The sequence below is a fragment of the Anomalospiza imberbis genome, chromosome 3, assembly GCF_031753505.1.
Source record: "Anomalospiza imberbis isolate Cuckoo-Finch-1a 21T00152 chromosome 3, ASM3175350v1, whole genome shotgun sequence".
Lineage (NCBI taxonomy): Eukaryota > Metazoa > Chordata > Aves > Passeriformes > Viduidae > Anomalospiza > Anomalospiza imberbis.
Window position 1 is genome coordinate 24,920,058 of NC_089683.1, and position 135,637 is coordinate 25,055,694.

At 37.3% G+C, this 135,637-nt stretch overlaps 1 protein-coding gene across 1 annotated transcript; it reads right to left on the minus strand.

Annotated features, from left to right (window-relative positions):
* Positions 1–24,419: 24,419 nt before the first annotated feature.
* BMP5 (bone morphogenetic protein 5) lies at positions 24,420–81,447 on the minus strand. The gene is made up of 7 exons (XM_068183680.1): positions 80,231–81,447; positions 56,633–56,825; positions 50,709–50,857; positions 40,206–40,403; positions 32,400–32,476; positions 30,377–30,487; positions 24,420–26,748 (listed from the first exon to the last, which is right to left on the minus strand). Exons 1-7 carry the CDS (start codon positions 80,712–80,714, stop codon positions 26,599–26,601), a joined length of 1,362 nt encoding a protein of 453 aa, XP_068039781.1. The 5' UTR covers positions 80,715–81,447; the 3' UTR covers positions 24,420–26,598.
* Between the last annotated feature and the right edge of the window lie 54,190 nt (positions 81,448–135,637).

Sequence of the window (135,637 nt, forward strand, 5' to 3'; positions counted from 1 at the left end):
ATCTGCTCCCTAGATTGTCAGGAGAACAGGATAGGAAAAATAATATTGGGAAAAATTCAAATTACCAAAAGATACTATAAACATAGTGGAACTAGTGCTCCTTTTCAGCTGAGCATAGATGGTAGGAAGATTATGGCTGTGTCTGTGGACAGTGAAGCAAGTTTTCTGTGAACAAGTTCAGAGCATCCTACACATCTCTTTGAAGGTAGTATGAAGACTTGTATCTTTTAAATATCACTAATAGAGCACTGATTTCAGAAAGGCGGTGCCTCATTTTCAGCAAACTGATACTGAGTAAGGAAGAAGCAGTTTCTCCAAGGATTGTGATGTTGTGCATCTTGGGTCTCCCTGAGAAATGAAGGTAAAGATACAGAAATGTGAAACTGCCCATTCTATTTGATTAAGCATATCTGCTTCAATCTCTACATCCCTGTGGATTGGATTCAACACAAAGCATGTGCTGCCTTGAGGGTTCCTTGTGTGCTTACTGGTATTAATATAGATATGTAATGGAAATGAAGGAGGTGGCCTGGAAATCAGCACAGTCTGAAGCTTCTTGCAGAGGAAGGGGGAAGGGTGTAGCTTCAGGCACACAGTCTTTTGACAAGCCTGCCATTAGTCCCATCTCCTGTGGCTCCTTTGGAGAACAGCTGTGGCACAGGTGTAAAAGAAAAAGCAAAGTCTACCACGAGAAACAGCCCAGCATTAGCATTCCAAATTTTATGTCCCAGTAGCCCCACTACATTGATCTTGCAGACAAACACCTTCCTTCTGCACAGGCAAGTGGACAAGATTCCTACCACTGTTGTCAACCTTATCTTGATGGTGATGATGATGATGATGACTATTATTATTAGTAGTGGTGGTGGTTTTTTGCTAACTATATTTCTACACCCTTTCTTATTGTTTTTTGTCATCCTCTTCTGTTACAAATGCCCAGAACACCTCATTAGGTGCACTGGAAAAGTCAATCTTCCTGACATGACCTGACAGATGAAAAAGAGGCTGTTAGAGGAATAAAAATGAAAATATAATTACAAATACATTGTTTGTTTATCATCATTCTTTTGGGGTCATAATGGAAATTGCGCATTTGTTAAGAGTGGGGTCCTTGAATTCTCGGACCGTGGTCGCACTGCAGTGTCAACTGCCCATGTCAAAGCCAGTTAAATCACCCAAACTCCTGGGTTTCCATTCGCTGCAGCAGACCATCTGCACCAGAAATGTCCACCAGAACACTTCCATTCCAGAAGGGGTAAAACATCTCAGGCAGGACTAAAAGGAACAATTCAAAGAGCAGCGGCCACTAGAGTGGAAACCTAACCCCGGTAAAGCCCATGAAGTATAGCGGGGCCAGGATTTCACCCCAGCCTCTTTTTCCCTGCTTAAAGTGGGTGATTTGGCAGGGGAAAAGTTCAATTGAAGGCCCACAGTTAGGCTATACATACAACAAAGAGGCAGGGAGGGGGGAAAAATGCAACACAAAGGATTACTTTAAAGTTAGACATCAGCTCCTTTAGCTTCACACAATGAAAGAAAGTACATAGGTTTCAACAGGATAAAAGCAGACTTTATTTTGTAAAGAGATCTCAGGATGAAACAAAGGACTGTAATTGTACCTCCTATCTGCAAATCTGAGGTGGTGAAGGAAATGAAAGTGGGTGGATGGTTAACAAGAATAGCTTGAAACCATGCTTTGTTAACAGAGTAAAATTAGCTTGCTGAGAACCTTTATTTTCCACATAACTTTTAACAGGAGCATTATTTTACATACCTCTATAGTAGAGACCCCATTTACAAATTTGCAACAAGTAACCACTGAACTTCAGTTAATTTTTCTCTGTTTTCTACTTCATCTGCTTAATTAATGGCAATACATCTGAGGTGGGTTGGTAACACTTCTACAGCTGAAAGTTTGTCTGCATTTCCATTCTAGGCACCTCAGGTTTTCACGCTGGCTTAATTTCACCCTGTGAAATCAAATCCAGAAAAGGTTTAGAGGTAAAAGTATTGATTGGTTTTCAAAAAAAAACATCATTCATATAGCTCTGTTTGAAATGTTGGATGAACCAACTAAAATTAAAACAGTAGAGGATTCTATTCACATTTCCTTTTTGTTTGCTGGTTTTGGAAAATATGAAAAGTCACAGATGGGTCAGACCAGATATTTGTCCAAGCTCAGCATCTCCCTGCTTCGAGAAAAGTGATCCCCCTCTGCCCCTCCTGCTGTGCCTCTCAGCTACTGTCATAGCATTGTCTTACATGTTCATCAAAGAAATGAGTTATGTGATTTCTCTTTTTTATCTTTTATTGTTGCATCTTAGCAGATGAATACTGTACTTGACATCATAAAACCTACTTCTAAGTACAGTTATATTATTGTCGATTCATTCTGCCATGTCTGCAAAACATCTGTGGTGGGGCATGTGGGAACATACTTTTACTGTTGAAGATTTCTGTTTGCCTGGTGCTTAACACCAAGGAAGTGGTGAGACCTGTCAGTGCTACCATCTAAAAACAGAATTCACAATTCTGTTTTAAAAATCTGACATCTTCTCTCTTTTTCTTTTCTAACTTTTTCCGCAGCCTTCCAAATGCAAGATGCAGGCTATCCCTGTCATCCATTTCAAAACCTGATCAGTTCTTGGCTGTAAGTCCTCTCTACAACTCCACTTTCAAATTCAGAAATAGAGATTTTCCAGTCATTTTTTTGGTCTTTTCTACTTTGTGAAATGAATTTCATTATGACTTATGTCATGGCAGGTGTTCATCTCCCCTCACCTTCTTAATGCAGGAAGCATATGGGGCATTACCCACAATAATAACCCCACTGAATGTGTCTACCAGCAACGATGACTGGAAAGCCAACTGGCCAGCCTGGAGTTCCCTTTCATAAGGGAAATTCCATGGGAGTTATGGGGCTTGTATAATAATAGCCTTATTCTAGAATATTTTCCTATATGAACTTCATGTTCAGGTTATGGACTTGGGAAAACATTTTTTAAAGAAAGAAGTAAATGTTTCAGAATAGCAATTCAAGAACACATCAATTCAGATTTAATTTCAAATTGTCATGTTTTGGGGATTACAGAGTCAGACTCTTGATCTTATCAGACTGTATTTTTCACACGTTTCATTCTTTTTTTAAGTGTTTTATTTCATTTAAACTTATTTAGCAGATCCCTCTTTGGAGCAGGAAATCCCAACATTATTAAATTCAAGGACTCAAAGAAAGGAAGGTAGAAAAAAATACATTATTTGGAAAAATCTGTTGATTAATATTGAAGGGCTCTTGAACCAATTTTAAATTAAGATTAATCTGAAACCATATAATATATGGAAAATAATTCTAAAATTGAAACTTGAGAAACTGTATTTTAATCTTGAAAAGTTTTATTTCTTCTGCTACACCAAAGTGAATATGTATTTGCACTCTGAATTATACACATGACTCATCCTCCAAATAATTTTTAGAGTATTCATTAACTGTACAGGAATACTTTTGAAACATTTTGTATGAGCATTTTTTTGCAGTACAAGAGTCACACTATAAAAATTCAATACAAACCATATAATATAGACAAATGTTAGGGGGTTTACAGTGCTTCATTATTTCTTGGAATATTTCCAAATATTTTTTTTCCTTTCTAATTTCCCTTTCTAATTTAGCACATCAGTCAGTCTTTCTTCTTCTGTGGTTTTAGCCAAACTGTGCTCCCCAGTCCAGAGTGTGTGGTGTTGTTTATACTCTGCTCTTAGACTGGGACATGGAAATCCATTTCCCTAATAGTGGGAAATACAGGATTTCCACTGCTCAGTAGAAGTTCTATTCTAAAGAAAGTTTCTTGCTGGGCCAGACAATGGCCCTACACTACACAGCACAGGGTGAAGATTGACCCAAATGCATAGATTTCACAATGCTTTCCATAAAATTTTATGGTACACCCTGTCTGCATATTCTCCGACTGTCCTTCTTGCCAAGAAATATCTCAAGCAATCACTGAGATAATATGTGAAAAACAGATCGTGAAAACTATTATTTGTTTTCTCTTTTCTCAAGTCTAAGAAAAGATAAAAGTACAAAATGGACAGAAAATAAAGATGCGTAAAAAGTAAATTATTAAATTTAAAATAAATATTGAGAGCTACTTAAAGATATTTATTAGCACAGCTGATTTATAGTCAGAGACTGTGAGTTGGGGTAAATATGACTTCCAACTGCTACCATGTTCCTGTAACAGGGAATGCTGCACCACCAGACAACCTTCTGCAATGGGACTGAATTTACAGAAATAAACTTGTGCAGAGGTTTACTGATATAATGCTGCCAAAAAACCTTTCTAGTGCTAAATCCTGTGTTTTCAATCATGTATGAGTTTTGTCCCATTATATGGGCTCAGGCATTGTAACAAAGATGTAAGTGCTATACTGGAGGAGGGTTGAAAATACTTCTATTTTCTTAAATCCTTGAAAAATTGCAACACTTGCTGACCATTTGGAGACAACACCCTTTAAAAATGAGAAGTTTAAGGGCCCTTGTATGCGGGGAGGAAAAAGTTAAAAAATGCAACACAGGATCTCTAACTATGCTTCTGTATAAACCATGCTCTGCCTAAGGGTGCAAGTAGTGCTCTGACCTGGAGCAGAGCTTGCTTCTTTTGCCTTTTCCCAACATTATAAAGAGTTTCCAACAACAATACTACAAGACCAGAACCATGCTATATTTGAGTGTAGTGAAGAGTTGTAGCCACAAAGACTGAATGGTATCTTGACACTAAAACTTAAGCTTTTTTCAGATGTCGAATTTCACTTCTACGAATGGTTTAGCTGTTGCTTCATTATAAGAGTTCAGTAACACATATCATGTGTTTACAGGGAAAATGCAACAGAAATTTGTTTAATCTACTTTAAACACCAAACAAGTACAGATTCAATAAAGTAGTAACAATAAAAGGAACAGTAGATTTCAGAAAGCAGCAAGAATGCAGTGTGACTATAAAGATTCCTCTTGACAGACTGCTCTCACACAAATCAATCCCTCTGTATGAATTGTCATTGCACTGCATTTTAAACTAAGAGATTTTTATCCCCTGAACTTTTCTAGATCTACTTACTGCAATATTAAGCAGAATATAAGTTCACCTCACGATTTCCAGCATTTTTAACAATTGATGGTCTTATTTCAGGCATACAGAACAGACAAATCAGGTTATCATCAGGATCAAAGGTTTTGTGACAATAAGGAGAAGAACATATATTGTTCACAGAAGCTAGAAACTAAGATTGTTTGCTAGTTAAACAACACAGCATTAAAACTTGTATTAGGACTCAAAAATTGTAGCATATGTACTTGATGGGAAGTGGTCACAGCACCAAGCATTTTCAAGGAGTATCTGGATGACATTCATGCTCATATAGTTTAGTTTTAGGTAGTCCTGCAAGGAGTCAGGAGATGGACTTGATGATCCTTACAGGCCCTTCCGAGTTGAGAGATTCTGTGACAATACCAACTCACTTTTGATACAAACTGCTGCAGAAGTGTTCAGTAAGGTGCAAATTGTATTTTAAGCAGCTGTCAAATTATCACGCTGTCAGTCACCTGACGTGCTTGGTCCAACCACTGTTTCTAATCTACTTCCAAAAACTGGTGAAATAAAGATGCAGTGTCAAATGATGTTCTTGCAAGTCACAGAATCACAGAATGGGTAAGGTTAGAAGGGACCACAATGAGTCCAGCTTTCCTGCTAAAGAAGAGCCATCCTAGAGCACTTTACAGGGAATTACATCCAGATGGTTCTTGAGTATCTCCAGTGAGGGAGATTCTGCAACATCTCTGGTCAATCCATTCCGAGATATGATCATTTGTGATCACTTCCTCAGGTGGAAGATTCAGGTGGAATTTACTGTGCATCAGTTTCTGCCTGTTACCTCCCTAAGACGAGCCTGGAGACATCCTCTTGATACCCTCCCTTCAGATACTCATAGCCATTGATGAGGTCCTATCTCAGATGTCTCTGAACAGGCCCAGTTCCTTCAGGCTTTCTTCATAAGAAACGGTCCAGTCCCTTAATCATCTTTGTAGCCCCTACTGAATGCACTCCAGGAGCTCCATGTCTCTCTGGTACAGAGGAACCCAGAACTGGACACAGCACTCCAGATGTTGCCTCACCAGGGCTGAGCAGATGGGCAGGATCAGCTCCCTTGACCTGCTGTCAATGCTCTTCCTAATAGAGCTCATTGGCCTTTGTAGCAACAAGGGCACACTCTGGCTCATAGACAGCTTGCTGTCTAACAACTGGAAAACAGCTGGATCCCCACCTTATTTCCTGAAATTTGTTATGTTTTATGTTGCCTAGCATTCTTATCTAGGTATTTGGGCTTTACTAGTCTAATTCTTGAGGATTAGAAATATACTGGTGGATATCCAGCCTCCCTCAAATCCAGTCCCCATGAACTCTTTCAGCAATGAGTTCCACCAGCTAACCATGAATTATATGAAGAAACATTTCCATATGTCACTTTTCTTTCCAGTTGCTGGCAGGAAATCACTCTGTTTTTCCTTCTTTATTTCAGCCAGTTGATCTTTCTGCTGAACAAGGTGATCCACCCAGACCTAGCAGCTGTGACTTGCTGTGATTCACACGGAGAGGAATGTGGTGATAAATGGGATTTTTCAAGTCAGAAGCAGATCCATGAGTTTGAAGGGCTGATCTACAACATGCACCATGGCTTTCTTTGCAGTCAGATTCTGTAGTAACCTGTAAAACTAGTTTGCAGTTTGGAAGTGGATAAGTGTCATTGAGGTATTTTTTTAAGTGTCACAGGTATTTTTAAAATAATTGTCTGTATTCTTGTGATGAACTTTGTCTGAAGACTGTAAACATTCCTGCATAATAAGAGGCCTCATTAGCAGATTGTCAGCAATTGTCTTGGAAAGAAAAAAAAACTTAAAATCTTCATGGCTTGAAGGAAGTGGTGGTTTTTCTTTTGTTTTTGTTTTTTAAAAATTTTTCTGGTGCACTGAATGTGCTGATGCTTTGCTTGCTTTTTCAGTTTATAACAGTATGTGATTACCATGCTTTCCCCAGTGACATTATGAAACAGCTATGTTTTTGTGATACTAGGAAGTTATGAGGTTTGCAAGGCAAAATTTGGATGCTTATAATGACACTGTCTGTTTTATTCTTATTTTTTTAAGACGAAATTGTCCTCTAAGGAGTTTATTCACATGCTATATATTTGTTGAAAGTTGTGAAATCTGGCTTAGTCAGTAGCATGACCTGATTCAATTGCTCTCCCCATCTCAGGCCAACTAATGTTATTGGTCTTTATTAAGTGACTAACAGTGCTATATTAACTTCTACGAGTTTCTACCACAAGATACAAAACATAGGTAAAATCATAGAGAATAGGTTCATCCTGGAAAACACAACATACACGGCAAATGTTCACCCCATATTGTAGAGGTTAATTATGCATACTTTTATTCCACATGCTTTTGTGTATGAAGTGTCCATTATGTGAGCAAATTTTTTCCAAAATATTTTTGAAGGTTGTGCCCTTTTGTTGTTATGGAACATTTGAAGGAGACAAGCCTGGAGTCTCTTTTTGTTTTTCTTCCAAGGATTAGACAGTGATACAAAACAATTTTTCTTGTCTTACTCAGGGAAATTTTAAAAACAGTGTTAACTGAGTAATAAGTGCAAAATCGAACAAAAACACTAAAAGACATGCATTGGAACATTCTGAAAATGAAAAAGAAATTTATTTAAAAACAAACAGGAAGTTACAGATAATACAAGACATTAATGAGTTTTTAAAAATTAATTGCTGGTAGTTATGTAGACAAAACTTTTTCTGTATCTACTAACCAGTGAGAGTATGGATAACCTTTTCCCAAATTTCATTACATTTATTGCAGTTTTGGCATTGTACCACAACTTCTGTCAGCAAAGGCAGAAAGCACACATGGCTGTTTCACTCCCAGAGATACCATAGCAGCTACTGCACCTGATATGACCTAGCTTTGCTCAACAGGAATGATCTTTGTATGCCCAGAAACTCTGCTATTGATTTCACCATGCTCATTTCCCAGCAACTTGACACTATGGAGCGCTGGCACTGTTGAACTCTTTCAACATGGAAGCTCTTCATCACCAAGGAAAATAAGGAAGCTACAGTTTCAGGAGCTGAAGCTTGTAGCATGTCAGCTTTAAATTATCTCACTCCTATAGTGACTGCTAATCTCCTCACCTTGAACCTTACTGTACCTGCTAGTTTCTGCTTGGTGTATTTGAAAAGAACCCAGAGATAGAGTCTTCTCTTCCAAGACATGCTGTTGATGACTTTCTGTTGCAGACCCATCAATCCACCCCATCTTAAGGGTTTAAATGCACAGAAATTCTACATTTATCCACATTCCTGAGATGCTAACATATATGTTATATTTAGCCTTTTTATGTTAAATGAAGAGTAACCCCTAGGAAGACTTGGTAGCCTGTCTTTCATTGGTTAGAGCCAATTTTCCCTCAATGAATTCTAAGTTCATTTTCTATTTTAAGGGAACCCAGTTATATTTTATTCTGTGGGAGGGCAGTACAGTGGGGAAACAGTGAGGCTTGACTTGCAGCCAGAATTAGCTGGAGAATTTCTGGATTTTGGCTGCACTTGCTGTAATAGCAGATTAGTCTACACTGAGAGATTTATCAGGGGTCTGCACAAAATTAGAAAACCAAATCTGTTTATGGTGAAAACTTCTCTATCATGTCAAAGCCTGCTTAGGTGCTTCCTGTGCAATCCACCACTACCTGTTTTCCTCAGAGATCTGATGAGTGGATCACAGCAAAGCATCGGAGAAGTCATTTGTTTTGGTCCCTTGGATGAGCTTTCATGAACATATTGAAATGAAAGCAAAGACAGAGAAAGAACAGAAAAAGTCTAGAACTTCATTCTCTTCATTGTTTCTCCATAGCCTAGCAATTATTCAAGAGATAAATGACTGCATTTTAATATAAATGGCAAAACATGTTTCCATTAATATTTGTGAATGAGCTACAATTAGGAAACTGGTTTGCTGTCTCTGATTTTTTGCCAAACTTCTTCCAGGCGGACTATTTTTGTCATGGGAATTGGCCATAAACATTTTATGCTTAAGCATAAATTTAAAATAATTTATTCTGGATTTATATCAGTATGTCTCATTTTAGCTCATGGCATTTTCCTTATTTAAAACAGTACAAATCTCAGCAGCATTTGACTTAGCAAAGAGAACCATGGAGGTTCTATGGATAGTGAGAGTCTTACTTTTTTAAACAAAAAAGCTGTCTGCCTATGTCAGTACTATTGAAAAATGTTTTGTGTCATAGTAGTGCATAAATAATAATTAAATCTTAGTCTGCTGTAAGGGATTTCAATCATCATTTCTGTAGCTTTTTTTCCACTTTTCTCACACAATTTGTATATTTTTGTTTTATACCAAGTAACTTTTAAAAGAGTAAATGTATTTGCATATATAAGTTTGCAAATTTAGAAATGAGAAACATGAGAAAGCTACTTCATGGAAACAGCATCAGGAAATTGTGGAGAAATAAATATTATATCTCATCTCTGACCATGAGGTCATACTACACCCAGTTATAAAAAGTCATATTTATAAGCTCCTACCTCTGTGGTTTTGAAGGAGGGGGAGGGTATTCTCAGTTTGCACACTGCAAATCAAAAAACCAAGGGATTCACTCTTATGGGAAGAAATTTGTGAGTTATATCAGTCTAAAACTGGATACTACTCCTAAACCCAAGTTTATATTATTAAAATACATAAATAAATAAATACATAAATAAACAGAAAGCTACACAGAGACAGGAGGAAGAAGTTATTTGCACTGTAGCAAGAAAACCTCAGATCAAGCAGCTTCTTTTCAAAGTGTGATTGTGGAATGTAGCAGCTGCTCAAGATTCTGCTAACTGTGGAAGATTCATGACCAGTAGATCAATTTACTTTTCACCAATTATAACTTATCTTACATCAGACTGTTTACAATTTCTCTGGCATCTACACGCATTAGCACCAGGTTAACGTGCAAACCATGCACTAAATTATGTCCTGGATAAATCTCTCCTGCTAAACAGTCCTTGTCCCTGCTTCCTGAGAATAACCTTTGATCTTCACATCAACAAAAAAAAATAATTACTATCTTTGCCCAACCCATGACAAGCAATTTCACTCCTAAATAAGTGCACAGCTGGAGACAGATGTGTTCTTCTCTCTGGGCAGACCCTGCAGGGTCTTCCACAAGGCTTTATATCATACTTGTCATAAGTTTATCAGGATCCAAATGTTGTACATTGAAAATGTGTGTAAAACATTCTCAGAATTTCAAACAATAACAAATCAGAATGGGGGAGGGGGAGAAAAGGCTGCAGGAAAAAATAGAAGTCTCCCAGCTGTGCAAACTTAAGTAGCTGGATTAGCAGAAAATGCACTCCAAAAGTTACATTTTTGACATCTTCAGCAAAAGTTGATTCAAGGAATGTATTATTAAATTTTAAATTCAGTGCCAAACTAATGAAAGAATGTTTCAGATCTTCCTTTAGCATGCACAAAGACTCTGGACTATTCTGTTCAGAGAACTCTTGGAACTCTTTTTTCCCCCTCCCCAATAAACTGGTATTTTCTGATGAAGACAAAGAGCTCCTTATATCTTTTGTTTCTTCATTTAAAGAAGATTTTTCTTGGAAGCATATATGTTAATGTTTGATTCTGGTTTTCCCTTCTATCTTCATGTCTCTTTTAGGTACTCTGGGCTTTTTGTTCCTTAATCATATAAAAGCAATATAATTTAGGGAAATTATTTATTTCAAATCATTTTGATGGTACAATAAAAAGGAAAAATTTAAAGGAGAACAAAAATAGAACATATAGATGAAAGAAATATTTTAAACAGCAACTCATGAAATAAATAAATAAATCAATAAATATGAATATTGCAATCAATTATATGGCTAGTGATATATAATTTATTAAAGATTAACAAACATAGCTGTATATCCTAAAAGGCATATAAAAACCTTTATCCAATTTAATGAGCCAACATTAAACAAATGATATTAAACAAAACTTTAAACCATGTTCTGAGATTAAATGTCATATGAATTTGATCCAATATAACATGTGCAATTCAAAATAAAAAAAGAAAGATGAAGCTAAGCAGTCTGGATAATAAAATTTTTCTTTCAATTCAGAAATCAGTAGTATTCAACCAGAAACTATCAATCATGTGCAAAAGAGGGAAGAATTGCCCAATTTTACAATTTTTTTTCTGTTGTTTTTAACTATTTACTTTGTCTTCAGTCTTCCCTGGTCTCTGCAGGACAGTCCTGGATTGCTGCTCCTTTGTTCATCGTAACCTTTTCCATCTGACAGTAGCACCTCTCCCAGCTCTCTTAAAGTGTCAGGGTGAAATCAAGTGGGAATGCAATCTGGAGGGAAAAAAAGTGAAACAGCCTCTTAGCACACTACCATGTTCAATTGGCCACTTTTTCTATACTCTGCTATTTGAGAAGTATAGATAGATCAGTCTTCTCTGGCTGAAACAAAGGTCTTATCCTTGCTGAATGTTCTTTTTCATCGTGGGTCTGTTGCCCTCTGTAGATCCATATTAATGAATAAAATCTCTGAGGGCTCACCCTGTGCCTCCAAGGACAAATGGATTGGCAGGGTGATGTCCACAGAGCTAAGTCTTGTGTACATGTCTCCCATGCAGGATGGCCTCACCCTTCCTGCCTGTTGGCAGCAGTCCCCTAGCACATACCATCCCTGAACTGAGCCTGTGAGACACGAGCCAAAATTGTGTCCAGAGAAAAACCTGCAGTAACTAACCAGCAATTTGGAGATGGACAGTAGAAGAACACAGAAATAAGATGATCCCATGCCTCGTCCCTGTTAAGCTAGAACAGACATAGTTACAGTGACTAAAATTGCCATTCAGCTTCATGAGATATATTTCAAGTGTATAGATGGGGCAAATGGACAAAATTCTTGTGAACATTTTCAGATCTAATGTTCATGGTCTTACAATTTTTTAGTAATTCTCAAACACTACATTCACAAGGAAAGCACAATTTTAACTGTCAGTCATAGAACAGAATTAAAGCTAACCATGCAGAAGCTCATGTCCTTTAAAGCTGATTGCTGAAATACAGTCATGGAAGCAATTCCTTTACTTTCTGCAGTGAAATCTCCTAAAATAGAGAACTGAGTCTGATGAAAATTAGATCAGCTACTATGTAAGGGTCTCACATTACATTTGCCAGAGAAATGCAATAAGCTTTCTTGGTCTACATCTCTTTAACTTGTCTGTGAATGGGAGGCTTCACAGTGACCACAGGGTTCAGAGTCCAGATTACATATCCTTAAGCAAGCAGGGAGTATCACATTCTGCATGAAACATTTTTCAGCTAATATGGCAGGCAATGATACTTTCAAAAGTTTCTAAGAGACTTAAAGGTGTAAGCTCCCTTTCCAGCCAGGACCCTGCTCTGTATATAGGGTATAGTCATGAAAAAGCTAAGCACCATGACCCCAAGGGTTTGCATATCTCACTATCCCCAAAAGTAATCAGCAAGGCTGAAGTTGCTGTGTCTGAACAAAAACTGATCAGAGAACTGACTAAGCTAAGGAGTAGATACTGCTAAAGTAATTTTTGAAGATTTGCCAGAAAAGAAGGCCAAAAAGGCCAAAAAGAAGGTGTAACTCGAATTCATGCCATGAATTCCTTTGTGAACTAATATTTTTCATTCTTTGGCAAAAAAAAGTGTGCTGTTGGTGGTAAAAAGTAGTCATGCCAGTGCCAGGGCTCCCTTTTACCCAAAAAGCTGAGTGTTAGAGAGCAAGATGTGGTAATGTGGGGCTCAGAGCAGCTTGAGGAGATTACAGCCCACAAATCCCATGTGTGTTCTTCAGCCATGAAGGTAATGATCCTCATAATCATAAACATATTTTCTCTCCTACACGAAGATTTAAGTATGCTACTGAAAGAAAAACAATTCTGTCAGAAAATACAAAGACCATTTTATCCCAAAATATCCTTCAGAAGTGAAAGTCAACTTGTAATATCTAGTTAAGGCATATATGGCTGAGAATGGCAAGTTATGTGGCACATACCTGGGAAAGCAGAGAGGCATGGAGGACCTGCAGGGATAGTCCATGGGGGGAAGATGGACTGGCTGCCCATATTCCCAGAGGGTGGAGTAAGCTGGGCTGGATGCTCAGTGAGGTTCCAGGAGGGTCTGGCAGTGTCTGCTTCAGTTCTTGAGTCACCTGCTACCACAGAGAAAATGTGGGATGCACAGTAGCCCATGTGATTGGGTCAGGGGATTTGGCCTCCAAACGAGAGACCAACTTAAATTGCTCATGGCAAATAAAGCAGATGGAAAAATGAATGTGCAAATCTTCCATGGTTTAAGTGACTGGAAACAACCTTCACAACCACTGGGGTGAAGAAAGTGTCTTCATTCCTGCTTTTTCCATATGGCATAATTCAGCATTTGCCAGTGGTGGGTTTCTACAGCAGAAAGGGTGAGCCAGATGGTTCTGCTTACCCTTTGCTCCCACCCTTTCTACTACACTCACCTGAGTATTTGGCTGGTGTTGTGTTGATCCTGGTCAGCATGGTGAAGGAAAAAAACACCTTTTTTCACACCAAATGTTTTCTGTCAGATTTGCATGCTGAAATGATTCAGCACAGAGAAGGCCAAAGAAACTCGGAAAGGGAGAGGTCAGGACCCTGGCAAAGGGTGGGGTCTTGGAAAAGCTAAGGCACGTAATGATTGCATGCCAGCCAGCAAGGAATGAGCCAGCAAGGAAACAGGTAGGGAATGCCTGCTGTAAACATTAAGGCATCAGGCTACTAATCAAGTGTAGCCAGTACTGAAGTACCTCTCAAGGGGAGGTATTTAAGCATTTTATGGAACTTTACCAGAAGAAATTAGACCTCAGGTAACTTAAGGATTCAGTGATGCCTATATTAATGTTTATCTGAATTTATGTTTGGATGATAGTTTTTGCAGCATTTAAATAACATTTGGTTGCCTATATCCATCTGAGATTTCTAACTCGTGATATCAAAGGCACTTTTGAAAATATTATGGAAATCCTTAATTACCCTGGGTATCTTGAGAATTTTAGCCATTCTATTTCCAAACCATTCAACACTAATTGTAATAATTTTTATGTTGTGCAAGAGACTCCTGATTCCAAGTGCCATATATTACTAAGTACCATGTTATCTAGTACTCAGCTAGAGCCTTTTTGAAAGACAGATTGTAATTGAGTGTCATAAATTCTGTTTTCTGATAACTATTATTCTTATAGTGCTAGAATAAGTGGCTGAAAAATACATGTCTATGAATAATTTTTAACTATATAACTTACAGTTCTTACTTTATAAACTTAGCCTCAGACAATCTTGTTTCCCGGTTCTTAAGAAAGACATAAAAACCCAAACCATAATGTCTTATTCTCCATAAGACATTTTTATCCAAACCTTAATTAGATTTCTCTTTCTGAGTGAGGCCCTAAAGAGCATGCAGCAAAGCCAGCAGTCTGCCATTCTCATACTTTTAATTGTTCTTCAGAGCTTTGTGAAGTTTAAAATGCAATTTTAGCAGTTGTAGCAAAAAAACTGTTAGCCAAAAGGACAATAGAGTATCACATCTTTATGCATTTTCATGCATTGCATTTTGTTATTAATAATATCTTCCTGTGAATGTCTGATCTCTGAGAAATGAAGAAAAAAAATCTAAATATCAGGTACAAATAAGAGGAAGGCTAAATTCTCAAACTTTACTTCAACAGAATTAAAACAGAAAATTTCATGGGAACCAAGAGAAAGAAAAGTTTATAATGGCATTCTGATCAGATTTCTGTTACCTATATTATAATTATAAAACCTATATCAATTATCACCTATTAAAATTGTTAACTTACAACATATATAGCTTTTCATAAAAAAACAAGAGTAAGATTAGAAATAATCAAATTTTAAGATTTTTCCATTCCCAGTAAAACCCATGGGATTAAAATCTGGGCTTTTTTCATCTTTCCATTATTTGGAAAGATGCAAAAATTATCATTGAGATAAATGCTTGCTGTTGGATAAATTCTGAATCCAGGTTTTTTTTCTGTGCACACAGCACTGTATGACGTGGGAAAGCTTAATTTTTCTCTGCTTCAATGAGATGACAGTGTCAATACTCTAGGTGATACCAGCAAAACATAATAACACTGCTCCAAAATGCACAAATTGCAGATCTAGCTCAAGGACCAAAGCTTCTAGTCTTATACATGACATCCCAAAAATTAATAGCAAAGCAATATACAATAGTACCAAAATACAAGCCCAAGCAATTCTGTTTTTATGCAAAGACGTTGATGCCTTTTAACAATGTCAATTTGAGCTCATACAAGTGGATGAACACCAGTGCTCAACAATCCCAAAATAAAAGCAAAACTTGAACAAAGGAGGACAGGGGAGCCCTAAAGCATGTGTAACATGTGCAGTCCTTCAGGGAGAAGTCTTGTTCTACTCTTGAACACTATGCTGCATACACTGTCTGGAGAAGCTGCAAATCAGCCAAACACAGATCCATCGCCCCAAGAGACATGGATTTTCCATGTGATTTTTACCTATCTTCCAGGGAATTCAGAAAGATGAAAGCAAAATGTAGAGCTTGGTACCATCACATTGTGTTCTGATCTTTCCAACAGTATACTGAGTCCATAAAACAATTTGTTTTGCTTAGCAATTCTTTGCTTTTTTTGAGATAGATGGAGTGAAAAAGGCTAACATCCTTTCAAAGACCAATCTGTATCCCAACAACAGACATTTTCTTTATTTATACATACAAATAAAGCACAGGAAAAACAAGTATCACATGGAAAGGCACACAGATATACAAATGCTGAGAACATATGTTAACAAATAGACATCTAAAACCATTTTTCAGTGATAGTGTGTGAAGAGCAAAAGTGTTTAGATATCAAAGGGATGTGCATGGTAGAGTCACTAATGTGTTGAATCAAGTTCAATAGCAGTTTACCAGTGTAAAGAGGGTTAGAGCTGGGAAAGATAAGAAGCAAATTAAGATAATTATGATTTTTGGGGCATCTATATTCTTAACTAAGGGATTTTGGTCCCTTGAGGTGCTCCGACCCTACTTTTTCTTGTGCAGAAGATGAAAAAAATATGTATAGCTAGAAATGGAAGAAGTAAATCCATCTGGGGGTATCATCTCACAAACAGTTTAATTGAATGCAGAGTCTGTCGTCTTGCTCCAAGCTATTTTAAGATAGCTCTCTTTCTCTTGACCTTTTAGATGAGGTCTACAGTTATATCTACCTTTCTTTTTGTTCTGAAAATAAGTGGAGAAATGGTAGTAAGGAGTATTCTGATCCAGTGAGTTCACCATGACTTCGGAGAAAGGCTTCTGAAGTGAACAATTGCAGATGGCCCTGAGTGTGCATAAGCCTCACACTACTCAGTTTTTAGTGACACTCACTATCCCAATGGAGCTATACAGTAAAGGATATTACTATAACCAACAATATATATTTCTGTTTTGTCTATTCACTTTTATGTCATGAGGGGAATAAAGATCAACACAACTACAATTTGTATTTAGGAATTTATTTTTGTTCTCTCTGCCCTTCATCTTGCATTAACATGTAAAATTTTGCAAAGACTGCTACAGTGTAGTGAATCATCCCACTAAATCACTAAAGAGTGAAAAAATTGCTCTCAGATTCAGTGAGTCATCAGCTCTACACATTATGTGTTTCAAACTTTTTCACAATATCTAGAAAATTCTGAGAACATGAACAGTAACATTTCATAAACTGGAGAAAGTCACTTGAAGGGAATAAACAAAAAATAGCTTGAGCAAATAATTTCTTTTTTTTATTACTGAAGGGGTTCTTTTGTATTAAAAAAATTAATACCTTGAAGTGAGCAAATTAGAAAAAATATACAATTTTCTAATGAAGAAATATTCTTTTAATTAAGAAATATATCAGATGGCCTGTGTTTACACACCTGCATTTGTGTATGCAAATAACAAGCACAAATAGGACTATCTGTTATCTGAACCCCTCATTAATATTAAGGTATTTATGCTCTTAATTTTCCTTTGATACTGATAAATGTTGTTATTGTTGTATTACAAATGAGAACTGAAAGAGGCTAACGTGTGAAAATTTTGGTTTTTCACAAAAAGAAGGGTATGGCAGATAAGAATTTAGAAACAAACCAACAACAGCATCTAATGGCACAAATAACACTATTTTTGCTCTGCTAAATGGATCTGAGTGTGAAAAGGTCTTACAAAGACTAAATAATTTCACTTGTCTTTTATTAATGCATGACAAATTCATGCAGATATGGGATACTTGTTTTCCAAAGTTTCATTATAAATCAATGATAGAAGCAGGGAAGCAACACAGAACTTTTAAGCCCATCTCGTTCTCTTGCACCAAGGAAACTTCTGACTCTGGTTTTATGCCCTTTAAAATGTATCTGAAGTTTTAATAACTTATATGAAATTAACTGGATAAGTGACTTCAAATATTAGTCTCTAGCCTTTCCAAAATTAATTGACTAAATTGCTTTGATAGTCAGCTGACAGTAACTCCTGTCTTTTCTTTACTGTCCAGATAGAAATGGGAAGGAAAGACTCACATGTCTTAGAATATAGCCAAGAATTATTGTGTTTGATATGAAAATGATACAATTTCCTCTTGCAAAATCTATCCAACAATTTCTATTAATTTGAAGATCTACATCTTTGTGCATAAGCAAAGGTTAAATAAGGTTAAACCTTTACTAGCTGGGCTGTATTTGTTCTGTAGGAGACTCTTCAAAATATCTAGCGTACAGTCTTGACCTCGGAAGAGACTGAGAATGCAAGTGCTGTCAGTGGTTCTTACTTATACAAAACTGAGTAAGCATCAAAAATGTCAGCAGAACAATTTCTGTTTTAATTAAATTCTCTCAACATTTTCATTGGAAATGTGTGTACATTTCAACACTGGGCTGCCAAACTTAAGGAATTCCCAGCTCTGCACAGATGATTGCACTGCATGGTTAGCCACTTCACTGCGTCTCTGTAGCACTGCATAAAGCAGGGTAGCAGCCACCTTTTCACAGAAGTAGGACCCTCACAAAGATAAAAATACTCAGAAGTACTCCTGACAGGATGTTAGTCAGAAGATGGTGCTATTATAAAAGAACTTTTAAGGCAGCTGAATCTCTATGGGAAAATGCAAGAGAAAGTAAACCCTAAGCGTACATTAAAAGCTGATTTCAATGTGAGTTGATGTTCTGCATCTCACTGAATAAAACTCACAGTAATGTACTCACCAGGATACCCTTTAATTCTACACCTTGGCTTGCTTGCATCAAGGGGAAAATGCACAGGAAAACATTTTAAATTGCCATTCACAGACTTTTGCACACTCATTTTCATCATTTCAGCCCTCACATGACAAAAAAGTACATTTTTCAACCCTCAAATGACAAAAATATAATATTTTATTAATTTCTAACCCACATAGTGTGTTTCCATGTCAATATATGGGTTCTGGTTGAGTTGCTGCTGGTACTGCAAAAAACCTAGAAATAGACAGTAATATAATTTCATAGCCTCTGAAGCATTATTAGATCAAATATAGCTCAAAACCGCTGTTTTTTGTCATATAGAAATAGCTTTGAAAGCACTTCTTTATGTCTTTATAAGGGGAAAAAATGGAAGTTACACAACTCTTCATAAACAGAATACTAAATTTTCTGCAGTATGAAAAGATTGCATTGTGACTGTGAAGGAGAAAATGCTGATGTTGGTGGGAAAATGAGGAAACAGACATATAATTACTAAAACATTTGGTTGCAAGTAAATGAGCATAGTAATTACCTACAACAAACGGGTGATTAGAAATGCATGAAATTAGAGCAGTCTACAGGAAAGCTAATTGTTATAATTGATATGATGAGTGATAAGGATTCTGTAGTCTTTGGGAAATCATGAAAACTAGATTATAAAGGCACAACCAATAAGTAGCAACGACCACAGATGTGTTTTACTGTCTGACAGAGATCTCTTCCTTGCTAGAAAAGCCATAGTGCTGTTCTTAATATCTAGAATACAATGAATGTACACGTACGTGAAGAAAACCAAACTGGGGACAAGTGTTCTCATCATGATCCAAATACATTAATGGAAGAGGTTGCCATTCCTGGCTGCACTCCAGTGCCCTTCTGAAGAAGGTCACTGTATTGAGTAAACTAGAGGAGCAATCTCTTAAAAAAATTGCAAAAATCACATCTGTGAAATGAAACAGCCTGATAGCCTGGCATTGCTTGAAAATTCAAGCAGACTGCTCTCCTGGAAGGCTGATAGGCCTTAGTGCTTAGATTCAGGGCAGTGCCATGTAACTAATGACTGTAAGGATAATGATATAACAGCTGTGTATCATGTTTAGTTACCTAATAAAAACAATTTAAATATATACATTTCACATTATTTCTGCCTTAACAATTATTATTTGGCTCATTTCTTACAGCTTTTTTTCAGCAGAAAAGGTCAGCTAAGGGAAAAGATTCAAAGTAATGAGAGGAAAACATTGAAGGAAATATTTTGCAATTAGCTATTTTTAGCTATTATTAGTTACTTAGCTATTCTAGAGTAAATCCAGAGGAACTCTGCTGCCTCTACTGCGGTGTGTATTTACATCATGGGAAAAACCAAGAGAATGGGAAAAGAGACAGTCAGTGGAAATGGGGTGTAACATGATTGAAGAGAGGGGTCAAATTCTTTCCTGCCAAAAATGAGCAAACCTCTGTGAAAATGTCAGTGAAGCTTCACTCAGAAATGTCAGGAGAAATTTTAACTGGAGTGGGAATTTCACAATGAATATGTTTCTGGTTTTTTGAAATAGAGCCATATCTTTAAGCACTTTTATGATTAAATGCAAGCATTTTCCGTGGGCTCTACTGTGCACCATTCCATGAGACACTTCTGTTTCCTTGCTGGACAGCCCCTGTGTCTGCACTGTTGGAGAAGGGAACCCTGCAGCTTCCAGGCTCCTTTCCACAAATGTGGGCTGCTGGCTCGTCACTGTTCATCAGTGCACTGCAGCTCCAGCCCTGCCAGGCTGATGGGGCTTCTGCCAGGTGTCAACACAGTCCTGGCTTCTCTGCCCCAATGGCCACTTCTACAGTGCTGGTGTGAGCTCTGCAGATCTGCAAGGATCTGTTAAAAAACTTTTTAAAAACTGCTTTCATGATTGTCTTGAAAACTTCTAATTTAAGTTTGGGAGCTTCCACATTCAATTCAATTCTGAAGCATGAAATTAATTTCCCATAATTTTAAGTTATCTTCAGCTGTATTTTGTTGTAGATGAGTGAGAGAAAAGAGTAAAAGCATCAGGCCTTATTTATAAGAAGAAATCTGAGAATTAAGGAGTTGATTGTATTCTGGCATGAATACCATTCTCATTACCTCACTGTCCAATATGGGTAAACAGAAAGAATCAGAAATATGTTTACAAGTATTTCAAGGGCACTATTAATTTTGATAGATTTTGTAGGTGCACCAATGCATCCAAGAGTATTAATCTGGTCCTTGGATATATGTCCTGAGGTACACAGTATAGGTCCTGCTAATTGGAATCTCTTAAATTTTCACTAAATTAGTAGAGATTTCAAAACATGAAATGTTTTCAGGCTCAGTAGTTTGCTAAAAACTCTTTCCTTTATGGGGAATAAAATTAGCTATACTAATTCAATTTTCAAAGATGAAACCAGTTCAGGAGTTTAGTTTCTTGCTAAATGCACAAATCCTTTTCACAGACAGGTTTCATGGAACCCTATGCACTTACCTATGTATGTTTATCCACAAGAATTCATACCAAGATAGAAAACCAAGAAAAATCCAAATACATGCAAAAAATGAAAGAAAAAATAAGGAAAAAGATTTCTCAAAGTTTCACATCCCAGTTAAACAATTAACTGACTTGGCAGGTCTTGTCTTTGTTCTGTCCCTGCAGCACAGTCTAGGAAAGAGCACTCCCGGTGGGAGCTGTTAGTCTTGAATAATAAAACAGATAACATGCAGAGAAGGCTGAAAAGAGCCATTGCAGAGGTTAAGGGAGAAACACTAATTTTGGAAAGGAATCCCAGTGGTGGATGTAAAATTTGCCCAAATAAAAGGGAACACATGTTCTTGTGGCAGAACAGCTCAGCAACCAAGAAAATAACCAGGCATGAAAAGCTTTATTTTCCAATTAGATCAGTTTAGAGAGTTTGATATATGTGCTGTGTTTCTCTACCATGTTTTGTCCAACTTTTGGTCTCTGCAGTCGAGTAGCTCCAGGTTTAAGCCTGGACTTCTCTGTCAAAGAATTTATAGGGGCAGAGATGCCAGAAAGATCCCCCACAAAGTTTTCTCCTTACAATTTAGTCAAAGACCTTTCTCATTTTCACAAGTGTTTCTGCTCATAAATCAGCTGGAAACCCAGAAGAGACCAGGACAAGTTTTACAGAGAAGATCTGCTCCCATATCTCTGCTTCAATATTATTCTCTGAGAGCTGTTCCCTAGAAAAAATGTTGCTCTCACATCTCCAGCCAACATCTGGCCTAAGAACCCCTGCTATACAGATATGAACACAGTCCCAGTCTTAACACATTGCTGAACTTCCCACTGAGGAGGAGGAAAATGTAAGAAAAGGGAGGGATGTAACACTACCTTCAACTCTACTGGTACAGATTTATGACCCTGTTGAAAAGGTGCTCCAAGATAGTTGTTGGTTCCCAAGAAGTAGCTTTTTAATACAACCACTCCCATACTGGACTGGAAAGATGTGGTCTACATTCTGCACACAAATAACCATGAAAATAGAAAAATATTTTGTAAATGCAAAGTGTAGGTCCAGGTAACCCCTAAGACTGCCTATCTTTCCTTAAAGTTATGAGCTGCATGGACAGAAGTGCAGAAGTGTGTGCAGAAGAAGTGTATGCATCCCTCGCCAAGAGTGTGCAACAGGGTTTAGAGCACTGGGACACTGGAAGCCTAGTTGTCTTCCCTATCCTGCCTCCCACCTGCTCTTCTCTCTGTCAAGCCTCTCCACTTTTCTTGTACATGTAAAGTTTAGCAATACTGATATCACATACTTCTATTGTAAAGCATTAACATCTGCTAAAGCAATGAAAATATTCATTCATATTAATAAGAATTATCGGTGCTGCCTATTGGAAGCAGAAATGTAAAGGAAGAGAACAGAAAGCATTTAGCTGGAAATATAGCAGTTGGGGGAAGTGTTTGTGTCATGTGTTGTAAATGTGGAAAACAGAATACAAAAGGCCCTTTTAATTCTGATGAGATTCATGACCCCTCGTATACCACGTTTGGTGCTGATTTATTTGAATTAAGATGGCAAGAAAACCTCCTCTCACTGTTTTTGTTGCAATTTTTTAGTTTAGTTTTCTTTTGTTTTTAATCAAGCTCTTGCTCAAGCCCTGTGAGTAAGAATTCAGTAACACATTGTAAATCACATTTTGCAAGTTCTGTGACTTCAGATGAGATAGTAAAAGATAATGCTGTATAATTCACATGTGGCTGATTTGTCATTCAGGCACCACATGTCAGATTCTCCCTCTACACAGCTGAATGTGTGAGCAAAAAAGCTGTAGAGACTGCAAATAATGTAATTTTAGGGTCCTGGTAATTAGAATGTTTTGATTATTGCTGAAACAATTCAGAGTCTTATGAGTACAAGCCTAAGTAATTTTTTTTTAACTTTAACAAATTCAATTTATCATGAAACTTTTCCAAAAGAGGAATTGACAAAAAAAGCTCAAAAAACAACAACCAACTGAAACAAAACAGAAGTCCACAGTCAGCAATCAAATCTTTTCCCAGTGAAAGGCAGAGAAAATTATATTCCAGAACAAAAGTGTGACATCCCATCATGATAGCAGAAGGTTTCTCAAAGCTTCACATACAAAATAAACATCTGAGTAAAACTTTTTCAACAATGTAATTTTTTTTTAAGCTGTTAGGGATTGTCACTGGCTACAGTTGCTCAAACCAGGTCTAAGCAGAGTCACTGTCCTTAACCTTCGCTGTAGTCTTTGGAGAGAATAGGTGAATTGCAATCCAAAAAGCAACTTTTCTATGTTGTCCCTAAGAGAGTCTCAGTTAAGGTGTCTACATCATAGATGTAACTCACACCACTCATGCATCTACCATTTACCACAATGAGGCCCCAAGTGGTCTGACAATTGATTCACATCATAATGTAAAGACTAAGTACTGTTTTATAGCTTTATACATCCCAGTATGCAAAACAAACAGCTGAGCTCTCATATGCATCAAGAAGAGCCTGGTTTCTTATTCCTAAAGATACCCAAGCTCCTCGAGTGGTTTCATTTTCACTACCTACCTAATCAGTCACACAAATGCACATTTACCTGAACAGCCTACTGCAAAAGGAAGAGTCATGGCAATGTTAAGGACATGTCAGCATTTCAGATAGATGCACACTGGGCAGAATCATGATCATCGTTTTATTTGAAGACATCCACACCAATGGCTCTCCGAGACCTCTCTAGCTGGGTTTTGCACTGGAACAATGTTTTGCTATGTTGTCAGCTAGCAGTCAGCTTTGCAACATTAATTCTGAGTTTTTTGGGTTTTCAGCCCTTGAGGTTCCAGGTATTAAGGATGTTGAAACTTAAACAACTTGAAAAAGAGCAAAGCTCTTGTGTCCTAAATGATAATGGAAGAGTCTTCATAACTAGAGAAATGGATATAGCTACAGATAAGGGTAAATTTTCATGTAATTATGAACACATTGCATTAAATATATGTGTATATATTATGCATAAATATATATAAAATAACAAATACTTGATAGGAAGAAGGAAAAGCACAAAAAGTCTTGCATTAGTTAGTACTACTGATGAAGAGCATATATGAACAAGTTTACATGAAAACATGCCTACATCTACTTCTCCAGAGCATGTAGAAAGTTTGGTGCCACTATCCTTTATTTCAAACAGAGGAATAACCTGTTATGGATTTATTAGGAATTTTAAAAACATTTCTCCTTTCTAGTGTTGAGTAGAGTACTAGCACTTCGAAATATGTTTTGAAGGTATGATTTTTATTAGTAGTGTAGATGGTTCACCATCTGCTGTTCAAGGAGCAAGAAAATAAAAGTAATTTTGCAAAATGTCTGTACTAAAAATGAACCATAACAAAATCTGTCCATAACCATTGATGATCTCCTGCTTTTTTCTTTTAAAAGGATACCTCAAGTCAGTGTCATTTGTTCATGTGTCTAAGAAGCAAAGCCACAGCAGAGGAAAACATTATTACAGGTTTATTATGTCTCAAAATATAGAAATATATTCCAACAGCATATTTTAAAGAATAATAAAACAATAATCTTCAGCTTCTTAGTCTCAAAATGGTACACCATTATTTAAAAATATATTACTTAATGTACCCAAAATTTATTGTCCATCAAATTCCATTTAGAATAAATTGAGTTCAAAAAAGCATGTCCACCTACCCAATTTATACAAAAAACCACTAATTTTTTGAAGACAACAGAGGAGTTTAAATTTTCTAAAATGCTAATTTAGATGCAGACCTTTTTTCCTATACATTGTTGTACATGAACTGCAACTAAATCTAGATATGTAGGTAATGTCAATATAAAATACAGACAGGAGTGTAAAATAGAACTGTTCTGTTAATGGGAAAGAGTTCCCAAGGCTGAAATCAGAACTGCTATTTTTTTTAAATTGTGTGTATGCGTAGAAATGATTTATGTATTACTCAAATAGCAAGGTAAAATAAATTAGTTTCTGCAAAAATAACAGCTGCCTATTCACATGCATACACATAGTCACACATATGCTGATTTTATCAGTCTGTAATCATCTGAGTTTTCTGAGATATGTTTTAAATAACCAGAGAAGTCAGTGTTTACATGATTAGACTGTCTAAGAAAAAACTTATAAATCCTATCCATTTTTTAGCAACTCTTTGAGAATGGTTTAAAGGAAGCATTTTTAATTAAGGCGGTTCATGATAAAGGCATATGTGATAATTAGCTATGTAATAGAGAGAAAAACATTTCTATTTTCCTGTTTTCATAACAATAAAACAAAGGGGTGCCCAAAGACATTAAGTGTAATTAATTCAAAATAAACCTGTGTGTAGTGGTGATGGGAAGGGTAATTTGTAATTGGTTGTATAATTCACAGCCAAAGGATTTAACTTGACGCCAAAATTCAGTGGGAATAAAAAGTTATGTATATGGATTTAAGAACTATTAAAGTTGCAAATGCTAAATCAAAGGAAAAGTATCCCATATTAAGTCTCGTTATTTAAATCAATCTCCACCTGATAGAAAAGCAGATGGGACTGCAAGCAGGCTGCAAGTTACCCAACATCTTCTTATGAAAGGTGGTTTTTTATCTTTTCCTGAAAACAGCCACCATCAAGGATAAGATTTTTGATTAAACAAGTGACAACTGCTGCACCCCTTGTGCTTTCCCTTGCACACTCTTAAAACATATCCAGAAGCGGGAGCTAAATAAAGCAAAGTCCTTCCATACCCTGTATTCTGTACACTTTGTGTATATAGTAACTTGTGTGTGTAATGGGAAGGCTTGTGTGGTTTTTTGTTTGCTTTTGGCTTGTTTTATGCTATTATAAAAATACCTGCCACAGCAGTGTCATAGATAATGGACTGATATGATTTGAGGTAAGAATGTTGTAGTTCAGCTTTTAGTGTTAACTTGGAAAGTCATAGATAGAGGCAAGAGTCTGTCTACACAGAATTTCTGAAGCCTGGAGCCTTTTCCAAACTCTGCAGCTCACATGCCAAAAAGTAACATACTTCTCCAGTTACACTCATCTTGTTAAAGAAAATAGTTATAACAATTATGTGCAATTTTTTCACTTCTATTTTTTATCTGCTATTTATTTACTTAAGCACTGTTCAACATTTCACTTTTTCTAATGAAGCAGAAGTTCTAAAAGAAAAAACATGTTTAGCTGAGCAGTTTTGTTTAGTTTTTTGCTTCCTGTGCCTTTTTCTAAATAAATACCTAGCCACAGTTTTCATTGGCATAATATGACCAAATGCATTTTAGTTCCTCTAACAATACAAAGCAGTTACAGAACTTCTGGAGTTTCTAGTTTAAAAAATTTCCATACAAAAAGGCTTTATTTTACAATATTGAAATGGGAAAAAGCAAATTTCAGTATGGTCAATTGAAACATTAATTTGTGAACTTCTGCTGCATAGTGTGGTGACCCATTAAATAAATGGTTCTGAAATTTTGCTCATACAAAAGAAACTATATACTTTTAAATAAATAGAAGCTACTATATACATTATACTGTACAATTAAATGAGAGACAACATGAAATGGAATAAATTTAGGCCTGCCTTTTCATCAGCAATGCTCATATCTTGACTTTATTACAATTTTGAATAAAACCCTCTGCTTTAGATTATTTTTTTAATTTTAGTGGCAACCACATGAACGCACCACCATATTCCTGTATTTTTTTAAAATAACATTGGAACTGTCATCAAAGTAGAGCACGGAGATTGCGTTCAATTTTGTTGGTGCACAGCATGGCTTTGGTACATGATCGGGGAACATCAAGTGAACCTGAAAGACAGATAAATACATAGCTCATATATCAAACAGAGAGGTGCAAGGACAATGTCAGTGCAAAACATGTCTTTGCAATTCAGCAAGGACTGTGGTCACAAATTTTCCTCGGTTAGCAACTTTGAAGTACAGCTTACCTCCAGCACATTTTTCTGATTTCAATTGTACAGGGTTATACAATAAAAGCAGATGGAGAGATAAATGAGAAGCGGCCAAGACAGAAAGTTGGTTTTCAGATGAAATTTAGAGAATTGGAGTTAGGCAGCTGCTCAGGAAAACATTTAAGCATGTTGTCCATTCCATCTTTGCTGAGGGCAAGGCATAACATGAAGCAAAGGCTCAAGCCCCAGGTCTCATCAGGACCCCAGCATGTGCTAAAATACTTTCCTGTGTTGGGGGCTCAGTGTGGAGGAAAATCTATTGCAGACAGAAAAGTTTGTGGAGGCAAAGCCTCATAATGAGACTGTTTTCAGCCTATGAAATGGTAAGATGTGGAGTCTCAGACAGTATGAGTGCACTTTAAGGTCTTATCTATGGATCCAATTCTACTTCCACTGAAATAAAAATCAGTTCATAAGGTGGGTGCCAGCTGGACAGAATATTTGGGGCAGGGGCTGAGGCAGAGAAGTCTTTATGTTCACCAGGCTGAAAGATTAAAGCAAAAGAAAAGAGTTTTGAAAAGTGTCCCAGAACAAACAAGATCTAGTGGAAATAAAATGGGGGAAATACAAGTTCTTTGTACTTGAAAGAAGGTTGGATGTAATATTCTACACATGTGAAGACTTGGAATCTGGGGAGCCAGAGAAGAGGGAGTTGTAATAGAGTTGCAACAGAATATTAAGGCATGGATGAAGACTTCGGCAGTAATAGATTTTGTTTGTATGTTAAGTCTTTTTAAATCTGTTAGAGCCATCTGTCTTGCAGTGATAGAAACCCAGAGCCTTTGCCAGACAACAGAGAACAGTCGATCAGGAAACAATTTTTACATAACAGTTACCATGAGAAGGTCTTTTGAAATGAGCAATAATAAATCCTGAAGTAGCTGTTTTGTAATAGTTTAGACACACATTTAAAAACTATTTAACAAATGAATAGCAAAGCACTGGAGAAAAAAATGATTGTGCCTGACCTGGGCAGATGTTTGTCCAGCCATAAATCATTGTTCCACCAGCCCCTGCCACCCCTGATGGAAGAACTGTGGCCCCACAATACTCCCTCAGAAGTGATGTTCACAGCCTTTTCAAATGTTTACCCCAAATTCAGTGCAAACCAACCTGATGATCCACTGCTTTGCATGACCAGGAAGACAATGCTACCCCTGTGCCTGCTCTGAGGGTGATGCAGGAGATGAGAAGTTTATAGAGCTTATTAAATGCACCCTGTCTTTTATTTATATGCATCTGTATTGTCCATTTGCCTGAGTTCAATTGCAGGCAAACAAGAGGGAGAGAGTGAGGTACTGGCCCATATTTCTCCTATTCTTGTTAGAAAAGAAAATAAAAAAGAATCAGTTAAGTTTGGAGGGGTACCAAGGAACAATCATTTCCCAACCCAAAGAGCAGGCTTTTTCAGAATGGTGTAATCATTATGGCCAGGAGGTGACTGCATTTGGATTAGGGTGGAGCATATGAATAATTGCTTCCCAAGCCATCCCCATATGCACACCTTGTGTAAATCTGAATTTAATATAATTTAAACCAGAAAGCATTAAACTACTGTTATCTCATCTAATTTATGTACAGCTAAAACTTAATTGGCCTCATGATTTTTTGGCTGCACCGAATGCATATTTAGTACATGCAAAGGGAGACACGCAATTCCAAACTGGCCATAAAAAGAGCAAAAATTAAGTATCCAATTTAAAAAATAGGACAAACTACACACATTTCCTAACAATGGGAAAATAACCATTTTGGACAGGAAAAACACACCAGAGAAAGTAGCACTGAGCCAACTCTTATTTAACAGTCCATAATTGCAGGAGGGAACTCTAACCTGGGGATCTCAGTGATATTGGCAACTTTTCTGGACAATGCTTGTGTAATACTAAACTATTGCTTTGCTGACCTACTTCTTTTCTGCTCAGGACTGCAGATATGCTGTTCTTCATTGTCTTCTAAGAACATTGCTTCCTTGCCAACTGGCATTTTCTGTTCCCTTTCACCTGAACTCCTTAACACACTTCTAGTTTTTTTCAGCCTCTGACATGTTCCCTTCTTTTTGTAAATCTTGCTGACTGGAATTCTAGTATAGAGGAATAATGTTGCATTGGTGACTGGACTTGGAGAAGGTGAGTAAATGAAAAATTGAATGGAATGGAAAAGTTCTCAGTATATGTTGAGTTTTTGAAAATGTCCCTCTCATGTAGAAATACTTGGCAATTTTCACAAACAGTACTTGTTTTCAATCAGAAAGACAGAAAAAAATCAAATTCTATTTTTGTTTTTTTGCTTGCTTGGTTTTGGTTTTTTTTTTTTTTTTTTTTTTTGTGTGGGGTTTAAATTTGAGGGGGGTGTTTGGGCCAGTATCCCAGGTAGTAACTCCACTCATTTCTCAAGGGGGAAAGGTTTTTCAGGCCCAGATTTTGATGTGAAAATAAAAGAAAAAGATCATTATCTTCAGACAGTCATCAATATAATCTGAGAGTCAGGATACCTTACCATTATTAGTTTAAATCAAATGGAACCTTAAATCCATGTTTCTCTAATCTCAGTTGTGTGCCTTGAACGTTCCAGAAACTAACTGGGGATGACAACCCTTTCCTGTTCTCATTTTGTGCTGTGACTCCCTCCTTTGTATTATCTCTCATTCCTCCCCTTCTTAATCATTCTGCTAATACCACTGCTATTCGGAGACAGTTCTTCAGCTGGCACAGGTGAAAAATCAGTTTTTGACCAGACTGACCAGACTTTGGCCTTACAGCATTACATTTAGTTATACTCTAAAGGTCATGATTTCTGTCGATGAACACTGCTGGGGTAGAGGAGGCTTAGCCAGCTGCCTCAACTAAGATCATCTTTTTGGCTGCTCCAGCTGAGGCACAGGACTAACATAAGAATTAGCAGAGGCAGAAAGCTGGCTGCAAATCCTCTTTTACATGTACCAGGCAGAGCAACAGATCCAAATACACTTATTTTTAAATTGCATTTGTAAGCCAGGCATGACTGAACACAATTTCTTACATGCAAATGCATCTGTTTGCAAAGCTTCACATTAAATTACAGTGTGAGAATCTCTGCCAACAGTTGACAACAGAGGTCCACAGAGTGGCCAAGTGTCATCATTTCTGGAAGGTATAACATGTAGATGTTAACACTGAGCTTCAATAAGCTGCAAAAACTCTTGGAAGTCAAACCAGGGGGCCCCTTTGGTTCCTGTCTACACAATTCTCCAGTAATATAACACAGTATTCTCATGTGCTATTGCATTTGAAATGGAGGTGAAACCTACCACACGGGCCACTCAGAGCAGGTCATCCTCTCTCCAAAAAAATCACTAAAGCAGGTTTTGAAATGAGTTATGATTTACCAAGAAATAATCAAAATTCAGAAGGGATAAGCGGAAGAATCAGACTCTGATCAAGGACACAAGCTACAGCATAGGCAACTATAACACAGAGGCATACCAGAGTCTGAACAATGGCATGGTTTGTTGCGTTCATGTGGGCATTGAGGGGAAAAGAGCACTCTCCATCACAGTAAAATGCAGCGTAACCCTCCGGTGCAATAATCCAATCCTAAAACAAAAACAAATAAATCCACTCATTATATTTTCTCGCTCAGGGAATTTATAACTATATCAAACTAAGACTTGCTCAGTGACAAAATGAACTTCAGAAGGTGTCATGTGAAAGGAATGTTTGTTTTTTTTTAAAAGCACTTGCTTTGTCCATGCAAAATTGAGGTAAAAATTAATGAAACCTAAAAATCTGTACTGAATACCAACTAATGAGGCTATAAGGGAGATTAAAGCTTGAAATATATTTGCAGAATACTTTTCCTTCCAGACTAAAAGTTTTGAGCATGTCTTGATGCAACAAAAGTAATTAAAATGCGTTCTCTTCCTTCAGCATAGTCAATACTGTTAACTGTATTACTGTGTGAGACTGAGTGATGCTAGTGATTACCTGTTGGCATGTCAATGAATCATACATTTTCAGTATTTCAAGCAACACAGCATGGGCAAAAGACCACAGGAGGGAAAATATTTTAAAATGTTAATAAAAGCTGTGTGTTTAGTTTGCTGAATTCCTCCTCTGCCAGGTAATGGAGGTGCTGCAGGAAGGGCAGAGAGGATCAAGTAGCTACTTCTTGGGATTTGTATCTTTATTTTTTGTATCTTATTTCACTCTGTGTGTCACTGATCAAATATTGTACAGTGTAGCTCTAGCTTTCCAGCTGAAACTTTTAATTCTTACAGTAGCCTTTGTGTTAAAAAATTTCTTTTTTCTTTGACTACTATGGCCACTATGGCCATTGATCTGAGAGCCTAGCACATCTTGGAGCATACCAGAATCTACTGTTAAATAAAAAAAAAAAACAAAAAACAAAAAAACAACAGCAAACCCCCCCCCCAACAAAAAAAAAAAAAAAAAACCAAAAAAACCTGTTGATATCGGAAAAAAAACCCTGTAATCAAGAGACAATGGCTCACTTGTTCAGTAGCCTGAGTTCAATACCACAAGCCTGCTCTGTGGCCCTGGACAGGGTAATTATGCTTTGCAGACTTGGGAAAACAGCCTCTGTCTACTTCTTCAGGCTGCTGTGGGGATAAATATACTACAAAATATCAGATAGGATAATGAGGCCATATAAGAATCCAAGCTAGATACATAAAGGATGAGCTGTCACTAAAGAGATAGCATACTTTTTCTCCTCTTAGATTTGTTCTGCTCCTGGAGAGTTGTTTTAAAATAATTCAGCAAAATGTGAAACACACAGGCAACCATCCCTGGGTTCTTACCTATATATGCAATAGTTAGAGGTTACTGAAGGCCTTCTTGTTCTTTATAGAGAGTTCCTTGCTTTCTGGAAAAAGCCCTAGATTGATCTCTATTTTCTTTTCCCATCATGCCCTGCCTCTGACTTGATGACATTTTACTGTAAGTATATATATTTTTTTTGTTGTTGTTGTTGTTGTATTTACTGTGCGGCAGGGTGAGTTTTCCTCAGAAATTATATAAAATTAGCTATGGTATCATAAAGATCACTGAGCAATGATCCAAGATTTATTTCCCTAAGGACCCTACCCCAGTGAAATCTCTATGACCTGAAGCAGACAGCACTGAACAAGGGGGATTTAAATCTGAACTAGTGAAAATTTAAAACATTTCACTACTTGATGTGGGGATTTTGGTTTCATTTAGTGCAGATTCACTCAACTCTTGAGAAGCAGTTTAAATGTATCTTTATGTGAATGAATCCAAATTGTAAAGCCACTAATGTATGCAATATCTTTGAGAGAGAGCTAAAAAAGATAAAGTTATAGTGATAGCAATACTGATAAGGATTTGTTACAAAATGTTTTTAAAGAATCTGTCTCTCATCACTGTAATACCAATTTCCATAAAGAAAACAGTGTAAATAATGGGGGACTTTAAAATAGATTGTCCCAGTTTGAACTGTTAGGAAAGAGCATTTATAACTTACCTGCCATCCTAAGTCACGGAAACTCACATAAAGTTCATGTTTCTTACATGCTTGCTTTTGCTCGCTTGTGTTATAATCTACAGAAAGTAAACAACATTAATAAATCACTTGGAAGCATTACTAGAACTGACAAGCTTTAGCTATTTTTGAGATCCTTACCAAGCAGTACAAAGGAAAGTAAAACCATACTGTCATTTATATTCCTAGGGTTAGTTGTAAAGGCAATGTAAACCTGGAAATACAGAATCAGCACAGTCAGACTGATACAATTTCTGTACACTGGCAAAATAATGCATACAGTATTAGGGGAAACGGGTTTACAAGATGTCTATTTGCTGGCTAGCTGGGTAACACTTCTGATAATATCCACACAGGTAATCAAAGACCACAAGTGAGAGTCTGATCCAAAATATCAGGGAAATCATCTGTAGGTTGGCCTGGTTCTAATTGCCAGCTAAAGAAAGTAGCCCAGTTCAAAAGATGAATTACCAACAATAAAATTGTCCGGAAACAGGGGATTTCCAAAAGTCTCTTAGTTAAACACATAGTGGCACATATTGTACTTAATTTTTACCATATATTCTGGAAATATTCACCACTTGATGATCTTTAATTGCTAGTACTAATGTAAACAAGTAGTCTAACAGGTGCTTTTTAAAGGACTGCAAGCTCTCTGTCAGAAATGTGTCAGAATAGAAGGACACCCAGAACCTTCCATACATGATTCTCCACGACAACCTTGCTCCTGGAGAAATTCTAGTACTTGTTCCTTACTGCTCCTAAGTAACAGGAAAGGAAGGGAACAGGGTCATGCCTTCATCACGTTAGCCCCCAAAGTTGGTTTATACAGCTATTCATGTGATACCATAAGTGAGGCATGTGACAGAGCAGGGAGTACAGACTGTCTTCTCTGTTTCCAATTCAAGAATGCTTAAGATAACTTTTTTGAACCAAAATAAACATTCTGGGGGAAAAAAAAAGTTCACCAAAAAAATTCACAACAACAAGAAAAAGCAAACAAACAAAACTCCACAAATCCTAACAAGGAAGACATGGAAAAGTAAAACAAATTTTTCAGTTTCAGAAAAAGAATTTTTTGATTTTTTTTTTTTACATTATAAGACTTGAGACTGAAATGGGAAGTTCTCTGAAAAATTTCAGGATAATTAAGATTCAGAGAGAAACTCTGTTTTCATATAAAATGAAAGGAACTTCCACAGTCTCTGAACTAATCTGCATAGTTCTTCACCATCCTTGCAGAAAACTCTTCCAAATATATGGCCTAGAGGAGTTTTTCTGCACATTTGTCAAGTGCTTCTTGTCAGCCGTCCTCACCTCTGCCACCATTGCTTCTCTGGGTTCTCTTCAGCTTCTCTGTGTCTTGCCAAAAATGTGATGGCCACAACCAAATACAGTATAAAATAAGGTAAAATAGTTATTCCAGGCTTGTTTTCTAGTAGTATTACCCAGAATAGGAGTTTTGCAGTAATACCACACTGTCAATCAGCTTCCAAATTTTTTTTCAATATATTCCTGCTCATCAGCCTTAGGAGTCTGTTGTAGTTATACAAATCAATGAATAAAGAACAGATTGGGGATGAGGATGTTGATGAGAACTGCAGCATGATGGGGCTGCTGCAGCCATGGTAAAGTAAAGGTTCTGAGGGATGCCATCAACAACAGCATTGCAACCTGTTGCAAGTCAAGCAAATATGGCACAAATCCACTGTGGATGTCTAGGAAAATCTTGACTGAATTCAAATTCAAATAGGACGCAAAAGTAATGTGCAATTGGGATGAACTATACAGAAATAATATAAACATATTGCCTGGGAAAACATAAAAATACAGCTTTGTTGTTCAGTAGAGCAAAGGACCTAGAGACAAGGACTCAGAACAGGTTAATGTAGTCAGTGACTTCTTTGCCTTGCTTTTTACTGGCAAGATAAACCCTCAGGAGTCCCAAGTCCCTGACCCTAGTGGCCGAAACTCTACCCACAGTAAAAGAGATAGAGTTAGGAATCAGTTCAGCAGCTTGAAGATACATGAATCCATGTGAGCAGAAGGAATTAATTTCAGGATGGGGAATGAGCTGACCAACACTGCAAAGTCACTTCCTGCCCTTTTTGAGCATTCATACCCCAAAAGACATTTCCGATGATTCAAAATGGAAAATGCCACACCCATCTTCAGGAACACCAATCAGCTTGACCTCAGTTTCTGAGAAGTCTTTGGAACAAATTCTCATGGAAACTGTCCAGGAACACAAACAAAGAAGGTGCTTTGGGAAGAGTAAGCATGAATTTACTAATTCAAACTGTGCCTAATCAACCTGTTTTCTGTGATGGTCTGACTAGTTCTGTGGGCTTTAGAAGAGCTCTGGGTGTTGATCCCTTTGCTTTTAGGAAGGTTTCGGATATGGTCTCCCATAGTATTCCTTGAGTCAAATTGGTCAAACCAATCGATAACTTTGATAGGTAAGAATATAATGGATGGAAAGTTATCTAGGCTGCTGGGTCCAAACAGTTGGGATCAGTGGTACGGAGTCCACCTGGCAGCTGGCTACGAGGGAGGTCGCTAAAGGATCGGTACTGGTATTAGCACCCTTTTTAGTAGCTTGGACAATAGAACAGAATGTGTTTTCTGGAATTTCACAGAGGATATGAGATCTGGGAGGAGTGCTCCATCATCCTAATTACCAATAAAAGTTTGGACTGAACCAGATCCAGAAGAGACTCGACAAGACATCATTCAAAATACACAGACAGTTTTTTCTATCACTGGCAACATGCTCTTAGAACAGGCTTTTTTCTTTATTTTTTAAACAGGCTGTGTACCTGCTTTCTATTGAATACACATGGGCCCACTATGACTCTCAAAACTGTGTCAAAAGCTGTCCACAAGTCACAAATATGTCCATTTGCAATACTAAATAAGCATCAGGGATGTTAAGCTAGGCTTTCTAAGTTATGATACCTCAAATCCTCATAGTTTTTAAAGATAAACACTGTGTTCTTTCCTACGATATTTTCCTAGCCCTTCAATGACAGTCATTAAATGATCTCCACATACAGCTGGTTATGTGCTGCAAATACTCTCAGTTGTCCCAGGGCATGCAGGGTCAAAATATACACCCACATCCCATGGGATATCTATGTCCTTCTGGAGTAGCAACTGGAAGCAAGACAGGATTCCCTAAGACTTCACAATTTTTCAAAAATCCATATGCCTTTAATACAACCAAAATCCCTGAGTCATACCTTGTGCTGAGTTGTATGTAATATTCTAATGTGTTTTGCATGCACTCCAGAAATACAGTGAAGGTAGTTGAAAGTAAAGGAACTTTAAAAAAAAATGGAGCTATGTTCACTGGTTACTCTTCACACAGACCTATATATTCATTTTCACTAACATCAGTGCTCATAGGAGGTGAATATCAAGCTTTTCTGTCTCAGCTATTTGAGGGAATTTAAAACTCATACATATAGAATACAAGTCACTTTGCAAAAAACTGTGACTGAAAGATGTGGAAAACATGCACATGAGAAAGTCAGGAAAGCAACAATATGGTTTTTAATAGCACCCAAGCAGGCAAACAAATGAAATCTGAAGATTGTGGTTTTGCCAGCTTTCTCGGCAGTGACATTTTCATATTCAAGAACATGTACAGAAGTTTTAGGGCCAGGATGTAGCAGAAGTTTCTACACTTAAAGGTGAAAATGTGAATAATACATATGTAAGTCACTGCACAGATGTCATCATTGTTGTGATAGTCTGAGTCATTTGAATATAGGTTCAATTGATATGTGGTCACACCAGAATACCTGATAAAATGGCCAGCATGTACAGACTGTAAGCCATCTAACCCATTCACCTACAAAGAAAGTGAGACTCAGGAAAGTCTGAATTCCTTCCCTAAATTCTACCTTTCATGTTGGACAAATGTTGTGTGTAATATAACGTTTTATGTAAGTATCAAATGTGACATTTATAATAAGATCTGGTGCTAAGGATTCAATTTCACACACTGTAGCTTCAAAGCCCATATGCGTATTCTGTCAAGAATCAAAACCATAGGCTATTGTGATTGAGAAAACATTGCTCTTCAGTGGAATCTAAACCCCTACATAGCAGAAAAAGCTGTGCAAGGAGGTCAATAAAATATATGTATAAGAAATTTCATGAGTTTTTTTTTTCAGGGGAAATAATGACATGAAAACATGCTTATACATACTATTACAAAATACTATATTTTGAATCAGTTTGTGTAACACCAATCAATAGCATGCACAAAATGTAGCCTTAAGTATTGTTTTCTGGTTTTATCTCTCTGAACAAAATTATGTAGCTTTGTTTTTTAGTTTCCTGGTGTAAGTCACTATTCAGTATTTAAATGTGGCTATTCTCTAATGTCCAGTTAAACTATAACTCTTTATAGACAATGTTAAAGAAATTAAAATTTAACCAGCTTTTTTTTTAGGGGAGAGTTATGTGACATACTTTGTAAACAACCTGCCTGGTTTTGGTTTGAGGATTTTAAATTTTTTCTTCTATCTACAGTTTGACAAAAATAAAACTAGGTAAATAAAAAAGTGTTTAATCCTCTGTGCACAGCAGGCAGGTAAAGCTTGAATGTTAAGCTTAATTCTGTCTGTCTTTACACTGCATTGACGTCATCTCCTCTTGAAGTTCTTAGCAACACAGGGATGATGACCCCAAGTCTGTCAACAATTTCCCAGGTGTTATAATAATCGATACATAAGATTTTATTCTCTTCATACTGAGATTGTGTATATGACAGAATCACAGAATATTAATTGGAAGTGACCTTAAAGATCATCTACTTCCAACTCCCCTATCAGGGGCAGGGAGTCCTCTCATTTTCCACTAGACCAGGTCTCTTCCCACATAAACCATCCTATGATTTTGTGAAACTCCATGAATAATTTAAAAAAATGTTTTCCCTTTGAAAGGGAAGATCTGGGTTGTCCAGTGGAGCGTTCCTTTTTGACATGCTGAGAACACAGTAAAGCTAATTGCTGAAATCCAAGAACTTAAAAAGTAAGGAGAAAAAGAAGAAGGCAAAATACAAAATGCAAGAGGCAAAAGAAAGATTAAAAAAGGCAAGAGCAAGGGTAAACAGGATAAAACAAAAAAGAAAGAAAAAAGAAAAATTGGGAGAAGTAAAAGAAAATGAAGAAGAAAACAGCAAGGAGGAAGTGAACACATGATTGTGATAAAGTTGAGACTGATGTAAGTAGAGAGAAATATTAGAAGTCTGTCATATATGAAAGACAACATACCTATCTGGGTCTGGCTACATTACATCTGGCTATATAAGTGAGCAATTTCACTGTCAGTGTCTGTCTTACTTGCTGTAGATAAAAGATCATGGAAGAAGCTTAGAAACAAAAGACCTACATGACACAATAATCTTCGCCGGTCACTGTCAAGTGTCTTGCATCAAGAAGTGAATGAGGATTGAATATAGTCTATTGCCTATATTCCATAAGATGATTGGCAAAATTCTTTGGTTTTTTCCCCAAAACTTTTATGTTTTAATTTGAAGATGTGAATTTTGCTTTTGAAGTTCTGCTCATTACTGAAGCTGTAGAGGGGTTGGAAAATTAGCCTTCTCCACAAACCCAAATGGATACAGTATATACCCCAGATCCTGGGGTTGGAAAAGAGAAGAAAAAGAGCATAGATTTTCTCAGATAGCAGGCTCTCCACATGGAGGGATTATATTCTGAAAAGATTCAGAGATCAGAGCAAAAAGAATGTCTTCTCTGTGTCTTTGTCGCACACTGGTGACGTGGATAGAATCTGTACATTACTTTTGTAGCCTTCAGCATGCTCATCCACAGCATTTCATGTGTATTGTTTCAGTAGTTATTAAAAGACTTCTGGATCATCCATAGTGGGAAAAGTCCAGTGAGCAATCATTGATTACACCCACACAAAAGAAGTTTATTTGTGACATGGGGATTGTTGAGACAAGCTGCAAGGCAGGAGCAGGGAATGTGGTTTGCTATACCTTCAAGCAGTTTTACCTCAGAGGATGTTGCTATGTGAAGTTGTGGTCACTTACCTACCTTCAGCTTTGCCATCTTTTCCAGCCTGCCTATATCTTAATGGCCTCCCTCTCTGGGCAATGGTCAAAGCTTCTGATTTTGATGCAAGTGCATGTGCAATTGCTTCTTAACCTGATCTAGTTTTAACAGTATGGTTTTCTTGAATTGCAATCTCTTTTGGAAGAGATCTGCCACGGATCAACATATGTAGTGATTTACTCTGTGTTTATGTAAACCTTAATGAGATTATGATAAAATTTGTTTCATAATGCGCATTTCACTAGAGATGTTCTGTTTTTTCTTGTTTTACAACCAGTCTGGAGCACAACTGAATGCAGAGACAAGGCTGAAAAGTATTTTGAGACTTAAAGACAGCTCTCCCTGAGGTAATTCTTATGTCAATTCAATGTGATAAGGTTGTGTTTCCCCAGGGTAAATCAGCAAGGAGCTTGTGTTCAGCTTTCCTGCTATAATCAACAAAACTTAAGAAATCTGTTCAATTCTCACTTTTTCATGCTCTAGATACATAGGATTCAGTCCAAAACTGTGATATTTATATTTAGGTATCTTGTGTGTACCATATATCTAGGTGATTATCCCTTCACCAAAAATAATGTGATTCTCAAAATTAGCAGACTTTCCAGGGAATATGAACAATTATTTAAATAATTTCTTTGATTTCTTTAGCAACTCAACAGTAATTTTTTATTCTTATGGTAAAATTATCCTTCTGCAAATGGTCTAGGAAAGGCTTTCTCATTGCATTAGAATAGTTTCTAGCCTGCCTCTGTCAAGGTTCTGAGACAGATAAAAGTAATGCATATTGCTTATAACACTTCTCAAATAGGTGTGCCCCACCCCAAGGCAAAATTCCTCCCACAAAATACTGACTTGCTTACTTGTAGTCATCCATGGGATTTAAGAATAGCACTTTATATTAAAGTTTTGATATGCTGTTATTAAATCTGTGATGCTTCTAGAAAGAAACACTTTCACATCCTTTTCCCAAAAAGTGGAAATGTTTGTTCAGGCATAAGAATATTTACAAAGTGACTTTGTGCCTTCAGCTGAAAGGATTGTTTCAGGAAAAACTGAAGCAAAATTTATTCCAGGCTCTAAAGCAATTAAGAACATTTTCACGTGCATTATTGTCAGTACTTTTCAGTTAAGGGACCAAATTCACTCTGGAGAGGGATATATTTTATATTTCTATCATTACTTGTCAGCTGCTCTGAACTCCTAAACAGTTGACAATTTTTCAGATTGGCTAAGCTTCCTCATTTCCAGTATTGAGACTTTTGGGTTACATCTTGCCTTCTTCAGCTGAGAGGCAGTTTTGCTGAAGCTTCCTAGACAAGTAGTAGGGGTGCAATAATTTTCTTTACCTCTATTTTTTACTTATGCATAGCAAAGATATCATCCAGTTGCATACTGTGATATCTTAGTTTCAAGCTTAATTTCAAGCTCAGACACAGCCTTTCTTAAACTGCTTGGTTATTTCACCCTCCTGGGGTCCATGATACATGTAATTGATCTGATTTACAGAAGGTAACAAAACAAAACAGGGCCAACATGACAAAAGAGGAATGCAAACACTGTTTCTGACAGTCCAGCCAGTGAGCTGCATCTTTTTGAGCTGTTGTGATTGTTTTGAGCTGTTGCGACTGCCTTGCATTTCAGCAGGTGCCCATACCTCCTACAAGAAGCCTAGTAAATCATAGCTCCATCTTACCCCCAACACTTGGCATCCTAGAGGACTCCTGTTGACTACTGGATTTGTTGCGATTCTGATTTTTCCTTTTATTGTTGGCTGCTCGGACAGAACGGAAAAGCACTTCACTTGCCTTGAAGAATGCAACCATGAATGGTTGCTTTGACTGAGGCCCATGTCTTCCAACCAGGCCAGCAGATTTAACATTGATACTTCGACCTAAAAGCAATGGAAATTGCAAGTTAAAAGGTGAACTTCTGTCCCTCCCAAAGCCATAGCAGAAGTTCAACTGTTGACTGAATCATAGCAAGGAATTTGCTGCAATCCTGAATTTATATGATTAGGAATCTATCCACATTTTGTTGAACAAAACTTAAAAAGACAAAAAAAATCTCAACAATTTGCAAAAGTTTCAACAGCTTTACAGATACAATTTTTATTGCATAAAATTGCAGTCTTTGTGTGCTATATACCTTATTCATTACAGAGACCTTTTAATTCAGTCTCATGCATGCATCTGTAGAACTGAAAAATAAATGAGCTCCATTAAATCTATTTCCTATAGAAAGAATAATGTAATGTGGTCTTCTAATTTTGCATTGTTTCAGAGAGACACGAAACTTTATATCCCCAAAGCAAACCAGTAGCAAATAGAAGTGTAGATAATATATATAATTCTGCTTTAAAAATAAATATTGTGCAGTGTTACTTAAACTGATGCTCATTCACCAATAAAGGTAGGAAGCCATTCAGTTGTTCAAAAGACGAGAGTTTGAAATATGCGTATTATTGACTCTGGTTCTGTTCCCAGGGGATGTGCATATTTCTTTAAAATATTTGTTCAGTCAGGACTGTGTGGTAACCTCACTATATTATGTGGTCTAAACCTCACTGAAAGAAAGGAAAGCAAAACAAGTCACTGAAACTGCATCAGTGACATTTTAGCAAATAAACCCTCACTCTTAACAGAATTTATTTTGGCAGCATAAACACTTTTGTGCGTACGTGTATTATGCAGAGCCCTTCAACCGTCAGAAAATGAGACAGTGTCATGTGAAGCTGTGCAGCTGTGCAGGGTGGGGACACAGAGGTCCTTTAAACGGGAGGGTATGGGCGCTGGCACCGCGCGCCGGGCGGCACCAGGACGCCTCAGGATTCTTCTAAACCCGCTGGAAAATTTGTTACGTGGACAACGAAGGAGCATCTGCCTCACAAATGTGTAATGCTGTTAACTCAATCACCCTGAAAAAGAGCTTGAAAACAAGTATAGGAGTAAACATTATAGAAATAAGCATATAGGCTTCCTTTTCAAACACAAACTCACAGTGGCTGCATGCCAGAGTCTATATTTCTTAAAAAAACTCTATCACTGGCGTAAATGAAAGAGGCAGTTTGATTTGTGGTTAAAGTAGTTTCCATTCTACTTCCACTGTAACAAATGTATTAATTCAGCTCAGACTTCCTCCTTCTGGCAGCCCTTTTGCAGTAAAAAGAGAAATTAGAAGTTCCAGCCAAATACCATACCTTGAACTGACCCACTTCAATACATAAACACTTTTACAACATGTTTATTCAGGTGTAGCACTTTAAATTGGTTTAAGATGTTTCCAGTGACAGAGAGACCAGCAAAGGCAAGAGAAGAACTGAGAAAGTTAGCAGTTATGGAGCAGAGTAATTGGCAACATATTCTGAACAATTTTGATAATTACTTTTTTGACTGCAATGGAAAAATATATTTGTTGAAGCTTCTGATTTCATTTTAAATGCTTTTTTAGTCTTGTGTTTCTTTAATTCTTCTTTTCATGTGTTTGAGTTACTATTAAATAATTCAGTAACATTAATTCCTATATGTTCCAATCTTCAGTTGCAAGTCAGATATGAAAAACTGTACACGCTATTCTCTATTCATAACAACATGGACAAGCTAGCTTCTCACCACAAAGTTCCACATTTCCCTTCATTTCTAGAGGGAATATTTTTACTATTTTTCTTTACTTTTCATTCCAGTGAGTTTCAGAATTTTAATTTTATCTGTAAAATATTAATGCTTTACTGGTGGACATATTGAGAATACTATTAGATTTATATATTGAGAACTGTAAAGGTGTGTGAAGCTTTTCTGAATTTAAATTTAGGTTCCCTGAATTTACAATGGTGGATATTGTGTGCGAAGCAAAATATCCTTCAAACCAATGTGAACTCCCTTTAAAATAACTTTTAATATTATTAAGTTCCCTCTGGGTTTCCTTTAGACTTCAGCAATGAGATGGCTATTAAGATTCCACAAGTTAAGGCTTACTTGGTTATCCAGGGTATAGAGATATACTGTAAAAAATTAATCCTGTAACCCACAGCCTTTTTACACAGAGAAACAGCTTATGTGACTATATTCCTTTATGTGCTTGATCTTCTAAGCAGCCAGCGTGAGATTTTAGGATTCATTTGTTCAATTCATGAATGGTATATTCACTGGATCTGCTTCTTGTGCAGACGAAAACTTTTATTGACTTCTGTGGGTACATCGTAAAACTTTTCTCTCTCAGTTTATCATGTACCTTAGCTTAACTGCAACTTTCAGAAGATGAAGCAATCAAAATATACACTGCCCTTGAGACGCTATATTTCTTCTGAGGAGGATCTCTGAACTGTTTGGTTTAGAAATTCAAATTGCATATGTTGTCTCCATTTTAGGTTGTTTTTTTCCAAAAGAAAGTTTGCATTTACAGGACTTCTATTATAGTTTATTAAAAAAAAAAAAAGAGGAAAAAAAAAAGAAAAAAAGAAAAACATTGTGTTTATGGGGGATATTTGCCTTCAGTCTGAAAAGCATTGCCCCTTCTTGAACAGGAGGTATTTCAAAGCATTCTGCCTCTGAAAAGCATCAAGCTTTCTGCCACAGCAGTAGCTCCATTGTGTGTGCCATGGTCTTGTTAGGTAGTCCTTATTTTTGTTTGTAGTGTCAATTTCAGAATGCATTAAAAAAATTTTGCTCTATCCTGAATTTCCCCTTGTACCATTCATTTTTGTAAGTGGTTTTAATCTATCATTTCTTGTAAACATTTAGAAAACTCTTGGCTTCAATGACAACTGAAAAACCAGGTCTCTTGGGCATGCAGTTGTTCCATACTGTGGCATTAAAGCAGTACTTTCTAAAGTCAGCTGAATGACTCAGGCTGACCTGCTTAACTACACCCGGAGCTTCAGCCAGATGAAACTCGTAAAACCAAAACAGCTTGTCTTTCTGCTTCTCTTGACCATCTCTGAACAATGTTGTCAAGCATTCTGAAAAATGGGCTCCATTCTGTCTTTCCATCAAATCTTTAATTCTGAGGATTTCAAAGATTTTTTTCAGATTTCAGAAGAAAAGAAGAAAGTGCAGGTCCGCTAGTGCCTGCTCTAGTGAACTTAGACACTGCAATTGCCCCTACACCTAGGAAAAACCCCAAAAAACACAATAGGTGGATTTACTCTGTGCAGTGATAGTCCAGAGCCCTTGTATTCTTCACATTATGGCATGCACTTCTCAAAACTGCTCTGACGATTAATTATCTCCTCTACATACTGGAAAGTATATTTGGAGGCTAAGACTTATTTAAAGCATTATGTTTCAAATTTGCTGAACTCCTTAGTCCTTATTCATAGGATTCTGAGTCTTTGGCAAGATGTATTTGTTTGACTTGGCATTTAAACTTCTTTTTGGCTTTTATACTATTCGATAGTAAAGTGCCCTTAGCAGTTTGCTTAAAAGCTTGCATGGAAGTTTGGGTTTGAGTGACTGAACTGAATGAATATTATTTGCCTTTTCACATTCTCTCCCCTAATAATAAAGAAATTGTTGCTGCAAAAATAACTGTGAAGTTCAGCTTACAAAAAGGTCCTATCTCAACAATCCTGACAATTTTGTGTTTTTTGTTTTTACACCCACAAAATAGGAACTGCACTTGGGTTGATAACTGCAGAGCAATTTGCTGTGTCACTCTGTCTGCTTCAGTGCTGTCACACGCAGTCATATCATACAATTCTTTTTGTGAACTCATCGAGTTCCATCTTAAAAGCTCATTTCCCCTCCAGCTGCTCCAAATGGTAATGCAAGAGCCCTTCAAGATTTCAATAATAATCTGTCTTGCAGTCTTGACCTGGAGACACATCCTTGTTTTTCATAACATTCAGAAAGCTGACTTTTTCTGAGACTGCCAGTGTGGATGCCAATGACAGTAAGATCTGTGCCTTGGCTTTATCTCCTCAGACAGTATATATTTTAAGTAAAATATTGATCAGACACTTATTTTGCAAGAGCTTTCAGTCATTATGCATCCTAGCCAGATTTACACTGGCAACACAGCACAATGAGTAATTCCAAAATCCATTATTTTGTCCTGAGTCATTAGCCTGCACCAAACCACTCATTTTGTTATGAAAAACAAGAACTTATTTACTTTCAAAAGTGTTCAAGAATTCACAAAACACATTTTACAGATTAACCACTACTGCTAGGACACAGTAGTTATTTTGGTAATAATTTTACATATTTGTACTTAGAAATGAAAAATTTAGTGATTCTGCGAATTCATTTCAACGCAGTTTGCTGAAAAAAAAATTCCAATGCCACACCTATGGTTTCCTTCTTTTGGGAAGTGACATCTGAAATGAGGAAAGGCCTTTTGAAGAAATATTCTGCGCATCCAAGGTCCAATAACATTTAATATTTGAGCAAAAAACTGCCCATAGGCTCTAACTATGAAAGCCCACACAGTATTTTTCAAAATTAGAGAGAAATTTTCATGGTTTCTCATGCCCCAACAGCACTCTTGAGAGCAATGGGACTTGAAACAAAAGAATTGAAGTGGAGTTTGGCTACCTGAGCTTATTTTTTAAAAAGAAAAGAAAAAAGCTAGTAACACCAATGTGATGGTCCATATATAACACATCCTCAACACTCCAGCTCTAAAGTATTTTTACTCTCTGTAGTATTATCTACATAAACTGTTGCTCAAACTTTTCCTTTGGTGGACACATTTATCTATAACAACATAAAATATGCTTTTGACACGTGCTTTATGTGTTTTATTAACTCTTCTTCTCCATGGAGGCTTTAAGGAATTCTGACAAACGGGTGGTCTTGGATGCTCTGCTCTGCCTTTCCTAGGCTTCACAGATTTAGTCAAGACTAGATTCATCTTTTGTTTGCCAAATCTTACATTTAGTTGCTTTTACCCCGTTCATTTGAAGGAATTTTGGGTTTCTTTTTGTGTTAATTTTGGTATTCATAAAGTTCTTGAATAAAGCACTTGGGAACACATAAGGAACTCTGATATGCTGTATAATATGGCAGCACCATATATGCTTACACAAAAAATCAGATGTAATTATACACAAAAATGGTCTGTAAGTACTTGATTTATCCTTCCAAGTTAATGCACTTAAACTGTGAGTGGCTTGTGGGAGTCCTGGGGCTTTTCTGCACCATTTAAAAATGTGTTCAGGAAGACAATAAAACAAGGAGAGATTAGATTAATTGGTCATCCACCAAAGAATAAAATGGATAAAAGCTTTCTGTATGGAATGGAACACAAATGTCATTATCTCTAAACGAATGGTGTTGAGAAGCAGCTGTTTCCTTCATCTGTCTGGGGAGCCGGGTGTGGGGTGATTTGCACAGCTGTACAGCAAGGACCAGTATGCACCAGCGGTGTTAGGAGAAGGGGTGGGAGCCCGTTTCAGCCCCCTTCTTGGCCATTCTGCTTAAAGTGAGCGTGCCCTTACTAACAAAGGGTGTGGTCGCTTGCTACAAGCCAACACAATGCCGACCATGTTTGTGACCCAGGTGGAAACAGTGGTTTCACCCATCTCAGCAAATCAGGGTGCTGGAACTGGATCATCCGCTCTGCTCAGGGTGGCAGTGTGCTCTTGGTGGCAGTGTGCCAGCTCCACCACAGAATCAACAGAACCTCAAGGCAGCACTGCAGCACTGGGACCTTTACCATGGGGACAGCTGCCATGGGATCACCCTGTTTTGGAGACTGAGAGACTCATCCCTCCAGCTTGTTTCACACCGTAGTGTATTCCTGAGCATGTTTAATTTAAAACTAGCGCAATTTTGGCCAAAGTCAGCTCTGAACCAGAAATGAATGTAGCTGTACTTAGGCAGTGCTTGAGCCCAAGCTAATAAAACCTGCTGAGGGGCAGGATGTATTAGCTCGGGTTCAGTGCTGTGCTAACATGGCTATATGGCTTCCAGATGGCCCAGAATTTAGTCAGAGCTATTGCCTGCCAAAGTCCATATATATGTATATCAATATAAATACATATTTCCTAAGTTCCCCCACTATAAGGACAGTAATGAAGGTGACATTGCTCCTCATACTTTGTCTTGTAAATACCAGATCCATCAAGAGGTTTAAAGGTAACAACCCAGCAGCATCCCCCAGAGTACTTGATAGCTACCATGGTCATGTAAGCGAGGTGCCAAGGTGGTCTAGGGGCAGCTGTGGGATAAATTCATTATATTTAGTGTGTTAATGGTGAGGCCAAAACAACATCAAATATACAGCCAAGTACATGAAAAGGCCAGCGTGCTGCCACAGGTTGTCATGGCTTGAAAGCAAACCAGCCACTCCATGCCACACCAAGAAAGTTGCCTTTCTGAAGGCTTAGGTGGAGAAAGGGACCTTGGAAGATCCAGGCTAAAAGGAAGAGAGGGTAAAAGATAGAGACTGTGGTTTTTAGTTTCTTCCCCAACATCTCTGGAGAAGAACTTCACCAATCCTTCATGCAGCTTGTAGGGTTAAGAACCAAACACCCTTCCAGGGGACACACATCAGAGCATACCCAAATTCATGCTGAAGGGGAAATTAGCCTTCCACAAGCTTCAATTGAGCCTATTTTTTTTTTCAAGTTTGCTTTTCCTCTGAGGAAAAAAAATACTTGACGTAATAGTCAGAGTCAGGGAGCTGAGGGTTCCTGCTGCCTGCCCACCTCAAAAAGCAGGAAAGCCCAAAGAAACCTTCTATGGGACTATGTGGTAACAGAAATCTTAATCTTTGTTTTTTCAAAGTAGACACCAGTTTCTTTCCCTCTGGTGTGCTGGTAGGTGAAAAATAAGTGAGAGCTGCAGTAATCTAATAAAAGGCACAGAACTATATAACTGTGGGGCTATTCAGGATGTTGTGCTGAGAGCTGTGTATTTGGAATCCGTTTTATTCTGTGGATCACCACCAATCACATTGCATGTTACCTCCCTCTCCCATTCTCTGTAAACAACTCTAGGTTCTCCTCAGCAATGACAAAGATAGAAAAAGCATTAATCTTATAGCTGTTTATACCACTTCAGCAATAGTGATGCTCAGATCATTGCTAATGTGCACTTATAAAACTGCTAAAAGTTAATACAAAGGTGCTGATTTACTAGAACAAGATCTGAGTCTTAAGAGACATGTGGAATATATACAGGAAAAAGTTGCATGGAGCTTTTCAAATTGTTTGTGCATCTGTATTGATTTTATGCTGCAATTCATCCAACACCCATGCGTCCATCAGCGTGAAAAAGATCACCTCTCATTTGAATCATGACAGAAAGTTTTGGTGTCAGAAGTAGGGAATCAGCCAAAAGGGGATGCTGCAGAATGTTGAGGATACATTAAAAAAGAGAATCAAAAAAACCTGATCCTTAATTTACCACAGCCCCAGGGAAAGAGTGCATTATATGTTGACAGCTTCCATATGTGTCATGCAAACCTTTATTCTTACTGTTCAAAATAAAATGTCCCATTAAGAGAAAAAGTCTACATTTCATACTAAAATGAGACGTATAATACCAAATACTGTCCTAAAGAAAAAATAAAACACATTCCAGTGTCATGTGGCTTTTTGTACTTTTTTCAGGATTTTCAAAGGGGGTAAAATATGAATTAGAATAACCAGACATTTTTCCAAAGATTTTTTTTTCCACACTGTTATATTAGTTACATTTTTTTTTATTCCTTATGTAGAAATCATTATTTGTGCACCATCTTCAGGGATGAAAAGAAATATATCCACACAAGTAATTGCCAAAAATGTCTCTGATAGATAACTGTAAGAAAGATTACTTTTAATGGTACTGATAACAATATAGTAGCACCCTGCAGTATCAGCAACTGTTGGTGCCCCACATTGGCTGTATGAATAAATCTAAAAATTAGTATGTATTTACAGACTTGATTATCCAGGACCCCAGTGTAGCACTGGAATAACTCAATCAGGGATCCTCTTACTTAACAGAATCCCATTTAGTTTAATGATCTGTTGCAATAGAAATGCTAATGGATCAGGTCTTATCATAAACATCTCTCCAGTTATGGGGACAGAAGTACTATGCCTCCTGTAAACTCGGCTGACAGCTGGAGGCATGAAGAAATGTGCTTCAGACCTGCATGGCCTGAAGTTCACTCGAGCCAAGGGAAGGTTTTTCAGTTTATTTGAACCAGTCCCTGAGCTCTCACAGAGAACTGGTTGGAGGAAAGGTGGGTGGGGTTCTCTGGGTTACGAACCGAGTCCGCTACATACTGAGTGGTATAAAAATTCATGTTCCATATGTACACAAACGTGTCATTCAACTGCTGGTGTTTATAATAGCTTCCAGAAGTAACAGCAACCCAATAAAAATAATCAAAGCCTTAAGAGCAAAATTGTAAGAGCATGAAAGGATGATTTTGCTTGTGCTAAGCTGAAGTGTTGTAGCACAGGTCTATCCTATCGTTTTGAAAACTTTAGTCCCTAGAAGTGGACTCCTTGTACGGATAAAGTGAAAAAGGGAATAGAAAGTAAAGGAAAAGGTAAATTCCTTCATAAGTCAAATAAGTAAGGTGCAAAATGTAAAGTTGTTTGTGGCGGTTGAATTTAAAATAGAAAATTATCTATCACCTTTCCGATCTTGGGAGTAGGACAGGGGAAATATTTACATGAGCTATTCTTTCACAATTTCTTCAGTGTATTAACCTAAAGGTTTCCTTTTACCCATACAAACTTTCCTGTAGTTTACCAAACGGATGTAATTTTGAGGCTAGAACCAACAAATTGCTGGTTGCAGGGTTTCTTAATGAATGCTTTTCATGGATATTTAATTTTCAACAATTTCTGTGTTCAAATCTCCTGGAAAAAAAAAAAAAAAAAAAGTCAAGGATGGAGTTTATTCTAGAGTAGGAAAGCTGGCCAGAAGCCAGCCCACCTAATTTGGATTCCTGATGGAGGTGTCACCTCCCCAGAATTGTAAGAGCTTTAAAATGGCCTCACTAAACCAGACTGCCTAAGAGACCTACTCCCCATGCAGCCCAGGCTCAGGAGTCGTGCCTTTGAATGGTGGGTGAAGGCAGCAACGTGGTCTGCCTTGCATTGGTGCCCCCCTTGTCCACTGGCTGTACTCTGACTGTAAGGTAACATTAGGTGAAATGGCCATGAGCTTCGGTGCAAGCCTGCCAGCTCTCCTCTTAAGCATCATGCCTAAAGGACAGTTTTTGCATAACTCTCCAGTAGCCAGGGCACTTGCTGAAAAAGTATGAGACGCTTTGTTCACAGCCCAGCTGAGCCTGAGGGAAAATTTAGATCAAAACCAATGAGAAAACGTATCCAGAACAAAGAAGAAAAAAATATTAATCCTTACACCAGGGTTTCTTCTGCTACTCATTAACATTATGTCAGCTAAGGTTTAGATTAACTGGCATCATAGATCCCTTGACCTCTGACATAAAAAGCTTTTTGACAAAAAGAGTTAAATCTGAGTTTGCTTGTAAAGTGGTATGGATTAAGTGAACCATCACAGAAAAAACAGTATATAAGTCTCTTTTTATTAGTTTCTAAAGAAGTCTAAGTAAAGAACATCTCTTCTAAAAATATTGTTTTGCTGAGATGCATTTTCAAATTTAATGAAGATCATAACTATGAATAATGCAGTAGCCCAGTAAATTTGTACTAAAACCCCCACAGCTCAAAACTTTAGTTTTGATAGTGTTTTCTTCTAATTTTCTGCTAATGAAAATTTTCAGATTTTCAAATTTTTAACCCATTTCAAGGTAAAAAAAATCATAATTTTTTTTTCAAATTAAAGAAAACCAAATACCACATTATCCTATTGTTAACCTTTCTTCAACATCAACAGTATCGACAGCTGCTATACCTTCTGAATGGCCCTGAGGTTTATTTTATAGCTTTCTCCATGCTTCAGCCCAAGAAGTTCTGCAAATCTGTTTGATTTTCCTGAATGTAATCATCAGTCGTAGAACATTAAAATGGATCTTAATTTTGTATGTAGGAGCTCTTATCCTGAACCCAGTTTCACTTAATTCAGTTAATATATAACTGCAATATTCTACAGAATTGAAAATAATAGAAAATTTGCAGACCACATTAACAGCAGGATAAGATTGGTATTATTTGCTTATAAACTCTCAGTGAATTGTCATCCAGTCAAGTTAAAAAACATCCATCAAGAGAAAAGTCCTAGCAAGACAAGAGCACACATGGCTTTATGATCTATAGTTTGGATCTTACCATCCCCAGTTTCAGCGCAGAGTTGCAAGCCCAGGTTGTTCTGTGGATTAATAACCCAGTGATTGCTGGTCACAGTAATGTCGAAGACAAACCAGCCCACATCAGAAGCTTGAGCCTTTCTTGTGTCTAACAGGAACAAGTCTGCATCCCTAAGTTAATGAAAATAGAGAGTTAAGGCATTCAAATATTATTAGCTTTGTCCCTAATTTTCTTGCTGGCAATAACTTCTTGGAGTCCAAATTAATAATCCTGTACTAATAATAGTACAGCATGTGCTGTAGAAGTCATTGTTAAGTATAATACAGGTATTTCCCCTCAAAGGCCTTTCTGAAATGAGTTTCAGCATGTAAAAATGATAGCTCTGGAAAATCTGAAAAATACAACTTCCTGATATAGCTGCACAAAAAACAAAATTGAGACTGTGTATAAAAAATTCATCTTTCAACATTAGAATGTCTCAGGAAGATTAAATTTTATAAACATTTAGCATAAAAGACAAAAAAAGTCAAAATCACATCCCAATTTCAACTAAAATTGAAAGGCATAGCATTGCTAAAAAGATCTGTTGTTAATAACATATGACAGCAGCTGTATCCTATGACAAAACATGAATAGATGGCAGTTCAGACCCTTTCCTATTACTACAGATGTTTAGAAAATAAGTCTCTATATCAAAGCAGAAATTACATATCTATTCAACATTTTAACCCTCAGTTCCCTGGTATATTTTCAAATTTGTTCCCATGAAAACTTCCAGTAATTCAGAAGGGCTGCTCATGGGAGTTAGTATAATTGTGTTACTAAATTTTTAGCATGGATCATTTATTTGTTCTGTTTCCACATATCTCATGACACAATTGGTTCCAGATCATCATCTGTATTACAAATAATTTACTACAATGACCAGACTAAACCCAAGATATTTAACTCTCATCAGTTTCATTTTACATGCGTCTACAAAGCAGCATGCATTATTAAAAACTGTTTTCACCATTTAACCTTTTAAACCTAAATCTATCATTATAGAAGCCTATTTTTTATGCCATAAATAGTAGTCAAAACAGTAAGTTACATGAAAAATGTTTTATTCTAATTTTTTACTGTACAAGTCAGCTAAAGGCAGACTTGGCTCACATAGATCTGGGAATTGTACTGTTGCCTTACAGACAGAATGAATACATGCTTAAAGAGGAAAGACAGAACAGGCTTTGTGTGAAAAAGTAGATTTAAAATTGCTAGTGTCTTGTCACTGTATTCTTACAGTGCTTAATCACAATGACACCTTAGAAAGTTCCGGTCTTATCTAAACACAGTAAATGCACCTAGACGGTCTGATAATGAAAAAAGCATAAAGTGCACCTTTTGAAACTGTGGTTGCTAAATAATTAAGAAAATAAGACCAAGTGAACTATGACAAGTTTATGTTTACTTACATGTGAGATATATCTGCAAAATCAGGTTAAAGAGCTCAGAAATTATAAAGGAAAGTAATTAAAAAAAAAAGGTATTGAAAGGGCTTTTTTCTGAGTTGCCTTTTTTTTCTTCTGTTAAAGGATAATCTTTTGCTGGGCTCTTATCGCTTCCATTCTAGTAGAACTGTGCTAATGGCCACACAAGGAGAAAATCTACATTCCCCCTCTGGAGTTAACATGAAGAAAATCTTACAATTCAAAAGAGCCTGACCTGCTATGCTAGCACTGAACAAATTAACAACGTACCACAAGCTCATGAATAGTACTCTCTGGAGTCTTAAATGTCAACTTTTTTTTCTCTAATAAGCAGTTTTATCAGAACTTTAAACCTGAAAAGTTTAATTCCGACTGCAATAGTCTTTCAGATGTTTATTTAGAAATACTTTTGCATCACTCAGTAGATTTAATAGAAAACTGTAAAAGTGTTTGGAATATAAAATACTACAATACCACGGTGATATAATTCCACACTTGTCTTTTCTCCTCCTAGAACACATAATTGCTTTCTTATATAGAGTATTTCCATTCCAAATCCAGGCCTGATACTAAATGTTCTCAAAAGTCACAATGTTTCCCATGCCAAATCAGAATAAGGCACTACTAATGGTCCAGTCCAGAAATTCCTATGAGGGAAAATTTTTTCCTCAATGTGACTTTATTACTTTGTACTGCAGCAAAAACTCAAACTAAAGTGTCTTTGGTATTGATACGTCAATTACTTTTCTGTCTCCCTGCAAGTACAGCGATCTGGCTAAGGTAATAAACTTAAAAGAGACAGATTGCTCTTATTCATTAACTCAGCAAATGAAACAAAAATGAGTTTGGATTGCCTAGAGAAAACCAGAACTGATTCTTGAGAACACATAGAAGAATGGACAAAATGTATCTGGACCAATACTAATAATTAAGGCCGCATAACAGCATGTTACTACCGAAATTCAAAGTCTGTAAAACTCAGGGGAAAAAATTCAGAGAAATTAGCAACTTCTTCCACAAATTATACAGATACAGGGTAAAAACTTAACTGCTAAGAAGGCAGCAGGAGCTCTGGGATCAGGGTTCCCCCCATGAGCTCATGTCATTCATTCAAACTTCTCGTTGTATTTTGTGACATTTTTAATTTCAAAATTCTCCTTTATTCTATGCAATCACACTTAAAATTAAAAACAGCTGCAAATTTTGGCTGAATTTTAAAAAGTATTTATATTTAAAATATAGCCCACAACACATAATAAAACCCAAGGCATTATGTCGTAAATAGCCCGAAATGTAACAGTGAATACATTCAGGCAGAATGCAGTTGATTTGCTTTACCTTTACAGAGGCTGTTTAAGTTTAGTGATTTCAGTCTGCTCCCCAGTGATCAGTTTTCTAAAGGAGAAATGCTACCACAGTCAAGAATTTCAGCAAAGAGGCCGAAGGCAGAACATCTAAGAAGCTCCACATCTCCTGAGACCCTTAAGGAAGTAAAGGTAGAACAAACTATCTACATGTTCCTTGAAACCCAGAACAGTCCTTGATCAGATCAAATAATCATTACAGTGTAATAGGCCATGCCAATAATGCTGTTTTACCTCTAGCCTCATTCTGGAAACTTGCTTTTGTATCTTACTGCCACTTGAGCATTCCCTAATGTGGGAAGAGGCCTCAGAGTTTACTTGAATCAGTGGCTACCTGCCACCAAATCATGAACAAAGATTTGGCACATTGGACAATATTTACTTTTGTCTTGAGAAAAGACCCAGGTAGGAGTCGATGGTGGGGCTCCATAGGAAGTCAGCCTGCTATGGGCTATGCTGTACATTTCCTTAGACCAAATGAAAAAATTCAATCCCAAAGACTGGAACTTCAGCAAACTCCAGGGGAATTAAACACACACACTTCAGTAGCCATGCTGGCATAGAGACAGAAAAATGCCTGAGACTACAGCACAATCCTTAGTATGCAACTTGGAAACCCTGAACCCTGGGCGCTCCTTGCCTAAAATCACAGCAGGACTGTGTGTGGGATTGCAGAGTCCTGTCAGACACCTGTGTTTCCTGATCAAAGCAAAGAAGGGTGGAGGAGCAGTTTTGCTGTGGAATGTCCCTAGTAAGAACTGTGGGCTATTACAGAATCATAGAATCAGAGAATGCTTTGGGCTGGAAGGGACCTCAAAGATCATCAAGTCCCAGCTGCATGCTATGGGCAGGGACACCTTACACTAGAACCTTGGCTCAAAGCCCCGTCCAGCCTGGCCCTGAAAGATTCCAGGAATGTGGCATTCACAACTTATGTGGGCAACATGTTCCAGTGCCTCCCCATCTTCAAAGTTTTCTCCTTTTCCTATTCTGTAGTTGTGGCTTCTAAATATTATGCCCCTGAAACCTAATGTACATATGTATAACAAACCTGAGGTGACAAAGTCAAGAAAATCTCAAGTGAAGTCTGGGCCCAAAAGCAAAAGGTGTGGCTTTGTTGAAAAAAAAAAAAAATCCTGGGAGCTTGTCTTGGGGTCTCTTCTGCCTGGAGACAGCAAGGGGCTTGTGTAAAAATGTTCTTGTTTCTAATTTGAACAGTGAAGAGCTTGTGGTCTTCTCCCATCCTGTTCCACTGAGGCAGTTGCCTATAATATCCCTATATATTAATAGAAACTGTCAAAATCAACAATAGGAGAGAAATACTTGGTCTAGATCTGAAGCTTCTGTAGTTACACTGGTGAAATCAAATGCATGGCGTGTCATTGCCTGTTCCTCTTTTCAGAAACATGCTTCCATTAGAGGACATGGGTCTTTACAATTGTAAATGAAAATATATAAAAAACAGAAATACAAATTTCTGTTTATGCATTGAAAGAAATCAAAAGCATTACTTAATGCCTCTACAGAGGCAGTTGCCATTTGAACAAGTCAGATAATATTAACTGTGATTTTCATGTGAGTGGCAAACAGTTTTCCTTTCTATAAAATAGCATACAAACCACCAAGTGTGAAAATATTCAAAAACTTAAAAAGAAAAGAGCAGAAGTATTAGAACAACTAACTTTTCCCATTAGTTCATTAAAAAATCTGAGTTCTCAGGTGAAAAGCTTTCATCACCTCAGCCTTGACCTGTGCTCTTTAAAAAGATGTGTTTTGTTCCTTCCTGCTTCATTCCTTCCTCCAAAAAGTTTCTTTTAGAACCTTTTTCAAAGGAATTTTTGGGAAGCTGAAGACAGAGGTAAAAAAAACAAACCCCACACTGTTTTCTTCATCCCCAAATTTACTAAGAAAGCAAAAGGTATTTTGTAAAGATGAGTGCTTTCCCTCCAGTTGATTCCATTGGTATAAAATGAATTCCTGTTTATAGCCAGAAATATTTTATAACTTGATGTTCAGAGATATGATCTGGAGGGTACAAGCTCAAGGTTCTGTGGGCAGAAAAGAGATTTGAATTCTGGCCCAGCCTTCAAGCTAACTTGTGATGGGGCTTTTATTTCCTCCAGAATACTCTGCAAGTTTAAGCTGACATTTTATTTGGTTTTGCCAAACCTTCCTGGGATAGGAATCAGTTCCAAGATGAAGGAGAGTTTTCATTTATCTTAAAACAGAACTTATTTTCCCCTCTTTTCTGAGAAAAGGCATAAATTTAATTTCAATCCCCATTTTTTTGGGTCTACGTAGCTTTTTCACAAGCATCTTGGAATTCATACTAGTTTTCAATCATAATTTTCAGGTACTTAGCTATTTTGCCTGTTGAAATCTCTCATTACTGAGATCTTGTAGACTCTTGGAAACATGTCATACACAGAGCTCTGCAAACTCAAATTCAGGGATTTTCTCATGTGCAACCTCATATGTGGCACTTAGAGACATGGTTTATTGGTGGATTTGGCAGTGTTAGGTTTATGGTTGGACTCGATCCCGAAGATATTTTCCAACCTAGATGATTCTATGATTTGTTTTAGTTTTCAGTTACGGTGAGCAGCATGTGTTATGTACATGTCATCTTAAAGTTAATGCATGAGTTTATCTTTTAATTATCTTCTGCAGAATTGTCAAACACAAGTAAAAAAGTCATGCTTCTTCAAAAGTAATCAAAGTCAGACAATCTTTCTGCCTCTAAGGAACTAAGTGAATCTTGGCTTGTAGTACCTCAGTGTCAGCAAATGGTGCATGTCCCAAATCTAGACACTTAGACTGTGCACAAGACTCCACCATTTGCTCGCTGAGAACATGAACCCTCACCCATGCTGTGCATGGGCAGATTATTTGGTGAACTTGGACATAAACCTGGAATAAATTACATTTAACGTAAGTTTTATTCTTGTTCAGTGCTTGCTGTTATGGCCTAAGAATTAATACTGCACAAGCCATGGTGGTAGCAACAATACCTTGTCAGGTGTACGCTTATGATCTATTAGTGCCTCCCTGCTTAAGACAGACAAATGGGATGGTACTCAACACGTGATGATCCATGCCAGGATTGGGATACCTGTTGGGATACTCCTTGATGATCTGGTATATGCTAATCTGAATGGTTTCATTCTCAAAGCGGCTGTTGCTCCGATCTTTGTATATCCGGAACTCGGCGGCTGTCACTGCCTCTCCGTGAGGGATCTGAGTAAGGTCAAAGCGGAATTCTTTGTAGTGCCTTCGGTGGTGGGAGAAGTCCTTGTCTCTTTCAACTGTGAGAAAAAGAATTGAATGTAAATTAAAGACATGAAACAAATGCCCATTTCCCATGATTAATGGATCATTCCCTCTGCTTGGGGGTTAACAAACATGACAATATAAAACTGTGCAAATAACAAAACCACAAGCCCAGACATACTTCCAGTTAAAGGAAATTCCACCAGCCCAGTATCTACAGTTCAAAAGGAAAAAAACCTCCATGGCTTTTATATAAATTCCAGAAGCTGGAGTGGAAAGAATATCAAAAAAAGCTGAAACGGGGCATGTAAAGTAACTAGAAATATGGACAAACTAAAAGCTGTGAAAGGATTTAGGACTTCAGTGTAGCCATAAGCACAGCAATAGCAATGTCAAACCTATAGATGACTTTGGAAAACACTAATTGCTTCTAATAACCAGGCTGATGAGAGGAATGCAGCTCATTTCCGTTTAACATAATAAAAGTGGTACTAAAGTGCACTGCAACAACTATATAGTTAAGAAGCAGTTAAGTCATATAAATTAACACAAGTTGTACTCTAATGGCATGCACGTCATCTTTCCAGTGGTCAGAAGAAAGAAACTGTGAGTCAGGGCCAAGTGGTTCTGGCACCCCAGCAGCATAGGATGTACAATTCTGGCTTGAGAAATCCCCTCAAACCTGTTCTTGGTGGGCAGGTGCAGCTTCCACTGCTTCTAACATTGCCACAATTTAAAATAAAAACAAAAGCCTCTTTGCCTAATTGAGGTTTCTACAGAATTTTAAGAGGAACAAACCAGAGGATTTTACTTTATAACTGGTTTGGGTCTATTTCCATTGTCTGCTACAGTTCTGATTCTGAGTTAGGAGCAACTTTTGCAATGGAATATATGTTTTGATGTGACAGCAGAAGCTACAGGCCATAGTACTGGCTGATGATCGCCTTATGGGATTAATACTTCAGATTTTAAGGGTGTGGACAGGAAAATGATCCATGGTTTCCACTTCCACAGAGTACAACGTAGCATTGACCTATGAATAAGCTGTGCTCCGTGGAAGACAGAATTTCTCTCTTCTGGAAAAGTTCTACCTGCCTCTTGACATACGTGCTTTGCTTATCTGATGGTGGACAAAGTCTAAAACGCAGAGTTGGGATTTGGTTTAGATAACCAACTAAACATTTACGGCTGCACTCAGCTTCCCTAAATACTCTCTCCTGTAACCTCAGCTTTCTTATTGCATTTTAGTCCTCAGATCTGAGGGAGGAACAATGTCTGTTCTGAAAAAGCACCCATTTGCATTACTAAAAGCTACATGTATAAATAATGTGGAAATTATTACAGTATTTACACTTACATGCTCATGTATCCATCCCTCCCAAACAATTTTTTCTACATACATAATGTGTATGTGTTTTCATGTATATACATATAATTATATAATTATATATATAAACCTACATATCTGTATCATTATAATGTATATGTTGTCTTACAAAATAGAAATGCACTAAAAGGTAAAAAAAATCATTTTGGGCTTGCCATATAAGGGTATAGTTATGGACATATTAAAGTGGGAGCTATTGAACAAAAAGCATTTAATACTATTTTCAGAACAGTAGTTACTAGTTAAGTCACCTGTGGTCATGTAACTAGTTCTTTACAGTATACTTCCCTGTCACCTTTTCCAAAATGTAAACTCTCCTTGCTTTCATTAGCTTTTTTTTTTTTTACACACAAGCCTGTATTGCCTTAACAACCACCAAAAATAAAATATATATGCTATAAGAACACTTTATCTTCAGTGAAAATGAACTTTCTCCTGGCTGACAAAAGGAAAATTGTCTGCTAACTGTGAGGTTTACTTGGCTCAAGTGCATATTTAGCTTAGATGGGTTTGCCATCGAACACTGTGTAGAAAAAGTAAAGCAGAAAAGCAGCAGAAGCATGTAAACTGGCTGCTCTGTACCTGAAGATGAATGGGCTGCTACTGAAGAGAAACAGGATACAGTCTATTTAGCAGCTCCACTGCCCAGTTCTAAACCATGAGATATATACAGAGATCTGACTTAAGGTTTGAGAGTTGTTTGCTTTTTTTTTTTTAAATACCCATGTAAAGCCTTTCATTTCAGAGGAGCTTGGCAGAGATTAGCATATGCAAAAGCACTGAGCCGGGAGGGATTTTTCTAGTACAAAGAGTCTGCTCCAAGCTTCTGAGGTTATAACTGAGCATTTCAAAACTGTCATGGAACAGATATGTCAATAATCCTGAAATGAGAACTATATTTATATTTAACACAGACTTAATATAGTGCAAGCCTTTCTGCTGTCTCTGGATAGTATTTTTTCAACAAGTATTTACCAGCATGCATGGGAAACTAAGCACTACTCACTGTGAGTAAATACTGAATAATTAGACACTGAATAAAAGGCTTAAATGCCACTACTCCAGGACTGATTGATTTTTATTTGGGTTTGAAGCTTCCTTTTGCCTAGTTTCTACCAAGTGCTTTCTAATTAGTAGCATCAGTTTAGAAACAGTAGTTGTCTCCCTATATGCTATAGTTTGGACAGAAGCCTCCACAATACCCCTAATAGTATCAGCGGGGATCTCTCAGGATCACTCACAACTGCTGAAAGAATACTGACAGCCACTTTCTGGTGGGCCTCAAATTAATTGTTACAACTCACACAGATATGACTTATCTGTGTTTCCACGTATATACCCAAGGAAGATGCAGCATTGTCATCTGAAAGGGACACAAGTTCAAAATTTCTTTGGTTCGAGACAATATTTACAGGCAGACCAGGATTTCAGAGTGGCAACAGTCTGCAGAAGTGAAGGGCTGTAGGAAACAGGCACTGAACAACACTGCAAAAACACCCCGAGTCCAAGTAGGTCCCATTCTGCAGTGAATCCAGAATGTCTATCTGCAAATTTATTTCAGCCAATGTATAAAGCAACAAAAAAAAAAAAAAAACACAAAAAACCAAAAAACAAAACAAAAAAAAATTGGCATACAAATGTAGAGAACTTAAAATCTTGCGTTATATAGCAGACTGTGAAAAAGCAGTGTTGGTGATGTTACAATAATGACCAATGGTTAGAATGGTAGCCAAGTTAAAAACAGTAAATGTTATTTAATGATATTGAATATTTTATTGCTGAAAATAATACACAATTCTTGGTCCCTTCTGCATCTAATAAATGCCTCATGAGGCAAGACTGTGAATGCTCAGTAGGGTATCTGACAGGTCCTTTGTCCTGCTGATAAAACATGAAGTGCAGGGAGGCACCATTTCTCAAATATTTTTATTTCACAGGTAAGAGCATTTCAACACTGGCAGCCTGAAAAACACAGGTCAAGATTTTCAAGTATTCGGTCCTTTCAGGATGTTCTCATGTCATTCCAGCCCTGCCCAGTACATCTGCCAAAATGCATTTCTGTGGGACAAATCACAGCATCTAAAAACCACTTGACCAGAAAATCATTAAGTATTTTTTTTTAATCATTGGAGGAATAGAATTTTTCTAAGAAAAAAATAAGTAGAATATTAGGGGAAATGCTGATTAAAAAAAAAAAAAAGTCTTCCTTTGCTCTCACTGGTCAGGATTCCTAGCACTGGCTTTTCAAATGGTATTTTTATACCAACTGAAATTAATATATGCAGCACTAGAGTTACATCAGACAAATCATGGCTCAGGGGAATATCACAAACACCTGTGTGTAAGATGGGAAAGAATGATATTTTCCACCCATGTGGCAAACTGATGAAACATTCACCCTGTATTAACACTAAGTCCAACTCTAGGAAGAAAAAAGTCTAATTTATAGGAAAAAAGGTATTTTGGAAAAGAGGCCTTCTTTTACACCAAAATAAAATATGCACTGATTTTCATTAACTAAGCTATTTTATGGGCAAAAAAAAAACCCTAAAAAACACCAAAAGCACTTATATAGATGTATAACAAGTAATCAGTATTTTAGAAATTCAGCTATAAATATCTGATTATGTTGACTCAGCTAAAAAATATAAAAACTGCTAGCAATGAGTTTAGGTCATTGTACATGAGGGATTATTAGATGTGCTCTTTCATTAGTGATTAGCTCCACACTGATATGTGCTTTTCCTGAGGATGCTGGTGTGTGGCTATGACAAGTAGGCAAAGTGAAAGCTGCTTTGGCAAATGGGTAACAAACCAAAGATATGCTGAAAGACACGTTATAATAAGCTGATTTTACAGTATAACATCCCAGGATGCCAACGGGCTTCACAACAGTGAAATTAATGTCTCTTTTTAACTACTAAATATATGTTCCAAGGCAAAATGGAGTCTTACAGACCTGTGAAACTATGAAGTATCATTTACACTAATCTCACTGAATTTCACTGTTTGACTCTAAATTCTTTGTATAAGTACTAAGTAAACCAGTCAGTTTTAATCACTCCAAGGTGATAAAGTTTACAGTAAGCTGATACACTACAAACGACACTCATTTACATCTTGAATATAATGAAATGATAGTTTATCTACAGTGAACACTTGTGGTTATCTGACCAAAACAGGTCAAAGGTTCCAGGCATTTTCTCCTGAAATTACTCAGTGCTGCCTCTAATGACTGATAATTGAAAGCAGAGACTGGAAATATCAAATGTGGTAGGTGACAGATAAGCAACAGATTAATGCAAGTACTCTGTTACAGGACACTGAAAGGTCAGAGGCCCTAGGAATTAGCTATTGTGCTACTGTGAAAAGACAGACATCAAATAGCTGCTACCCCATTCTTGCTCTTCTCTCTCTCATTCAAATTCCAGTATCAGAGATGAGACTGTTTAGAGTGACTCACCTTTCATAAATTAAGGCAACAAATGTTTTGTAGGGTGTGTGGAAAGGTGAAAAGTGACTCTAGAGCAGCATACAGAGTTAAAGAAAACCCACAAAATAAAACAGCTATGCTAGGTGTAAATATTTTAATGAAGTGCATCTGAGAGAAGTTAAGGACATTCTACTAGCCTAAGGCCATAAGGCTATAATCAGAATGTCATTCTCAGTTGAAGAGAGACCAGATTACAGATTCTAAAATATATATTTTGATATTTTTTAAGCTTTGTAGCTTTTTTGGCTTGTAAAAAATGAGTGTCAACTTTAGAAAATCACTTTATCTGGGAAAGCATATCTTTCATTTTTTCACCCTGGCAGTCCTCAAAATGTAAAATCTAGTTAATACTGAAGTAAGTGGCAGCCATTTCATTCTGCTCATTGGCCTTTGAATGAGGATTCAAAGGTCAATGAGGATTCTTCTAGAAAAGGTTTTAAATCAGGTGGACTTTTAAAATCCAAGAATGAAGAAAAATAATTTCCCAAAGTGGTGATTTAAAACCAAAAAAGCAGCACACTGTGATTCTACTTCTCTAAGCACTACTGCTTTACTAGGTTAATCTGCTTCTTAGAATGGTAAGTTTCCTGATCTGAACTCAGGGAATCTATTGTGAGTTAGACACTGAAATAGAAAAAAACAGTCACCTGTCCTCAAAGCATTGCTTTGGACCCCGGAGATGGCCGCCCAGTACGGTCAGTGGAGAGACAATTCTGTTGTTAAGGGTCAGCTGTCTTGGACCAGTGAGTAAACAGAACAAAGGAGTTTATTTACATTTCCCCTTTGGTCCACTGCAGCTCCAGTGGATAGTCCTTGCTCAAAGGACAGTTCAATCCTTATCAGCTGATTTCAATGACTGTATCCTACCTGCCAGGATGCCAGTCGCCCAGCAATGGGACATCCTGAGCCATTCCACAAAAGAAATGCAGGACTTGAGGGCCAAAATGAGAATTTAATGGGTTTTTGTTCCCACATCTGACTTCTTTTTATTTTTGGACATTAGACATTTACCATTTACATTACCATAATCATTCAGCTGAGTGTTTTAAGTACAAAACTTCCCTACTGCATGTCTTCCATTTAGGATGAAGTAGTTGTCACCTCAGAAACGTGATGGGATGGCTTGCACAACTGAAGGGCTGCTAAAGATAGCTATAAACTCTTGAGGAGGGATAGGCAAGGAAGGAGAGGCAGTGAGGTAGCCCTCAACACTGGGTTGAGTGTTTATAGGTAAGAATCAGAGGGAAGGCAAATGGCAGATATCCTGGTAGGAGTCTGTTATAGACCATCCAGACAGGATGGAGAGGGAAATGGAATGTTCTACAAGCAGGTGGGAGAAGTCTCCCAGTCGCCAGCCCTTGTTCTCATGGGGGATTTCCACTTACCAGATATCTGCTGGAAATACAACACAGCAGAGAGAAAACCATCTGGGAGGTTCCTGGAATGTGTGGAACACAACTCCCTGACACAACTGGTGAGGGATTCAGCAGGGAAGGTGGACATGCTGCTAGTGAACAGAGAATCAGTGGTGAGTGATGTGATAGTTGGAGGCCTCTTGGGCACAGCAAACACAGAATTATGGACTTTTAATGGAGTTTTCAATTCTTGAAGAAGTAAGGTAGTGAGCCAGCAGAACTGCTCCTCTGAACTTCCTGAGGGCAAACTTTTGCCTGTTTAGCAGGTTGGACAGCAGAGTCCCTTGGCAGGCAGACCTGAAGGACAAAGGAGTCCAGGAAGGATGGACATCCTTTACGAGAAAGATCTGAAAGACCAGGAGCAGGCTGTCCCCATGTGCCAAAAGACCAGCCAATGGGGAAGAGGAGCAGCTTGCCTGAACAAAGAGCTTTGGCTGGAAATCAGAAAAAAAATGGGAGTTTATGCACTTTGGAAGAAGGGGCAGAAAATCAGAAGGACTACAAGGATGCATGAGGTTATGCAGAGAGAAAATGAGAATTACTTGTCAGTGAATGTTTAATACTTGGAGTCAATGATCTTAAAGGCCTTTCTCAATATAAATGATTCTATGTAAAAAATGTAGGCAGAGGTTGAAAATAGGAGTCCCCAAAATTACATTCCACACATACCCTATCTTAGACATGAAAGTCATTGTCAGAAACTTAATCTACATTCAGATCCCCTTCCAACTGGAGCAAAGCTGTTTCCTTTATCAGTGGGGATTTTGCTTAATTAGAAAGGGCAAGTCTGGAGAATTTTTTTTTTTTCACTGCAACAGTTCTGTTTCTTAAAAACTGATTTATTGCAGTACTTTTTATTTGAGTTTCTCTGCATTTATTATTGTGTATTTAAAGCAATTATATATTTACAGATGTGGTTTTGAAATAATAATGTAAATTACTTTCACATGAAACTTTATTTGCAAAACACAAAGAATAAAGTTTCACCAGTCATGTGCAGAAGCTAGATACACTGCTGTAAATTTAGAGTTATTTTCACTAAATCCTTTATTTTCAGGTCAGCTACTGACATCAATGAGCAACATTTTCCTATTTTGTTTACCAAAATTAGAGGCAGTTTGAAAATTGTTTGATAAAATACTGCGCAGTTAGTGACAGTTTTAATAAATTAAATACTTATTGAATACAAGTTTTTAGTAGTTAAATATCCCTTCTAGAATTGAACAGACTTACTGAACTGTATAAATTTCATAGTAATTCAAATCAAAATAAAGTCAATGAAAAAACCTTCAACAATAGCAATATAAAGCAAGAAGGAAAAGAGAAAGCATAATAAAAAATCAAACCAACAAAAACCATTTGCCTGTCTTTTTTCGAAGCAAATATTTCACTTACTGGTTTTCTTTCTTTAACCCTCAAAGAAATGCATTTCAATGTCCCATACTTTTTAAAAAAAGAAAAAAGAATGTATTAATGTATTTTAATCAAGCACTTAGTATTACATCTTTTGAGAGTGCTGTTCTATTATTAAAACGTTCATTTCTTCATGTTGTTATTGTAGTCAATAAGATCTCATAGATCCTTGCCAATTAACAAAACACACATTTCAGAAACTCCAAATAGTGTAAAGACTAAAATATTATTAAGGTGGACTTTCAAATTATGTGATTTCTACTTTATAATCCCCTCAAAATGTGCATGCAATGTTATCACTTTAGTAAGTGATAGACAGTACCCAGGTAAATAATCAAAGTTATGTACCCATGCTACAATATAAGTGAATATGTAAAAGGGTAAGTTTCTTTTTTTTTTTTCATGAATTATTTTAAGAATTAGAACTCAGTTAATAGTTAAAAACTTCCAGCATTCACCATGAGAAGGAAAGAGTTCCCAGAAACCACGTAACAGTTCCTGCCAGCAACATTTATAAGCAGATACCTAAAGAAATGCCTCAATCAAAGAGGCATAACTGGGCTTGGCTTTCTCACACACCAATCTCCCAGGTGATCTGGACACTGTAAGATTACCCATGATACCTTCTTGTTACTCTACATTAAAATATGGAGTGAAGCAGAAGTTTTAATGAAATTGCTGGTCTTCATTTAATAGCCAATGTTTTGTTTAAATTTTCATTGCTAAACATGTGTTATTCATTCAATTTACTCTTCTTCCAAGTCAAATGCACTTGCTCAACAAGTCAAAACAAGTGCTGCACTGCAGCTGGTCCAATGATAATTAAATGCTGGAAGGCTTTCAGTTGTTGATACAAAATAAGTGGGAAAGCAACACCCTGCTTTTCTTATGCTGCCTTGAACCTGGCCAAAACAAGAGGAGAAGGGACCAGACAAAGAGACTGAGTTTTAGAAGTGAACAGAACTTTGAGAGTCTAAGTTTGGGTACTATCACAATCCTAGCATAAAAGATAATTGGCAGCATGATTCCTCAAAGTCTCCTTTTTCTGATGGTTTTGACAGTATAATGCCCTGTATCTTTCAACCTGACAAATGCAAATCTTTCACTCCAGTTGCTCAGCTGTAGCACGAAGCACAACAAAAGATACAACTCCACATATGTGCTATTTAATCTTTAAAAAGTAAGGACCTTTGTTGTTTTAAGACATACCATATTACAAAGGCACTCCAATCACAAATACACATGTTAATCTAAATCTACTAGATTTCTGATTGCGTTCAGTTTCATCAGTGATAAATAAGTCTTTACTTGGAAAAAAAGAACTCATCAAAGATCCCTCTATTACATAGCTCTGAGCTAATGCATAGATAAATGAGCTAATCCTTACACCACCAAGCCTCATGTTGCTAATTTTGCCTGCTGTTTTCAATGATGGCTATTTTGCCTCACCTTTGGCAAATCCAGTAAATTTTGATACCGCCTGTCAATAGACTTCCATTTTTTCTCACATTTAAGTCTGTTTTTCTATAATCACAGATCATCACAAAGAAAACTAACAATTATTGCCAGGTTTCTGACTGTGTGTGAAAGTCAGGATGTCAGATCAACACAACCTCAAGGTTAACAAATGACAGAAAAAAAGATCCCTCTTGGGTTCAGCTGCAACTGAATAGAAACAAAAGTTATACCTCTGGGATCCAATGGTCAGAAAATAGGTGTAAGTTATAACTGTTTTGACACTGTAAAAGTATACAGATGGAACATAACTTCTGAGGAGGGTGAAAGGGCATATATCATCATAGGGCAACTGGCAGGGGAGGAAAAGCTAAACATTAAAGTGCACTCTATCTTCTCACATCTCCTTAGTTTCTGCTCATGTTAACCCTCTGCTCACTTCCAGCCAGAGGTGGCATGTCACTCTACCATTTAGCATTCATGCAAGTTGTCTGATAAACTCCATCTATTTTCTGCTGTGGAATTTGTTGGAAATGCTTCCATGGAAGTTGTGTCTGAACTCTAAACTGGAAATGACTGGATAGGCAATATTTTCTGCTTACTCCGTGCTCACATCTGAGTATTTTAATATTACCCATACCCATTAACACTGACCAAATGTTCCATAAAAACAGTCAAGCTGTAACAAGGATAAGAAAGGAAGCCCTCAAGAGCATCTCATTTAGGCAGTAAAAGGTTTCTTTACATATAAGAAATCAAAAAATTTTGCTATACTATATTATAGACAGGATATTAAATACAGTTGCAAAAAATAGCTGCTCACAGGCCGTGCACGTAGTTATTATGTCAGCTTGGCTCAAATAAAATCAGAAGTCCTCTGATTTATACTTTGGTTGCACAAAGGTCTACTGGGCTAATCACTCTACTAAGTCATCACCTTACAATTAAAAATGTAAAGAGACCAAGCTTCATCTTTTATAATCTGTTGGCCCTTATTTTGCAGGTTTGTCCTGCACACTCTTGCTGTTTTCCAACACCAAGGACCCACCTAGGGGAGCCTAAGCAGTGGTGCTGAGAAACAGAGCAACGGGGCCAGAAGCACAGCAGGGGCAGGCCCTCGCAGACATTACACTGGAAGAAAATGGGAGGAAGATGAGGAGGAAGACCAGATAGGAGACTGGCCAGGGGTGGTGAGGAAAGGCACTTTCAGACAGCAAGTTTTAACAGTCAGTTTGGGATATGACTGTGGTTTTAACAGCTTGTTAACATGGATACAAAATGTACCCTCTCCTCTGTAGCTCTGTCAGTCTAATCTGACCATGATTTATTCTCAGAGAGATAATTTCACCCCCATATTGAATAAGTCCCCTCAAAAAGAAGGAAAAAAAATTGGATTTTTTTTTTCCCTGAAAGAAGTTTAAAACTTACCAAAGTTAATTATCATTTTGACCCTCTTTCTGGGCAGAAACTCACTGATGGTTAGTGAATAAAACACCTCTAGGTTGGTCATCCAGCATTACACCTGCACTGCCAAAGGAAAGGAAAAATAATCTTCACAAACAATGTGAAGAGCTCAGATTAACTCCAGGTAACACGAAAGTAGGTAGTGATCTCTCATGGTTGGTTCTTTTGGACAGATTTGGGGACAGCAATACAGGAGGCTCAAAATGACATAACAAGCAAGAAACTAACTTCCAAAGTAGAAAGTATGACATTTTGAGCACACAGTACTGTTCATCCAACAGTTGTCTGATGCAAGATTGTCACACGTCTCCAAAAAAGACCCAATGATTGATGTCAATCTATAAGACAAGAGTAAGGTCCTGCTTCTTTTTAGCTACTCTGTCACAGAGGCACAGAGAGGCTGTGTTTGGAGGGTACTTGAGGAGGTCATCTGCTCCTGGGTCAGGCACAGCCACCTAGAGCTGGTTGCCCAGGACTGTGGACAGGCTTGTAATATTTTTGCATTTTCAGTGTTATTCCACCTGGGACTGCATTTCTCATATTCCTCACACAGTTACTTACAAACACAATAACTGAGCCGACTGTAGAGGTATCTGCAATCACACTATAGGTGTAACACTTCTCTGGAACAGCAAAAGTGGTCTCCTGGAGCTTGCACACTGCTGAGCTGATGTGGCCCAGACAAAACTTGAGTGTCTTTCTGAGCAGAAGGTAAGGATGAGCATGTAGAGGGAACCTGGCCTGAAATCTTTTTGGTACAACACCACTAAGAATATTTCACATGCATTTTGCAGGAGCTGATCAACCTTTGCCCAAGCTTGTGCTAAACCTGTGTTTCCACTAGGTTTAGAAGTGACAACTGCTCTAATCCTTGGGGATAGACTTAGTTTTTTTATCAAGTAAAAAACCCCATTTGTCAATCTGGAAGCATCACAGTCTCATCTTTTAGAGACATGCTTTCATTCCCATTTTGATGAAAACATGATCCTTACCTGCAGACAAGGAGAAGCAGCATGATTTAATGGAGGTTGTGGTAAATCTCACTGATATAATGATGTAATGTTAATGATATGGTGATATTTTAATAAAAGTAGCTTCATTACTGTATGGCAGCAGATGGTAATGTAAACACAGCATGAACAGGTCATAACTTGCTTGGCAGCTGTGCCTGTGGAGCCAAGATTTCAGTTCATGAGTGTTCCTGTGTACCAGGTTCCAGCTGAGCGATGAACGCCTTTTAGACAAGGTTGCACATCTTTTGTATTTTGCGTGTATAAGGAATACATACAAATATGGAGAAAGCAGAGCGCAACTGCTGGGCAATCAACACAGTGGCAATATGCTGTTAATCTTAATGACATTAGTCTCTTCATTCTGAGCCAATCAATTGCATTCTGAGCATGAACTTGAGCTAATTGACCTAAAGATTAGCTCAGCTGGCCAGAGCATGGTGCTAATATGACCAAGGCTGGGAGTTCAATACCCATATGGGCCATTCACTTAAGAGTTGCACTTGATTCTTATGTATCCCGTTCAACTCTGAATATTCTGTGATCTGTGTCTTAGAACCTACTCCACAGCATCAATTGTCTCTGTATTTTGCATTAACACATATCTGTATTTCTATAGAAAAATATTTGTACACATATTTTATAAAATTATAAATATATTTGAGATATACTTACTTAAATTAAAAATTTGATATATTTTAAAATGTTTTCCTTGTAAATGTGATCTTATTATTATATACAGCCTCATTATTAATTCAATAGTTTAAGAAGTGATGAAAAAAAATTACTTTTTGAAGAACTATAGTTGATAGCTATAGAATATAATATAGGAGATAACCAAAGAATTAAAAAAAAGAAAAAACTTTATTCTGAAAAATTACGCAATTTTAAATTACTGTGATATACAATACTGTATAGTGTCACATTATATTGCCTCTCAAAATTCTAAAAAATAAATCAGCCCTTCCTGAATGCCATCATATTTAACTGTATGTTTTCAGGTATATTTTCTATTGCTTAACACCCAAGGGTATTTAAAAATATGATCTTTTGAATACCTTACTATTACACCCAGCAAATTCTGTGTTTTATTTTTAATCATATAAGCTTGTAATTTAAATCGATGCACAAAAAAAACATTTAACTATGTAAAAGCAATTGTGTCTAGTTGAGCTATATGTTTAACCTTTGCTACATGAAAGACAGTACAGAGTTTTAGCTTTCACAATAGTGTGCAGTTCACAGTGACAACCATGGGCAGTACTGCATCAGCCAAAGAGCTCACAGCACAGCCCTAAGTAACTTACCTTTTTTATCTAGAATTTGACACATGCTGGATGATAAACCATTGCAATAATGCCATAATGATGTGCAATTAACCACTACAAACAATTAATTCTTTATGGCAATTCATTCTGCAAGAAGTCTATTGATCACTGTTATAATAAAACAAAATTGAAGCTGTATTCTTTTGCCTTGTCTTAAAATTTTAGGACTAGATTTTCACCTGGTAATGGTAATTTTATAGCTTCTATTCCCTTTTTCCTTAATGTATTTTAGGAAATCAAGTTTACTACAAATTTGTGGAAAGTAAGCTATGGAACAACAACAGAAAAGGGCATATATATATATATATATATATATATATATATATATAAAATCACTAGTGAGTAGAAAAGTGATATGATCATTGCCATGTGTTTCAAAAGCTGTCAACTATATGAAAAGCATTGTAAAATAAAAAGTGCTTGAAGTTGCTTTCTGAGCCTTTAGAGTGACCATTTTCAAGAACTGCAGCTCTTTCTGGATGTTGATTTGTTTTAAGTTTTGTTTTTCTGCAGCTGCAGGGGATAATTGCTGATCTTTAATGAAACCTTAGATGTGCTCATAAATCATAAATGCACAAAAATCTCATAGCAAATATTATATAAGTCTCAAAGTACTCGTGGAAACTGGCAATTCTATGGAAGCATAAGAAACTGAAATTTTGGAAAATTACAGAGATATCATTTGTGGAAACATAGGGTACTGTCTTTTATATCATCAGATGTGAACTTCAGCCCTTGCAGTACTGTTGATATCTCACTTCTTTCTTGATCTCTTTGGGGAAACATCCAAGCTGTTAGTCAGAGGGGAGAAGCCCTTCTCAGAACAAAAAAAAAGTGTGATTTTATTCACAGAAGTACCAACGATCCTAAATGGAAAAAGACTAGTTTAGGGATCTAATTTTGCCATTGACTGGACAAGCCACAGCTCTCATTAGCCTCACTGCAAGATTACTCAGCACCTCATACCACTGAATTCTGCTGCCGTTTTAGTCTTCAGGTCTTTGGATCAGATCCATAAACTCGCCTCCTTATTTCAAAATGTTACAACAGGATGTAATTAAGTACAATTAACAAGGAGGTCAAATGGTCATCTGATAAACACTGGTCCAAACAGGCAGCTTGAAAGGTCAGGGCTGTTAAAGCCACATAGTATTGATGGGAAAGAATATTATGATTTAAGGGGGAAAAAATTCCAGTGACTAAAACTGAAGAGATTTAGATGCTTTCTATATTACATACACAAAGCCACGCACACAGACTGATATGCGTGCACGCATGACTCAGAGAGACACAAACCTATATTCTGAGAACAAGAGCTAAACTAGCCACACTTCCTCTCTTCATTACACCAGAACACAAATCTCAGGTTTGGTGCCTCTTTTTCATTTTCATTATTTTGTAAACTTTGTGTTAAGAACAGCAAACTTGTCACCCTTATAGAATAGCCTTTTTTGGCCCTTTCTAAAATAAAATTTGAGATCACCATGATGAAATGCAAGGTGTTGTGAGACTTTTAGAAGCAAAGTATTTTACAGAGCACACAGCCAGAGTAAAACGCAAGAAGAAAGCTGTAACAGTCCTCTGCAACTTCAAAGAATGACAATGCACAGAAGAGAAAATGAACGTAGGAGTTTGTGCCTATCCTCATTTTATGGACTGGAAAAAAGAGGCACACTGTTTTCATTCTCTGTCTGAGGCTCTTCAGGATTTTCCTATTAGGTTGCTCTATTAGGTCACTCACTGACTTAGCTGGGGATGGGACTGACTCACTGCAAAATCTTTGCATACATTTAATTTTCATGTGTGAGGCAGCAAGGTAACCTGGTCAGGAGCAGCAGATTAACCTTTGGGATCACTGGCATGTTACGACTTGTAGTTTTTGACAAATATTCCAGCTGAGCTAACCTTGGGAACAACCTTCCCAGAGCTATGTTCCTACTGGATCTCCACCATCATAAATCACCCCAAAGACTACAGCTGTTATGGGATTGTACACTGGGCTTGGACTTGCTCCACAGTGTGACACACATTGTGTGCCACAGTGATATCATCCACACTACTGTTCTCCCACTCTTTCAATTTCTCAGCTAGTGTTTTGAAAACTGTGCCACCAGACTCCCATGGCTCTAGGCACCAGATACCATCTGCCCACTGCTCCAAAATCAGATTCCCTGCTCATACAGTGTCCCTGCTCCTTATTGTTCTAAGGCCTGGAACAAAACAGAAAACATATTTTTTCCAGAATTTTCTTCTTTGTCAAAACAGAATTTAACACCTCTATGACCAAAGCTTATGCCATTCACAATTGAAAAAGTCCAATAAAATGAATTTTTGAATTTATTTTGCAGTATCTTATAGCTGCATACCCCATGCATATTTCCCCTCCATTTTAAAATAATAAATGTTTTAAATGGATATGCCTAGCCAAATTGCTCTTAATTTACAATAATTACTCTGGAATAGGGGTACAGCTTTACCAGATCATATGAATTTAACTTCATTTATTTGACTGCAGTCAAATACCTGGGATTAAAACAACAACAATTTCATTTAATTGACCCAGTCAACAAAGGGATATAATGACAGAATCATCAAAGCTGGAAAAGACCTTAAGGTTCTCATGGAGTCTGAATAAGTAATATTGTTAAGTCAGATAAAGATAAACCTTATAGAAATTTCAGTTGTTCAAATTTCTTCCTCATCCTGATTCTCCTTGAAAAAGAAAATTACATGGAATTTTGCTTCTGCAAAGTCACTGGTGATTAACTACAGATACATATCATGAACCAGTACTAGCTGTCCTGGTTAGTTTTCTAGGTTCTGACTCATTAGCAATTTTTGCTTCAGTTTGTTTGAATTACATTGGACAAACAAGTAGAACCACATTTAGGTAAGGTACCACATGTGCCACATGTGTATTAAGTGGTATAGTAGTGGTTAATGAAGTCAGGTTCTTGATCTATTGCATCAGAATAACTGCTTAAAAAGAGCCGGGAACTAAACACCAAAATTCACCTCTTGGAGCATCTTTCCATAAATGGGAAATTTCCAAGTGGAAAGCCGAGCTACAAAATCTTTCCTTTTCTACTTTTATTTCAGTCATGTTTTGTATAGAAAAAAATTCATAATTCAGTACAAAACACAAACCAGCTCTTGCTTGGTGTACCCCACCCACAAACTTAAATAATGTAGTTGTCAGGGTTGACAAGTTCTGCCTGCTGTAGCATTTCTGTGTTTTATAGGAAATTTTAACCAGGGTGTTATTTTAAGAGATGAGCAAATGGGGAAACCCCATGGCCTAGCCAATAAATATGAACTTTAGGTGCAATGTAGCACTCATAAATATGACTCAGAACAAGGGGATTCATTGTTTCTCCTGACCCCTCTTAGCTGCTCCTCTGATCTCAACCTCTGTGTGCGTCATGGCAGCCCTCATCCTTTAACCTGCGGTTTTTAAAAGCAGCTTCTAAGTTATTTACGGCTGCAAGCGTTAGTAGCCCGTCTGTGTACTCCCGGCGCACACATACCGAAGGGTGGGGGGAGCTGCATTTTGTTTTTCAAGGATGAAAAGGTTTGCCCGGGAAGCCAAGTGCCTGGGGAGTATGAGGTAGCTGCTCTGCCACAAGGGACTCAGAAGAAAAGTGCTCCCTTTGCCTTCAAGGCTTACTCAGAGAAGAAACCCACACCTGCGCCAATTTCGCTTCTCATTTGTACATTATCTCTCTTTATCATGCTCTTTGCTCTTTCTCCATCTGCATTCACCTTCTCCCTACCATGGCGAACTTCCACTTTTGTAATCCTACTAGCATGGGAAATGCTCTAGTGCTGCAACATCATGCTTCATGTGAGGCACAGAGGAGCAGGACTACATCTTCCAGCAATTTCTGCAGAGGCTGTTTCTCTGTTGTGAACCTTTCCCATGCCCAGCAGGTCTGTATCCAGCCCTGCACGTTGGCTGCTGCCTACTGAGACGAGGGATGTCCTCCTTCTAAAGCCCAGCCTGTGTTTTGCTGCTTTTCTGTCGTGCCTGCTCTCATTCCTTCCCTCTCCATCTCCCGCACTGTTGCCTGGACTCACCACTTCTCAGCTTTAATCCTTTCTACAGTCAAATGCCACTGACATAAAACTAAAGTTCAGTGACCCTGCCTAGGCAGCAGGGGTTAGAGACAAGGGAAAGGACAAGGAGGAGAGTATAGGGAAAAGTGTGGGAAATAATTATAAAGTCTGGTAGCAGCCAGAGCTCTCCTGAAGCCCTGGGGAGCCTTTCTTTAGCTGGAGGCTGCAATTGGCACTTCATAAACTGTTCATTCTCAGCTATGTGGAAACACCAGACGACACCTAGAATGATCAGACTGCAATCAATCATTTTTTTCCAAATTCTATTAGTTTGTGGGCCTATGAAAGCAAGCTGAAAGGAACTACCACGGCTAAAAAGAAAGGAGAAAGGAACTGCCCCTGTCACAATTACCTCCATAACTCAGGCAGTAAGTAGGCAGGGAGCCACAGTAAAATTCTTTGCATAATTTAACATTCAGAGAAAATAATAACAGGAGCAATAACTGTGGGAGATGACATAGATGCCAAAGTTGTCCAGTTATCTTAGAAAACAACCCAGAGTTTAGGGAGAGAACCAAGATGCTCTCCATCCAATCCATGGCAGGATTCCTCCCCTAATACTCTCCACACAGAGATGTCTCCACAAGCCTGCCTCTTTCTCTTTCATGGTTAGCCAGAGTCACTGCCAGATTGTGTTTTCCTGGGAAAATATGCACTGTACAATACATACAATCCCCAAAACCCCACCCAAAGTCTGTGTTTAGTCTGGAAAGGAACATTTTCTAAAGAAGAAGCGGAACTGGGTTAGCCATTCTTCCCAATGGGAAAAATATTAATAATAATATATATTTTTATATATCCATACATATATATAGCTTTTCACCATGCACGTCTAACCATCTGCTAAATCAGTTTCTCTTTAGTTATCTGCAAATTCTTTCAAACCTGTCGGCAAGGAGAGTCAGACAGTTTTATACCCCAGTTAATGGAGAGCTTGACATTTTTTTGGCTGGGTAGATACAATAATTTACTTGGATTTAAAGTGTTAACTTTGGCAAAAAAATTAATTGACAGTTATAAAAACATTATTTTGTTAGATGATATTTATGGATCACACAAACCTATTTTGAGGTAGAGCTATATAGTTCTTAAGATTCATGTAACTTGAGAGATTTCAAAGGAAATATAAAGTATTTCAATATAAAACAGCAAATGTAGTGTAATTCAGAAAAGGGATATGGAGAATATTTCTTTCTGAAAATTAAAAGCAATCTCCAAAAACCTGCTCTGCCATTGCACAAAAATTGGTTAAAACTCAAATGAATTGTAAGTATTGGATGAGGATTTTTAGCTCATGTCATCCTGTGAGTAAAATCCTTTCATTCTAGAAACAAACAAAAGTATTTTGCAAGATGTTGTCTTAATAGTTAATTTGATCATAGAAAATTATTTCATAATTCATAGTTATTTCTAATGTCTGACTGTACTAGGTTACATGAAATTTATTGCATTCACTCACTGGGTGATAAAACTTTAATAAAAAGGAAAAAAAGTCTTAGAATTTCAAGATGTCAAGTGATGTCTGCTTTGGATGAAAATTAAGTGAGACCTCCTTGATCCAATTTGCTCTAAATGTTATGTAAAAGAGTGAAAAATGACACCTTATTGTCTTGGGGTTGCCATTGAATTAAAGCTTCACAAATGTTTTCTCATTTTTTCTTAGTATTGATCCAATTCCACAATTAAAGACATGGGGTCTATTTGTAATTTAACAAGTTTTATCTCTGCAATAGCATCCCTCTGTTCAAGGCAAGATAATAGTGCTCTTTCCATCACTTCAGCTAAGGCTGTGTCAATATTTTCATTAGAAGCCTGCATTTATACACTAAAACTGTACCACAGCCAACGAAATTCATGTACGGTTAAAATTAAGAGAGCAACATCTGAAATCCTGTGGAAAAGAAAGAAAGTGTGCTCATTCCTGAGCTTTAGGAGAGAAGTTAATGATCCTGAAGCCTTTTTGCATGTATCCTTCAAACCCCTTCCTCAGCTCCTGGCATTTTATAGCTTAACACTCCATATTCCTTGCTGATGATATGTTAGCTGTGAGCGGAAGGTTGTAGGAACTGAATTAGTTTAATTTAAGAAATGAGCTACTAGGTATGCTCAGGGTCTAATTGCAGTAAGGAATCCTTTCTTTTTTGTGTGTAACAAAAATATATCTTTACAGGTATTTGGTGTGGATTGATGTACTATAGGTTTCTCAAAGTTGCTGTAAAATTTGTCCTATACCATGTTAGCATTCTCCAATGAACACAATGGGCTATAAATCTTTTGAATTTATGTATTTACTTAATGATTCAGGTTTTAAAGAAGCATATAATCTGTAAAACAGTGTTCAAAGTTGGGATAGAGAAGCTGGAGAAATATGAACAGTCTTCTGTGCCTCAGACAAAATTTCCATTGATTTCAGTGTCTGGTTTAATAACTGAACAGAACACGCGCTGTTTCAAAATTACTCTACGATTGTGGAATTATTCACATTGTCTGTGAAGAAGAAAAAATGTCTTTCTGGGGTGCAGTGGTTACTTTAAAAATCTCATTAATTACTGTATCCTTCTTAGTGCATGTACATCAGAGGTCACAAATTTTATTGTGATCTTCACATTCAAGTTTTTGAAATTAATTTTATATGCTGAAAAGGAAAACCTAACAAAAAAACAAAAGCAGATATATATCTCCCATTTTATGGAAGGTTCATATTAATTAACAGGAAAATGTAAAGAAAGCAAACAGGCTTGCCTAGCAAATGAAACAATCTGTTAGGAGAAAAATTAATAGACTTGTTGTAAAAAAAAATGAAAATACAGACCATTTGAATGGCATGAGAAGGAACACCTAGGTATACTGGATTTAATGATCACTTTGATGATAATGGAAAAATCAGTATTTGAAATGTTTAAATGTAGTTTATAAAAGGGCTGCTGTTTTTCCAAGCCTCATCCATGTAGATCTATTTTATTCATTCCCCCTCCTTTTGTAAGAGGTGAAGAGTGGGAACACTAACATTTATCTTAAAAAAGTTCTTCCCTAACTAAATTTTGAGTGAGCAAAAAGTGAGTTGGACTGCGTAAGTATTATTTGTCTGTTCTCTGGGGAATGGGGTATCCTATATATGTCATTTTGGGAGACCAGCCAAAAAATAAGATGCCAGAACACTAAAGAGTTGGGGTTTTGCAATAATACAATAAAATATTATAATAGGATAAAAACACCCAGTCAGGAAAACAAAGTTCTGAATTTGAAGGTGATATAATCAGATCTTTGAAAACCCCAGTGTGTTTAGTAGAGGATTTAGTCTTTGACTGCTGGACCAAACCCAGTTAAGTCCTCTGTTACACTCATCAATATTTATGGCGAGTTGCCAACACACACAGTCTTATACAAAACACAAGGCAAGACAAAGTCTCTGTCTTGTTGTATCTTTCAAGAAAAAAATATATGGAAATTCTGATATAAATTCCAGTAGAAAGAGCAGGTGTTTACAATTTTAATTTCAGGAGAAGTAAATGCATTCTTATTTTTCTTCCTGGTTGTTTGACAGAATTATGATTGCAGTTCTCTGGATAATTATTTTCTATATTTGTTTTTGAACGTGAAGTATTTGCAGCTCCGACAGGTTGGGGTTTTAATCAAAGTTACCATATGAGTTTAAATTTTTATCCTGTAATATAAAATTATTTGCTTTTGTCTATTTTTCCTTTACTTTTAAATCTTTTTCAGTCTTTTCAATTCTTATGCTTAATAATTTCTATCCAGCATCTTAGCTATATATTTCTTGTTTCAATATATATGTCTTAAAATGTTATAACTGATACAATTATATACAAAAGTTTCAATTTAAAATATCATGATGATTAATAGAGTTTTATAATTACACATTATGTAATTAGTGGTGTGCAAGTATGAACATTGTGAATACTATTTTCAGAGCAGATTTCTTTGATGCAAGTTGTCTGGGGCTTCAATTCTAAAACCATTTGAGTTATTACTGTGCTGCATCAGCATTTATTGATTTTAAGGTACAGCATTAGCATTCACTTATCACTGCATATTTTTCCCCATTCTCCATGAAAAGAGCTTGCCCTCATCTGTCACAATCTCATACTGCATAAATCATATAAAATGGCTACTTGTTTCCATGATTTATTTCATTTTTATGTTAATTATACTGAAACATAGGATTGTTTAATAAAAATGTTGAAGTTAATCTATACTGGTCATCAATATTTTTCACGCATTTTACGCCGTGGAATGTGTGATATACCACAATACCCAACTTGTATGGTAGGGTATTTAAAGTGAATTAGGACTTAAACTAACTTAGAGCTGAGAGACATTTTAATTTTACAGATGTCAAATCAAACCTGATATTTACACAGTATTTTGTTATAAGTTAATGCTGTCTATTAACATTGATCGCTAGAAAAATACAGCATCTCAGCCCCAGTTTTCGCAGTTTTGAAACATAAGGTAAGCTTTATCTTCTTAGAATTACTTTCTTAAGGCAGCACTGGCATCCCAACAAAATAAGACAAATATTAGAAAATTCCTACACAAAGTAAGACATTCAGTGGAAACTTGAGTTCTTCCAGAGAAATTTTTTGTCTGGGAAAGCACAGTAGGATCAGCCCAGGACATATCTGACTCTGAAACTTCAAAGACTTCTACTCATTCACTGCAAGAAGTCCTATTGTAATCAAAGACATTTCTGAAATCAAAGGCAATGTCCCATGTAAATAGTGCTCAGGGATGCTGATGGAATGGTCCCTGATATATTTACAGAGGGTGCTTCTCGGGACACACAAGGAAAATTTTTTCAGGATCAGTGCTTTGACTAATGCTAAGGATAAGAGCATTTCTGATTTTTCTGTATAACTTTGCTATTTTAATCTCAACTGACTCCAGATGCTCTGGGTAAATCAAGGCACCCAATGTTAATTTAAAAGTAATAAATGAGCAATATATAACTGTTTCTTAATGATAAGGAACACTCATTCAAAAAACAGATTCCATTTCTTTCCTAAGCTGCTGTTTCCAAAGCAAAAAAAAAAAGCAAATGTATTTAGAGGTGTAGACAACTGTTACTCTTAAGGAAAAAGATCTCAGAATTGAACACCTCCTTGTCAGCCAAATAATTAATGAAAAGTGATTTAATTATTATGCCAAATAAACTCTAGAGTGTTACTTTCCTAGAATTTTAGTATTTGGAGTATTAGTATTTACTAAAAACCCGGTAGACATAAAAAATACAGAATGTGTGAGATAAAATGAAGGTATTTTGGAACATTTGCTGCTGTTAAGTTTCTACAGAAAGTATTACCTTGGAAAACAAGAGTTCATCAGAATTTGTACCGGCTTATTGTGAAACTCCAAGTTTTCAATTAAATCTCTTGCTATTCTGGTCCAATGAGAAGTGGATTTTTAGCCAAATTTATGAGTCCTGCAGCATTTCAAGTACTTATAAAAATACTAAATGGATTTCTTGAATTATTTGCAGCTTTCTAGATTACATTTAAGATGTGCTTTGGTAAAGAAACTGTAACTGCTTTTTTCTCCTACAAAGTAACTGGCAAGCATGTTTATTACCCTCAGAAGCCAATATAATTTAGTTTTATCAGGTTTTGTATCTGAATTTATATAATTTTCAAAAGCATTCTTTGCTTGCATGTTTCTGGTGTTTAATACTCTACTTGTCATTTAATTTATTTATGACAGAGAAAATAAGAACCATTGTAGATTTTGAGCACCATAGCAGTATCATAAAACACAGCCTGTTGTTATTAAATAGAAATAACAAAGGAACAGCAACAGATTATTTAAAATCCAGCCATTCAACTAAAAAGATAATAAAATTCTGACTCTTAACAACAGAAAAAAACCCCACTAAATAACCTTAGAATTTTTTAATGGTTTAACTTTTCCCTTTTCATACCTTTTTAGGCTTTAAAATATTAACAACTGATGTTTGTTCATGTGTAAGCTTTAAGGAAAACACTGAAGGAAATAACTGAGCAATAGGCATAAGTGTTTGATTTTTAGAGATTTAAAAAAAAAGGAGTTAGTTGGCCTAAGGCTAGAATTTTCATTACATCAATGAAAGAAAGAAAACAGAAGCCAGCAGAGGGAAGTTATAGAAACTGACTTTATATAAACAGTGAGAAAAATCTTTTTCCATGGCCACCTACAACGTAGCTACTTTACCATCCGTATGATTTTTCTTTTACCAGTGGCACAGCAGCCCGGGCTCAATCCTGCTCTTTTAGAACAGGTTACAGTTCGGCTGAGAGGTTTGCCCTTCACAAGATCAGGCTAACAGCTTATCAGAGAGAGCAAAAACAGAAAATATTTCCACGTACCTAAATTGACAAAGCTCATGACCATGTCAGCATCATTCAGAAAGTTGGTGTCGTGCAGGCTGGCTAAGGGAGGATTCTGTGTGGTCAGGGGGGTCATGCGAGATAATTGTATTCTCCGCGAATATCCGTTTGGAGAGGCAGGGTATCCTTTTCGTATCCCTCTGCTCTCCCCTGCCATTGATCCCTTTAGTGAATACTCCAGCTCCTCAGAATCCTCTTCATTTGTCATGGCATTATACAGGTCCAGCATGAAGAGGGGTGCAGAAGAAGCCTGCTTTCCTGGTGAAAATGGTCTGGGTCTGTGAGGTAAACCCAGGATAGAGAGAATCTCTCTCTGAATCTCCCTTCTTTCATGGTTCCGCAGCCTCCTGTAAATAAAACTCGAATGGACATGATTGTCTCCTAAACCTCCCTGTGCATGACCCACCAGAACCCAGCAATTCCAGAGCAAGCCCACGAAAGCTTTGAGCGCAGTTAGGTTCATCTTTGAAATGAAAAAGAACAAGAAAAAAAAAAAAACAACTTTTCTCCTACTTGTTCTGAGTTCCTATGAGGTCTGCTTTCCCAGTAGTTGAAAAACAAAATTTACCTATTCTTCATGTCAATGTCATCTCTAAACGTAACATCGTAACATCTTTGGTGATTCCTTTCCCCCCACCCTGTTTAAATATTATGGAATGTGTCAGGTTGCAGTTATTTCTAAGAAAGCTGAAATTCAGACTTCCAATTTTCCACTGTTGTTATCGTTTTTTCTGCATTTATGGAGCAGAAGACCAGTATTTTGTCAGCTGACCTAGGCATTCCTATATAAACCTTAGATAACCAGGTCTTTGGTGGGGAGCTGTATTAGCAAGAGATGTTCTTCTGACACATTGTAGTTCCCAGAGTAATCTTCCCTCGTTATTCTGAGTTCTTCGTACACCTTGCGCTCTTCCCAAGATAAAATCCTGAGTCACAGATTTGTCTTGATCTGTACCTTGGAGGTGTAACATATATTTGTCCAGCAGCCTGGAGATAACTTTAACATCTTTTGAATCTCTTGAGTGTAAAGTAATTCTAAAGCATGTACTAATCGAATTAATGTGTTGCCATGAATTTACTTGCAAAAAATAACCTTCTGTAAATCCATTCAACCCTTTTCAGCTTCTGAACTGTTATTTCCAACTGTAGCAGGCACAAATATAACAGCTCTCTTCAAGAGAGATCTAAAGACTAATGTAAGCACAACCCTGCTGGGAAAGAAGAGGCTTCTCATTGTAATTTGAAACGGGTATAGCAAAAAAGTCCTTAACCCTTCTCTTGCCAGATAGAGCTTTCAACCTCTCCCCCTGTCTCTCCAATTTACAGTAATATACCTAATTTGGGCTAACGGCTGTTTTCTTGGTAATAGCTTGCACAATCAATTTTAACTGTAACAATTTTAGGATATATAGATGGCATAATATGGAAGCTCTTGTGAGTCTCCTTATGAGTCCATGGTCTAGTAAACCTGAGTAGAAAACTCTCATAACACACTAAAATCACATCTCACTAATTCAAGAAAAGTTTATGTTTTAGGCAAGTTTAGCAAACAAAGGTGATCTTTTTAATAAACTCTGTAGGGAATTTTGTCAGTGAGGCTTGATTCACTCTTTTCTAAAAATGTTGGGAATGCAATCTGAATGAAAACAAATTTATTCAACAAGGAAGATTTCAAATTGTGCACAACCAATACTGTAATTATGATTATAGTCACAACTTTCATAAACTCTAATTTGCAATGATAATTTATTCAAAGTACATTTTTACTCATAAATTGCTATACTACTTTTCCCAGTAAATATGCAAAGTTAAAATTTAATCCCACAGCCTGTTATTAACTTAACTTTTACTGAAGAAATAAGAATATTAAATAGATTTCAAAGCTGCTGCCCATGAAGTTAAGGTTCAGTGTAGAATTTTTTGACAGCAGGTAACTGGTGTTTTCCTCTCACTTTCTCAAAATCACCGTGTTCAATTTCATACTGCTCAGATTATTGGTGGTCATTTTCCTTGCTGCTAAAATTTGCCTTTAGCCTTGAGGAGACTTTACTTTGATGAAGGGTAAGAAAAAGGGACAAAAAAGGGTTTTTTTCAACATGAAATTAGGGGAAAAAAACTAGCTATATGAAATCCATTACTTTGGGTTTTCCTTTACATGACACCTATTCAGCAAATCACACAGTCCTTGAGTAAACTTGGGAGTGTGACAGCAAGTATAGTCACACCATAAGAAGCCAGGAACAATTTATCTAATATATTAAGCACAAACAAACTTTACACTCTAGTCCAGCCATCACCTAAATACAAGTGATTCTCTCATAAATCAGCACATGTAATGAAAAATGCTTCTCCCAATAAAGGATATATCTCATGCTAGACCTGCCAAATTTGCACTAAAATTACGAAGATATTTAACAAAAGTCTTGTTCTTCTTAGCAGAAGAGCAATCACAATCAGAATACATTTTCTTTCCTCACTAAGCTGTCCCTTCAAAATCTATTTGTTAAAAGAAAAGTATTATTTCCTGTTTTTTCTTCTTTTCATTTGTTCTGCTCAGTCAGTTGCAATGATACATGAGACTTTACCATACATATGTCTTTTCCGAATTTGGCCATTGCATATCCTGCAACAAGATTTTTTTCCTCTTTTCCAGTAATATATTTCCTTTTTTCCCTAAGTATTCATAAAAGCCAGTGGATTGATTGCTCAGAGGATTTAAGTCCTCAGCCCATCAATATGTCCAGCAATAGAAATTTCCTATATTATGGCACTAGAAGTTCCAAATTAGTTACATTTTTTTCATTAAAAAAGCCAAAAATGCCTTTACATTCAAGGGTATTTTTATGTAGCAAACATCTTTCCAGACAGAAACTAAATAAGAACACATCTAAACTAATAATCATATCTTTGATGAAAAGAGCTCCTGTTATTTTTTGATAGAGCCACAACCAAACAAGTAACATAAATACAAAGCATTTATTTTACAATAACTCGCACTACACTCAGGCACCAAATGTCCCAGACTAGAACACAGAAATAATTTTTTTTTAGGTTTTTTATTAATATAAACAAAATGTCCTTTTGCATAAGCCTATATTCCATAAACACTCAGTCTTAGCATGGGTATTTCATACAGGGCAGACACAGCTTTGTAATTGAAAGTCTTTGCTAAAGAAGTGGAAGGTGTCTGTAATCACTGATAGACCCCATTTTGCATTTCCAATATGAAACAATGAACTTCTAAAGAAAAAATACCACGTACAATTTCAGCATGTCAAGATATACAGAGATAGACCTTTCTTCCCCAGATGCTAAACCTGGTAGTGACGCAAGAAATCACCTGAACAGCCCTTACCCAGCCCTTCCAAAATAAAAGGAAGACTCAAATGGCTCCAGAAGTGAGCTCCCCTTAGGGATAGATATCTGAGAGAGGAGCACATAACCATTGGTGCACCTGGAGAGCAGGGACTCGGAGGCAGGAAAGCAGCAGAGCACCGTGCAGGCTCCCTGGCAGTACAAGATAGGAAGCAGCTGCACGAATTTCTTAAACAATGTGGCATGTATGCACATGATGAGTGAATTCAGAGCTCATTACGTTTGTACTAATCTAAACAATGTTAGAGAAAATATCATAGGGGAAGTAATGAAACCTGGGAATCCAGATCTTGCCAATCTTGCATTCCAATGGATCACCATTCACTGTAATGGTGAAAAAAGTCATAGCTACCCAGCAGACCACTGTAATCATTGAAGGTAGAAGTGGTTTTGTAGGCAATGCCCACTACTCAAAAATATACAAAAATCAGTAGATGGCTTCTCAATGCAGAATCCCTTTGGTTCTCAATGTCACATCAATAGAGGGTGATTCCCCAGAGCAATGGTTCACTGCAACTGTTTGGCAAATTAGGCTAAAATGCAGAGCCTCTTCAGGACATTTGCAGTCTAAATCTGAAACACATGCATGCACACAGAATAATTCTGATGCCCCTTTCCCTCCTTAATGACCAGCTAAATTTGACTTTCATATCCATATTATGCATAAACAGGTGAGTCAACATTAAAAATGTTTAAGTCTGTTCTTGTTACTTCCCTGCAAGGCTATTGCTGCAAAAAGTACCTGGAGAAAGACTCCTATAAAAAGGTTTCATGAGAGCTGGAGAATAATTAGTTTCTAAAGCTACAGATTCCCCAGCAAAAAGAAAGCAGGTAGTCTGAACACCTCCTGAGGGAGAAATGTGACACTGACACCATAATTTGGCAAACCTGTTACACTACCTGTATCCAAGTCAGATTTAGAGTGGTATGGACTGCGTGAGGTGTACATTTGAGACTTTGGATATAAGTATGCATACGTCCAGATGTTCCAAATGTCCAATCAAAAAAAACTTGTGCGATAACTTTCACTCAGTTTTTTATTTTATTGAGTTGGATGTTGTATGACAGATGTATTCTTACCCTGCTAACATAAGAATGAAGCACAAATACATTTTTCTGCATCATTGAAAGACGTCTTCTAATGCAAAAATAATTCCATTTGTAATGGCCACAGTGTGAAAGCTGGTAGAATTCACTGCAGAAATTGGCAGCTGAGACATAAATTAAGTATGATGTTTGTAGACCACCTACATTCAGAGTATTATTTATTTATAGAGACAGTACTTCCATTTTATGCTACAGCAAGAGGAATTCATTGCAAAATAACACTTATTATGCAAAATAACACTTATTATTATTAATCTAACTCTATATTAGATTATAGAGTTATCTATTCAGTTACCAACCAGCTTCCTGAAGAAAAAGAGTTTTTCATCCAGGTATTCAAAACCACAGGCAAAATCACAAATCAGTCTAGGAGGTAAGTCATCAAGCATTTTATAGATGGCATTTAATAGAACATTTTGTTTAAAATTTACAGAAAGGGCTCCAGCTTTAAGTACAATAATTTGTGAAGTTTGTTCTATTCATAGTACATACACAATGTTATAAAACTATCAGCACAGAATACTCTGCAATATTAAAATTATATTTTTCTTTACCATTAAGAAAATTGAGAGAAATAATTTTGCAATCTGCCTGAGGACTTTTTCGAAACTTGTTGTATTCAAGGACTGGGAAATAAAAAATCTTCACATATATACTTCAGAAACGAGAACAAGAAAACATACAATTAATAATATGATTCAACATCACAGTGCTATCATTTGTATAATTTAAAAACCCAAAGAGCTCCCAGAAATCCCTTTTGGTTAAAATAAGCCCCTAATTATCTCAAAAGAAAAAAAAAATGGAACTGCACAGAAGCATATACAAAACACTTGGACAAGAGCAACAACATTCACAAGTAGTAAAGCACTTTTAAAGAAGATTATTCTTGGCTCAGCTTGTAGAAGGGTTTTATTGTGCCCCAGCTGTAGACTGGTACCTGCTGGTCTCCTTGTTCTCTGGCTGCAGCACGGCCAGAAGTATCTTGTGCTGTTCCCAGGCTGGTTGAAATGCTTTTCCAGGGAATATCTTCTGCCTCTTGCTGGAGTTCTTTTATTTTCAACTACAGATTCAAAGAGAAATTTATTTCTAGATGGATACCTTCTAGGTAGCTGCACTACACTATTGTTCATATCGTGAAATACTCTACCTATCTAAATACAGGATTTATTTCTTCCCTTGAGCATTTTGCTACTCTATTCCATAGCTGTGGCTTTAGCACCTCTACTGGCAATGGGATAGTGCAGCAGTCTCTTAATCTCTCTCTAAATTAGTTTTGGGGGTTTTATACTGTTTTCCTGTGCTTTGTTTTATACGCTCTCTCCCTCTCTTCCCAATACTTTCTCCTATTACATCTCTCTACATTTAGTTTGCCACTTGAATGTGCTGCCTCTGATCCCACATGGACTTTCTTTTCAGCTTTTTAAATTTTAAATATTTTTCCTCACCATCTCCATTTTCATATTTCTTCTTTCCCTCTCCACATATCTGTAGACAGATGTTATTTCCTTCTTATAAAATTACTTCCTTTGTTTAGAAAAATTTCCCCTTTTGTAAGAGATCAGCTGGCCTCTCAGGCAGTAAAAAAGGAGCTGCTGCTCCAGTACTTTCAATTGAAAGTGATCACTACCATGAATCACACAGTCCTTAAGAGACTAGTAATCTCCTGCTGTTGGAGGAGGATAGTGAAAGAAAAAGATGTGCATGGTAAAACTGCTAGACTATGTGCACCCTAAAATCTTTGGTATGTGCTAACTGATCTTTCTACATAGAATTGTTGAATAATTTAGGTTGGAAAAGATGTCTAAGATGATGAAGTCCAGCCATTAACCCAGCAGTACCAAGTCCACCATTCAACTATGTCCCAAAGTGCCACATCTATGTCTTTTAAATACCTCCAGGGATGGTATCTCAGCCATTTCCCTGGGACAGACTGTTTCACTGATTGACAGTACTTTCTGTGAAGAAATTTTTTTATCTAAACTTCCCCTGGTGTAACTTGAGGTCACTTCCCCCGGTCCTGTTGCTTCTTACCTGGGAGAAGAGATAGACCCCCACTTTGCTAACCGCTCCTTTCAGGCAGCTAAAGAGAGCAATAAGGTCTCCCCTGAGCCTCCTCTTCTCCAGGCTAAACAACCTCAGCTTCTCATAAGACTTGTGCTCCAGAACTTTCACCAGCTTCATTGCCCTTCTCTGGACTTGCTCCACTCTGGCCCAGAACTGGACCCAGCACTGGAGGTGTGGCCTCAGCAGTGCTGAGTACAGGGGGACAATCACTGCCCCGGTCCTGCTGGCCACACTATTGCTGATACAGGCCAGGGTGCCACTGGCCTTCTTGGCTACCCGGACACACACTGGCTCATGTTCAGCCAGATGTAAACCAGCACCCCCAGTTTTTCCGCTGGTCAGATTTCCAGATGCTCAGCCCCCGACCTGTAGTTCTATGTGGGGTTGTTGTGACCCAAACATAGGACTCAGCACTTGGCCATGTTGAACCTCCAAAAATTGTCTTTGACCCATTGATCCGGCCCGTCCAAATACCCTTTCTTAAATCCAGCATATCAGCATACCCGCCCAACATGGTGTCATCCACAAACTGCATGATGTGCACTTCATTCCCTGGTCCAGATCATTGATAAATATATTAAACAGGGCTGGTCCAAATCCCTGATCCCTGGGGAGCACCACTAGTGACCAGTTACCAAGTGGATGTGGCACCATTCAGCACCACTCTCTGGGCCCAGCTGTCTGGTTTTTAATCCAGCAAAAAATGCAACTGTTCAATGAACCAGCATGCTATAACATTGTGGTGGCAATGATAAAAAACAAATCAAGAAAAGTCTTTAAAATACTGTTTTCCTGAATTCCTCTCATTCAACCATAGTCTCTTCTAGCATGTAATGCCTTATCTTGCAGAATTATTACAATCCGCCACAACTGATAAAATTTATTTAATTAACAATCGGTAACTGTTGCTAGTATTTACTACAGCAGTCTGCTCAAACCAGAACTTGATAAGCTGGCAAAGCAAAGGAATAAAGTGAAAAAACAGTTTATTCTATTGGTCTAGAAAATCCATTTGTTTCTCTCAGATGTTTGTTATGGTGGTTGAGAAAAACTGAAATACTGGAGAAAGTATATACCTAAAATCTGCAGTAAATTTGCTGCAAAATATTTACACTGAGGTTGAAAGATTATTGTAGCTACTAAACTTTCCTTTATGTAGCCAGAGGTCTGAAAACATGACCTGCATGATGTGAAATAGAGTAATCCAAGGCTCTTGTAGAGTAGGCTTAGGCAAGAGGAACATGATTTACATTGCAACCCTTGCATCTGAAACTGAATTGTAATCTAAACATGGAAGAGACATGTGAGCAGTCCTTCACTTCTGCTTTTTTAGCTTTACTACTTTCAGTGTTTGTTCCTGAACATTTAGACATTTAAATTAGAAAAAAAATGGTATTTCCTGAAGGAATTCTAACTAAGCCATGGAAATTATAAAACAGCTACAGATGCTGACTGAGGCTGTAGGACAGTGCTTTTCTGTCCTACAGGGGAAAGTGGATTCACAATTATATTTTCACAGGTTTTGCTATCTGCTGTTCAGTGCTAATCATCAAAAAATTTATCTACCTGTCTAGAAAGAAGGATTGAATCACAAAAATCAAACTGAATCTTGTTCATGAATAGTTTAGATTAGAATGATACATATGATAAAAATACTTCTGCATAGCCCAAGCATCTGTGTGTACCTTCTCATCATGATTTCTCAGAGCAGATGCCCAATATTTTCTGTGCTCTTTACCACCTTATAGTGATAAAATGTACTCTGGGACAAATCAATGAGAATTTTCCATGACTTTTAGGCATTTTGGATATTTTCTGAATGCTCCTGTGAGCGCTGATAGAAGGACCAGATGCAATGGGCTGGCAGGAAACTTCCACCTTTGAGACGCTGTTGCCTCCTGGATCTGACATCTTCTTTTGGCATGAGAAGGATGCCAGAAAGGGAAGGTCAGTCTCGTGGCAGAAGCATTTTGCAATTATTATTTCTGAGTCCCAAGGTTAACTAAGTTCTCATTTCTTCATTGTAATTCAAAGCTAATCAGTCTTCATTACTTCTGTAAAGCTTTGTGAAGTTTGTTTTCCTATATTTATGGACATTTAAAGATCTAAAATTCTCTGCTTTCAAGCAATGACTGATCCTGTTAATGCAGACGAAGAAAATAAAATATGTTTATACTACAGAATGGCCAGAGAGCCTCAAACCATAAAACTTCTGGCTTATTTAGTGCTCTCCTAAAAAGCATAAAGATGACCAAACATATTATTTGTGTTTAGAAAAAAAAAAAAAGAGAGAGAAAAAAAACTTTTCAGTCTAAGAATTTTGTTTCCAAGTTCAATCTAAAATCATGTTTTATGGCTACATTATAAATTGCTTAAAAATGGGATTTATAATGGAAAGGGTGACAAACTTAACTATGGCAGCACTAGCAGGCGCCAGCATAATTACAGTCTTCTCAAGACATAACTTATTACAGGCTACACAGCAGAGCCAGTATTTTGTATTTTAATTAAGAAACCTGGATTTTGTTTGTAATAATTGACTGTTATGCCGCCCCTCTTGCCAGGACACTCTTTTACAAGAGACTCTTGCCTCTAGTAGTCTTTCTTTGTTAAATATTTTAAATACATTTTATATTTTTGACCAGAAGATTGCATGCATTTTATAGGCCATTATTAACTGTCTTTTGATGACTTCAGTTGTTTTATATTTTTTAATGGACATCTTTGTTCCTCTCCTCTGTGACCAGAAAAGGTTTACAGTTTAAGTCTCTGGGAAGTATAATACTGTAATATCTGTGTTATCTGCCTCAATCTGTACTATGCAGGCCTTCCATAAGAAAGCATTTTCTTTGGCAATGTTCTCCTAATGCCCTAGGCAGGTACTGCAGACCCCATTACCCAGAAATACCAAAACAATTACAGTGTCGCTCTGCTGTCCTGACAAGGGCACCGTGTCAGCTCCCACCATGGGACAGAGAAGTTCAGTTCCTGGCACTGAGCCATATATCCTACTTGCTACAAGCTCCTTGTACATTCCTGAAATTAAAAAAGATGGTGCATAGTGGTCTGAGAAACATCAGCTGTTTGTCAGTGCTGGGGAGGAGCCAGTGGGGCAATGCCACCCGGGTCGCTGCCACCACTCAGCACCTCAGACCCTCAGTGGCCTCTGCTGGCCATGCTCCCCCACCTGCCTTGCCCTCACCCTCACCCCTTACCTCTGCAGCAGCTGCTGCTACAAACATACTCCAGTTTTTCAGCTTTGCCTTTGTTTCCTGATTTCTTTCAGTTGCTCTTCATGTTGCAGGAATGTGTGCTCTACAGGCAACACTGACAAATGGCAGCAGCTCTGAACAAGCCTGGTCCACAAGCACAAGGTATCTAATTTTGACAGCAGGTAGGTAATTAGATGTTCAGAGAAGGATCTTGATATGCACAAAATTAAGGGCACACCAGCCCATGTGCAATTTAATATGCTGTAGCTTAGCAGACATGTGTACAAACGAGATCTATAGAAGCATTTAGCATTTTTAACTGGAAACAACATATGAATTGAAGCAGTTCAGAACAAATAGAATATTTTTCTCTTTTTTTTTTTTCCTGTGCCTAACTGGCACAGAGCACAGCAGACTCAGCTAAAAGCATTGTTCCCAGTCCCTTTCTTTCTCTCTGTTTGGCCTTGGAACAACGCTGTTCCAACTAACACTATTCAGTCATTTTCCCCCAGGACTGTCTACCAACCAGAGAGATTATCAAAGTTAATTATGTCACTTCCTTTCTTTTCTCCAACACCCTTGCAGACTAAGAAAAGAGACAAAGGAGTCAGCCTTACCAGCAGATCTCTCTTTGCTTCCTCTTACAGAAGTCTGCCTCCTCCCAAGAGGACCTTCAACAAGACTTTGCTGCTTTTGGATCTTCCAAGTGGAGCACAGGAAAAAGAGCATAGAATATAATCTACCACTACATGGTATGGGAGTAAAAAAAAATCTAGAAAATAGTGGCATTGTCTTGTGATTTTGTTTTGGATTCTGAAGCACTTATCAGTATTGCATTACCAAAGAGATGACTAAAAATGGACAAAAAAGCTTTTATTTATATTTTGTGTCCTTGAAAAACAATTCCAAAGTGAAGAGTAAGTGAAGGAAGAAATAGACAGCAAGAAAATTCATAGAAAATACTCAGAAATTATATCACAAATATCTATATTTGAGAAATCAAATATTTTTTAAATCAGTCTTCACCAACTTAATTTATTCGGTGGCATTGATTTCAACTGTGTGAGGGAAAAAAGCTGTAAAACATATTTCAGTGATAATGGTCAGTCAGAACTGGTGAGCAAGCAATAATCTGTGGGATGACTGTGAGGCTGAAGCCTAGATAGCCTAGAAAGCCCACATCAAGGTCCAGTGAGGTCCCTAGAAAAAGTAAAGTCTATTGGATGAACTGGTAAATCATTTTCTGACATGCACCCTGCTTTTAATCATGAGAAAGAGGGAGGGCTGTAAGGTGAGATATCAAGCAAGTTCCAGTTCAGCTGATGCTACGCAAGGGAAGGAGCAACCTTGTCTAGGAAAGTTGTCCAGCACCCTCCAAGCAGTGCTACAGAGCTGAGGCCAAGGAACCAGGGTGAGGTATGACCACCAGACTTTAGAAAACATAGTAGATTTGAGGAATGCTAATGAAGTATTATTGCTGTCAGTGCTAGTGTAGGTTCAGTTCCATAATTTTTCTCTGCTTGGTCATATGTTAAAACACCTTTTAATCTGATTCTCCAAATACAGGTCAAGCAATATTTTATTATGCAGGGAAAAGGAGGGAGCAACAAAGAGACTGCATTTGATGATGAAAAAGAAAAAACCCAGCCTCATGATCTGACTCCTTTATCCAAACTGACTAGACTGATTGCTTTGACATCACGTTTATCAATTCCACATGTTTTATGGGAGAACTTTTTCTAATTCACAGAAAAAGATGCCTACAAAGGTGAAAGCAGAAACTAGTAGAATCCAACTCCTAGGAGTATGTATTTGACTGCAGCACTTTGTTATTTTGTGCCATAGAAGGGAAGTTAATACTCCCTTTTAAAAGCAGCAATAAATTTTGAAAATATGTGCGTATTTCAGAAACAAAACTTACAGAAAAAGAAGTGTGTCAGAAAAAGTAAATGGAATGTAATTGTCTCTTGTGTGGTCAAGAGGAAGACAGCCTGACAGAGAAGTTCTTGAACACCAACAGATTTTCCTCTTGAAGCATCTTGTAATGGACCTGACTTATTGTCAAGATTTAGGCTACTCAAGAAGAAGAGAGATAGTTAAAAATATTATTAGAAGTCATTGCTAGAAAACCAGAATCAGTTATTAGTCTCCCAAGAATGATACACAAACAGGAAACTAATGAACCTAAATCTCTGCCACCAGATATAAAAACCAGAAGAAATATAATAAGTAAAATAATAGATTAAGGATTTTTATTGGAAATAAAATACTATTTTTACAGGATTTGTCAAAACAGAGTTTCCTATGCAAAATGTACAAGAGCTAAGAGCAAAAGCTTTGTTTTGTTTACCTGACAGGAAACCTCTTCTATCTCATGCTATGTGTAAAGAGAAGGGTCTTTAAATCTGAGATCTTAACAGAAGCTGAGCAACAGGATTATCTGCTATCATTAGCAGCTGTGGATCCATTTTCACATTCTGCAGTCATCTTCCCTTTGTTCTCTGAATGAAGTGTGGAGCACGACTCCTTCTCAGCTGGAATTTTTCTGGCGACTTCTGTCATAACATTGGAATGATAGGAAATGTTGGCCAAATCATGCAGGCTTTAGTCAGGCAGTGCACCTAATTAAGTCAGTGAGAGATCTTCCCTTCATTTGAACTGTGGAAATGAGCCTATTTTCTTTATTCACTCACAGAACATGATTCTTACCTTTTGTTTGTTTGTTTGTTTGTTTGTTGTGCAGTACTGAAGGATAACATGAACACCATCTGGCTATTTAATGGAATAACAATCCTGTCCACCATGTACCAACTCCATCCTTCGCAGGGGTGCAGTTGGATATAAAGGTGTGTGTTACAGCACACGCACAAACTCATTCTAATCAGCAGCAAAATGTATTCTGGCTCCATTCCAGCAGAGCACTCAATCATTTTCTTATCAGTTGAAAGGATAACTCAAATACTCCAAACTATGAACATGCTTTTATGCCTTGTACCATCACACCCAGAATGTTTGCGCTATTTGCTTGGATTAATATTAACCAGAGACTGAAAGAGATGAAATGGGGGAGAGAGGTTTAGAGCAAATTGACATTCTAAGCACCGCAACACACAACTGCAATATTTTAATCCTACTAATACTTTTCAAATGGTTTTATACAACCAGCTGCTTAACAGATGAGATTAGAAACTTAAGCCTCTGGTCTTAAGCCTCTGATTAGAAACTTAAAGCTCTGGTCTTCAGGTGTATTAATTTTTTTTTTAAGAAATAACCTTGTTTTTAAGTCATTCCAAACCATTCTACTTGCATTTAAGTTGGTGTAATCAGTATTTCAGTTTCCTGGGATGAATACTGAAAATGTCCTAAGGTCTTGCTTTTCCTAAAATTATTTCTCTTACCTGCTATAGCTGACACAATATCCATAAAATCAGGACCTCTTGCAGGTAGTCCAAGCAGTCTGTGGGTGATGTCTAAGTGAGGCTACCAAGAGTGCTACTGATCAGATTCCAGTTTGGCATAGCTTCTTTTCCACAGCCACATGCACCTTTCACTTTATGAGCCATGGGCATGCCCTACCTTTACCCATTGATTTATTTGTAATGAAATAATAATCAAAGCCAGAGAAATATTATAAAAATAAAGTAGTAAAGAAATGAATGACTTGTATGGATGACAAAAAAATTACTTTAAATTACTGTGTTTTTTGATAAAAGGTTATAAAAGAAATGCATCAAACCAGAAAACTTTGGTCATTAAAACTTAAAAGCCAGTGGCTACAGACAGTTACAGATGAACAAATGCATAAAAAAAAAATAATTAATGATAAGTACTCTGATAATATTTAGACTAGGAAAGAAGCAAAAGTCTGTCAAAAGAAAAAATAGGAGAGCAAAAAAAAGGGAGGGATTCCTGAAGAGATTATATTTTTAGAAATAGAAATTTCTTCATTGTCGCTCAAGAAAATACGAAAACTGTTCAGTGTAAGTTTTTAAGGAAAAAGCAAAAATCTGAGTTGATGTTATGGACCAAAGCTCTGTGGTTACCATCATGCTGCAATTATCTTTAGGTTACAAACCAGTATTTATGTACACCTTTGAAAAAAAAAAATCAGCAGGTTTCCACCATCCCTTTTAATGGTAATATGAGGCTGATACCAATGGGATTTGTTCACTCCCATGCTCACGAGGCATATTTAACAAAAGTATCAAGAGTAAAAGCACAGATATCCACACGCAATTAACTCAACAAATGAGAAGTGAAAAAATAATAGTTTGCTTTTACATTATATTTATGCTTGTGAGTGAAGCTTGCACAGACACTATCATTTACATTTCTTATTTCACCTCCAATCTACAGCAGTGTGAACTACCTACCTTTTTATTTAGATTATTACTACCTGAATAAAATAATCTACAAATTTTCCATTAATTAAATCTCGTCTTATTTCCCATAAGATGACTTGTACAACTGGAAACTGATCCCTGTTATTTTTCATCTTAGCTTCAGTGTTCCAGTGCCCACTTTGGTTTGACAGAAATAACCTAGTTCCCTGTTAGTGACTATTAGGGAACTTTGTAGGACAGACAGCCATTTGTCATTGGGCCACCATCTCTCTTGAGGTGGCTGGGACTTACATCCATCCTGCCTAATGGCAAGCATAAGGGTGGGCTCTTCACAGTCAAAAGAGAGGAATGGGTCTAGCATTTCATTCCTCAGGCATTCTCATCCTCAAGAAATTACAAGCCACTAGAATTCTGTAGTCTGCAATAGTTCTCAAAGGACAGCACTGCTCTCCAAACATTCCAGCTTTTCTGTTTAACAGGAGTTAGGTGTGTGAATTATTCAGTAAAGATAGTCATACATGGATTTCTATCACAGGATTTTTCCATAAATATAGAGAAAAGAGAATTGATGAAATATAAAGCATCTAGCTGACATTATCCAATACAGGTAGAGGTCATTTTCACCACTTTTGTGCCATTTACTGTTCACTGTGCAAGTACCAATGCATCACTCCTAGCTGAAATAACTGTGATACCCTTACAAACTTAATATGTCTAGAAGACAGAATATCCTGAAAATTAACAATGCCTCATAAAAGTCACTGACATTTTGATTAAATTAATTGTGGAAACTATTTACTAAATATCTCAGTGAATTATTAAACCAAATACATCAAATATCTAAAATGTATAAATAATGAATTTCAAATCAGTCAGAGTATGGGTTAAATATATCATATGATGAATATTATTCAGCGCCACTAATAAATTTTCTTAAGCAATCTTAATCCTGCTTGCTAGTTTATGCTAAAGTAATATATGGCAAGCACTGGGGTTTAACTTAGAGCTTCATTTTTTATCATAAGAGAACTCATATTTTTGGAGAAACACAGATTTACAATCAAGGAGACAGCTATATGACAATCTTGATAGAGAAACTGGTCATACTATGGGCATATTTAATAAAGAAATAAATCAAACATTAAAATAATTCTCTGAGGAAACTTACTTCATTTGAAGGGAGAAATAAAGGTTCACCAGTAACCATAGTGAGTTCATATTATTGCCTTTGTTTTTATAAGTTGTTGCCATGACTTTTTTGACTTTTGGGCTAGATTGGACTTAAAACACAACAGATGGCTACAATTATGTGTCTGTAACTCTTTTTTAGAATAACTAAACAGAACACAATAAAATAAACAGGCTTATATTCCAAAGAGACTCACACAGTTTAAGAGAGCTATACATGGTTATTAAAAAAAAATCCAAAACATTCTAGACTTTATATACAATAGGAATAAAGCATAAATAAGAAGTTAGTTTCACAATGTGCTGTATTCCATAGGCACATGGTTCATACTTTTAATTTAATTCCTTTGACTAGCAGTTTCAGGAATAAAATGAAATTACATTATAATTTTGTGATTATTTGGGGTCCAAGTGTGCATTCCTTTCAACAGGACAGCTTCCATTGAATTTTGTCTCAACAAGAAGTACTATCTTGGGCTTTTTTTAGGGTAGCTTTTAAGTAAGCACAGCTTAATTTTAATATTTTTTATCTAGAATGAGACCTTAAGAAGCCTTTGGATCAATGTTTCCTAAAAAGAAATTTATTTTATTACCTAATGGTACCTCAATTTATGTACCAGCAGCCTTAGTAAAGGGCAAAAAGAGACTTTAATAAGGGGAACTGAAAAAGTAATGGAAATATTTTGTGACTAAACAACACCCCACTGAATCAAAAACACAATGTTGTTGTGCCTTTAAGGCCGTATTGTGTAACATAGATTAACACAAGCTATTTTGAAGAGCATAAATGGCCTCAACTGTTGCAAAAATCAGGGTATATTTTAATGGAATATCAGCTTAACCATTGAACTTTCTAGCATTGTTCCTTGCTATTTTATTTTTTAAATCAGGCTGTTAATTAATTTCTTCTCTGTAACTGTTAAAGTTATTAAGGCATTTTAGACACGTGTGCCTAAAAAGACTTGGGTATTACTAGCAGTGTCCTGGTCATGCTCTGCCTGGGTCAGCCAGCAAAGAAACATTCATAGCCTGGGACTGAGCCTTTCTGCTCCTGTCACACACCAGGCTGCTAAGTCCAACCCATCCAGCACATTCCCACGTTCTTTCCCCATCTTTGACTGAAATAGAAACTTGGTTTTTTTCTTCAGAAATCACTGGTATGTCTAGTGACTACATGACTGTAGCAAGCACATGACCATACCTGCAAGACTGATGTCAAGCTGAAGTTTTGCAAGTTAAAGTCAGCAGCTTTTCCCTCAACAGCATAGTCTACCTAAACTGTAAGCAAATGCAGAGCAAGAGTGACTTGAATAGGTCAGTCTCAAGCACCCATTTGTGTAATCATTTATTTCTTCTATGAAAAGTGACCATAACTTGCCCATGAAAATATTGTGGGTGTCTGGATCCATTAGTGCTGCAATATCTTCCTTTCTGTAGGCTTCTGCTACTCTAAGCTTGTCCCTGAACACATTAAGCATCTTTTCAAAGCCACATAAAAAGCTTTGAATGGACCATACTGAAGTTTTTGACACAATGGTGGCAGCACACTGAAGGATCAAGAATCTGTAGTAACATGCCTCCTTATCTAAGATAGGAAAGCAGTTTCTTGATTTCAGTCCAGTTGACTCAACAGTTCTCACTGATCTTCTCATCTTTTGTTTCTCATCCCTGCTGTACACAGCTTCCACAGGACACGTTTTGCTTTGAAAAGTGACATTTTTCACTACTTATCAAGAACAAAGTGAATTTTTAAAGTAAGAGATTTTTTAAGCTGTGAAAGCAAAGGTGCAAGCATGAGAAACTTAGCATAATAAAAGCATGATAAATCATAAGATATAACCAAGATATCCAGTTCAGCAAAGCCCTCCAGCATATGCTAACCTTTAAACACATGCAAAAATTCACTGAGGCCAATTCCTCTTCAGCACTTTATTGGATCCAGGATAAGTTTTAGAACACAGTAAGTAAGAAAAAAACGGCAACAAACATATCATATGTTAAAATATTTATTTACAAGCATTTTTAAAAATTCTGTATACAAAACAAGGTAATTTTGTCTTCATGATGTCTACAACTATCCTGATGATACAGCATTTTCTGTAATGCCCCAATTTCAGTCAGAGTAAAATAGCTGGTAAATCTAAATACAGAGAACTTATTCAGTCTGGCTCTATATATATATTCAAAAGTGCCAAGGGAAATGGGAAAACCAAATTTGCTCTACTACTGACACTTGATTCAGAAGTGTCATGGAAAAATGGAAAAATACAAAAGGTGAGAGGAACTAGTACTGTTTAAGGTGGGGTAGACCAAAAATGACTGATTAAGTGTAGTCACCAGTACACATTTTAAATTTATAATTTTACTGTCACATTGTCAGTATGGCTCATAGAAAAGGTTTTGCTGATGGATATTCACAGACACTGAATGTATATAATCATTTTCTGTAATTGCTGTTCCTTGAATTGTGAAGATAGATAGCTTTTCCTTAGTTTGGTTGATTTTTCAGTTTAATTCTGATTTTTAATGTATCAAACATGTTCTGTTCCTTACTTCAACAGCTCCTTTAATGTCATCTCTTCACTTCTACTCTGGCTAGTTAAATGTTTCCTAAGAATCTTTATAAGCTGTTGAGGTCTATATGAAAAAAAAAAACAAAAACTGAGGATGCCACATGAGTAGGAAAACTCTACTTCAGTTCCTTCAAACCAAATTCCATCAGCTTCTGTTGAAATCATGAACTCACCACTTTCTTTATGAAAGCTGACACTGTGAACCTCAACACTCTCCAGAAGCTTCATTTTATAAGATCTGATGAAGGATGAAACAGCAAGGTCTCTAGATTTGTTTAATAGGTGAAGAGATAGGACCACACCAAAGTGTAAATGGGAATTGCTGGGTTGCTGCAAAGAGTTTTTCGGTCTTGCAGCACTATTTATATGAGATTTCTTTCTCCTACAAGAAAACTGATGGGGGAGTTTTCTACAACTTGTTCAAACACTTCATGGAAAGGAGATTAGTTTGGCTTTAATTTAACCAACTAAATTGAGTGTTATTACTGGAAACAGCTCTAAGCTTTTCAATTCCCCTAATGAGGTCCAAACTTCTATGGATGCTATCACCTGAGACTACTGTAATATTTTATTTGGATTTAAATCTTTAACTTGGCAGCACTGCTGTGTCTCCGTGGACACCTCTCATTTTAGTTTTATATTCTCCCAGGTGGTTGATTACTTATCCCCGTAACAGGATTCCTTTTCATATTGAGGAAGCTCTGACCTCCATTCCAGCACCGTACTGAAATTTTAGCAGACATGGGATGTTGTTTTTGTTTGTTTTGTTTCACTATCAAGACCAAACAGCCCATTATATTGGATTTATTTGACAGATATTTCAAGGCACCTCAATTTTCTGAGTTTCTTTGGTTCTTAATGTTGTTTGGAACTAATCTCTTCTGCTAACATGAAAGCAAACTAAGAGCCAAGATTTTTATGGGAGACAGGAAACGTATATTTAAAGTAGTGCTGTGTTATCTTTTACAGCAACAACAAAGGGAATACAGACCCAAATATACCCCCAAGTGACATAGTTGATTTTTTAACTGCTTTTAAGTGTAAGTACTCTTGGAATATTTATACGGTATCAGCAAGAGCATTAAAATCTGCTTAGAACCACAACCCCAAAGTAGCATTACTGTCTGCCAACCTGCCCAGAACTGTAATGGATACCTGATCAGTTGGAAATGTTATTTCACAGAAGGAATTTCCCTTTGTTGATGACTTGCCCTCTGTTTTATGTTTACAAATAGAAAACTAGGGAAGAAAATCCCCAACACCTAGGCAATCTTTCAGCAAAATTATTAATTAAAACATCTTCTTATACACAAGAAAGAGTATTTCTTAACATGAATGCCATTCTGTGTGACAGACCTCACTGAAATAGTTCCCTTAAGCAATGTAGAGAGAAATAGCATTATACTGTTCATAGAATCTTCTCCTAATCTAGCAATAAAATATGTTTATTTAGCCTAATTGGTCTCTACGAGATGTTGAGGTTAGGCTGATTTCTACACAATACTGTTATGATATTTATGCATCTTGAGATGCTTGATTTGTGAAATAGTAGGTCTGAAAATGGTAGCAGAGAAAGCAAGGTGGAGCCCACTTAAGAAACACAGTTGACAGCACAATTTTTCTACAAGAGATGTGAGTTAAGGGAAACAAGTTTGACAACATTTATGTTTTCTGCCTGATAAAAGGATTAAGAAACAACAGCATAAAACCAAAATCTGAAAAAAGGGCAATTTCCAACAAGTTACAAAATAATTTGCTTGTATCAGTGTATCATTTCAGCAGTTAAAAGTAACACAATGAGCATCCTCAAACTACACAATAGGAGGAAGGTCATCCTTCAAAAATAATTTGAGTTTTGCTATTTCATATGCAATCCAAGAATTTAGAATTTTCAAGGTAGTGTGAGGATACTGACATCATTCTGTTTCTGTATGTGACAGTTCTTGCAAGAACACAGTCTCCTTCTAAGGCTCAAAACAAGCTAGAGAGAAAACAGTACAGTTAAATTCCACCAATCTATCACTATCTTTTTGCCTGATGCCAAGAATTCTGAGGTGCCTTCTGATGCTGTCAGGATGTCTCCTTTGTCAAGCCAAACATTGTACCTGAAACAAATTTATGCTGAGAACATGCATTCTTTTATGCTCAGTCAGCCCAATTTTCCTTCTGCAGAACTGCATATTCAGTTCTCTCACTGGAGTCATCACATCAGATTCATCCAGATTAAAAATATATACATCTGAGCTGGGTTACCCCACCCACTGGCAGCAGACTTTAAAAGACAGAACATGTATTGTGCCTAAGCAAGCCTATGCAGGGAGCAGCACACAGTGGCTGACAGAGATGCATGAAATGGGGAGTGATGAATCCAGCCTGATCCTTCCCTGTCTCTGGCCACAGTCCCATGGTCAGAGGGCAGCGTGCTCACTCATGCTGTGGGGGTGCTGTGTGCCCTCCCTGGAAGACCTGGGATGTGTAAATATGTTTCCTGGACATATTCACCCAGAAAAACCACAGAGATTATACAACCTATGTGCAAGAAAGATTTTGCAAAGACCTGTGACAGACTTTGATGTGAGAAGCAAAGGTCACATTCTGACTCCAAAATGCCTTTCCTTACCAATTCCCCCTCACTAGAATTTCAAATCCCCTACTCCAGAACACCAGACAGCAAGATTCATTCAAAGAACAGAGCTCACATTTTATTTTTAAAAGACATGGAGCAAATAATCCTTTTTCCCAAACTTTCTCAGCCAAAAATTTCCTAAAATATCGGCCTGAGGCACAGCCAGGATATAAAATAGTACCCTGAAAAAGTGTTCACTTCAGAAAATCATAAGGGGATGACAAATGGGGTTTAGAACTGGCAATATTTAAAGCATGGGTGATTCAACTAGTCTCAATAATAAATAATTTACATATCTAGGATATTTTTAAGTCATGAGGACATGTTAACTAACTAACAGTTAATTAAAGCAAACTGAGGTCCAAGTATTTTTCTGTTTGGAAACTTTCTACTGACACTGAGCAGTTCATCTGTTCCATGGATATAAAACAATAAAATAAGTTTAGCTGGAGTTAAAGCCCTTTACACCCTTTTGCTTTCCACTGACCTTTTCAGAATACATTCTACCACCTTCAGCCTGAGACATAGCTGGGTTTTTCAGTATTTCCAGCCTGCAGATTATATTAAAGCCAAATTTGTGTGAAAAACATTCACAGTAAACAATTGCATTATCAGCTGTGGAGTTAGCCTGATGCTGAGAGAAACACTTAGGGAAAAGTAAGTCAAAGCACAGATCCATATTTACATAAATGCATGTATACATGACAGAGGGAGATTTCTGTATTTATGTATATGTGCAGTGTACATCTGCTGCATTATTCAATGAAGATTCCATCTGCTGGAGCTGCAAATGCTCCCGGAAGAGCTGGCAAAACAAGAATTATTGTATTGTCACAGTGCTGTATCTAAACCACGTTAAACTGAATATCCACGCAAACATTAGTGAAAACTATTACAAGGTAGAAAGCTCATCAACTCAATATGTTACCCAATAGAAAGCTCTTAAAATACATATATTATATTATATATACAGTCTCAAAACATGGTACATATTATAATGAAAACATTGTACACAATAGTATTTGCATCAGTTTCACTGCACTTTTGCAGCTTCATTTAGGTAGATTTTTTATACAGAAATTTCTATAAGCATTTCTAATTTCAATGCCATGTAAGTAGCAAGAGATTTTTGCAATTAAACCCTTGCAATTTAAATTTACTTAATTACTTACTAATGTACCTATCACTTGCTTTATTTGTAGAGAGAGAGTGGGGCTGTATACTCAAAGGAATCTGGATAACGTATGATCAGATAAACTTGCAGTAAATGACATCTCTGTACTTGTGGACAAATCATAGTATACAAGTCCAGTAATTCTGTATGTTGTTCAAATTGCTACATATTGTGGTCCAAAGTATCTTCTGCCATCTAGTGGGAAGAGTGCCTCACAGGCTGCCTTCAGGCTCACTGCTTCCATGCTGCTCAGAAAAGCCAAGGATAAATACTCGCACCGACTGGAAAAGCAAATGTAACTGCTTTAGCACAAAAACAGGCTTACTTCGGAAGTCTTTTCTTGGATAAGTACCCACCCAAAAAGTTCATTATTAATATATATTCTATAAATGCAAAATTTAAACATTGGATGGGTTCACTACCATAGTTTTATCACTTGAAGTACTTCAGAGTATAATTAAAGTTAAGTATATCAAGTATCTACCAAGGAACAAAGCATCATAATATCAGGCAATCTGGAGGAGGAATCCAAACTAATGGCTTCAGTTTCAACTAAAAGCCTGAGATGGTTTGCTGTCAAAATGCAAAGGATTAAAAGACAGTGTACCTATACATACCAGTTAGAACCTCTTCCAAATAATGGTACAGTGCTTTCAAAAACCCTCCTAGTTTCTTGTAGATGGTTACATACAGTAAATTCAACCTAAAAAAAAAAAAAATTACTCCAGTATAGAATGAGATGAAAGTTTTACAACCTTTAGTCCAAACAGAGTCAGAAGATATCATAATTGTAGCATAGCTAAGAATTATTTTTCCTCTTAGCTGGTCTTCACAGTATCACGGACTCAATTAGGTTGGAAAAGACCTTTGAGATCATCAAGTCCAACCTATGACTGAACACCACCTTATCAACTAGAGCATGGCAGCAAGTGCCACATTCAATCTTAGACATTTCCAGAGAAAAGACTCCAACAACCTCTCTGCCAATGCCTAATCACCCTTTCCATGAAGAAATTCTTCCCAATTTCCAACTTAACCCTCCCCTGGCACAGTTTTAGGCTGTGTCCTCTGGTCCTATCACTGGTTCCCTAGGAGAAAAGGCCAATCTCCACATGTCTACAACCTCATTTCAGGTAGTTGTAGATCCCTTCCAAGGGATTTAGTATTTCAGATACACAAACCAGAGCTGTCAGTCCAAAGAGGCAATGTATTCTTGTATTTATATTCACAGTCAAAATCCTGACCTTAAAGTGTAGCCTGGAAAGCTGTTTTGGGCACTTTTGCTGGACAAAAGTGACAGGAATCTAATAGATCTCCTGCAACATTCCTCCATCTTCCCATAATGAAGCAATAAAGGAAATTATAGCTTAAGTCATTAAAGATTGTCCACAGAGAAGGGCCAATGCTAGATTCAGGAGCCCTGAATTCAGCAGAGAAGGGGTTGTTCTGATTCACATCCAACTACGAAGAATCACAGTTCAGGCCTATCCAAACCAGAGATTTTATCCTCATTGTGCCTAGACGGGTGTTATTTCTCTGAACACTGAGAGGTGTAATTTCTCACTGACACCAGAGCTGGGCCAAATTCCGTCCACAAGGCCACACCTGCAGGATGAAGGTGTAAGTGACCCTGCCTGGTGTCACAGCAACAGCCTTTAGGAAAGACTTGGTATGGCAGGCTGGCCCCAACCCTCACACACACTTCCATGCTTATTCTCGCAAGCCAGCAGAACCAGGGACAGAACAGGACAAACTGGAGTAACAATCTTATGGATTGAGATGAAGACAGAGTGACCAATTACCAAGCACTGTGTTGGGCAAAAGAGATTCATCCTGGCAAATTAATTGTTAATTAAAAAAACTATTTAACAACTGATCCAGAAAATGTGGGGGAAACGTAGAAATAAAAAATAGGGAAAAAACACCCATCATCTTCTCCTAGTCTCAGCTCCTCTTCAGGCACCTCTCTTCCCCACAGCTGGTCCCCATGTCGCTTCTTCCCTCCAATACTTTCTTCTCTCTCCTTGCTCTTGCCACATGTCCATTCAGTGCCTTTAGAGGAGGTGATGGGTGGCACAGGAGATGGGGGTCAGGTCACTGTGGTTCCTCTCCGCCAGTCCTTCCTTCTTTCAGTTTGCCTGTGCTCTGGCATGTCCCCTCCATGGGCTGGGGTGCCTCTGGGGTGTGCCTGTTCTGCCATAGTGTACCTCTTACTCCTCTGACTGTGCACTCCCTCTGCTGTCCTTTCCCTGGTTCTCTCTCCCTCCTCCTGGTCTCTCCCCATCTCCCCATCCCCCTGGATGTCCCCACAGGGTTTTCTCCCTTCTCGAACACCTTCCTCAGCAGTGCTCTGCCCCATCAGCCCTGCCCTGTAGTGGTTGGTTGGATCTGGCTGGAACCGGTTGTGTCTGGCTGGAACCAGCTGTGTCCAGCTGGAACCGGTTGTGTCCAGCTGGAACCGGCTGTGTCCAGCCAGAACTGGCTGTGTCCGGCTGGAACTGGTTGTGACCAGCTGGAATCGGCTGTGTCCAGCCAGAACTGGCTGTGTCCGGCTGGAACCGGCTGTGTCCGGCTGGAACTGGCTGTGTCCGGCTGGAACCGGTTGTGTCCGGCTGGAACCGGTTGTGTCCGGCTGGAACTGGCTGTGTCCGGCTGGAACTGGTTGTGTCTGGCTGGAACCGGTTGTGTCCGGCTGGAACCGGTTGTGTCCAGCTGGAACCAGCCGTGTCCGGCTGGAGCAGCCCCGGCCTCCCCTCACGGAGCTCCGCAGCCCCTGCTGGGAGTCCTGGTGTCTAGAGGAGCTGACTAATACCAACCTAGGTTGTAATTAACTATCTTTTATAATATTGAAAGTAGCAGTAAAGGAAATCATACATCCTACATGGGAAGGTTATTGCAGTAAAAATAAAATTAATCCTAGCATGAAGCTAACTGTACATGTGTAGGTCGCATAATTTGTTTTTCCGCCATGGGGTCCTTATTAACAGAAAGCATCAGAGAAGTATTTGTTTACTTTTCCTGTCTGGCTCAAACCCACAGATTTTTAAGTGACACAATGGTCCAAGCATTTACTCTAAATCTTGCAAACAAATGTAAAAATAACAATAAAAAAAATCAAATATACTGGCATAACTATTTTTTCTGGGTGATAAAACATCTCTACTTCAGGTATGACAGCAGAATCCAGCTCTCTTCTCTGTGGCCCATCCTGTCGATTCTCTAATTCTGAAACAGGGACAAGAAAAACACCTGAAGATCCCTTTTCTGAACTTAACTCTTTAAGTCCCTGTGTACTTCACAGCTCTACAGCTCCACAGGAAAATTCTGTTTCAAGTGGCCATGTAGGGATGAGGGTAAGCAGATTCAGGGAAGGAACACCAGAATGTGACTTCAGTTAGCACTGAACATTCAGATGAGGATTACCCCACTGCCCTGCATGCCAAGGGGAAAGAAGAGACGAAACAAACTGTTCTATAGTGACATCTGAACTTCACGCCACATTTTTCTTCCATCAGAAAAGGATCAGGAGAAAAAGGAAGGGACGGTCAAAGTTGCATTAGCTTATGTCTCAAAGCTGCCATCCTTTCAAAAGTCATACAGATAGGTATGCTTTCCACTAAGGAGCTTCTTAAGCAATTTACAATTACTGTCATTTACAGATGTAACATTATAGAAAACACCCAATTTTTTAGTGGACCTTAAAGCTATGGATTTGTTCAGAGCATACTAAGAGCCAAAGGTCAGCACAGAAATATTTGGGAGATTCATCTGGCATGTGAATACCTACTACAGATGGTACAGCTCATGCTTGATTTAGAGCAGAGACTCAACTGCCCATCTCTCACATCCACAGTGAGCACTTATTACTACTTGCTATTTTTCACTGGCAAAAAACCTAGACATAAGCTACCTATGCAGCTGGCCTGAATTAGGACTTTAACTCCAGAAGAAGAAATATAGATGAGGAGAGATCTAGATCTGGCACTAGCACAGCAGATTAGGTACTGCACTATAATATTAAAGTTACTTAAAGATATAGATCAAGATGAATTTACAGTTAAAACTGCTAGCAAAACACAAAAGGGAATCCAATTTCAGCATAAAGTCTGTAGAAAAAATACTATTATTTTAAATATTTTCAGGTCCATTAAGACTTCTATTTGGTTAAACATCCAAACATAAATGAACTGAACTAGCTTGCCATTCAAGGCTAATTACAAATCTTTAAGAGAGAAGTACAAATACTTCGCAAGTACAATAATGACAGGTGGAGGCTACAAACATTTTCCCCCCTGAAAACTAAGTAGAAACAAAACAAAAATAATAACCAAACAAAACAGACAAACAAAAGGCCCCAAAATAATAGAAACAACTAGTTTATTCCATGATCTGGAAGTTCTTCCAATTTATGCAACATGTTTCTAAATGAACATATCACATCAATTTTCTATTCCCCTGAGAGCATTGTTAAATGTAAGTGTTGCAACTGTGTCTGATATGTTGCAAAGATTCATAAGGTAAGACTTTTAAAATTTATTAAAATTGACCAAGAAAAAAAGTGTGGAAACTGAGATCAAGACTCCATGGCTTCCCTTAGTTTCTGCCCCAGATTAAAAGGTAGTCAAGTTGGAAAATAAAATGCATCAGTTTATGTCTTGATTAACTTGGTATGATTGCATGGGTATATTGGAAAAAAAAAAGAGATTGCTGTCTCATTTATGAATTATAATGTGATCATAGAATTAATGTTGCAAATAATTCTGATGAAGCAGAAATAAAAGTCTATACTTGATATTAAAACTGATGTATTTTTCTTGATTCCTTAGCTTGATCAAAAAACTTTAATTTTTCTTATTTACATTTATAATTAAGCAACTCTAATTTGTACTAAGTTTTCCTCATATTTTTCCTGAATAACCAGCAATCAGGTTCAAAGCAGAGTATAACAGGGATAAAATAAAGATATCATAGTGAGATGGGGATCTAAGGAGTCTTCCTACTTACATCAGAAAGTGCAAACAATTGCTGTCTTCCCACACTCCTGCAACCATATCTTTATCTTCTCATACAGAGCCGGGACTAGTTTCACTTGAAGTATTAATTATACCAAAAGAGAACTTTTAGAAAAATCATGACAACGCTAGCTTTCTGCAGCATGTGTCAAAACATTTCTCTGTGTTGAAAATGGCCATATTTTTAAGGGTCAGGTTTCTACTGTGAGTTCCAATTTGACTGCAGCAAACAATTTCCAGATAAATAATAGGCAGAATTTTAAAATGCAATCCACTAGAAGTTTACTTTAGACAACATTTTTTTCTAAAGGGATTGAAATAACTATTTTGTAGTTTTTTTATTTATGCCATGCTTACTCTAGCATACACATAATAAATAGTAATAACCACTAAAAGCAAGAGCATAAACTGACCTCTAAGCTCCACAAGAGTCAGACTGAACAAGAGCTGGTCATAACAGTATTTTTAATTACATTCACTTTTTAATTACCATTTAATCAAACAAATGTCTTTTATAATACTGCCCACATCCTCTTAAGTAATCAGTGATTTTTTTTTATATACAACCTTACCAAAAAGGTCACAACAAAAGTAAGCCATTAAGTTATCACAGATAAGTCTGGAAGTAATTATGTAAAGCCAAACAAATCCTGACAGATGAATTAAACAAATCAAAGTTCATTGTTAGAAGAACTTGAGCCTGACCCAGTAACCTCATGTGTTTGTTCCTCTGATTCCATGAGAAGAGAAAAAGAGATCCTCAGAAAACCAAGATAAGAAAGATTAGTACTAAACATGTTTATTAGCATGGCAGTCTTTCGTGACCAAGGAGAGCTGGACTCCATTGTGGTAGACAGACATTGTAGAGCCACAGAGCGGCATGTATAGTGCCATTGTTAGGAAGTCACTCAGCTAGTTTACCTTCAATTTACCCAAACTAGAAATCAACTGTTTAAAACAAAGGTGACTTTTGAAAACTTCATTAGAATAATTTAAAAAAATCTTCACATGGAAATTCAGAACCTATCCTAAAATATCCTTGTGGGTCCCTTCCAACTCAGAATATTCTGTGATTCTGTGACTGCTCTATTTCTCATCAGACTGGATGCAGTTTGGGTTTGGAGAGCTGTGAGTTTTTGCTTGCATTTAAGAGACTTTAGAATTTATTTACACTTCAGAAAAATGCATGTATTTAAGCAAGGAATCTTTTTTTTTTTTTTGATTGCTAATATTTTTAACAGGAAAATCATTTTATGATGTCTAACACGTGACAAACATAATATTTGAGGTGCCAGTTTTATAACTTTCATAATACCATAATCACCCTTGGTCAATGATCATGGAAGATCTGAAGACATACTAAAAAGCTAATACAAACTCAGAATTGCTTATTGTGAGACCAAATGAAAGTACCTACTCAAAATCTGCTGTTTAATCAAGCTAGAAATTAGGAATCAAACCTTTGCTTAATTTAAATCAGTGAAACGTACCCTACAATCTGTCTGGGATGGAGGTCTGCTTTTTTTAAAACTTCCCTTTGCACAAGGTACAAGCAATAAAGATGCTGCACTCTCAGTGCAGTGTGGTGCCTGTCTTACTAAAGTAAGCACAATTTATTTTTCTAGGATTATGTTTGATTTCCTCTCTTAGCTTAGCGATAAAACAAGACAGATATTTCAGCCACTGAGAACCAAAGCCCCTACATGTAAGTAATTTAAATGTATCATTTCCATAGTGTGAATTCGCAAGTTTTCAGAAACACTCTAGAAAACAATTGCCCTGCCAAGTACAAATAGTTTTTAGTTCATTCAGGTCAATAGGTTGATTTCAGAAAGTTAGAATCAAATGATGGAAATTTTTTGCCCAAGGACATTGGATTTTAAATAGTAAAGCTGATAAAGAAATTAAAAATTTTGTACACCAGATGGCAATGTATTCTTAAAAATGGCTAAATTAACTGTTTCATGGAGATCATCAGATCATTGCTGCTTATTACTGAGTACTTAACCTGTAAATAAGACCAACTCAGAAGACATTGATCCAACTGCTCTGATGTGCAGATTCCATCTGACTCTTCACCCGAAACTCTGGAAAAATCTTTTTTCTAAAGGGTGGAATTTCCACCTATTTTAAAAGGTAATTTTTAGTATTATATACTCCAATTACTCCAAGTTGAGATTTCAGGTTTATATGAATGCTTGTATTTTAGGCACTTTTCTGTTGAGAATTTCTAAAATGAAAATGTCTAATGAAAAAGGATACTCAGTAGTAAAAGAGTGTTAGTGTTCTGCTGCAAGTCAGCAAGTCTACAGGGGTTCATCTGACAATATTCAGCTTTGTACTAAACCCTGTAATCTCTAAGTTGTCAAAGAAGGGTGCCCAGCAATATTCAACCAAAGATGAGGTCAAGGCTTATGAGAAAACCTAAAAATCTCCTTCTATATGAAAAGTTTTAAAAAATCTAGGATGTACACAGCTAACAGCTAAACCACACTGGAAAAGCTTTGCATAATGATTTACAATTTCGCATGATGATTGCTTTACAGTCAAAAAAGTAAGAGAGGCTTAATCCTAAAAATCAAATTAAATATTTTGCAGACTTCCATAATAATTAAAACTTTCTCACAGAATTTCTTTTCTTCATCTCCATGCAGTGCCTTGTTTTTAGCATTGTTCTTCCTGTGGAGAAGAAAACTGAAGTAGGTCTTCAAACACAGAGATGAGAACTACACCATTCCCCAGGAAGAAAAATTCAAACAAATGTTTGTGCCAGCAGCTGAAATTTCACCATCTCCAGACACAAACATTTCCTTTACAGTTCATGTGATCTTTGTCTCTCAGTAGCAGGGACTTATGTGTCATCAGACAGTCAGTGTGGATCCAAGCTTTTTTTCTCCAGATTCTTGATCAGATCTTATTTTTCTACAGTTATGGCTGAGAAACTCCCTGATTGTCTCTTTTAAGGCCCTCATCTTAGTCACACAGCTAGAAGTCAGGATTAATCCTGCTTATCTCAACAGCCCCATTTCATTGAAATTACCAGTTTCTCTCTTTGGCTTTTTACCAACTTCACCCAGCTAGACTATAACCCTGCTTGCTGAAGATTTGTTTGTCCCATATCAGAGTCTTATTCCAGGAAAAAGCAGTAATGCTTTTTCCTTAGGAGATCACTACTCAAAGCATCTTGTCTCTCAGGTGTTATCCTGTTTCACAGCACATTCCAGACTTTCATTGAAGTGCTGCAGAATTCATTTTCTTTCTAATTTATACCATAATTATGGGCTTTACTGCTACTTCAGCTTCCTAAGGTACACATTGCTTTATGGTTATTTCAAGTCCACCTAAAATTATACCTTTTCTGCAAAAAAAGGCTTTTCAGGATAGGAAGTCCAAAAATTCTTCATCCACTTAAGAATGCAATGGAAAATTGTGGGCCACATTTGTTTGTCTTAACTTTTGAAACTAAAATCATGGGTGTGTGCAGAAAGATAGGAGGAAAACATCTGTTTGGGTTGTCAGATCCTCTGAGGTTCTCAAAAATCTTAGGTGACATTAATTTCCTTCTAAAACTGTTTTACTAGTAATCATCATCTGCATATCTAAGAGTACATATTTACTTCTTTTCCAAAGTCCCTAAGAGATAGGTATAACCTGAAGGTAAATAGTTATGGCTATGGAGACAAAAAGGTCCATTCCAGAGAAATGTGAAGCTTTCATTCACTTGGAAGATCATACAATGCACAAACATCCCCCCAATAAAAATTTTTTAAAACATGAAAATCTTAGCAGCAACTGAAGTGCTCAGCTATTTGGGGTTGGTCTGAAAGTGTCTAAATATATGAAATTCAAGCTCTATGTGTCACTTATGGTTGTGATTCAGTGGCTGACTTCTGCCCACAGCAGTACACAGAGAGAGAAACATGTACACCACCTGTTTTGGGTAACTCCCCATTTTGTTGTGGGGTTTTGTTCTCCAGGTTGCCCACACTTTTTACAAACTATCTTGCTCCTGACATGCTGACCAACCAAGCCCCTTTGCTCCTCAGGAGCTTTGTGGCAGAGTACAAGTGAGCCCGGGGATGCTGCCACAGACTGCCTGTGTGGGACCGTGGCAGCTCTTTCTGCGTGTTACAGTTCTAGGTAATGTGAAACTGCAAAGTATAAAATAATAATAATAAAGCCAGTTCTGCTAAGAATGACAAGGCACTTTTCAAAATGTAACAGGTACCCTTCAAATGTAATAATTTTGAGACTACTCTAAATCAGGATTGATTATGTATTTAAATTCATCTTCCTTTCAGAAGCAGCTGATTCCAGGAGTAATACAGCAGGAACTATCATTAGTGCCATGATGTATCTCTGTCACACCATTATTCATGTGTAGTAGGAACAGCTTAGGGAAAAAAGCAAGCAAGCAAGCAAGCAACCAAACCCCTACCTTTAAAATGAAAAGTTATGCACAAAGATGTCCACTATTTAAAATTTAAAAAGCCCCAAACAAGAAAAAAAAAAAAAACACAAACACCCAAACCCTAACCCCCTAACAAAATCTTACATTTTCAAAAGCAGATTCATTTTCCTCCATTTTTACCACTATTAACAAATATAGTATTTTTTTCTTACTGTTTCTTTCTCAAAAGATCACTCTCAGTTATTAAAAATTTGGGCTCAGAAACTGAGCTGCATGGGATGCCATCTAAGTTTCTCTAACACTAGTGCTGATTCTTCTTGCTTACTTGGTCAATAAAGAAATAACTAGGTTTCAGTGATATCAAGAATAATATCTTACAATCATTGGCATAAAAATGCATTTACAGAATAAATTTTCTGTTCCTGGACAGTGGAAACTACATATTGGTTTCAGCTAATGTATACATATGTTGACCACATGTTTTAAGCCTGTCCTGAACACTTACAAGTATTTTCCAATGAATCCTCTGTGTTATTTCACCCTCTCTGCTCTTCCTAATACAAGGATTTCTTTATTTTATTTAAAAACTAGATATTTGTGAAGTATCAGTTATAAATATTTGAAGACTATACTGTACCCCACTGTGAACTGTAGCTCATCTATCCTGACCACTGTATTTTAAAGGTGATTTGTAAGCACAGTTCTAGAGCCCTTTTGCAAGCCAGGCTGTAAATAACTGTTTTATTACTGAATATTTTGCCAAGAAGAAAATTGCTAGTTTTCTTTAAAGAAAAGAAATCTTTTCACTGTAAATGCGTGTGAAAAGTGAGTTAAACGGTACTGACTGAATTTATTGCACTCTGACCTCCTAAGTTAGCATGAATCAGTAGGTTCAAATGTTTGAAAAATACGCAGAAGAGAAAATCCTCATTAACTGAATCCCGCAGTCCATGTGAATGCTGCAATTTCCCTCTATTTAATTTCTACGCTACTCTGAGTTTCCTCAGCACCTGCAAAAGAGTTCACAACTCTTGTCTGAAGTGAGACCTGCAAGGAGGAAATTCACATCACCAAACTTCAAGCTAATAGGGAGACACATGCACCTGTAAAGGATAATTCTGAGTAGGAGCAATGGAAAACTTCCTGTTGTAGCGTCTCTTTTTGGCATAGAAGTTGAATTTGAGTGTTTCTCTTCAAAGATCTTCTTTTAGGATTTTCTATATATGAGAAGACATAGAGAATATAGTATATCTTAGGGAGATGCCTACAATTTGACAACAGAGAATATGCAATATGTCTCCCCCTCTAAATATATTCTATAGATTATATTGCATTTTCATATCTTCAGACACTTTCACTGGTTAGCAATATTATGAGTCTTTGTCATCTGAGCATAGAGCAGTATCTCATTTTCCTTTGCAAGTAGAGCATTTCTTTAGCCACCTTTTGTTTCTATGGCTTGCTAAATAGATGTTCCATTTAATAAAAAATTAAAAGGAACATATTATAGTGCAACCAGGTATGTTATCATAACAATTTCATTCTAGTATTCAAAACCCATGTGAAAAGCCTAATTCTTAGTCATCTGACTGTCATCTATAGTAATACTAGTTTTTGAATCTTCCTCTTAAAAATGTAGGATTGTACTGCAAATTCAAGTTCAAACAGTACATGTCTTGATATAATCCAATATTAGCTCACAGGAGATTTATTTTTGTCCCAGTCTTTTGGGACATTGCTGACATGAATAAGAGTATCTGGCTGCACACAATTTTTCCTATCTTTTAGGCATTGGTCTCTTTAGTAAAATTTGGTTAGAGTACCCTATGGCCTTATTTTGCTGCATAAGTAAAAAGCCTAGGTTCTAAACAATTAGTAATTTCACTTAAATTGATTTATCAGGGAAAACATTTACTAACAAATAAAACTATGTTGGAAATAAATGTATTGATCCTGCTGCTCAGGGACTTGGTTGGAGAGTGACATCCCTCAATGGAACTGCTAGTTCTAAGCTTTTGGCCAGAAAAAAAGTCACCCTGACATAGTAAGTATATCATGTGGGTTAGACAACTACATTATCTGTGACCCAAACACAAGTGTTAAGTGCATAATATATTAACTGTATGTTGTTAAATACAGAGCAATGGAAACTTGCATCTAACCATGTATGGTAAATTGGAGTTTATATTTCAGTTCATTTGTGAAGTACGGGAAGAGGAAGAGCGTACAATAAACACTTGTCCACTTTGTTAAACATCATCGATAAATGACCCAGCAGTGCAATTCCTGTTTAAGGGTGTAATGTTCTTATGTGCAGCCTCATGACAGAGCAATGTTAAATAAACCAGGGGCCTCTACACAATTCTCTTGTGTCCTGACACTCTTGATGTCTACATACAGCCACGTTGGCCTACTGCTGGGAACACCTATTGTCCAGGGTGTGATTACTTCCAAGTGCAGTAAAGAAAACAGTGTTATCACTCAGCAGAGAATGCACTTTACCCATAACAAGTATTTAAGAATCAACAAGAGGAAGTACTTTTTCACACAGCACATAATTACATTTTGGAACTCATTGCCACAGGATGTTGTTAAGGCCAAAGCATAAATGGAGTTAAAGAAGAGATTAGGCAAATTCATGGAGAAAGGGTCCACCAGTGGCTATTAAAATATGATGGTCCAGATGCTGACTCTAATTCAGGAAATCCCTAAGCCATTGATTGCCAAAAGCTGAGAGAGTAAGGGACACATAACAGCAGACAACGTTCAGTACTGGTGTGTTATTCTTGTATGGATGCTTAGTAAAAAAGCATTAAAAATTAAATAAGAACTATACCATACTATCAATCCTACCCTGCTTACAAACTTTTGATCTCAAGGTAACCAAAATTTAAGAAAATTTGACAAAGTTGGTGGAAATAGGCAAATCAATGGAAGAGAGACTTTTTTCATGTTTCAAAGCTACAGCACCTGCTCGGCTTTCATTAAATATTTACCCAAGACAAATACATATGAGGTCCAAAAGCACTGAAACTTTGTACACAAAGCTATGTGCTATTATAATATATAAATACTGCATAGCCTATCAAAATAGTTGCAACTGAATGAGAGCTGTAGTGAACTATAATGAATATTTAACACTCAACACAGACTTACAGTCGCATAAATAACCCTAACTAATTCAGAACCTAGAGTCAACCCTGCTGCTGAAATGCAACCAATACATGCCATGAAATAAAACAAAGAGAAAAAAACAATAGAAAACAATAAGGAAAAAAAACCCTAGAAACAATAAGAAACAAATTTGTTTACATTTGATAGTAAAAATCTACATTTTACATTGCCATTCATTTGCAGTCGCATACCATAAAGTCACATCTGCACCAAATGTTCTACTCCCTCCCTTTGAACTCCTTTGAAATATTTCCTTGGTCTTTTTAGAGGAGTGTAAAAATGGCTTCAGACAACTAATTCAAGATCTGTTTTGTCTCTTATCAAGATTTCCTTCCAGATTATTAGGAGGGCCTAAAAATTTAGCTAAACAAAATAATCATGTTGGAAAAAAATTAATGATTCATTTAAAAAAAAATGCTTCTTGGCAAAAAGGAATTTAATACAAGACAAAGGCAATAACTGAAGTACTTCTTCATAGAAACAAGCCTGAATGAATGTCAACACTGATTCCTTACAGTCAGCACACATGATATGAATTTTATTAACTCTTTGTGTTTTACATCAGACTAAACCTTTTCACAAAGTCAATGCTCGTTCATGACTTAACCTTTTATCCAGCAAAACATCTTCCTGGAATATCTGAGAGAGCTACAGAGTCCATAAAAGACAGAAATGAAAACCTGTCTTGTTAGAAGTTATTGCCCTTTGGGGAAACCCTGAATCTGAGTGCAAAGCATCAGTATAGGAAGACTACAATGCTTGGCCAGGAAACAGTCATGCCTATGGGATTGCTTTTTGGACTGACTCTGACTTCAGTATATTTATTTCTGAGTCTCAAAATTTCTAGCCAACAATAGTCCAAACCCACAATTTCATCTTTTAATATTGCATCAGAAGTGTTTTATACACTGCCCAACTTACAGTACCTTGTAAATGCAAATAAATCAATAATAGCGCCCTCAAGACCAAACTTACTGCAAAAGGCTCAATCCTAAAGCTTGTAGTTTTACTGAGTTCACTAAGGCAGTTGAGTATGTCTAAGTGTGAACGTTCAGAACTCTCTGAGGAAAATGAAGAGTAGATAATAGTTTCTAACATATTTAAATGTTGTGAGCTGTTCCCAGTTGTCCACAGAGAAGCCACTAATTCATGCCTTCTCCTTACAGAGAGGTAAGGAGTCTGGATAATAACATGACATTCAGGGAATAGGGAATGCTAAGACTTGCTTGAGATAGTAATTTTTAAATTTTTTTTACAAAATAATGAAAGTTACATCAGCAATTTTCTATGTCAGACAATTAATCTGTCAATAGGAAAAAAAACTCCTTTAGTGGAAATGGAACATGGAAACTATTTTGGGAAAATAACCATTCCAGTGCCTTGAGGGCTCAGTGAGTGTCTCACTGCCTGTGCCTAAGGCTGCAGACAGCTGCAGTCTTTCGTCAGTAAAAGTGCCCTCGCAGTTACAAGCTGCAAAGCTTCCATCCCTGACCAGATAGTGAGAAGGAAATATTTTATTAAACCTCAAGTCCATGCGCTCCTTAATATTCAGCAATGGCAGTATTTAGGGGAAACCAAGAATATGGCACTAAGATGAATATCTGTTAAGATACTCCCATATCACTTTACATTGATTTCAAGAGAATTTCCAGCTAAAGTAAAAGCCTATCAATTTCCAGTTCTCCAGCAGTCATATAATTGTGTGATGTAAGCCCATTGGAGTCTACTGGAGTCTTTCCAACTGCTTTAATATGTCTGGGGATTAAATATATCAGCTGAACTGACTAGGTAGTAACACTGGGGCACATTGCCTAGGACGCCAGATGAGCTTCCTGTGAGTTCCCACAGCTCTTCCCCCAAACAGCTCTGATTAGGAAACAGCAATAGCCATACTCTGCTGATTTTGGATGAGGCAGTAAGGCTCTGACTACTGTGTATACACTGTGACTTGGAGGCTTCCTTCTGATAAGTGTTTGAAGGATAGAAGTTAATTGTTTTCCAGGAACTTAAAGTATAAATGAAACCATAGGAATAAAATATGTTAAGTCAAAAAGTAAACATAATTTACATGATCTTCTCAAATAAGACAACTTTCTAAAATAAAGGAAAACATTTTCATTCTTTTTCATTAATACAAATTATTCAATTTACTTGTCCTCACATAGGCATCCAATGCTATTTGAGATACACAGAAGCCATTGTGCAGTCTTGGAAGCAGAGGAGTGCTTTTTCCTTTTCAAATAAATAATGCATTTAAGATTATCTAATACTGAACCACAAAGAACAAATGTCAGAGTAAAGTTTAACTAACACTATCATAAATAGGTAATCTCATCACAAATAACCTTAATTTTACAGAGACACTGCTGAGACACATGCTGGAGAAATGATGAATCTCTGCTTCTCAGAATAATGATGCTGAATCCAAAAGAGAATTTCAGCTGATGTGATTTGTCTCATTGCAGGGCTTACCTGGCCAAGTATTAAATTTTACCCAAGTAGTCTCTGTGTTCATATAAAACAGCAGATCAGGTAATGCCTTCAACAGTTACAATACATTTTAATTGCACCCTCAAGGAATCTTCACTTAAAATTACTGAGGGCTCAGTTGATGCAAAGTCATGTCAGGTCATACAGGTCAGGTGTGAATATGAGAATAACAAGTAAAGTCTTCTGGAAAAAAATTAAATCATGAAATTTTTCAGCCTGATAGGCTTCATACAAATATTTTGGCTGGGTGGCCAAAAATCCTTCTAATTTGGAAAAGGAATGGAGTTACAGTCTTTTTACTGTTAGTTTTGTCATAGACAGCATCATCACCTTCACTCTTCCCTCACTGTGTATACTCGCATGTCTTTGAAAAAAGATATGGAGTCATTTTAATGCAAGAAGAGATTACATAGTCTTTCAGTTTGGACAGAGATAACAAAAGGGAGACATGATGGAGGTCTATAAAACCATGAAATACGTAGCAAAATTGAATAGGGAAGCACTAGTCACTTTTTTTTTTAGTATGATAATCAGGGACTACCCAATTTATTTACCAGGCAGAAAGTTTAAAACAAACATACGAAGTCATTTTTCACACATAATTAGATCTCATTCAAATTAAACTGTGGAACTCATTATCACAGGATGTTGGGGAGGTCGAAAGTCCAAAAGGCTCCAAAAGGCATTAAAAAATTCTCATGGAGACTAGATCCATCAGAGACTACATAGCAGGATAGTCCAGATGAGACTCACAGTTCAGGAAATGTTTGCAATCACTGACTGTCATAAATGAGGAAGTCATTCCAGGGAGATGAGCAGGTGTAGCATACTCTATTTATATCAAATTTATATTAAGTGTCTGCTACTGGTCATTGCGAAGTACAAAATAACAGTCATGATGGACAGATGATCTAAATAAATATGGCATTGCTTCTTTTCTGTAAATTTGTTATTTATATGAATGAAAAGTAAATATGGAGTGATTGCCATTTCGACATAGTAGAATCTTAAATCAAATTGATTAAAAGAAAATGCAAGGTGCACCATAATGATCAGGTGTTCCCTGGAGCACCATCAGTAGAATACTTCAGAGTTCCAGTTTTCCTCTTGGTTAAGAATTCAAGACTGAAAACTGTCCTTTTTGTGCTCCTCAAAATAATATTTTGAAAGACCTATGTATTTCTCAGCCTAATTCCACACATTCATCTTCCAAAAGTATTGTATGTCTTTTTCACTCTAGTAGTAAAGAATTGACAAATTTCCTATGTCCTTATTGATTTCATCATCTAAATAATTTTCTTTTAAAGTACGTTTTCCTAAAAGATCCAGATGACATTTATGAAATACTGATGCACTTTGGAAAGGAAAAGAAAAATTGAACAAACAGACATTGCTGCATATTGTTATTAGTTCAGAGAGTGTTTTAGCTGCAAAGCAGTATATGTATAATTACTTTTTTAAAAGAGACAATATACTTGAACTAGAACACATCATGTTAAAATACAAGGCTATAATAATGTGTCTTAGTAAGGAAATTTCCAGTTCTCCTTACTACGTTTACAGAAAGAAGTGCTATGTTTTAACATTAGGCAGGAAAGCAAGTTTCCACAGGCAATGACCTACAAGTAACAAGACGCATTTTTGTAGCCAGCACATGTGGAAGTTCTATTACCTCAGAGATTTCAAGTAAGAATCCCCCAAATCCAGCTGCACACAGGAGCTGCTTAATTTTATCTTAGCTACATGTACTTTTTCCAGCTCAACAAACTGTGCCAATAATTTGACTAAGGATTAGATGATCCCCAGCAATTTTAAGTGCTCCAAAGAACATATGCTAAGTAACTTTCTAGTTTGTTTTGCCTTTAGTGTATTTGAACAATTAAGGAAAATGAAGAAAGTGGAAAATTAGCTAATAACCAATTCTGATGAGCAAAGTTATTTACAAGTTCTGAGGGCTTGAATTGCTGTAACTGTGTCCTGAAATCACCTTTTGATTATGATATTGTCTTCTTTCTTCATGGTTAATTTGGAATATTCTATGATGGAACTACACTACAATGTAAATTCTTGCAAATTAAGTAGGTTTCACTTTGATCAATAATTAGAGAGATCAAAAGAAAATCAAAGTTTTTGCTGCCATATCACTAGAAAATACTTTTACTATTAGGATACTAGGTATTGCTCTGGACAACAATAGCTATCAGTTTCAAAAGCAGATCTGAGTATCCACTATATTTTCATTTGGTATCCTGATCTGGAAACAGCAAAACAAAGAGAAATAGCTGTTACAGAATTAAGTGCAACCAAAAGCATAATTGTTTCAAGGAGCATCGAATACAACAATGCATTAATTAAATTTGTACAAGCCCACAAAATACAGATGTTTCTAGCATATCACATATCCCAAATTTGTTTTGAAGCACATTATGTACAGTAATGTGTTGTGTGGATGGAACCCTTCCAGTATAGGTATTACTTGCCCATTGCTAAGTTCAGACTAGCCCTTCTTATTCGTCTTCTCACCCTTCCCTCTAGAACACCACAGCTAGAAAATTATATTTGTGATGAAAACATGCTCTCCAAGGATACAAATGTCAATATAAGGATGGTTTCTCAATCTATTGTCTCTGTTACTCTGCCTTGATTGGTGAACTGATAAGTGGGCTAATAACATTAACTCAGTTTTTCTGTTCCTGCCTTTGTCTGCTGCTCCTGGGCATCTTTTCTCCTTTGGCTTCTGGTGCATTCACCATCATGTCTTTAACATACCCAATATTGTAGTCTCTTCATCAAATGACAGGAATCTACAGAATAGCTATAAAAATAAGGGGGTTTTTGGTACAGAAGAAGAGTATAAAATAAAAGTTTCTGCCATCACATGAAATATGAGCATTGTCAATAACTAAAGGGCCCTAAAAAAATGCTGACCTTATGGATCAGCAACTTGATCTTCAAGGCAGGCTTTAATTTCCAAGTTGGCCCTTCTTTGAGCAGAGATACCAGGTTACTTTTAGAAGTCCTTTCTAATCCAAATTATTCAATGTTTCTCTGTCCTGCCAGGTTATCCTGGCTAGTAACATCTACTTGGCTTCCTCAGATTACATATCTGTTATGATAACCACTTATTTGTATCCATTTTTGCAATCACTATCTTGTAGGAACATACTCTAGGCTTCAATGAGAATTTATTGTAACCACCTAAAGAAAATAATGGAAAAACAGGAAAGTAAAGAGGTAGTGCAAAGGTGTTTACTATCAGAGTTATAGAACAGGAAAATGAAGATCATAATAATATGCAAGGAAAATGTTTGGACTTCAGTGTAGGAGGGCCCCTTCATAATGGACCTTTATTGGAGACATCTGCTTGGCATATTTTCCACTGCTTCTGTAAAGGCTGTGTTCAAATGGGGAAGCCAATAAACATGAGGATCATGTGTTAAACATAGAGACATGTTAAAGATTGGGTCTTACATCCTCTGAAGCTCAGAAAGTCAAAATAAAAAAATTCCATCTAAACGTTGCTGTTAGGATGTCCTCTCAAGAACAGCAGGAGAGCTTGACAAGGAAGTGGGCTGACTGAAATATAATAAATATGTATTTGCCTGAAGCAGAATAAGATCTGGAAGTGTGAAGGCTCTAAGTTATCTAGGGAATCTGAAGCAACTCTGGCAGGAGAAAAGGAATGTGGCTCAGTCAGGAAATGCTGCTTGCTCAGCCTCAGCAGCCAAGGCCAATTGATTTCTGTCTTAGTGACCTGCAAGGAATCCACCCTACCGATTTGGAAAATGTGCCCTAAGGCCTCTGCTTCTTCCTTATAGTGGTGCTTGCACATTTCAAAGAGCAGTGCTTCTGGGACTCAGTGCTGAGGAAGCTGAAAGAATGATCTGCTGACTTGTGAACTATCAGAAAGTGCCACTGCAAAGGGCCTGGAGTCCACTTAGAGAAAAGCTGCCAGGGCTCATCTGAATCATAGACTACTTCACCACATTGCTAACCCACATAAAAATTGATGGTTCCTCTGGGACTAAAAGTGAGCAGATCAGAAACCACTAGAGCCAGAGGCTCACGTTATATTCTCCTCATCTCTCCTCAGTGTATGAAAAGGCTAGACAATGACTGACCTCTTTTGGATAGTATGAGATAAACACATGCTTTCAGGGATATAAGGACAAAATAAAAACAGTTAGTAGAAGGAAGATAAAATATACCCCGTGTATGTGCATACCAATTCTGGCAGCACTTCGGCTTTCTTCTTTATGCTACAAAGAGACTGCTGCATAGACATGCTGTAGCACCCAAAAAGAAAGGAAGAAAAATTTTGGAGACAATCATCTGAAACTCTTGAAGAAATTTCAGTCGTGAGGATGAGTGAGTAAAGTGGCATGAAAGAAAAAAAAGAAAGGTAATTTGTTAGGTTGATGAATATCTTCCATCCAAAAGTCAGGAGCCCTAGCAAAATCTGAAAGCCTGCCTACCTTCAAAATGATTAGCCAATGAGAATAACAGAAATTTCTTAGATACAGCATTAACAAAGATCTCACTTTTTCAAAAATAAAATACAGTAGGGAGATGATTTAGGGGTTATCTGGAAATACATGCATGTAGAATTTGGGGTAGAGGGAAAGAGCAACCACACTCATAAGGACAACAGCGATTGTCCATAGATAGTTGAAACCAGTGGGAGCTCTGAAATAGAAAGGGGACATTAATACTCCAGTACTAGTTAGCTAATGGTTTATAAACTTTCCCAAGCAGATAAGTTAGTAATTTCCCCAGACAACAAGGTCAGCTGGGATAGACCTGGCAGTCTAATCTGATGAACTGTTGGTGTCTAAAACATGGTGTTTATATGTGCCTACATGCACATGCCTTAGCGAGAAGGTCTCTGGAATGTTTTCACTTCTGAACTGCAATTGGCAATTATTTAGGAGAACATCATGCCATGGAGTTTTCCATCTATTCACTGACACAAAAACATTCACTGGCAGTATTTCACTTTCTAGTACAGATTCATCCAGAAAGAAGATGAATCTTGCCTGCTTTTAATATAACTCCATTCTAGATGCTACTCCCAACATTGAAATCCTTAGTTCTCAGCAAATGAGAACAGGCACTTTTAGAAAGGATTTAATCTAGCCTAGTTTGGACATTCACACTGAAATGAGAAAAAATCACACTCTATTTCTCTCTCAAGAAAATAAAAACCATAAGAATGTAGCTAAGGATGAACTTTGGAATGGAGTATGCCTGATTTTTCAAAGCTTTTCAGCAAGATCCCTTCCTAAGCTAAAAGAAACTATCATGCACTAAAAGTAAAAAATCTTCCAGGAGATTAGGAATTGATTAAAGGACAGAAAGCTAGGCAAAAAGAAATAGACTGAGATGGCAAGAATTTGCTGTCAGGTCTTTTTTGTTGCTCTGTATTTTCAGAAGTTATATGAAATATGGAACAAATAATGAGTTCACAACTGTTGCCAACATCACAGATGGCAGAAATGTACTCAGGATCATCAAGTCTGAGACTGGATGAATAGGGCAATAAACAGTTTTCACTAGAAAGTGTTACCAAGCAATTAAATAGACTAAAGATGAAAACCATTATCCTGTAAGTGAAAGCCTATGGATGTAGGGGAAAAAAAGAGTTCCAAATCACAGATACAGAAAGGTGTGTCTGAATTTCTTGTTACATTTCAAAGGCCTCAGAATTGCTTTAAGTACATTTGTGAAAACATTAATTTAAAGCTCAGCCACAGCTGAAAGTCGAGTATTATTTGGAATTACTACAGTAAAGGAGGAAAACACATCAAAAACCATTAGAAACAGTACAGAAAATGAAAAACTCACTGCATCATGCCATGGCATCGTGCTTTTCAGAATATCATACAACTAGGAAAAGCTCAGAAAAAGAGACTGTAAGGATGGCATAGAAAGATTCCTATACAAAACTAAATTAAGAACAGAAAAAAATGTATTTGAGGAAGAATGTAGTAGTGATCTACAAAATCCTTTAGAGTATGAAAAAACTGAGCAGTTTAACTCACAGATTTTGGAAAACATAGGTCCAGTGAGGAATCCATATCCACTCTGGAGAAAAGTTGTAAGATGAATGAGGAAATTAACCATTTGAGTGAGAAATTGAAAATAAGTAAAACAGTCTTTTCTTTTTTTTTGTCACAAAAATATGTTTCATTGTCCTAAATCTCTTGCTTTGGCAAAAGAAAAAGGGAGACCAAAAAAAGAAGATGAAGAAAATAGCAACCCCCTCCAACTACTAAACCTGATTGGTTTCCATTTCATGTAGATTCTGTCTCACAATTAAATAAAAAGTAATTATGTGTCTATGTATGGAATTTCTCAGCTAGTTTTTTGTGCTATTTTCTTTAACAAAAGTTTGGGTTCAAGCAGAGAATGAGGCTTTGAGCCTTCTGACTGCCTTTTCTAATATCTCTCATTTGTATACGCATACACATTTTATTTGTTTGTTTGTAATGGGTTTATTTGCCTTGTGGGCTTCTTCCCCCTACCTCCTTATTCCCCTTCTTTTGTGTCTTTTTACTTCAAAAGCTTTGTTTGATTTTCCAGGAATGAAAAATATGCAAAGTTGTGAAACAAAGGAAACTTAACAATTTAATATTCCTTCAGGATGGAATTGTATGAGTAATTTTATAGGAGGGCAATTATAAACCTCGGTATGGAGCTTTCTGTCTTTTATGTGTGTGGTAATTTTAGGTGCTCATTTGGGCCCAGGACCAAGACTGGAACTGGCCCATCCCCAAAAAACAACTAATTGAATGCTTCAATCAAAAGCCGTGATCCTAAAATCCCCCTTAATGTGCCACTGCTGGATGCAGAGAGCAGCTCAGTCTCAGTGCTCCACATCTTCTCCTTTGAAGTCCCCCAAGTATTTAGACAGCAGTGAAACTGCTTCTAAAAACAGATGTAAAGCTGGTCTGGTGCCCAAATTCAACTCTATCTCCACTGTCCATGTGAAACCAAGAAGGTTTTGTCACAAAACAACTTTTCTGGCCCTGCGACAGGGTCTGCTCCTGGCCCAGCTACCTCCAACTATTTCAGGTACCCCTTGGGGGTACCATGCTCTCAAAGCTTCCCTCTCTACCCCAGGAGAGGGGCAGAAACTCCCACACTCCACTGCATGTGCTGTCAGTTCAAGTTCTGGTTGTGTGAGAGGGGGTATGAAGGCAGCCATTTCAGCCCACAGGACTCATTGAGCTCCAGGATGCAGCAGAGGATGTGCCAGGAGCCCTCTGACACCAGCAAACTGGAGAAGCTTGGTACATGGCTTATTTCTCATTCAGAATGCCTGGTCTGGGTTGTTCCCTGCAGAAATCCTGCCATGACCCTTGTTCCAGGTTCTCCACTGCAGCCAGGTCTGACACTTACAACCTCCTTCGAAGCGCCACAGCCCATCTGCAAGAGGTCACACTCAGGCACAGGGGGCAACATCCAAGAATCAGAGAGGAGTTTCAGCCCTCTTGGCTTGAGACACTCAGGCTCCCAGCCAAAACAAGATTACCCAGGAGTGCTTTCTTTAACTTGCGCTGCTCTGTAAGCTTTTCTCCCAGGGTGGGAGCACAACACTGTGGTCTGCCTTTTAAGACCCTTTATCTGCAAGCAGTGCAGTCGGTTCAGTTCAAAGCCTGTTTCGGTAGGCATTGGGCATTCACACATGTGTGAACTTCTCTGGGGGCAGTAGTAGCATTTCCACTTCCCCACACAACTTCTGGGCAGGTACCCCACAGCTGCCCCTCCCTCCTGCTCCTTTCAGCCAAACTGAACCCTTCAGTGTCAAGCAGGAATCAAATGTTCTCTGTATTTTTGATGAGTGTTTTCAAACATAGCCCACTTTATAGGAAAGGGAAATTACAGTTATATTAGTGTGTATCAGCAGAAAATTTCACAAGCCTTAATTCAGATGTGGCTAATGGGATGGAAGCTTTGCTACCTTCCCTAGCACTGAGGGAGGTTAGCTCAGTGCAGAATCCAAGACTGATCCTTCCCTTAAATCTTTCCCTCTCAGCTCACTTTCAGCAGCTCTTTATTAGCTTAGGAAATCCAGGTACCTCACCCAGGGCTCTAAGGCCAGCTCTAAGGCCAGTACTGGCTGTACTGGATCTGACTCAATCCCCTTCCAGTCCTTAAATCCCTTCATGCCAGCTCCCTGAGCAATTATGCACACTCTTAGAGTGGTGTGGTGAATGAATCCAGAGAATTTTCACTGTTTTCCTGAGTGCTCAGTGTCATGACGAGGGGAATTTCAAGCCTTGTCTTGAGTCAGTCTGGAAGAAGTAATTCTTTCAAATTAAGGTCAACCCTTAATCAGATGCTTTCTGAGGGCATCTGATTCATTAGTGATGGACTGAGGCTGATACATTGACTCATACTAAAAAAAATATTAATTCTCATTTCAAAGAATTAGGAAATATTTGGCTATTGATTTCTATCCTACCCTAATTTGAAGAAAAATCAATTAGTAAAGCAGTATGATAGCTTTCTCTAGAAAGGCAAGTATTCTTTGATGTGGAATTTACTCTTTCTTGACTGGACAGACATTTATTCCAATGAGGAACAGAGGAACTACATCTGTAGTGTTCCTTGAGCTGTAACTCTGCAAACAGTAGAGACTCTGCTTTTTCTGAATATTTTTTTGCATATTCTTTTCCTTTCCAAATTCTGGGCTATTTTTGATTACAAAAGAATATACTCAGTTTTCAGCAATGTGGAATGCTAAGTTGCTACTGTCTTTCAGCCAACATATGTTCACATGTATGGATTTGGATGTCATCTTGTCTTAAATGAGCTTTCAAAAGAAAAAGATATAGCAGAGAGAACTTGATCATGCATATTAGCACAGAATATATACTTTTTAGAACTGAATGAACATTGCTGAACTGCTCAGAAATGTTTGTACCTTACCTTAATGTGCTGTATCTATTTTCTCTTCTGAATGAAATGCATACTTAGATACTAAGAATAAACGCAAGACACTTTCTTTGACTTGTGTGTAGGACTGGACTTCAATTATTTTCTACAGCTTGAGAAGTGAATTTGATGGCACTGTACATAATTCACTGAATATGCACAGATAGGTGAACTTAGAGGGTTGAAGCAGAACTGCACTGAGCACAAGAAAGGCGAGACAGCCAGGAGAAGCACTTCATTAAATAGCATAACACAAGAGCTTCTCATGGCACCAGAGTCACTTGAATTATAACTATATTTTGTCTGATCATATTTTTGGACATATCACCATGTTCTAGACCATGAAGAAACTTTCCCCCACTCAGGCTGTGGACACTGCTAGAAGAAGGGGAAAGAACTCTGGTTTATCCATGCAGGTTGTGGGGTTTTTTGTTGGGTTTTTGTTTGTTTGTTTGTTTGTTTGTTTGTTTTGGTTGTTTTTGTTTTTGTTTTGCTATGGCCTGCAACATTAAGCTCAAGGCAAAGTGAAAAAGAGATGGCATATATTAATAGCTGCATTTAGATTTTTCCTTTGTTTTAGAAATGTTTTGTAAAGCAGATTCCCTCCTTTTGTTTCAAGTAATTTGTCCTAGTCAGATGCCAGCAATTTATCAACAAAAATGTTCAAAAAACACCTAAACCAGTGCTTCCATGCAGACAATATCCAACCTGGTGTTTCTAACCTAACTGATGCTTAGTTCTAGCATGCAGGGTGTTAGTTTTCTTTAAAAATTGGTACACAAATATAATAAGAAGCAAAAGCTGATTAAAGATGGAGTAAATCCTAAAATTAATAGTTTCTTTTACATTCTTCAGTTTCAATACTTATTTCAGAAACCTTGTCTGGAGCCCACCAAAGTGTGGTGAATGTGTGGCTCTGTTCTTCATTGCTGAAATCCTCTCACTGAGCATCATGCAGTTTGGTTTCCTTAGAATATAACAACAATTGCTCATTCCTAAGAAAAGAATGTGAAAAACTTTGTCTGAATTGTTCTTTCAAAGCAAAATTTTTAAAAAATTTAAAAAAAAAGAGAGAGAGAAAGGACAATCTCAAGAGGACACAGTCTTAAGCAGCACCAAGGGAAATATAGGTATATAGGTTAGATATCAGGAAAAAGTTTTTTACATAAAGTACTGGAATGGCTTGTCCAGGGAGGTGGTGGAATCACCATCCCTGGATGTGTTTAAAAAAAGACTGGATGTGGCACTTGGTGCCATGGTGGAGTTGAGGTGTTAGGGCTGGGTTGACCTCTGTGATCTTGAAGGTCTTTTCCACCCTTGTTACTCTGTGTATGATTCTGTCTGTAAAAGACAACAGAAATTATTTAACCTATATTAAATCAGCTCCTCATGCTCTAGGTCACAATTATTATTTCTGAAAAAAGCTGGAAGCATTTGGAAATGTTTCTTTGAGTACCAGAATTATTTATTTTTCTGTTACTGATCTGTTATCTCTACATTGACCAGGCATTTAGCTTTGTTATTTGGGGAGGATGTGGGAAGGATTGGTATTTGTGTGGTTGGGTTGGTTGGGTAGGGGTATTTTCCATTGGAAAAAGACCTGTGAGTTAGCTGCATAGTCTAAATTATATAGGCTATATTATATAAATTATTTATCAGAAAGAAAACTATTTTTGATGCATCAGCTATACCTGTAATTAAACATTTTCACATTTTGAAAAGCCTATTCATGGGTAGAACACAATTTGTTAGTGAAGACCATATAGTAATTTTATCCCAGCACAGAAGTGCTGGTATAAAGTAAATTTAACAAAGCTGTTATTAAACACTTCCTCATATGTGCCACTTTTGGCAATATTTATACCACTATTTAGAAGGCCACAAACAAGTAAAGCACTTACACATGTCTAGTTTAAGGCCCACAAGTACTTCCAGGTCTAACAGCCCCAGGGACTTCTCTCATCTATTTGCATGTACACATGTGCTTCACCAATTCAGTGATCCAATGGATAAACAATACCAAAAGTAAGGAAAGAAAATAATTTCTGAAGGTTCACATATCTGAGAGCTTAGTGACAGCCTCTCACACAAGCTGCACACAGGGATCCAGAAGCCAACCATACACCACGCAGATATAAACATTGTATGCACGTGAATGAAACCTCAGTGGATAGATTAGAAGGATTTCTGAATCTAAATGGATGTGAAAAGACCTGCTGGATGCCAAGCTGGGGCACTCCACAAACACAAGAATTGCAAAACAGGAGTTAAGACTGACAGAGGAGAGATCAACTGACCCCACTTGTAATGCAAATATGAAATTATAGAAATCCCTGTCACTTAACGTGGAATTTCTCCCACAGTTTTAAGGCAAGTGACTCCAGAAAGACACTGAAGAGCTGTGGCAGGAAGGGGAGAAAATATCCCCTTTCTATTACGTGTGCAACGAAAGCAAGCAGATGAAGTTGTGTGAGAAAAATGTGCCAAAGTATACAGTTGTGTGTCTTCCTTCTGATCATCCAGCATGGAAAATGTGGTTGCTTACCATCAAGGATATGCTGGAACACCTTCTGTAACCATAAAAAAATTCCCATAAGTATACTTGCCATAAAAATTAATTTCCATTTGTCAACACCTAGTGCCCAGTGCTCTCAGGGCATTTTAACAGATGACAGTTTGTTTAAACTTTTGTTTTAAGCATGACAAACATTTTGTTATGTATCTATAAAGCTTCACATAATCCAAGTATTTTACTGGAAATTGAAATGTCACTTCTTCCAAACATGTTGTTTCTTTACTTGGTGTGCAGGCACAAGAGATGGAGTAAAGGTGAGAAATTGCTATAACACTGAAAGAAGGTGGTTCTCAATGCTGAAGAGTTTGGAACCAATGTTAAAATTTGCCTTCTTGACTTCCTTGAAGTCATTGGCATGTAATACCATTAATGCACATACTGCATAATCTTGCAAGGAATAAACGTTCATATCGCATGCACTGATGTGAAACAGCACTCTCCAGCAACCTGGTCTAGTGAAAGGTGTCCCTGCCCAAGGCTCACAGCCCCATCCAACCTGGCCTTGAGCACTTCCAGGGATGGGGCATCCAAAGGTTTCCAGGCAACCTGTTCCAGTGTCCCACCGCTTCCATCGCATATCTACATTGTGATGATATTGATAGAGGCTGCCTAGAACAGAGGCTGGACAGAGTTAAAGGAATAAAGTATGTATTTATTAAAAGGCCTTCAAAGGATACACCTTGGGCAGCACAAGAGCCTGGCTGACACTACACCCAAGCTGGATGACAGGTCACACGTTTTCACACATTTATAAGCTTTGGTTCATTTACATGTTGGGGTTAATTGTCCAATTACAGGTTATGAAGCCCCATCGTCCCAGATTGCTCTGCTCAATTCACTGTTGTTTGTACTTTTTAGGCCTGAAGCTGCAACGGTATCCTTGGTTCTCAGGCTGGAAAAGGATTGTTTTGTCTAACTAAACCGTGAAGAGAACTTGTGAACACTTTGTATGAAGTTCAGAGTTATATACTAATGCGGTACAGAATCTGGAAAATATGAAAGCTAAAACTTAAGGCATCAATATTACACTATATTATACTGCACAATATAACTTATATTGCAAAATAAGATTGCAATCCATTCAATTGCACCTCATTATATCTCTAGCCAACTCTAACTTGTTTAATAAAACAAACATTCAGCCTCAGTTTTTAAGCAGCAAACAAAGAAATACATGGTAAAGGCTTTGAGCTGTATTTGCTGATTGCACAACACAGGAAACCAAGTTCAAACAGGCAAGAAGTTTAGTCCTGAGAGAGTCTGTTTTTACTACCATGTCCTTCCAGCTCTGGTAACAGACACACAAGGCAGAAGGTTTCCCCTGTCAATATCTCAGAGCTCCTTCCCACCACACAAAGATTCTTTACAACATTGGTTCCATGAGTCCTGCTCACAGATCTGTTCAGCAGCTGCCCCCTCTTACAGGCAGTCTTTTCTCTCTCACACAACTTTGCAACCAGAGAGAACAATCCCATGGTGGCAAAGGAATATGCACACAGCTCTCAACACGCTGCACATCTGCCAGTAACTCACTTTATTCCTCAGGATCTAGGGAAATACCTGGCTTTTGCACCTCCTGTTTACAGGAGCATTGCAAGCACAGCAGAAGAGACTGAAGTAGAAGTAAGATGTGGATAAAGACACATATAGACTGTTCCATGACACTTATCAAAAGCAGAAATGTAGTCAAAAAAAAAAAAAAAAAAAAAAAAGGAAAGTGAGATTAAAGGGGAAAAAAAGTACATTGTAGATAGAGGGGAAAAAAAGAAGATTCAGTGATGAGTTACCATCAAAATATTACTCCAAGATTTCTCAAGCTTTTGCCAGTATGAATGCAATACAAAGACATCCTTCAGGTAGTGATGTCATTGTGAGGTAAAATGATATTAATCTACTTCTGTTTTGAGCTACATAAAATTTGCTTTCCCATGACAGACACTGCCTGAGTTTATCTACCAAAAAAGTAAGTTTTCCTATTTCTTATCTACTACGTGTACATGTTAAAGGAATATTGATAGTAACTTTGAATACCTGTTTGCTTTTGCCAGTTGGTTTTTTGTGGGTACCTCCAGTAGCTGCTTTTGTATGAGCTCAGTGGTATGTACACCTGTTGGAAGCACCTCCAACAAACACTAGCATGTACAATAATTTTATTCATAATTTAGCAGTGATCTGGTTACAGTGAATACTGAACAGTAAATTACTTCTGAACACTGTGTTTCTGTTAGCCTGAGTAATAATGAGCTGCCCTGGAGAAAGCTGCTGGCTGCTAGATTCCTGAGTGCAACAGACACCCTGGTGCAAGAGAAAAAAATGAAGTATGGGGGATTTTATGAATGCCAGTTCAGCCCCTTCCTCAGAAAGGCAAAGTAAGCTAGCTCGTGAACATAGATGGCTTTGGATATTCAGCAAGAGATTTATGTGACCACAACACACAAAGCCACATTCTTTTTCCTCAGTTCTAGGTTTGGGTTTTTTTTCCTAACAAGCATTGTAAAATGACTAATGTGTACATTAAAAAATATCTTTAAACTTTCATAACACAAATACTGTTAAGTGCTAGCATGCGCTTGCCAATTCCAGAGGAGGAGTTAGATAGTATCAGGGTGAGACAGTTATTACGATCCTGAATTCTCATCCAGACCTTTGGTCCCAGCTGTCAGAGATTGCTGGTGCTCATCACTGACACATTCATCATGAGCTTTCACTTTTGGGAGGTCTGTCCCTTCATATCAAGAGGGATGCTATACCCACAATGCACTTTCCCATAATTTTTTTTGAGAAGGACAAGGAGAAGCACAATTCATTCAATACATATTATATTAGAATGAAGGAATAAAGTGGATGACCTTTTCCTTCCTCTTCATTTGCTCCCCAGACTCCTGTACTGCTTAAGCCATTTCTTTTCTTCTGGATCCATCTTGGCTACATTAAAGGCAGCCATTCATTCCCACATTCCCCATCTTGCACACCTTGAAGAACCCTGCCCCAGTCAGAAGAGAGCTTTTTTTTCCTCCATCTCTCAAGTAGCTTTATAATTTTCAACAGTTCAATTATGTTATTTATTTGAAACACAGTTTCTCTGCATTATTGCTGGGGGTTTTTTGCATTATATTCAATATGAGATTTCAATGTTTCCCAGAGATACCATGATTTTTTTTCATGTTTTAAAAAAGGAAAATCAGAAAACGACAAATTAAACACACTTTGGAGTTACAAGCTTCCAACATGAGAAAGATATTTTGGAAGCATTATGGACATATAATGTAACTGTCAAATGGCTAAATCTTCTGATGAATTCTCACCTACCTTTTCCTTAAGTGGATGAATACTACATACTTTTACAAGCATAAAATTGGCAAAAACTGTCAGAAAATCAATACAGAGCACTTTAGTTTTTTAAGTCTATCGCAAACAACCAAGGAGTTTTAACCTGCCAATATACCCACAGGAGAGCTAGCTGAATGGCCAGATATGACTTCTAGAAAAACATCTAGTGCTTGCATTTTGTGCCAAGAAAGAAAACCATAACACAGAACAATACAATATACTGGAATGTCACCAGAATATTTCTTGATACAAAAAAGCACTTTATGCAAATACTAGGAAAGGGAAGATGCTTGTAAAGAAAAAATCAGGAATCATATAGTAATGATTTCCCCATTGTAAAAATAGACTTAAATTCTCCAAGATATATAGATGATGTCCTCTTATGAAAAAATCCTGCCCATCAACAGAAGAAAATAACCCACAATTTGTTTTTATATTAATTCAACTTTTAAACATGTCAATAGCACCCCAGAAGGCATTAGCTCCAAAAAGGGTTTATGGTCTCTGCTGACTATGAATTATCAGGTATTTTGATTTATCACCTATGTGTTCCACCTACAGGAAAAACTTACCTCTTCACAGAGGTTTGATTCAATCCATGTGAGCCATAGTGATAGTGTTCATTGCCACGGCTGTCAGATGCGCTGAAATTTCATTTTAATGCACCTTGAGTTTTCACAGAAATGAGGTTCTCTAGTTCTGAAAGATGCACAGCTAGCATTCTCAGCTCCTCCTCTGAAAGGCTGACCAACCTTGACATATGCTGACTACTCCTGAATCTGAAAATAACACCTTGGCTCTGAAGCATTAGAAGGACTGAGATTTTTCAGTTCTTACAAGACTAGATTTCCAGACTGGACTGCACAGTCCAGAAAGACAGGATGCCACCCACAGGGCCATGGACAAGCTCAAGAAATGAGCCCATGACAATTTCATGAGGTTTAATGAGACCAAGTGCAAGGTGCTGCACCTGAGTCAGGGCAACCCCTGGTATCAATCCAGGCTGGGGGATGAGATCCAGAGTAGCCCTGATGGGAAGGACCTGGTGGTGCTGGTGGATGAGAGGCTGGCCTGGCAATGTCCACTAGCAGCCCAGAAAGCCAAATGTATCCTGGGCTGCACCGAAAGCAGTGTGGTCAGCAGGGTGAGGGAAGGGATTCTGACCTTCTGCTGTTCTCTGGTGAGACCTCACCTGCAGGGTCCCCAGCACAGGAAGGACAAGGACCTATTGGAGTGAGTGCAGAGGAGGGACACCAAGACAATTAGAGGGATGGAGCATCACTCTTATGAAGAAAGATTAAGAGAATTGGGATTGCTGGGAAGAAATACAGTCAGGGTGGTGAAGCACTGGAACAGGCTGCCCAGAGAAGGTGCAGATGCCTCATCCCTGATAGGTTGGATGGTCTAGTGCAAGGAGATGTCCCTGCCCATGGATGGAGGTTGAAACTAGCTGATCTTTAAGGTCCCTTCCAACCCAAGCCACTTTATGATTTTATGCTTTTACTTTTTTGCTTTTATTTGTAGGACTATGATATCTTTCAGTTAAACAAATGAAGAACTGAGAATTATACATGCACACACACACATAGAGATATATGTACACATATACATACACAATATGTACATGTATATATTTACCAAATAAATCTGCACATGTGGAAACCATCTGTGACATCTGGTCTTTTACTAAATCATATATATTTTTATATAGACACATCACTCCATATATATTTACTCCAAACCTCTCTAAGATCATGATTCTCAGAGGTGAAAATTGCTGAGCTCCAACTATACAGAATTAGGCTTTCATTAAGAAATCCAGTTCCCACAGTAATACTTTTCCATTCTGCATCTTTATGTCCAAGTGCATGCCTAAGAAACTGAGAGAAAATAGCAATCATTGAGCATAGTAAAGTGGTAAATATTGAATCTATTTTATGCACACAGAGATATTACGAATTGAAGCCATATTAAAAATTTAATGTTGTGTAGTTCAGTGTAGTTCCTCTACTGACACCAACAGGCACTAGACCAACCAGAAAGGATATTTCTTAACTCAATGTTAGACAGCAAAATGCTACCAAAAAAAGCATCCAGACATTTTTTTTTTAAATATTGCCTTCTGATTAAAAATTAGCCCAAGATCCAGTTTTAAAGACTAACATCCGGAAAGTAAGTAGGTAAATGTCAGTTAACAGAGTTTCTAGTAACTATTCCCAGAGAATATCGGAGATGGTGACATGCTGCACAGTGATCTTTTTAATTCACAGCGTCTGATTGAAGATTAACATCTGCAAGAACCTCATATAGTTTGCATCAACAGTAAATAAAAGTGTCTCTCCTGTGGATCATTAATCTGATAATACTCAAGTTTTTACCATGTTTAAACTCTTACTGTAGAATCACATGAAGATCTGGAAATATATTCATATTCTCAGTTAAAAAATCCAATCAAGATACAATCTTGGACACACCTACACTGCTGTACAATCCCACTATATCAAATGAAGTCAGGAAATTAATTGATTGTGAAGTCTGCTAAATTCTGGCTTGATAAAATGTTTTAAGAAGCAATAATTTAAATCACAGGTTCCTAAGCTATAACATATGCATTTCACTGGGATGCAAGGTACTTCCTCTAGAGCTCCTGGGCATTTAATAATGTAGAACTACATTTCCAAAGTATCTCCATTTTTTCAGCTACTACTACTAACTTTCTAAAGGCACCTGCACAGACTGGATGGCTAGCACTTCCTCTGGAAAATTCCAGCTTGTCAGAACCAAATCCTTTTTGTAGAAATACCACAGCTTCACAGACTCAAATTCAGAGCAAAATACCGAAGATCAAGCAGCACTAAAACTCAAAGTATCCAAACAACTCAGGAATGTAGGCAAATAGATTCAGCATCAAATCTCCCCCTTTTGCAGATCAAGGCTTTGAATTTGGTTTTACATTCAGTGAAACCTCTTAATTATTTAGTTGACTAACTCAGTCTTTCTTACCAAATTATAACATAAAATGAAACAGGTCCAACATGAAATTTTGTTTTATAGCTGTAACTAGCTTAAATTGTACTCTTTGAGCAGCACTGTACAGAAATATTCATGTTAGGCCAGACTGAGCTACCTTAGATATCAGAAGGAGCAAAGGATAAGTAACTATCTATTTTATTTGTATGGAAAAAAAAATTAAGACAAATGTTCCTTAACAGCCTGAGAAGATGACAACCAGAAGACCAACCACCTCAAGTGTAAGCATATCAATGCACAGAGCCTGAGGAACAAACAGGAGGAAGTGGAGCACACTGAAGGTTAGTATTAGAACAAATGTTTTAAATTTTAGAAGAGAAAATTTCACCTCTCAGACCTAAACTGGGAAGGATTTCATGGGAAGCTTCCATGAAGGATAAAGGAACTAGCATGTGCCAGGAGTTTTTCTGAAATTCTCTTCCTGAAAGCACAAAACCAGTTAATCTCTTTTAAAGATAGAGAAGTTGGCAGAGCAAGAGACCACCTTGGCTTAACTGAGAGCTTCTGAGTCTGTTGAAAAAAGAAGTGTCCCAGAGTTGGAAAAGCAGGCTAGAACTGTAGGGAACTGTCAAGAACTATAAGGGAACTGCTACAGTGCACAGAAATGCAGACAGAAAACCAAAAGCTGAGCTCAAATAGAAATTGATCAGACATATAAAAAACTACAAGAAAGGGCCAATTAATAGGTGAAAACTGGAAATTACTCACAGATCCTCAGTCAGTCACTCAGAAGCAACCCCCGAGTAGGACTAATGGCGT

Coding starts and splice junctions, on each gene's coding strand:
- BMP5 (XM_068183680.1), bottom strand. CDS start 80,714: ATGAACCTAACTGCGCTCAAAGCTTTCGTGGGCTTGCTCTGGAATTGC. Junction 40,404..50,708: donor CTGCGCTGAAACTGGGGATG/GTAAGATCCAAA, acceptor CATTGCTTTTAG/GTCGAAGTATCAATGTTAAA. Junction 26,749..30,376: donor ATGCCATTGTTCAGACTCTG/GTATGCCTCTGT, acceptor TCTGTCTTTCAG/GTTCACTTGATGTTCCCCGA.